The sequence below is a fragment of the Tiliqua scincoides genome, chromosome 11 (assembly GCF_035046505.1).
Source record: "Tiliqua scincoides isolate rTilSci1 chromosome 11, rTilSci1.hap2, whole genome shotgun sequence".
In the NCBI taxonomy this organism is placed as follows: Eukaryota; Metazoa; Chordata; class Lepidosauria; order Squamata; family Scincidae; genus Tiliqua; species Tiliqua scincoides.
Genome location: NC_089831.1, coordinates 27906500 through 28026511, shown reverse-complemented (window position 1 = coordinate 28026511; position 120012 = coordinate 27906500). Strand labels below are relative to the sequence as shown.

General features: G+C 56.6%; 11 protein-coding genes across 32 annotated transcripts in view; 8 read left to right on the top strand and 3 right to left on the bottom strand.

Annotated features, from left to right (window-relative positions):
- Nucleotides 1-2122: 2122 nt before the first annotated feature.
- Nucleotides 2123-6637, bottom strand: MPZL2 (myelin protein zero like 2). Of its 2 annotated transcripts, none has more exons than XM_066639579.1 (6): nucleotides 6523-6637; nucleotides 5292-5458; nucleotides 4555-4765; nucleotides 4295-4439; nucleotides 3389-3466; nucleotides 2123-3069 (listed from the first exon to the last, which is right to left on the bottom strand). In XM_066639579.1, the coding sequence occupies exons 1-5, from the start codon at nucleotides 6593-6595 to the stop codon at nucleotides 3397-3399; spliced, it is 666 nt and encodes a 221-aa protein (XP_066495676.1). In that variant the 5' UTR covers nucleotides 6596-6637; the 3' UTR covers nucleotides 2123-3069; nucleotides 3389-3396. The 2 variants fall into 2 exon arrangements, with proteins under 2 accessions (XP_066495676.1, XP_066495677.1); XM_066639580.1 differs by having other exon boundaries at nucleotides 2123-3047.
- A 3396-nt stretch (nucleotides 6638-10033) lies between these two features.
- Nucleotides 10034-14082, top strand: CD3E (CD3 epsilon subunit of T-cell receptor complex). Of its 2 annotated transcripts, XM_066639276.1 has the most exons (6): nucleotides 10034-10127; nucleotides 11176-11205; nucleotides 11726-11932; nucleotides 12191-12358; nucleotides 12925-12971; nucleotides 13214-14082. In XM_066639276.1, exons 1-6 carry the CDS (start codon nucleotides 10073-10075, stop codon nucleotides 13271-13273), a joined length of 567 nt encoding a protein of 188 aa, XP_066495373.1. In that variant the 5' UTR covers nucleotides 10034-10072; the 3' UTR covers nucleotides 13274-14082. The 2 variants fall into 2 exon arrangements, with proteins under 2 accessions (XP_066495373.1, XP_066495372.1); XM_066639275.1 differs by lacking the exons at nucleotides 10034-10127; nucleotides 11176-11205 and having other exon boundaries at nucleotides 11324-11932.
- Nucleotides 14083-19747: 5665 nt separating this feature from the next.
- CD3D (CD3 delta subunit of T-cell receptor complex) lies at nucleotides 19748-24729 on the bottom strand. Its single transcript, XM_066639277.1, has 6 exons — nucleotides 24091-24729; nucleotides 23036-23071; nucleotides 22352-22567; nucleotides 21991-22122; nucleotides 21731-21774; nucleotides 19748-20254 (listed from the first exon to the last, which is right to left on the bottom strand). The coding sequence occupies exons 1-6, from the start codon at nucleotides 24143-24145 to the stop codon at nucleotides 20186-20188; spliced, it is 552 nt and encodes a 183-aa protein (XP_066495374.1). The 5' UTR covers nucleotides 24146-24729; the 3' UTR covers nucleotides 19748-20185.
- A 17-nt stretch (nucleotides 24730-24746) lies between these two features.
- On the top strand, nucleotides 24747-37368 carry UBE4A (ubiquitination factor E4A). The gene is made up of 19 exons (XM_066639274.1): nucleotides 24747-24934; nucleotides 25107-25277; nucleotides 26626-26738; nucleotides 27053-27205; nucleotides 27286-27445; nucleotides 27567-27769; nucleotides 28060-28251; nucleotides 29502-29835; nucleotides 30017-30143; nucleotides 30531-30838; nucleotides 31675-31807; nucleotides 32371-32558; nucleotides 32805-32905; nucleotides 32993-33106; nucleotides 33780-33954; nucleotides 34038-34218; nucleotides 35370-35517; nucleotides 36001-36158; nucleotides 36563-37368. Exons 1-19 carry the CDS (start codon nucleotides 24805-24807, stop codon nucleotides 36681-36683), a joined length of 3210 nt encoding a protein of 1069 aa, XP_066495371.1. The 5' UTR covers nucleotides 24747-24804; the 3' UTR covers nucleotides 36684-37368.
- Nucleotides 37369-38235: 867 nt separating this feature from the next.
- ATP5MG (ATP synthase membrane subunit g) lies at nucleotides 38236-40414 on the top strand. The gene is made up of 3 exons (XM_066639571.1): nucleotides 38236-38404; nucleotides 38797-38957; nucleotides 40132-40414. The coding sequence occupies exons 1-3, from the start codon at nucleotides 38341-38343 to the stop codon at nucleotides 40228-40230; spliced, it is 324 nt and encodes a 107-aa protein (XP_066495668.1). The 5' UTR covers nucleotides 38236-38340; the 3' UTR covers nucleotides 40231-40414.
- Nucleotides 40415-41675: 1261 nt separating this feature from the next.
- Nucleotides 41676-90132, top strand: KMT2A (lysine methyltransferase 2A). The gene is made up of 36 exons (XM_066639801.1): nucleotides 41676-42059; nucleotides 56228-56297; nucleotides 59177-61878; nucleotides 62623-62800; nucleotides 63012-63246; nucleotides 64033-64097; nucleotides 64240-64608; nucleotides 65439-65512; nucleotides 66391-66519; nucleotides 67044-67157; nucleotides 67626-67772; nucleotides 68636-68731; nucleotides 69014-69134; nucleotides 69418-69531; nucleotides 70440-70624; nucleotides 72052-72225; nucleotides 72434-72544; nucleotides 72753-72826; nucleotides 73091-73284; nucleotides 75078-75184; nucleotides 75416-75553; nucleotides 76334-76492; nucleotides 76613-76730; nucleotides 76840-76918; nucleotides 77086-77246; nucleotides 77806-77967; nucleotides 79182-83313; nucleotides 83876-83944; nucleotides 84274-84338; nucleotides 84475-84645; nucleotides 84782-84856; nucleotides 85214-85392; nucleotides 86030-86133; nucleotides 86359-86442; nucleotides 86708-86837; nucleotides 87008-90132. Exons 1-36 carry the CDS (start codon nucleotides 41676-41678, stop codon nucleotides 87281-87283), a joined length of 11745 nt encoding a protein of 3914 aa, XP_066495898.1. The 3' UTR covers nucleotides 87284-90132.
- A 3001-nt stretch (nucleotides 90133-93133) lies between these two features.
- TTC36 (tetratricopeptide repeat domain 36) lies at nucleotides 93134-94863 on the top strand. The gene is made up of 3 exons (XM_066639774.1): nucleotides 93134-93287; nucleotides 93866-94054; nucleotides 94430-94863. The coding sequence occupies exons 1-3, from the start codon at nucleotides 93176-93178 to the stop codon at nucleotides 94696-94698; spliced, it is 570 nt and encodes a 189-aa protein (XP_066495871.1). The 5' UTR covers nucleotides 93134-93175; the 3' UTR covers nucleotides 94699-94863.
- Nucleotides 94864-95678: 815 nt separating this feature from the next.
- Nucleotides 95679-100725, top strand: TMEM25 (transmembrane protein 25). Its single transcript, XM_066639183.1, has 7 exons — nucleotides 95679-96162; nucleotides 96259-96522; nucleotides 98775-98906; nucleotides 98995-99025; nucleotides 99291-99391; nucleotides 99522-99608; nucleotides 100248-100725. The coding sequence occupies exons 1-7, from the start codon at nucleotides 95679-95681 to the stop codon at nucleotides 100319-100321; spliced, it is 1173 nt and encodes a 390-aa protein (XP_066495280.1). The 3' UTR covers nucleotides 100322-100725.
- Nucleotides 100726-103594: 2869 nt separating this feature from the next.
- On the bottom strand, nucleotides 103595-106381 carry IFT46 (intraflagellar transport 46). Of its 3 annotated transcripts, none has more exons than XM_066639452.1 (12): nucleotides 106294-106381; nucleotides 106121-106217; nucleotides 105978-106054; nucleotides 105737-105870; nucleotides 105559-105633; nucleotides 105388-105481; nucleotides 104978-105106; nucleotides 104766-104887; nucleotides 104550-104616; nucleotides 104290-104350; nucleotides 104022-104107; nucleotides 103595-103823 (listed from the first exon to the last, which is right to left on the bottom strand). In XM_066639452.1, exons 1-12 carry the CDS (start codon nucleotides 106330-106332, stop codon nucleotides 103728-103730), a joined length of 1077 nt encoding a protein of 358 aa, XP_066495549.1. In that variant the 5' UTR covers nucleotides 106333-106381; the 3' UTR covers nucleotides 103595-103727. The 3 variants fall into 3 exon arrangements, with proteins under 3 accessions (XP_066495549.1, XP_066495550.1, XP_066495551.1); XM_066639453.1 differs by having other exon boundaries at nucleotides 104766-104884; XM_066639454.1 differs by lacking the exon at nucleotides 104022-104107 and having other exon boundaries at nucleotides 103708-103823.
- On the top strand, nucleotides 106316-112669 carry ARCN1 (archain 1). Its single transcript, XM_066639450.1, has 10 exons — nucleotides 106316-106512; nucleotides 106636-106899; nucleotides 107007-107186; nucleotides 107303-107508; nucleotides 108348-108512; nucleotides 108981-109146; nucleotides 110436-110583; nucleotides 110785-110893; nucleotides 110998-111202; nucleotides 111675-112669. The coding sequence occupies exons 1-10, from the start codon at nucleotides 106510-106512 to the stop codon at nucleotides 111762-111764; spliced, it is 1536 nt and encodes a 511-aa protein (XP_066495547.1). The 5' UTR covers nucleotides 106316-106509; the 3' UTR covers nucleotides 111765-112669.
- A 2579-nt stretch (nucleotides 112670-115248) lies between these two features.
- The window catches only part of PHLDB1 (pleckstrin homology like domain family B member 1), a 36628-nt gene continuing 31864 nt past the window's right edge, over nucleotides 115249-120012 (top strand). For 17 of the 18 annotated variants that reach the window (XM_066639259.1, XM_066639258.1, XM_066639244.1 and 14 more), the window contains exons 1-2: nucleotides 115794-115948; nucleotides 119654-119726. In XM_066639259.1, the coding sequence (XP_066495356.1) occupies nucleotides 119667-119726 (60 nt within the window). In that variant the 5' untranslated portion in view covers nucleotides 115794-115948; nucleotides 119654-119666. Of the gene's footprint in view, nucleotides 115302-115793; nucleotides 115949-119653; nucleotides 119727-120012 lie in introns of those variants that run through there. The other variant, XM_066639240.1, reaches the window with a different exon arrangement.

Below are 120012 nucleotides of genomic sequence, written 5' to 3'. Positions count from 1 at the left end.
GTCTCCTTTTCGTGACCAGAACACAAATTAACCCAGTCTGTATCCCCATGGGGGATAATTGAAGTCCCCCATGATTACAACCCTGTCCCTCCTTGTCACCTCCCTGATCTGTTTCCTCATTTCAAGGTCCCCTTCCGATTTCTGGTCTGGAGGACGATAGTACGCCCCCAGTATTACATCACCCCACAGGCCTGGTAATTTAACCCACAGAGATTCTACGGTGGAGTCGGACCCACCTTCAATCTCAACTTTGCTGGATTCTATCCCTTCCTTAACATAAACGGCCACCCCACCTCCAACACGCCCCTGCCTGTCCCTCCTGTAGAGTTTATAGCCCGGGATTGCAGTATCCCACTGATTCTCCACATTCCACCAGGTTGCTATTATGCCCACTATGTCAATGTTTTCCCTTGTCACCAGACATTCCAGTTCTCCCATCTTTGCTTGGAGACTTCGGGCATTCGCATAAAAGCATTTGTACACGGAATCCCCCAGGATGGGCTGCTTATTCGCTCCTTTGTCCCCGCATCCTCTCACTGTGCCAAACCGTCTATCACATCCCATCACGCTACCATTTTCAGTTTCTTCTCCTACTCTGCCTTTGTCTTGTTGTTCTCTAACCTCCCCATCCTCAACCCATAGGGATGAGGAGTCCCGAACCGGATGCCCCTCGGCTCCTGTCGGCCTTCCCCCAGGGATCAGTTTAAAAGCTGCTCTGCCACCTTTTTAATGTTATGCGCCAGCAGTCTGGTTCCATTCTGGTTCAAATGGAGCCCGTCCCTCTTGTACAGGCCCCGCTTGTCCCAAAACATTCCCCAGTGCCTAACGAATCTAAACCCCTCCTCCCTACACCACCGTCTCATCCACGCATTGAGACCCCTGATCTCCGCCTGCCTAGCTGGCCCTGCGTGTGGAGCAGGTAGCACTTCGGAGGGCGCTACCTTTGAGACCCTCCAGCCGGGTCAGGCCAGCGGAGGCGGAGGCAGAGGGCGCCCCCTCCGTCTGCCGCTCCCCTCCCCCCATGGACTTGGGAAAGAAGAAAGGGGGCTCTCCCCCTCTCGAGCCCAGCAGGCTCTTCTCCACCCTCTTCATCTGTTCTGCCCCCCCTTCCAGTCCGGGGCGTGAGGGGGCAGTGGAGGCAGGCACAGCACAAGGTGGGCGGGGCAGCATTTGGCACAGGGCCAAAAAATGTGCACCAACACTGGGCTGCAGTCACTGGTGTGCAGCTGTTGCAAAGGAGCTGCTAACCTGCAGTGGGGGGGATGAGTCTGGACGCCCCCCACCAGCAGCAGCCCAGAGACAGCAGTCCCCAGGACCTGCCCATGCCCAACTGCTGCCCTCCAGCTGTGGCAGCAGAAGAAAATTGTGCCACGCACTGAGGGGGTGGGTGGCAGAGAACGTATCAGTGGTGTTGCAGGCAGGCAGGCAGGGAGGCCCTCATGGTCCCAGCTGAAAAATGGCCAGGAGTCCAGCAGATGCTCTGAGTGCAGCCTTCCAGCCCCCCCCCCTTCTCTGCCTCTAGGACAAGGACACCAATCCCCTGAATGGGGCTCCACCCACTGGCTGGGCAAAGCCAAGCAGACGGACTGCACCTCTGGGCTACAGGGCAGCAGTGGGGAAAAGGAGTCCCTGCTGTGCAAAAGGGTCAAGATCCAGATTTGGGTTTTCTGCCCTTAGTGTGACAGAAGGCACCTGTGTTGGGGGGTAACCAACCCAGAGACCTTGACTCAAGTTGACTGGAGTCATGGAGCTGTATGTGAAGCCACCCTTGGCTGTTTGGCCCAAAGCAGGGGTGCCCAAACCCCGGCCCTGGGGCCACTTGCGGCCCTCAGGCACTCCCAACCTGGCCCTCAGGGAGCCCCCAATCTCCAATAAGCCTCTGTCCCTCCGGAGACTTGCTGGAGCCCACACTAGCTCTATGCAACTACTCTCAGCGTGAGGGCAACTGTTTGACCTCTTGCGTGAGCTGTGGGATGAGGGCTCCCTCCACTGCTTGGTTTCACATCTGTGATGCTGCAGCAGCAGTGAAGGAAAGGCTGGCCTTGCTTTGTACAAGGCCTTTTATAGGCCTTGAGCTATTGCAAGACCTTCACTCATTCACATAAGTTCTATCTCTAATGTATTCATTTGTGTAAATGTATGTAAATTTATTCAAATTTAAAATATAAACTAATTCTTTTTTCCCCAGCCCCCGACACAGTGTCAGAGAGATGAAGTGGCCCTCCTGCCAAGAAGTTTGGACAGCCCTGGTCCAAAGGATTCTCTGCAGAGATTGTTGAAAGCAGGGCCGGGGGTGGTGGTTACAGGTCTGAAGAGTCTCCTGATCAAGTGAAGCAGGCACACAGAGCCAGGACCCAAAGAGGCAGTATCCCAGCATGCTGTGCCTGGGAGGAGGCTGTCCTCACACACCCCTAAGATCTCCACCCACCAGGAAGAGATTTCATGGCACAGGAAGAGCAGAAGCTGCCGCCCGCTGTGTCCAGACAGCTCAGCAGTGGCTCAGGCAGGGGTTTTCCTAGCCCTTCCCGGAGACGCTGCCAGGGCCAAGCCGGCTAGAACTGCTGCAGGTGGAGCAGGGGTGGCTCTCCTGCAATGGCACAGTTCCCAGGAAGAGCCAGTCCTGCTCAGCTTCTCGGCCTGGCAGCACCACCTCAACCATCTGTAGGCAAGAGCCCACTCAAGTCCACGTCTCCTTGGATTCTTCTGCAGGGTGGCCCCAGGCGGTTTCTCCTGCCTGAGACTGCTGGCTTCTTCCCACAGAGCAAGTGATCGAGCAAGAAGCCGTGGGGAGACAGCAGGTCACCGCCCAAGTGCTCCCATTGGGTGTGGGTGTGGAGCACCAGCAGGTCTTTGCCAATGCTCCTTTCTTTTGTGGGGGAGGGGACGGCTTCTCTTCTCCAAAGGGAACAAGACAGACCTCCCTGCCCAGGGCTGCAGCCAAGGCAGTCATGGTGGGCGAATGGTGTTGCCCTTCAAGGTGCACGGGAAGAGCAGCCTCTTGGTGGTGTCAGCGGTCCCAGAAGTGCCTGCCTCCAGCTCTCACAGCCCTGGGGGTACAGAGAGGCGGCCCTGTAAGGAGCAAAGAGGCGCAGAGATTGTCCCAGGGTCAAGAGCAATGCTGGGAATGGCCATGAATTGGGAAAGGGGCTATCAATTACACACGTTTCTGTGGATGAGCCCCACACTTGCAGCGGCAGCTCAGAAGGGCGCAGTGATCTCTCTGCACTCAGAAGGAGATGGTGGCCTGAACATTCCCCAGCCTAGAGTGACCTCCAAGAAAGGGAGCACAGCCCCCCCCCCATGCCATGCCATGCCATGCCTGCCTCTGGAGCACATTTCTGCCCTGGGCCCTTCCCCCCCCCCCACTGGGTCGCAGGAAGGCACATACCCATCACGTTAGACCTTCTCTCCTGGCTCGGACAGGTTGCCTTCCCGGGGGGTTTTCTTCAGCTTCTCCTTTTCTGCCCTGTGATTGAGCACAAGAAAGGCAGCGTCAGCCAGCCAAGCAGGCCAGGCAATGCTCATGTGCCAGATGGGAGGCTGCAAAAAGCACCCCAGCACTGGCTTATCCAGGCGGTCAGGGAGGTAAATGCTTTGGGATGCAGCCTGCAGGGGGACAGCACCACAGCCCTCCCCCCACTGCTATTTTTTCTTTTAGGGGGTCCATTTTCTAGGCCTCAGAAGCCCTGATAAGGGCCAAGGAGGCTGCCCGTGGCCTCCCTGCCCCCCAGAAGGCCTCCTAAGGCCTTCAGAATGCCAAAAAGTATTTTGCAGTCCTGGCCCCAGGCGACATCAGGGCCAGATTTGCAATTATCCTCAGTCCTAGTCCAGGGGAATCCAACTGCAAGGCAGGGAACACTCCCCACAGACAGAAAACCTGTACACAACGGTAATGGGATCAGCTGGAGCTCCTTCTCTGCTGGAGAGCAACATTCTAGTTTCAGGGAGTTGTGTATCTGAGAGAGCGTTCAAAAATCAAAGGACAGCCTCCGGTGGGTCAGGCCAGGTGGCACCACCTTCTGCTCCAGCCTCTCTCTCCAGTCCACCACAGTCCCCTCAGAACACTGCCTTCTGGCTCTTCCTCCCCCCCCCATGACCAGGCAGGGGTGTGCTGGGGTTCCTGCTTCCTTTCAGCCAGCCCCACAAAAAATCCTCCTTGGCTCTGTCCCTGAAGTGCTGTGTCACGGCACAGGTTTTGTGTCTCTTTGGGAGAGGGCAGCCCTGGGATCTCAAGGGGCCTGTGGGAGCCCCCATTCGCCTGCAGCCGACTGGCCTCCCCAAAGCCCCTGCTTACAGTTCTGCCTCCACCATCTCCATCTCTTTCTCTCGCTTTGTTCTCTGCCGATGACGGCAAACAACCACCACGATCACGACGATGATCATCAGGGCACAGGCACAGCCGATCGTGAGTGCCAGGACGTGGATCTCGGAGAAATGCACTGGGCAAAGAGGAGAGGCAGGATGTGGGGGGAGCCCGTGGGGGGACCTCTGGCAGAGCAGCCGCTGTCCATGCCAGCAGCACTCGCCTCCCCCCCTTGGGGCAGACTCACCCACCTCTGAGCACGACGCTCAGCTGGATCTCCCCGAGGCCCCCGTCCACATCAGGGGGGTTCTTCACTTGGCACAGGAACGTTCCGTTGTCAGTGGGGCTCACTCCCCAGATCCTGATGGAAGCGTCGTTCTTGACAGCATTGCCCTCCCAGGTGACTCTGCCAAAGAAGCGGCCACTGGTGGGGGGGAAAGCCTTCCCGTGGTAGTAGAGGACCTGGGGAAGCACAGCCAGAAGTGCTCTCCTGTCACGCCTGCCGTGAAGAAAGCCAAGAGCCAGCCCACCTCTGGCCAGCAGCTTCCTTCCCCCCACACCTTGGAAGGGCAGGCAGTTCTGTCTGAATGGCATCACTGGACATGGGTGGGGACCAGCCTCATTGGTGGGCGTCCTGGATTAAGCAGGTGCCCTCAGGAGGATTTGAACCCACTTCCCATCAAATCAGGTTCACCACCACTATTTAGACTGCAACACAACCCTGTGAAATACGCTGTAAGGCACGAGTCACCATCGTCCTCCTGATCCACCAGAGTGTCCGGATATTCAGAGAACTTTCTTGCGCAGGGCGCCAGGCTGTGCCCCTTACAACCTCCTCCCCCCAGCACGCTTGCCTCCTAGTGCGCCATGAGGCTACTAGGACAGATCAGAACAGATCAGGGTGGGGAAACCCCAGCTCTCCGTGGGGAGCTGCATCCGCTTTCCAGAATCACCCCCAGAGCCCAGGCCCACATGGGGGGGCACTCACAAACTCAACCGGACCCTTTTCCTGCGGCTGGAAGTGCCAGGTCACCGTCGTCTGCTCCCCGACGGGGGTGAAGGTGCTGAAGGTGCACTTCAGGCGCACGTCCGTCCCGTTCAGGGCTTCCAGGGATCCAGGTGTGTAAATGTCCACCGCTGCCGCAGGCCAGAGCACTGGAGGGAAACAGGTGGAGTGGAGCCCCCGCTGCAGCCGACAGAGCGAGCCCAGCCCCTGCCTGCCCCCAGGGTGCTAACGGCAAGGACCCCTCCATCCTCAGAAGGCAGCGAGGAGTGGGCCAGCGCGGGGGGGGGGGCTGATGGGCCTGGCTGCTGGCCCTCCAGGTGCATGAGGGCAGTTTCACCTAATGCAGCCACCCCACCCCAGGAGGGAGGCAGGCCCATCACTCGAAATTCACACTGCCAGTCCGGGGGGGGGGGCTGTTCTGGTCACTGCCTGCAGTCCGAGCGGGGCTTCGTTCCACCCCCAGCCCAGGCCTTAGCCCCTTCCAGGCGTCCTCAGGCGGCCCTTCGCCGTGCAGCCCCCCTCCCCCCAGCACAGCGCGCAGCCGGAGGCATCGAGCCCCACCGCAGGAGGAGGAGCGGCGCGGGGCTCTGGGCGCCCCGTCGCCCGACAGCCCAATCCTAGGCGTGTCTACTCAGCTCCATTATAGTCAATGGGACTTACTCCCAGGAAAGTGTGGCTAGGGTTGCAGCCTGAGCCGCCGGGCCGGCGCGGCTTCTGCCCCAGTGACTCACGGGGCTTGGGAAACGCGGAACTCCCACACAGGGTTGCCCAACGCGCTGGGCCGCCCGGCCCAGAGCAAGATCGAACCCGCTGCCCTTGCGCGATGGAGCAGCCCTGCCCTCGACGGGGCGCCGGTGGCCAGCGCCGGCTCGCCGGCCCGTCGAAGCAGCAGCCCTCCCCTCCAAGGGGCGGGGCAGACGGAGAACCCGCCGAGGGGGAGAGGCGCGGCCCGCGAGGCCCCCGCCGGGCTGCTGGAGTGGCCGCGATCCGGAGCGCAGGACGCCCCGTCCCCGCACAGCCGGGCGCGCAACAAGCCCCTTCCGGGGGGGAGGCGGGGAGGGTCCCAGGAGTAGGCGGGCGCCGGGTAGGATTTGCCCGCTGAGAGCCCGGCGCGCCCGACGGCGGACGCTCTGCCAGCCAGCCAGGCGGCCGGGCCAGGCCAGAGATCCCTCGCCGGAGCCTCCCGGCCCAGGTCAGGGGCCGGACGCCTTACCGAGCAGCAGCAGGGAGCCCGCAGCCAGCCAGCCGGGGCCAGGCGGCCTCCGCGGAGGGGGCACCCCGGGCATGCTCCACGCTCGCGCAGCTGTTGGGAATGCGGGCAGGGAGGGCCCTCGGCAGGCTGTCTGGGAGGCCCGGCCCTCCCCTGGGCTGGGACGAGCACGGCAGCGCTGGGTTCGCCTCCTCCCACCAGCCCAACCAGGAAGCTTGGGCGGCCCCTCCCAGGTGCGGCGCGGCCGCCTCCTCCCGCTGGGGCAGGTGTGGGGGGCAGGCAGTGGCGGCGGTGGCCCCGAAAGAAGTCCGGTCCTCTGGTAGTGCTCCTGGGAGCAGCCTTTTGCCCCTGTGCAGGAGCCCTCTTGCTGCACGCCCGCCCGCCCGCCGAGGTCGCGGAGGGGGGGGATACCAAGTGCTCCAGAGGATCGCTGAACTCAAGACAGTGTAGCTGAGCGTGTAGTTGGTCTGTGGAACTCCTTACCACAGGATGTGGTGACGGCATCTGGCCTGGACGCCTTTAAAAGGGGATTGGAGAAGTCTCTGGAGGAAAAATCCAATACGGGTTACAAGCCATGATGTGTATGCGCAACCTCCTGATTTTAGAAATGGGTTATGTCAGAATGCCAGACGCAAGGGAGGGCACCAGGATGCAGGTCTCTTGTTATCTGGTGTGCTCCCTGGGGCGTTTGGTGGGCCGCTGTGAGATGCGGGAAGCTGGACTAGATGGGCCTCTGGCCTGATCCAGCTTGGCTGTTCTGATGTTCTTAGGAAGGCAAGGGCGCCATTAAGCCTTTGGGAGCCAGCATCCTGCACGTGATAGGACAGGGTGTAACTCCTCCCCCCTCCCACTTGCTTCTTTGGTCCTGGGTGAAAGAAGGTTCTGGGCTCTAGGAGTTCAGGTATTCCTCTCCAATGCATGTGCAGCTGGTGAAAGCATCACAGAGCCAGGAGTTGGAAGCCTCCCTCTCTTGCAGGAGGGAGGGGGCACTCTGAAGCAGCAGGGCTGGGCGTCAGGGGAGGGACAGACAGACACAGCTGTGTTTGAAGGAGCAACTGGGCCACCTGGACCATGGTGGCCCAGTCACGCTGAGAGTCCCCCCCTTCTCAGGCTGAGTTGAGTCAGGCCCTGGAATTGGGGCTCAGCCTCAGGACTCCTGGCTGGCAGCCTGTGGCACACTGGCTGCTTGGGTCAGGCCTCAACATGCCACAGCAGCAGCTCAGCAGTTTCCTGGAGCTGCAGTGTAGGGTGGGGGGGAGAGCTGAGTGTGCCCCACAAAAGCACTTTGTGCTTCCTGGATCAGCAGAAAGCTGATCCGACAGAAGCAGACGGAGTGCCTCTGAGCCTCCGCTCGGCCCTTTTGTCTGCCCTGTGGGAAAGGAGCTGCCTGGGCCTGGGAAAGCCAGCAGAGAACTGCCAGCCACAACGCCTGGCAAGACCCTCCGGGGCCCCCTGTGCTCTGACATCTCCTCACATTGTGATGACTCTGTGGGATCCTGAATGAAGGGGGGGCCTGCACCCCAAATCTGTGTGGTGCAGTTTAGCACTGGCCCTTCTCCTCCATGGTCTCTGATGGCAGTTGGCTCCTTTGTGTCCCGTCCCCCCAGCGGCCTTCCTGACCCCTCCAAAGGCAACCTCATTTCCTTCCTGTCACCCAGCCCCAGTGGAGTCCTCTCTGCATATCTTCAGCATCAGCACAGGGGAGAATGAAGCCCCAGTTCCCTGATGAGCTGGACCCCAAAGCCACAAGGGAAGTCCTGAAGGCAGCAGGGACCAGCAGGGATCCCTGGTGGGGTACCAGCCCCCATAAGAGGCTCTGTCAGGGAAGGCACTGAGAGAAGGCAAGCTGACTAAGGAGAGTAGGGCCTAGTGGTTAGTGCTTGTGCTCCCCTTCCTGCTCCCTGCTTTCTCCCTTTACTGGGTGAGCAGCTGGATGGGTGAGGAAACTGGTCATTGTTATCTGCTGCCATTGCCCCAGGCTTCAGAGACCAGGCACAGGGTGACTGGGGAAAATGTTCTCCCTGGAGCACAATGAAGTGCAGGAGTTCTTCAAAATCAGAACCATAATTGTGTCCGAAAGAGCAGTCAGATGGGCCAGTCCACGGAATTACGTGGACCAGACAGGCAAGAGGAAAAGCTATTGCATGACTGAAGATCCAAAAGAAAAGGAATGGAACAAAGTGGGGGAGGGGGGGTAGGAAAAGTTCAGGCAAGTTGATAGGAAACTGACTGAGCACAAAGGGAAAAACTCGACCAGCTTAGATCCAGTCCCCCGCAATGCCCAGCAGAGGGCGCTGAGGTGCAACTGCAAGGCACGGCCACAACCCTGGAGGCCTTACAGGCCAGCTTTGGAGCTGAAGAGCAAAACTGGACATTGACTCCCTACGCGAGACGCTGTCCCTGCTCAGGAGGCCTGGCTGCTGTCCAGAAACAGTGTTGGCTGCTCAGGGCAGACCCTAAGGCCTAAGAACGTACACTCTGTGATGTCACCAAGTCACCTGATTGGAGGAATGGAGCCCACCTGGCCTCTCCACCCCACCCTTTACCTAGACCAGTGATTGTCAGTCTTTTCCATCTCAGGGCACACTGACAAGGCACTAAAATGGTCAAGGCCACCACCAGGCTTTTGACAACTGACACCATGCTGCCTGTGAGGGCTCACATCTCCCATTGGCTCTATTAATAAATGCCCCCAAATTCCTGTGGCACACCTGTAGACGACTCATGGCACATCAGTGCGCCACGGCACAGTGGCTGAAAATGGCTGACCTAGACGGACAGGTCTGGCTGCCCAATCGGCAGGTGCATGCCCATCTCAGTAGGAGACTTGACTGCTCCAGACATGGACTGCATCCAGCCACGGGGCCATTTGGGAGTGATATTTGCACACACGGGCTACTGTAGGAGTGTCCGAGCAGCTTTGCGGGAGGGGGCATCCTTGGGGAATTCATCACACCACTGAAGATTTCTCCTTGAGGGCCTTGCTTGTGTCCTGCTTTACTTTCTCCTGCCCAGCTAGATGCGTCCACTGCTTGCTGGGGGTTGTGCATCTGTTGTCTCTCTTTCGACTGAGTCTTCTACCTGCTTTGCTTGGCTCTTAAAAAGTGGTGTTAAGCCCCCTCAAATTCCTCCTGCTGGAGGGAAAAGGCTGGAGATAAATGTCTTAAAGAAATACAATCCATGTCTGACTTGGGGAAAATGAGGCAGGACTTGGGTCAGCCCCAGAGGCACAAGTGAGAAAGTGAGCCCTTGCCCAGAGATCACACATGGGACAGGGTGCTTGCCTGCCCGCCCGCCTGCCCACTCATACAGCTCTGCACTTCCTGGAAGGGGTTTGTGTCTTCGCAGAGTTTCAGGCTGCTTCAACCACAACAAGTGCATTGCACTGGAAATAGTGAGTGAGTAGTGCATGCTCAGTGCTGACGCACTTACCGGATTCAGCAATTCTGGGGCACCTGAAAAGACTTCCTTGTTGTATTCAGACACAAATAAGGTGGTGCAAATCTGACAGGGACACATAAAAGAAGGGCAAGAAAGAAGAGCCAACACCAAGATGCGGCCGAGCACCATCTCCTGGAGCATCTTCTTGGGCCTCCTGCTGTGTTGGTGTAAGTATAGCCAAGCAGTTGCAGCCATGTGGGAGGGGGCTTGGGACCAAGACTGTCAGAAGAGCATCCTTGATCCAAAGGGTCTATTAGGTCCACCCACTCTGGAATTGTCCAAGAAGGCCTCCCCCGCCCCTGCTTCCAGCCAGTCCACCAGCAGGACCTGAGGGAGGCAGCAGACACCTCCCATGGCTGCTCCCCGGCATTCATACTGCCTCTGAAAAAGGCACTGAGCTAGGCGGAAGGTGCTGGGATTCAGGAGCCAACTTGAGCCTCACTGTCGCCAAGGCTCCCTTCCTTCTCCAAGACTTTGGGTCTCCTACTCTCTGCCAGGCTTGGGGCATGATGAGGACCACACGTTTGCTGTGCATGGTGTGGAGAAGGCCTGTGTTTGGCCTGTCCTCCATATAAGGGCCCCTGGTGTCCCCCGTGCAAAGCCCTGTTGCAGCCAAAGTGGCCGAGAGTGTTTTCTCCACTGGTGGTCTGAATTCTCTGAGTTGGGGACGAAGGCAGAATGTGGGAGTGTGGCAGTTATGGAGGAAGTGGCAAGCAGTGGTCAGCGCAGAGGCAGGAGGGCTCCTCTGGTTGGAGCTGTGCCCTCTGCCCTGGCCCTTGTTGCTCAGGCAGGGACCCGACCTTTCAGCCCCACCCAGTCCAAAGTGCCCTTTTCAGTGGGGACACCTGCTTACTGGTGGCCTCCCTGCAGAGCCTCCATGTGTCGAGTCCAGCAGAGTGGAGGAGGTGGGAGAGCCGTGCAGTTCTGCCTGTGAGCCCAGGAGGGAAAGGCAGGGGCTGGCGACAGGACCAGGCCAGCAAGCAGTGCCAAGTGAGCGGGGGCCGTGGTGATAGGAAGGAAAGGGTGCCCCCAAGCTGCCTCTTGCCCTGTCTGGGAAAACCTGTTGTCCAGGACATGGTGACGCTGCCACACTTTCCCAGGATGGCCTGGCCGGGCCTCTTCTGCCAAGGCTCTCTTGATGCCATCTTGAGAGCTGCTGCCTTGCTTCCCAAGGAGCCCTTCGCAGCCCCTGACTGCTGTTGTTTCCACCCGCAGCCTGCCCTGTCGCTGGGAAGAAGCAGCCGAGTAAGTGAGATGCTTTTGCCCTTTGCACAGCTGCTGCCCAGTCCTGTTGTTTCCTGGGAGGGTGGGGCCGAGGGCCTTTGTGCCAGCTAGAGCAGTCCCATCACCTGGGAGGCAGGAGCTGCCTGAGCCCATGAGTGCATCCCTGCTGGCTTGCAGCCCTCAGGTTGGCTCCCTTTCCTGCCCCACTGCTAGAGCGGGGCCAGTCCTGATGGTGCCAGCCCTGGCAGCCAGACTGGCTTGTTTGATCAGGCAGAGGCAGCCATGCCGGCCTGGGACCAAGGACTGCTTCCTCTGTCGCTGGCCTCCTTTTGGGTGCCTGCCCAGCCTGTGCCACGTGGGGAGAGGAATCTCTTGGCACATCCGCAAAGCCCGCCTGCCCACCCGCCCTGCCTGCTCCTGCCTTCGCCTTCAGGGCAGCGCCTTCCAACCCCGGCACAAAGTTCACAGGAGGAAGAAGCCCTCCGAGGGGTGGCCAGTGGGCCAGGTGCTGCTGCTTCTTTTCTGGCTTTGTCCACTACAGAGATAGTCGTGTCCATCACTGGGAAGACTGTGAATCTCCGCTGCCCTGAGTCAAACCTTAAGTGGCACGTACTAAAAGGGAAGACTTATGTGCAAGACCAAGACCAAAGGAATCCCTTGCCCCTCACTGGGGCAAAGGAGGTTGAAGGGCAGTATGCCTGCATTGGCTCTGATGTCACCTTCGCAAGCGTGTACTTGAAGGTCAGAGGTCAGTGTGGGGGTCACAGTGCGGCCAGAGTCTGTGGGCAGGATTCCTGCCCCCCTGGTGGGGGAAGGCTGAGGGAACTGGCGGGGCGGACCTAGACTCAGGCCTCCATTTGTTGTGCAAGCAAAGGCCTGGCTGAGCACCAGGGCAGGCCTCGCAGAAGCAGGGAGGGGGGCCGCTCCCCTTACAAAGCCAGTGCCCACCAGGGCTGCCACGGCGTTCCCCCAACACACACCTGGACCCTCTTGTGTCCCTGCGCAGTGTGTGACAATTGCCTGGAGCTGAGCCTGGGGCTGGTGGCCGGGATCATCGTCTCTGACCTGCTCATCACCCTCGGCGTCCTGCTTGTGGTCTACTACTGCCGCAAGAACCGGGTGACCAGGCTTGGTGGTGGCGCTGCCCGGGGAGGCACCCAAGGACGGCCACGTAGTGAGTGCATCCCCCCCCCCTTGGGGAATATCAAAGTCTGCACAGGGATGATAAAGCAGCACCTCCCCTGCCCAGACAGCTGGTGCCTCTGCCCAAGGAACAAGAGGGCCTCAGGTCTGCCCTCCGCCTTTGGAAATGCAAAGCTGGCGGGGGGGGGGGTCAGGGGCTGACGGGTGACAACGTGCATCCCTCCCTGTGCTGGGAGCAGGGGGAGAACCAGGCCGTGGCAGGCACCAGAAGGGGGTAGACTACCAGAGCTCAAGTGTGCTGCCTCTGACTGGGGGTCTCTAGTGGGAAGCTCCCAGGGGTGCAGCCCCTTGAAGAGGAATCGGGGTCGTCTGGCCAGGCAGGGGTCCTGGCAGTGGCCGTGACGGTCTTGCCCTGGCGGGCGGGTGTGCTGCGTACATGTGCCTGTGTAGAGGGGAATTCGCCGTCCTGAGGAGAAACAGCATCCAGGGAGAGGCCTCAAGAGCACAGTCGCCAAGCCCCAGGACATCTTGGCTCTCAAGCATGGAGGCTGCTGCCAACAGGGATGGGCCCAAGCCCCACTTTGCTTTGTGTTCCAGGCCAAAAGACAGACTCTCCCCCACCTGTGCCAAATCCAGACTATGAGGTAAGCGCAGGCCCAGCAGGGCAGGTGAACCCAAGTAGCTTTGGAGGTCAGGCCTGGGCCCCGTTGCCCAGGAGGACGCAGAGCAGACGAAGGAGACCTGGCCTCCGGGCAGTGTGGGCAGGGCAGGGCAGGCAGGCCTCTTCAGGCTGCCATCCTGGGCTGCCAGCCTGTTCAGAGGAGGCAGGGGTGGCCCCTCGCCACCGGTTCCCTCCCTGAGTCACGCCTGTGCTTTGTCCCCACAGCCCATCCGGAAAGGCCAGCGCGAGGTGTATGCCGGACTGCAGCCCAGCAGGGCCTTCTGATAGCGGCCATGGATGCTACCTGGACACCCCCCTCCCCCGGCAAGGAAGGTGGTCGCTGGCTGTGCTTGTGCAGATCCCCCGGCACCTGCTGCTTCCTCTCCTGGGAGGGCCGCCTCAGGACACGTGCACCTCCCCTCCCCTCCACCTTGCAATCTGGAAAGCCAGTTGCTCCCTCCCTCCAAGCTCAGCTGAGATCAATATGGGGGGGCCTCAGCAGGCCGCTTTCCCCACTGAGGATGCCCAGAAGAAGCCCCTCCAACAGCTTCCAAGTGCCCTCTGAAGTGCCTGCAGTGCTAAAGAGACAGTGGGGGGAGAGTCACAGAGAGCTCCCCAGCACCTTCTGCTCCTCCAAGTCATGGAGAGCCCAAAAGGGCTGCCTGCCCACCCCTCCCCCCTCCACATTGAGGGCTCTCATCTTGAACCCTCTTGCTCTTCCCAGAATCCCTGACACACACACCCTCACTCACAGGCAGGTCCTGACTGCTGGAATGGAAACCCCCAGCTCTGGGCAGGGTTCTGGCCCCAGTCCAAGGGCTCCTAACCAGGCTGAGAGCCTGCCCACCAAGCCCCCCCCATGGAATTTCACTCTTAGCCATTGGCTAGTCCTATTCCTTCCCTTAGTGCTGCACCCTGTGGCCCTTGAGTCCCTTGTCATCCCAGGGCTGGAGCCCAGGAGGCTGCCTGCTGGCTCTCACTTAACCCCCCTCCCCCCCGCTTACTACAGGGAACTCCTGGGACCTTTCCAACAGCAGCAAATTGGCCCTTTGGGGGAAAAGAAAAGGGGGGGGAAGGCTGTGTGTCCATTTTGGTTGTGCTTTCAGGACCCAATAAAACCCCTCCTGGCCCAAGATGTGTGCTTAGACTGACGTGATTTGTGCAGTGTCCTTTTCTGGCTCAGTCAATCCCCCCTCCCCAAGTTAGTTATTATTCCAAAGAGCCCTGGGGTTGGCCTCGAGGGAGGTGTCTAGGATCAGGGCTGCTCCCAGGGGTGGACGGGCCAAGGCTGAGCACTGGTCAGGGACACAAGGTTGCTACCAGACCCTCCAGAGGGCCAGACCCCAGAGCAAGGGTGCTGGAAAGAGGCAAGTGGGGCGATGCACAGACCTCTTGGCTGAGAGTCCCGTGTTGTCACCTCCTGAGGTGCCCCATGTTGTCACCTCATTCTGGGGCAGAACGGGTACTAGGGGCTGGAATGACCAAGAACAGCACTTGGATTAGAGGGGCACCAGCAGACAGGGGGTGTGCAGGGCAGAACTGCGTCCACATTCAGTGGCATTGACCATGGCATCGTCCTGGCCAGGAAGGGGCCACTGGCTCGCCTTGGCTCCAGCCCTTCACAGTTTGCAGAGGGTTATCAGGGGATTCTTTCTTGATCTTGTGGGCTTTGTGGTCTGGCCAGGTTGGGGTGTGTGTGTGTGGAGATCCTCAGGGGACCTATCAGCTGCCCAAGGCTGTGGAAGTCCTAAGCAGCTGTGTGAAATCGGTGGCAGGACAAGGGCAAGCAAGTCACCCTTCAATCTGGAGACTGCAAGGCGCTTGTGCTCTATCCTGGCAAGCCAGGGGGTGGTCAGTCAGTGTCAGGGGGGGGGGGCAATCCCCTTGGAGGCACAGGTTTGCAGCCTGGTGCTGCTTCACAACTCGGCTCTGAGCACGGGTGCTTAGCCATCGGCAGTGGCATTGCTAGTGGGTACAGGCCGCACCGGGTGAGGTGCATACCCCTATGCGCATCACCTGGTGCAGCCTGTACCCACTAGCAATGGAGGTGGCACACACAGAGGGGTGATGCACAGTGGGATAGCTAGGTCATTTGACATCTGGAGCCTATAAATTTTTGTCACCCTGTACAACATAATTTTTCAAGTGATGTCATGGCTGGAAGTGGCTGAGAGTTACCAAACAAATTGAAATAAATAATTATAAATAATTAATTAAAAACAAACAAATAATTAAATAAGGAGAAACTAGCCCTGATCCACCAAGTGAATTTTCTCTGTAGCCGATCTTCAATAAACCCCCCCCCACATACACACACAAATCCGTGAGATTTTCAGCTCTACCCAGTGTCCAGTTCAATTTAAGTTCTTATGTTTAAACCATATTACTATCAGAACACACCTAGTTTTACACATCTAAAATAGAAAATATTCACCTTACCAGCTGAAGCCTCTGTTTTATTCTTTTTATTGGGGGGCTGCCTTCTGGAGCATTTTGTTGAGCTCCACCTTTATCAGATCGGGACCATTCTGGTGGCCTTGCATTCTGGTGTCATTGGATTCCTCTCAGCCTTCCCTTTCCGATGAACTACGCGTGAGTAAATGCATGATATGGCTTAGTTTCACTTTCTATAGGGCTCCATGCATTTTTTGTTTTCTGGTTTTTTGGCCATAACTTTTGATAAAATGGAGATATTTCACTCACACTTTTTTCATTGCATTCTGCTGTAAATTCCTCATCCAATGGTTTATAGCAAGGGTGTCCAAACCCTGGCCCAGGGGCCACTTGGGGACTCACAATCTTACCCGCAGGGAGCCCCCAGTCTCCAATGAGCTTCTGGCCCTCCGGAGGCTTGCTGGAACTCATGCTGGCCCTATGCAACTGCTCTCAGCGTGAAGGTGACTGTTTAGGAACATAAGAACAGCCCCACTAGATCAGGCCAGAGGCCCATCTAGTCCAGCTTCCTGTATCTCATAGCGGCCCCACCAAATGCCCCAGGAAGCACACCTGATAACAAGAGACCTGCATCCTAGTGCCCTCCCTTGCATCTGACATAGCCCACTTCTAAAATCAGGAGGTTGCACATAGACATCATGGCTTGTAACCTGTAATGGATTTTTCCTCCAGAAACTTGTCCTATCCCCTTTTAAAGGCATCCAGGCCAGATGCCGTCACCACATCCTGCGGCAAGGAGTTCCACAGACCAACCACACGCTGAGTAAAATATTTTCTTTGGTCTGTCCTAACCCTCCCAACACCCAATTTTAGTGGATGTCCCCTGGTTCTGGTGTTATGTGAGAGTGTAAAGAACATCTCTCTATCCACTTTATACTTCCCCTGCATAATTTTGTATGTCTCAATCATGTCCCCCCTCAGGCGCCTCTTTTCTAGGCTGAAGAGGCCCAAAAGCCGTAGCCTTTCCTCATAAGGAAGGTGTCCCGGCCCAGCAATCATCCTAGTCGCTCTCTTTTGCACCTTTTCCATTTCCACTATGTCTTTTTTGAGATGCAGCAACCAGAACTGGACACAGTACTCCAGGTGTGGCCTTACCATCGATTTGCTAAGAACTGGTTTGACCTCTCGCGTGAGCCGTGGGATGAGGACTCCCGCCACTGCTTGCTGTTTCATGTCTGTGATGCAGCAGCAGCAGCAGCAAAGGAAGGCCAGCCTTGCTTTGTGCAAGGACTTTTATAGGCCTTGAGCTATTGCAAGACCTTCATTCATTCACATAAGTTCCATATCTAATATATTCATTTATGTAAATTTATTTAATTTTGAAATATAAATTAATTCATCCCCCAACATAGTGTCAGAGAGATGATGTGGCCCTCCTGCCCAAAAGTTTGGATACCCCTGGTATATAGTATGATTCCTAACCGCTGCAATTTTAGTGATTTTGGTCACTTGTGGTGTCATCCCCCCAAGGTTGGCACCAGGGCAGACTGCCCTCCACCCCTCACTAGCTACGCCACTGGTGATGCACAATGGTGACTAAAATCACTAAAATCATGGTTTTAGGAATACCATCATGTTATATATCATTTTATATTATGTATGTATTATACATCTGGACTTTCAGAAGGCATTTGACACAGTCCCTCACCAAAGGCTGCTGAGGAAACTCCCAAGTCAGGGCATTAGAGGGTAGGTCCTCTCCTGGTTTAGGAACTGGCTGAGGACTAGGAAGGTGAGAATGGGTGTTAATGGGCAATTTTCACAATAGATGGAGGTCAAAAGCGATGCGCCCAAGGATCTGTTCTGGGACTGGTTCTTTTCAACCTTTTCATAAATGAACTGGAGATAGGGTTAAGCAGCAAGGTGGCCAAGTTTGTGGACGACACCAAACTTTTCCGAGTGGTGAAGACCAGATTGTGAAGAGTTCCAGAAGGATCGCTTTCAAACTGGGAGAATGGGCAGCAAAATGGCAGATGCCATTTTCAATGTAAAGTCATGCACATTGGGGCAAAGCATCAAAACTTCACATATAGGCTAATGGGTTCTGAGCTGTCTGTGGGAGATCAGCAGAGATCTTGGGGTACTGGTGGACAGTTTGATGAAAGTGTCGACCAATGTGCGGCAGCAGTGAAGAAGGCCAATTCCATACTTGGGATCATTAGAAAAGGTATTGAGAATAAGACGGCTAGTATCATGATGCCGTTGTACAAACCAATGGTAAGGCCACACCTGGAGTGTTGTGTCCAGTTCTGGTCACATCTCAAAAAGGATATTGTGGAAATGGAAAAGGTACAGAAAAGAGCAACCAGAATGATGACTGGGCTGGGGCACTTCGCTTACGAGGAAAGGCTACAGTGTTTGGGGCTATTCAGTCTAGAAAAGAGGCGCCTGAGGTGGGACATGATTGAGACATACAAAATCATGCAGGGGATAGACAGAGAGACGCACTTTTCCCTCTCACACAACACCAGAACCAGGGGACAGCCACTAAAATTGAGTGTTGGGAGGGTTAGAACAGACAGAAAAAAATATTTACTAGGCATGTAATTGGTCTGTGGAACCCGCCTCAGGAAGTGATGATGGCATCATGCCTAGACGCCTTTAAGAGGGGATAGGACAAATTCCTGGAGAAAAAGGTCCATCACGAGTTATAAGTCATGATGTGTGATGTGCAACTTCCTAGTTTTAGAAGTGGGTTACCTCAGAATGCCAGATGCAAAGGAGGGCACCAGGATGCAGGTTGTGTTTGTTGTCTTGTGTGCTCCCTGAAGCACTTGGAGGGCCACTATAAGATTCAGGAAGCTGGACTAGCTGGGCCTGTGGCCTGATCCAGTGGGGCTCTTCTTATGACACTCTTGGGGGGGGACACCACCAGTGACCAAAACAACTAAAATCACAGTTTGTAGGAATAATACTGTCATGTTATGTATCAATCAAGATGTAATTTCATGCAGAATGCAATAAAACAAACACATTGAAATATCTGTGTCCTATCAAAAGGTACAGCCCCAAAACCAGTGGGGGCAGGGCGATAGTACATTGCCACACTCCCGCACCTGGGGCGTTGCCCCACCCACTGCACAGGAGGAGGTCCATCATGGGGGTGATGTGAACCCTAGTGACGCCACTAGCCACGGCCCGGGTGTTCTTCCCCAGCTGTGAGTGGTGCACCAGCAGCATCCCTGGTGCACGCCCCAGTTCTATCTTGTTTGGATGACTGTAATGCATTGTGTGGGGCTGCTCTTGAAGAGCACCAGGAGACCTGAGCTGGACCGCTGATCGGCACCAGGCCAGGAGAGCCACCACCAGGGCTGCCAGTACCTTTCCAAGGGAATGTCAAGGTGGTGGGGCTGAGGCCTGTGAAGGCTGACTGAGAGCCCACCTCTTCTCCCCCCCCCCCGTCTGAGCCTCTTCTACACATGGTGGCATTGTGTGCCTGGCTGTGACGCCCCTTCCCGCAGGCCAGGCCGGGGCCCTCGCTAGTGAAGTCCCTCCTTGCGCACACAGCAGTCCACCTGCAACACACTTTGCCCTCCCTGCTGGTGTCTCTGCGACTGCCGTCGCTTCAGTTTTTCTATCAGTGGACTTTACTGTATTTCATTCTTGTTGGAGGCCGTGAACGGGAGGGGAAGGGCATGGGATCAAACTCTTTTTTCATCAAATAAAAGGCACTGCAGGCTGTCACAAGAGTGCAGCCCCAGCTTGAAGGAGAAGCCACCTTGAGAACGCGAGGGCCACATGGGAGACTCTCTTTCCCTGCCCATGTGCTGGGACTACACCAAGAGCTTGCCCCCCCCCGCCCCCACAGGCTGGCACAGGAAGTGGCAATTGTGCTGGGAGGGAAGATTGTGGTCCGGCGCAGGAACACTCCACTGTCGATGCTGTTGCTTGTTCCACAGGATGCGGTTGACGCCCGTGCAGCTGTGCACCAAGAACAACCAGCAGCATCTGCAGACTTCCAACGCCTGCCCCTCCCCCCCCCGCACAGCAGAGGTAGTTGCTTGTTTGTGCTAGCAAGTGGCAGAGGTGCTCAGGCTGAGCTCCTGGGGCCGGACGGCCCATATGAGGGTTGCTCTGGACCTGGCAGCCAGGGGGTCTGCCCTGGATCAGGACTGTGCCAGAGCTTCCCTTCCAGAGCAGAAGGGAGCGGCTGTGGAGCTCAGAATGGATCAGGACTATGGCGGAAGAGGCAAGGGGCTTCAGTCCCAAACCAAACCAGGTCCCCCTACCTGGAGCTCCACTCTGTGTGCAGCACCAAGTGTCACGCCCTAGCTCAAGTGGCTTAAAGAAGACACACCACTGGGCCAGGATAAGCAAGCTGTTTATTCAGGGAGATATGGGACACACGAGGAGGTGGCAGGAGCAAGGCAGAAGCAGGAGAGTGCCAAGGTTGGACCTCGACCTTCTGCTTCATCTCTGCTGCTGCTGGGTGCCACGTTCTGCAATGGTGCTGCTCAGCCCAGCCAGAAGCCTGGAACCTGCTTCAAGTAGCACCCAAGGACAAGAAACAAAGCCCTGCCCCTGGAAGTGGAGGCCCTTGCTTGGTGGGGCACAGGAGCACTGCCAGCCTGGGTGGATGTGTCTCCCTTCTGCGCCGCCCCCTCCAGAAGGAGCCTGTGGCAAGATCCAAGGACTCCTCTCTCTGCATCCGGGCATTGGCCCCAGCATCAGGGGCCAGCAGGGCCATCCAGTGGGCAGCAGCCATGAGCTGGGGGGCTCCCAGGCATAGCGGCTCCTTCCCCTTCACCGGGGGCGGCGGGGCTTGGCAAGGCTGATCTGGCTGTACTGCCCGTTGCTGCGCTCTCCGAGGGGCTAGGGAGAGAAGAGGGGAGAGAAGCCCACAGTGAGACCCAGCCAGGGCCCAGCACTGGTACCTACTGACCAGGACCTCCTAGGGTTTGGCAGGCAAGTGGTGGCTGAGAACAGAAGCAAAGCGGGTGTCACTAAAGCAGTGGGGTGTCAAGGCATGCCCTCTAGTGCTGCCTTTGGGGGATCTGTCGGGGGAGGGTGGCAATAATGGAGGGGGCAGGAACCACTTGTGTGGGTCGTGGAGGAGCCAACCCCCCACCTTGGAGTACCCTGGCAGGTTAAAGAAAGGGTGCATCTGCAGAACCACTCTGGCAGCACATGAACTGGTCAAAGGACACCAGACTTGCAGGGCTTCCAAGCTCAAGACCCCAAGGGGCCTGCAGGAATGAGGCAACAGGTAAAAGCAACAAAGGCAGATTTTGATTCACTGACAAGCCATCAGTCATTGGAGGCCTGGTGCTGGAGCCCACTCTGCAGCCCCGAGGCCCTTGTCACGCCCGGCCAGCTTTCAACCCAGATGTTGTTGTCCCCCCCTTGTCCCAAAAGGAAACCTAGTCTTGCAGGCACAGAAGGTCCTTTGGAGCTGGAGCTGCACTGGGGTGCATCTCAGTGGCCTGGCTCATACCCCGCCCCTCCTGCGTGGCACAACTGGCAGTTCATAAGGAGGGCTGTGCGCAACCTGCAGCCAAAACTCTAAATGCTGCAGGAAATGAGACGAAGCCCTTCAAGAAGCCCCTTGAGGTCAGGCAAGGGATCCCTCTAGGGCAGCACCTGCAGACCGGGAGGGTCTGGGAGGGATCCTGGTAACCACTCTGGCAACCAGTACTGAGAGGTGTGCTGCCTCGACACAGCCTTGGATCCTCACAACTGCTGACAAGCCTCTTCCAAAGTCCCACCCCTTGTGACAGAATTCCACAGGCTCATGATGTATGTGGCCTGCTGGGTAGAAGGGAACCCCAAGCGAGAGCAGAGATCCCCCCAGGCTGGAGGCAAAGCAGGAGTCACCAGAGAAGGGAGGTGTCCAGACACACCCTCTGGGTGCTGCCTTCGGGGATGGACTAACTCCAGCAACTCTGCCATGGACTCATGAGGGTGGCAAACAGCCTTGTGCTTCACGGCTGCTCCTTCGGCTAGCTGGGGCTCCCTCTGGATCTCACTCTCAGGTCTCAGGCACCCAGGGGTCCAGCTTTGGGTCACCCCCATTCGGTAGCACAACCTGGCCAGCAGAGCAGAACCAGGCTCCTCTGAGAAACTGCTTGCTCAAGGCTAACACAGAGTGTCCAGGGGCGTATGCGGAGCGGCCCAGCCTGGCTCACTCAGGGACTTGCTGGGTAGGGAAGGAGGAAACAAAGGGCTCCTGTGGTACAGATTAGGCCCTCATGTGAAGGGCCGCAAGGAATCGCCCAGCAAAGCCTTCTGAGGAGAAGGAGGCAGGAGCAGTTCCTGGAGAAGAGGGCGGGAGGATTCCCCAGTACTGACCTGATAAAGCTGATCATTGGCCAGCAGAGTCTGCTTGTCGGAAGCTGCAAAGGCAGAAGAAAAGAACACCTGGGTCAGTGGGGGATGTGGCTGGGAGCAATGGGGCGAGTCCAAGCCTGCTGGGGGCAGGCAGGCAAGATGCCTCTGTACCTCAGGAATCCAATACTCCCTGTGAACAGCCCCAGGAGAGGCCTGCTGTTGGGAAGGTGCCCAGGACCCCTCCCCAAGTGGGACTCCCCCTCCCACTGCCCAGCTCTCACCTCGAGACAGCCGGCCTGGCTCCTGGGCAGCAATCTTGGACACAGCCAAAGCCAGGAACACAGTGGCCCCCATGCTGGCCACCAGCAGCCCCGTGAGGGTCGCAGCATCCATTTGGATACAGTTCTGGCACACTACAGCAAAGAAAAGAGTGCTGAGCCAACACCCACCAGCCAGAGGCCTGTGACACCCCTCCCAGTTTGTTCCTTGCACAGCTTCACTGGAGCCAAGGGTGCCTCTGAGCTCATGCAGACAGCCAACCCCATACTGCTGCTGACAGCTGCTCAGTTCGGCAAGCACATGCCGATAGAAAGGGCCAAGGCTGAGGCCACAGAGACCAGGGAGTGGGAGGGGCTCACGCACTTCGGAAGAAGACCTGCAGAGATTCATTCTTCCCTGATTCGATGCTGCATGTGTAGAGGCCTCGCAGGTCATCCAGGGCAGTGCCCACTTGCAGGACACTCCCCTCTGTCTCCAGAGAATGCCAGTCTTTTTTCCAGGTTGTCTTTACACCCTGAGATGCAAAGTTACAGTGCAGGATGACCCTGTCTCCCTGCAGCTCCACTGTGATGCCGGCGGCTGCAAGAGAGGTGGGGTGGGCAGGTTAAGCGGAGTCAGGTGCCCACCCCCCCACCCAGCCTCCAGTTCCACTTGGGGAGGCTGACAGTGGGGGGAGGGGTATTGGAGGAAGGGAGGCTCATCAACAAGAGGGCAGCCTCTGCATGAGTCCCTGCCAGAGGCTGGTGCAGCAAGCAGTGGCCTCTTCTGCTGCCCTCCATGGCTCCTCCTTTCACACCTTCCCAAGATGGCCTCAGCTGGGCACTGGTCACTGCCCAAGAGGCTCTTGCACCACCTGCCCTGATCCACTCCCACCAATCCAGGCAGCCTTTGGTGGGAGCAGCTGCAAAATGCCTGACCAGCAAAAAGGGATGATCTGCCAAGAGCCATGGACTCCCCTGCCAGAGACACTGCAGACAGAAGCATCCCCAACACTCCACCAGAATCATGACCTTCCTCCCTGGGGGACAGCAGGATGATGCCACATACCTTTGGAAGGGTCTCCAGCAACAACAATGGCGAGACCTGAGAGGAAGAGAGTGAGTGACAGACAAAGTGAGACCCAGCGGCAGCCCAGCGCCAGAGGCAAAGCGTGGTGGGACAATGTTTGTGGTGTCCTGGGCTCAGCACCCAGGCACCCCAGACCCTCCCATGCGCAGGAGCAGGCCGCACCACACATTGTTGGGAGAGGTCTTCCTGGGTGATGGTGGCAGTGCAGAAGACAAACACCAGGCCTGGGATGGGTAGGACAGGGCCAGCATGTGACACCCCCCCCCCCGGGGCAGGGCTTTAGGAGAACCGTGTGCGGACCCGACCAAAAAGGAGATTGAGAGGGGTCTGAGAGAGCTACCTAAATGGGTGGGCTGGGCATGTAGGGTTCAGGATCAGGACAGGGCAAAGCTTTGATGCACAGGAAACACAAGCCAAGCCATGGAGAATTCTGAGGCTGAGCAGGTCTGCCTGGGACACCCATGTGCTGCTGAAACCCCCTGGCCCTGGCCACACAGCCCCACTATGCAGCTACCACTGCCTCAAAAGATGGCCAAGGGTCTGCATTTGGAAAGCTTCAAAGCATTGGGCAGGTGCCTGGAGGGGGAGGAGAACTCTTTCAGTGCCTAGATAGAACCTTCATGGTCAGGAGCAGAAGCCCTGAAGCAAAGCCACTGCAGGGGAGCCAGAGAAAGAGCGGCCTGCAGCCTCCCCTTCCCTTCCCCTGCTGGCAGGCTGTGAAGCAGGACACCCTCTTGCCAAGGCTCCTGACTTGCAGAGGAGGCTGCACTCCTGCCCAGGGTTATCCTGGGCTGGAAGTCGGAGGGGGGGGAGGGGGAGCGAGCGGGAAAGCCTCCTGCCTCCAGGAGGAGCAGAGAAAGTGCCTGCGGCCAGGAGCTGCTTCTGGACCCTGCAGAGTTTCCGCTCCTGACAGTCCGGCTGCCTGCGCCGTCTTCCCGCCAGGCATCCCCGGCCAGGCGTGGCACCTGCAGAGCCCGGCCTTGCGGAGCCGGGGCCTCTGCGCCTCCCCGACCCCCTGCCCCTTCCAGCCCTACCTGCGAAGAGCAGTCCCGAGAGGCTGGCGCGCAGGCTCTGCCGGGGGCCCGCCATGGCCTCCTTGGAGGAGCAGCGCCGTCCGCTCGAGTGCTGGGAACTGCCTGCGAGCGAGAGCGTCTCCGAGCGCACAACAGGAAGCCTGTGGGTGGGGGCGGCTGTGCGCGCGCGGGTGGGAAGGCGAACCGCGAGGCGCGGCGGAGGGCCCCGCGAGGCGGCCCGGCTCAGCCTCGCCCGGCCCTGCGCCGGGGAGCTCCGCCCGCAGAGCCGGGCAGGGGCCGCGTCCCGCTTCGGAGGTGGGTTCGAGGCCCCCGGCCAGGGAGCCTGCTGGGGGCCTTGCCCGCCCCCTCCGGCCGCGCCCGCCTCACTTTAAAGGGCTGCTGTGCGGGGGCGCCGGGAGCAGCGGAGGGGCGCCGCGCGGAGGCGGGTCTTCGCCGCCAGCCCCCGAAGGAGGCCCGGCTGGAAGCCGCATCTCGTGCTGGCAGAGCCCCGCGCCCGAGGCTCCCAGGACGCTTTCCCGAAGTGTGGGTCGGGGCCGGAGTTTTGGAGGGTCGCGACGTGCGAGCAGAGCTCCCAGTGGGGGCGGGGCGACCCGCCCTCGCCCCTCCTCCTGCCGAGGCCCGGGAAGCCCCGCCCCGGGAGGCGGTCTCGGAGGCCGCGCGCCGCGGCGCTCTCTGATGACGTCGCGGTTGCCAGGCGGACGGCGCTGAGGCGCGATGAGCGACCTGGAGAACAACAACAGCGGCGGCCTCTCCGCCAACCCCTTCGCCGCCCTCTTCGGCTCCGTCGCCGACGCCACGCAGTTCGCCGCCGTCCAGAAGCAGCCGCCGCCGCGGCAGCCCGCCGGTGAGCGCCCGCGCCGCCCCCGCGGGGAGCCCCTCGGAGGAGCCGCGGCCCCGCGCGGCCAGCGCCCCGCGCCCGCTCTCGAGGAGCAGCGGGCAGGCTCCTCCGCGGGCGGGAGAGCGACCGCCCGAGGCCTCCCCGCCCGCCCGCCTGACCGGCGCTGTTCCGCACGCAGAGGAGGCCTGCGCCAGCCAGGACGACTCCGACAGCGTCTCCGAGAGCCTGGACGACTGCGAGCACTCCCTGGCCGAGCCGGGACGCGCCTTCCGCTCCCAGCAGGAGCTCTGCGAGCAGCTCAACATCAACCACATGATCCAGAGGATCTTCCTCGTCACGCTGGACAACAGTGAGTGGGCAGGAGCCGCGCCGGAGGGGGCTGCGGCGGGGGGCGGGCTCCGGCTTGGGCTCCGCAGGTGCTGCGCACCCTCCGCCTGGGGCCTGCAGCTCCGGCCGGCCCTCCCCCGACTCCGCTTTGTTCCTGGTTGTGAGATGACTGGAGAGTCGGAGCGGCAGGAACAGGCTTCGTGCAGCACAGTCCTCGGGTCCGCAGCGCTGCCTGTTGCGATGGGATTGGGCCAAGGGCGTCTGCCCAGCTCTGTGTGTGCTTTGGGAGCAGAGAGCAGCCTCGTGCTGTGCATCGTAGTCAGTGGGGCTTGCTTCAGGTAAGCATGGGGAGGGCTGAGCTGCAAGATACTGTCGTGTTGCCACTCCCCTGCGTCTGGCACGGAGGCAGGAGACTGCGTGTGGTTGTCGTGACTTACCCACCTTGAAGACAGATGCAAAAACCTCTCTTGATGATCCTGCAGCCTTGCAGTCCCCAGTCATCCAGCAAGCCCGCTGCTTCTCCAGTAGGTTTCCCGCTTTTGTTTCTGTTGAAACAGCTTTGGTTTCCCCTGGTGCTGCTGGCTGTGTGCTTCTCAAATTCATCTTTTTGTTTCCTGTCTTGTCTGTCACAAAAGGCTGTTGGGATGTCAGCAAGCCTCCGTTTTGATGGTACCCAGTCCTGTGCTCTCTTCCATTGACTTGGTCGCAGGGAAGCTACTGAACCCCATGCTATTCAAAGAGGAGCGTTGATGCTCCTTTGGCTCTTGTGGCTGTGCAGCCAAATAGGATGAAAACACTGAGCTCCACCAGTTGATTCAAGGCTGTCTGAATTTTATCCTGCCAGCACTTGATCAAGGGCACTCGGCCTATTGCATGGATTAAAATGATTGCAGCTCTTTCAGTTGCACAGCATTCCAGGTTCCTGGTCCTGACATGGGTGGTGTCTCTCACCATGGTGCTGCTTTGTTCTCCTATCAGTCTGATGTTTATGTTGCAAACCAGACATGGGGAAGGGCTTAAAATTGTGTGAGCCACTGCGCCCCCCCATTCTATAGTGCTGTTTGAGTCTTAACTGTTATGCTACTTCAGGCACATACTGTACTTTTGGCACTAAGCAAGCAGCTTGGATTTCTTTTTCTTTCTGACCTCAGTTCCTCTGAGCCACCTCTATTTCCTGACATCAGATTATTTTTAAAGCCTGCCAGACCAGGAAGGGTTCTAGCATAGCCCTTGGGAAGGGACAGGATATCAAACGTGAATGATAGTTTTAGGTGTTGCTGGTGACATACAGGTTGCACCAGGGGCTTACGGGATGAAATTCTGCACTTGAGAGTTGGTGTAACTATGGTTCTGGTGGTCTTCACCCTCAGGTGACCCCAGTTTGAAAAGTGGCAATGGGATTCCGGCACGCTGTGTGTATTTGGAGGAAATGGCAGCAGATCTGGAGGACCAGGACTGGCTGGACATGGAAAATGTGGAACAGGTACGCCACACGTGTGTTCCCATCAGCACCTTGGGCTGGGAATTGGTAAGACTTGTTGGGCAAGACTGGCTTTATTCTTCAGGTAAAACGAATCGCTCTGCTTGCGCTTGTGAAGTAATGTTCATCCAGGTGTGACTGGAGGATTTTTGTCTATCGAGGTTTGCTTAAATGATCTGCGGGGTTCAGGTGCTGTGAATGTGTAAGCAAGGACTTGCTGCTGCTAAATAGTTAGCACTTCCTCCATATGGCCTTTGGTTGGCAGCCCTGTGTTGGTTTGCTGGGCATTTATATTGTGCTCTGACTTGTTTTTCCAGGCCTTGTTTACTCGACTGCTGCTCTCTGAACCAGGGAATCACTTGATTCCTATGACCTCCACCAGCATCCAGAATCTCTCAGCCGAAAGAGATGCAGGGGAGAAGCACATTCTGCGCTACCTCTTTGCCTGCTTCCAGAGAGCAAAGGAGGAGGTGGGTCAAGTCCCCGTGTCCCACCTGGTCAGCAGAGCAAACCCAGCAGGCCAAAAGCAAAGAACCCTCTTTCATTCTAGATCACCAAAGTGCCAGAGCACCTGTTGCCGTTTGCTGTGCGCTGCCGCAACCTGACTGTATCCAATACCCGTACAGTCCTCCTCACGCCAGAGATCTACATCAACCAGAATGTCTATGAGCAGCTGGTGGACCTGATGCTGGAGGGGCTGAGAGGGGCTCGTAAGTAACAAAAGGGCTTGGTTTCCCAGGACAAGTGAATGGACAATGGCTCCTGGGAGTCCATCAGAGAGGCCCTTTTAATTGGGCTTTCCTCCACCTCTCACCCCATCCTGCCCTGTAGACTTTGAAGATGTAACAGAGTTCCTGGAAGAAGTCATAGAAGTCATTGCTCTGGATGAGGAAGTGCGCACTTTTGAGGAGGTCATGGTGCCAGTCTTCGACATCCTTTTGGGGCGAATCCGAGAACTGCATCTTTGCCAAATTCTGCTGTACTCCTACCTGGACATGTTCCTGTACTTCACCAGGCAGAAAGATATTGCCAAGGTGAGCACTTGGCCTTCTGGTCTCCACAGGGCCGAAACACAGTTGTGCAAATAGTCCTGGCAGTCTCCAGCCTCCCTTTTGCAAAGAGGGCCAGTGCCTTGTTCTCTGCAGGCCTACAGGGGAAGCATGTTTCTTCCAGGTTTGGGACCCTTGCCGCCACGTGGTTCAGTTGATGGAGGCCTTCAGGGTTGGAACTATGAAGGGAGAGGCTGTGCTCAAGGGTCACTTGGAGGCTGTTTCTGATGCCTCTGAATAGCCATCAGTCTCTTCTGCTTCTCTCTGTTATTCAGGTGTTTGTAGAGTACATCCAGCCAAAGGATCCAGCCAATGGCCAGCTGTACCAGAAGACTTTGCTGGGTGCTGTCCTGAGCATCTCATGCTTGCTGCAGACCCCGGGGGTGGTGGAGAACCATGGCTACTTCCTGAATCCCTCTCGGTCCAGCCCTCAGGAGATCAAAGTGCAGGAGTCCAACATCCATCAGGTAGGCAGATGTGTCAGCAATGGCATATGTGGCTGGAGCAGGCAGAGGAGGATGAGTTAAGCCCACATGTGCTCTCACAGATTAAGAACATAAGAACAGCCCCACTGGATCAGGCCATAGGCCCATCTAGTCCAGCTTCCTGTATCTCTCAGCGGTCCACCAAATGCCCCAGGGAGCACACCAGATAACAAGAGACCTCATCCTGCTGCCCTCCCTTGCATCTTACATAGCCCATTTCTAATATCAGGAGGTTGCACATACGCATCATGGCTTGTAACCCGTAATGGATTTTTCCTCTAGAAACTTGTCCAATCCCCTTTTAAAGGCGTCCAGGCCAGACGCCATCACCATATCCTGTGGCAAGGAGTTCCGCAGACCAACCACACACTGAGTAAAGAAATATTTTCTTTTGTTTGTCCTAACCCGCCCAACACTCAACTTTAGTGGATGTCCCCTGGTTCTGGTGTTATGTGAGAGCGTAAAGAGCACCTCTCTATCCACTCTCTCCTTCCCCTGCATAATTTTGTATGTCTCAATCATGTCCCCCCTCAGGCGTCTCTTTTCTAGGCTGACGAGGCCCAAACGCCATAGTCTTTCCTCATAAGGAAGGTGCCCCAGCCCAGTAATCATCTTAGTCGCTCTCTTTTGCACCTTTTCCATTTCTTTTGAGATGCAGCGACCAGAACTGGACACAATACTCCAGGTGTGGCCTTACCATCAATTTGTACAACGGTATTATAATATTAGCCGTTTTATTCTCAATACCTTTCCTAATGATCCCAAGCATAGAATTGGCCTTCTTCACTGCCGCCGCACACTGGGTCGACACTTTCATCGACCCATCCTGTGGCAAGGGTGTCTCAGGCTCTTCTCTCAGTCCTCCAAGTCTTACATGTTAAACGTTGCCTATGGTGGGATGGCGCAAGACAGATGGTCAGCAGCCAGTGGCTAGAATATCAGGATCTTGCTCTGCCTGCGTGCTTGCAGAGGAAGGGAGGTGCATGTAGAAGGCTGCTGATTCAGTGCTTGATGGCAGCTTTTGGGCAGCAGAGCTCTGAAAGGCTCTTCTTCCTCTGCCTGTGCCTTGGGAGAGCTGCTGCCAGACAGGCTGGATGTTGCTGGGCTGGGGAGGGGGGGCATTGACTGTCTGGGCCAAACAGCTTCAGAGGCATCCATGCTCTACACTCTGAACAGTGCTGGGTGAGTGCGTATGTTTAGGCACCTGAAGGCTTTTGCTGTCTTGTTAACAGTTCATGGCGCAGTTCCATGAGAAGATTTACCAGATGCTGAAGAATCTGCTGCAGCTGTCACCACAGACCAAGCACCGGATCCTGTCCTGGCTGGGGAACTGCCTCCACGCCAACGCAGGCCGCTCCAAGATCTGGGCCAATCAGATGCCAGAGCTCTTCTTTCAGATGTACGCCTCGGATGCCTTCTTCCTGAACTTGGGGGCAGCCCTCCTCAGGCTGTGCCAGCCCTTCTGCAAGCCCAGATCTCCCCGGCTCCTCACATTTGACCCCACTTACTGCGCTCTGAAGGAGCTGAATGAGGAGGAGCAGCGAAGCAAGAATGTACACATGAAAGGTGAGCCATGCGGCTGTGGAACTCTGCACCTGGGTGGAACAGTGCTCTGTCCTTCTTGTGTCCTGGTGAAGCAGGAGGTGGGGGACCAGCCTGGAAACACCAGTGCCCCATGCCCCATCCTGGGAGTGTGTGCTTGTTGGAGGGGATGGGGAAACCCTGAGCTCTCACTCCCTTTCTCCAGGTCTCGAAAAGGAAACCTGCCTGATCCCTGTTGTGACTGAGCTGGAGCCCGAGTTTGCCCCCAGCTACAACCTGGTCACAGAAAACCTGGTGTTGACACAGTACACCCTCCATTTAGGCTTTCACAGGTACTACCTCCAAGGGATGTGTGGGGAAATGCCTTTTTCGCAGAGACAGAAAACTTGGATTTCTTGGCCATAGGCCTAAAACTGGTGAGGCTGGTCTGCAGCCTTAGTGAGCTGGGATGACTGAAGAATTCTGTTTGCATGTTCTGCCCAGTCCACAAGACAGTGGAGCTTTCCCTGTGGTCAGGAATCTGAACGTGCACATAAAGGTGCCAGGCTTGCTTAACCAAGCTTGAGTTTGGAGATGGTCTGTCCTACTATGCTGGAGACAGGGGAGGAAGGATTTGGAGCTAAAGTTGCTCCCCTGGAACGGATGGGCCTAGTCCCTCTCTCGGCTTCCTGTAAAGGCCACTCCCCAGGCTTATGTGTGTGTTCACATTGCTTAACCAGGTTGCATGACCAGATGATCAAACTCAACCAAAGCCTGCACCGACTGCAGGTGGCCTGGCGAGAGGCTCAGCAGAGCTCCAGCCCCACAGCTGACAGCCTTCGGGAGCAGTTTGAGCGCCTCATGACCATCTATCTCTCCACCAAAGCTGCCATGACAGAGCCGCAGATGCTGCAGAACTGCCTCCACCTGCAGGTGTCCATGGCAGTCCTCCTGGTCCAGCTGGCTATTGGAAACCATGGAACAGAGCCAGTGAACCTAACCTTCCCTCTGCCAGAGGTGGAGAACAGCAGACTGGCCTATGTCCCAGGTGACCAAAATCTCCTTTAGTCAGTGGGGCACTGGCCAGCAGCAGGGCTGCCCCAACAGGCGGGGACATGTTGAGTTCCTCTGGCTGGTGGCCGCATGCATGACCAACACATCCTCCCGGTGGCTTCCTGGGAATTGGGCAAACTTGCTGAGCTGCTCCCAGTGAAAGACCTCCAGTGACCCTGAACACATTCCAGATGGGGCTGGCTGTTTGCTAGCAGGCAAGGGGCAGTATGGTCTGCAGAGGGCCCCCTCCCTCAGGACTGCTGAGTCATGTGAGGGAGGCACTTCTCAAACCGTACTGTCCTTTGCCTGCTGGAAACGGTTGATGCCACACACACACCTGGAGGCCTGTATTGCACTCCAACCCACTGCAGCAGGTCCCACACCAGAGGTGCTGGAATGAGCCAGCCTGGTCTGAGACCTACTGCAGTGGGATGGAGTGCTGTGCAGGTCTCCAGGTGCGTGTGGCAAGGACTGTAGCCTGCAGCGCTACTCCAAAATGATAGTGTCTCCAAAATTGAGTGTGTATGACTGGGGCAAGCAAGGAATGCCTGTGTGTATCTTAAGTTGCAACTGGCCATGTGTGTTTGCAAACTAGTCTTGGTTGAGGTTTCTGCAACTCTGGAGGGCAAGAAGTGCTGAGGCACAGGAAGGCTTGAGAGTGAGGCTGGTTGCAGAAACAGGGCACTGGAAAAAGTTCCTGCTTGATCCAACAAGGCACAGCTCAAGCCCCACATGCTCCCAGGGGTCCCTTGTGGTCCCAGGGAAAGGACTGGGTCTGGGGGCTGAGTGCTGTCCTGGCAATCATCTCACTGGGGCCTTTTTTGCCTGCAGAATTTTTTGCAGACAACTTGAGTGATTTCTTCATTTTCCTGCGTCGCTTTGCTGATGACCTCCTGGAGACGTCGGCAGACTCCCTGGAGCACATCCTCCATTTTGTGACTGTCTTCGCTGGGGACGTAGACAGGTAAAGGCCTTGCCAACACCTTGCCCACAGAGAGTTAATGAGAACCGCCCCCCCCCCAAGTGTTTTGTCTGGAGTTGTCGTGAGAGTTGCTTCTCGAAGATGCTGATGGTGCCGGGGAGAGGTGTGCGTGGCGGCCCAGATGAAGTTGTTTGCCTGTTGCATGGGTTGGGATTCTGCAGCTCCAAATACCAGTAGAGCGGTGCAGACACTTTAGGCCATTCAGGAAGCAGTTGGCCACCACCAGCTGCTCTGTCTCCTGCCTATGTACTGGAAGGGAGTGACCACAACCAAGCCACCCACTACCATCTACATTCACAGGAGGTGGCCCAAGCGGGATCTTCAGTGGGCTGTGAATGGCCTTGAACAGCTGCTTGACTGCTGAGATAGGGAAGGGATGCCTCTCTGGGGTCTGCAGCAGCTCTTTGGACTTCCTGTGGCCTCCACATTCTGCCCAACTGTGGCCTCTGAGTGCCCCAGAGAGAGCACAGTGACCTGCCCTCCGAATAAAGCTTCCCAAAGGCAGTAATGACTGTGCTTATCCTAACCTCCTCCACCTCTGGCAGGATGAAGAACCCGCACTTGCGGGCTAAGCTGGCTGAAGTGCTAGAGGCTGTGATGCCCCACCTGGACCAGGTGCAAAGTCCTCTGGTCTCCAGTGTCTTCCACCGCAAGAGGGTCTTCTGCTCATACCCACACGCTGCCTACCTGGCTGAGGCACTGATCAAAGTCTTTGTGGACATTGAATTCACAGGTATGCTGACTGATGGATGGATGGCTGGAGCACCAATCCTGGGGCCTTCACTCTGCCTTTGCTGCTGCCTCCTGGGCAGCCAGGCAAAAGCCTGGCATATGCCTGTTCTCTGTTTCCCTGTGCAGCTGCAGTTGCAGACCAAGGTGGAGCTTCAGAGTTCCGCACCTTGGCCCCCTGTCACCTGGACAGAGGCTACAACTTCCAGGCTTGAGTTTGTCTGTGCTCGCTCTCTCTCTCTCTGTTTAGGAGATCCGCATCAGTTTGAGCAGAAGTTCAACTATCGCCGGCCCATGTACCCTATTCTCCGGTACATGTGGGGCACCGACTCCTATCGGGAAAGCATCAAAGTAAGGCTTCAAAGAGAGGCTTGGGGGTCACTTGGGCAGACTGGGAGCAGGGCCTGAACTTCTTGGCCACCTCTCTGCCCCTTGCAGGCCCTGGCCGACTGTGCCTCGGCAAATCTGGAGGCCATGACTGCCCCCCTCTTCCTGCGCTTCCTGAATCTGCTCATGAATGATGCCATTTTTCTGCTGGATGAAGCGATACAGGTAGGGGGAGGGGCAGCAGCCACAGAAAACTGCTGAGAACTGTGAGCCGCTTGCTCTTGGCAGTGACTGTCGGACAAATTGCGACCCCCCTGCATCTGGTTTTGGAGGGCAGAGCTGGGCTGCCTGGATGGTACCAGATGGGAGTAAGACATTTGTGGGAGTGGCACTCCCCCCCCCCCCAGGCTTCCAGGAGTACTTTGTTTCCTCTGGAGTGATCTTTACCGAGGGAAGCTTTCATGGCAGCTGCTGGGGGGAGGAGGGGAAGAGTTTAGGAAAGGCTTCTGCATAAAATGGTTTCAGATCTGTGAGGCTTTGCCTATCATGCTTGTGGGATTTCCCCTCCCCCCCCCACAGCTCCTAGGCATGAATTCCTTTCCCTCACTCTCTTTCTCCATTTACCAGGTATTCTTTGCTCAACCCCCCCCCCCCATTTCTTCTCAGCCCTCTGAAGCCTACTTCTTCCCTGCTCCTGGGCTGAACTGGTGATCTCTTCAGACCACCCTGGTGTGGGGAGGGCCCATTCTAGACCCTAGACTTGGCTGAGCTCCTTTGTGGAAATGCCACTGGACCCAGAGACCCCCTGACCTTTCCTGGCATGCACCCTGAGATGGAGATTGGAGCTAGCCAGATTGACTGTGGAGCAGTGCTCATGCTGGTCAACGTCTCTTGGCAGTATTTGAGCAAAATCAAGATCCAGCAGAGCGAGAAGGACCGGGGCGAGTGGGACGGCCTCTCCCCAGAGGTGCGGCGCGAGAGGGAGGCCAGCCTGCAGACCTTTGGGCAACTGGCACGCTTCCACAACATCATGTCCAATGAGACCATTGGAACCCTGGCCTTCTTGACCTCGGGTAAAGGCCTACTTCTCCAGCCAGGGCCAAGGCAGGGTGGGGTTCTCAGGAAGCCTCATGAAGACCTCCTGTTGCCATTGCAGAGATCAAGTCTCTCTTCGTGCACCCCTTCCTGGCCGAGCGCATCATCTCCATGCTTAACTACTTCCTGCAGCACTTGGTGGGCCCAAAAATGGGGGCCTTAAAGGTCAAGGACTTCAGCGAATTTGACTTCAAGCCCCAGCAACTAGTCTCTGACATCTGCACCATCTACTTGAATTTGGGGTATGTCTTGGGTATGTGTGGGGAGGGAAGAGGAATTCATGGCCGAGGGGTCTAGCTGGGGAACCGCCCTGGTCCTTGATGGAAGCATTTGCCCTCCCAGCAAGAGGCAGGTGCCTTGGAAAAGGCTGTTCTTCCTTTCACTTGCAGGGGTGGGGGGCTTAAAAGGACCTAAAGTCCCTCTCTGGCAGCTACCAGTTTCAGGGCCTGAGCTCTGCCCACTTCTGGTGTTTAGCTGTGAGAACAGCAGCCCCTGTGAGGGAGAGAAAATGTGTGTGTGCGGGGGGGGGGGGTGCCTGTAGCACCTCACACTGCACTCCCTCCTGGCCACACCTGCCGTGGTGCATCTTGCTGCAAAATGCTTCTTCTGTGGTCCACCTTTGGGGGTGAGGTGAGGTGAGGAACAGCCTCTGGGAGGAGTTGACCCTCACAGTTTTCTCTCTTTCACCACACCATAGTGTGATCCAGGATGGCTGGTGCTCCTCTCAGAGTGTCAACTGGGGCCAGAGCTTTTTCTGTATCTACTGCGCTTTGGCCCCCTGTTGTTGCCTGGAGCTGTGGGCAGACTAGTCTTAAGGGGCACGAATGCTGGTCTAGGTGCTGCTGACTGAGTCACTGCATCCGTGTGGGGCCCAGGAGTAGCCCTCCTAGGACATGGCTTGCCTCAGCTTCTGGGAGGATTACTTGCCTCAAAGTACTGGGATGGTGGGAGGAGGTTGAAAGGAAGGGTGTGGTGCCAAGCAATGGAGCCGCCCTGCTCCTGATCTCTTGGTGGGGGCAGCACCAACACTTCACTGGGAGCAGCCTGAATCCCACAAAGGGCTGCCTCTGGGAGCAGGAAGGGGCACAAGCAGTTGAAACTGGCCACCTCAGCTGAAGGATGGAGCCTCTGCTGACCTGGAGGCCGTGATCCGCTTCCCCTGAGTATTGGCCCTCTCCTGCCTGTCCCTGCCACATCACTGGGAACATGCTGGGAGTGTCTACTTGGACACTGCTGCAAACCTGGTGGGAGCTGAGCCCAGTGGGCCTCAGGTCAGAGCAGACAAAAGGAGTGACGAGAGCATGATTTGTGGGGGGGTGGTGGTGGTGGAGAGGTAAGAGAGAGCCTTCTGGGCTGTACCCTCCCTGCACGTCTGCCCTCTTCTGTGTTACAGGGACGAGGAGAACTTCTGTGCCACGGTGCCTAAAGATGGGCGGTCCTACTCTCCAATGCTCTTTGCCCAGACGGTCCGAGTTCTGAAGAAGATCAACAAGCCCGGCAACATGATCATGGCATTCAGTGTTCTGGCAGAGCAGATAAAGGTGTGTGAGGGGTTGGGGAAGAATTGGCACTCTTTCCTGCCTTACTCGCTTCCAATCCAGAGCCCTGTGCTGTGGAAGTCTGCCAGACTTCATCCCTACTTCATGCTGCAAAAGCATGAGCAAATCCTCTTTGGGGTTCCACCTTCATGCCTGACTCTTTAGCTAAGGAGGAAGGCTCTCCAAGTGCCATATTCATTGCCAGGTCCTGGGTGGCTGGGCACCGTCAGAGTGTTTTCTCTCTTCTAGGACTCAGCTAGGCCATCCTTGCTAGCACTTGAGCCTTAGAATACAATTGTATTGCCTTTTCCTGAAGTCCAGGAATCGGGGAACAGGCTTAGGCCCAGCGGGCAGCCTGAAGTCTCATCACTATGCAGGACCTGCGTGCTTCCCAATGGCACCTGTGCCTGCCCTGTGCCTCTCCAAGTGGGTTGGAAGAATACAGGCAGAGGGTCCACTGCTAACTGCTAGGCATGCTTTCCTTAGTCCCTTGCAGATCGTCAGCAACAGGAAGAGGAGACCTATGCAGATGCCTGTGATGAGTTCTTGGATCCAATCATGAGCACTTTGATGGTGGACCCTGTGCTGCTGCCCTCCTCCAGGGTCACTGTGGACAGGTCAACAATTGCCAGGCACCTCCTGAGGTACTCAGAATGATGGGGAGGGTGGGGCTGGGAGGTGGACTACTGGCTTGCTGCATCCTGAGGAGCCCTACAGGTCCTCCAGGCCCTCTTCCCCCCACCCCACACGCAAGGGGGCTTCAGAGGCCAGGTCCCTGGAGTCACCTGTGGCTGCTTGTACCCAGGCACATTGGCAAATGGGAGTGTTTCCCTGACAGTGGAGCTGGCTGCAGGGGAGACTGCTGAAACTGAACTGTAGAGCTCAGGTGAAAGATGGTGCTGGTCTCGGCCACGGGATGCTGGGCTCTCCCACCTTGGCAAAAGTCTGCTGTAATCTTCCAAAATCCTGTTGGGGCCATCTCCCAAGGTTGGAAGCCGTTTCACTAGCCTGGTTGCCCCTTGACCCCCTTCCCATTCCCTCTTTGCAGTGACCAGACAGACCCATTCAACCGGAGCCCCCTCACCATGGACCAGGTCAGACCAAATTCTGAACTGAAGGAGCGGATTCACCAGTGGCTTGCAGAGAGAAAGAAAGAAAAGGAGCAGTAGGGAGGGGGGTGCTGTGAGTTGGACTGGCCACTGTTGTGCCCACGGTGGAGCTTCTGGCTGGGTGCCCAAGACCTCCCCCCCACCCCGGCCTTGAAGCTGATGGCCAAGTCTCCCTGAAAGTGGGAGGCTTCTGCTTGGGCACCTCCACGCTGCACTTTGGTTTCTTGCCTTTAGGCCCAGGTAGAATTCTCCTGGCTGCCTACGTGCATTTTGGTTGGCCTGCTGTCCTGTTCTCAGGGACAGACACTGTTCTGAGTCCCTTCTCTGATGCATTCTTCCCCCTTCTTCCTTCCTTCCGCTTTTATGCTAGGAACTTCCTCTGTTTGATTTCTGATGTTAATGTAAAGGTAGAAGCTCTGTTCCCCTCCCTGGACATGCTGAACCTGCAGTTCCATCCTGGCACTTGGTAGAGACCCTGTGTTTGCTGGGGTCTTCACAGGCTACTGTGAGCCTCCGGCATGCAGCGTGAGCCCAGAGGAAGCTGAAGCCAGTCTACCCTTGGCTGGTGCTCACTGGTGGTACTCCTGGGCGGCTCAGGCCTGCTGGGCATGCACCTGTCTGGGTGGGGCCCTCAACAAACCCGCCTGCAGTGCTACTGTGCCTGTTGCATGTGGAGGTGTGTGCAGTGTGTACATAGTGGTACAGAATTCACTTTCAGTCAATAAAAGTGCCAGCTGTCCATGTTCCTTCTGAGTCATTGCCTCTTTGCTCTGCTGCGCCTACTGTGGGTGGGGCTGTGCTTCTTGCCCGAGTAATGGGGCGGGGTGCTTTTGACTTCTTCAATGTGCCTAAAGTGGTGTGAGCCATTCACTCTGAGAGAAATTTTAGCAGGGGGTAGTTTGCTTTGGGCCCCTTCTCAAAGGGTTGCAGAGACGGGGACGGTGGCAACAGCCGCTGTACCTTTGGCGCCAGCTCCACCAGTCTTCCCCAGGCAGAGCTTGGGCCTGCCCGCCCAGCACTGGCAGCTAGAGCCAGTAATAGGGACAGCCCTAAGAGCCTTCAAGTACAGACAATCGCTGCAGAGGCGAGCTGGAAGGGAGAGTGGATGAAGAAGTGCTCTTTACCCCCACACAGCCCCGGAACTGAGCGTTGGGAGAGGGAGGCCTGGCGCGGGTCGGTCTGCGGAACTCCCTGCGCGGGCGGTGGCGGCGTCTGGCCTGGACGCGCTTCTGGAGGAAGAGTCCGCTGCGGGCTGCCAGCCCATGCGCGCGCGCAGCCTCCCGGTCCCAGAAGCGGCTGTCCGGCGCCTCCCCGCACTTGGCGGCCGCTGTGAGCCGCAGGAGGCTGGACTGGCGGGCCTCGGCCTCGCCCACCCCGCGCTCCTCGGGGACCCAGAGCTGCTGCGGACGGGCTGGGCCGGCGCGCGCTGCGTGAGCCCTTCGCGTCCCGCGCGGGCGGCGTCGGGTGCCGGCACAGACCGCCGCGTGGGCAGAGCCCGGCCCAGCCCAGGAAGCCGCTTCGTCCGGGCTGCGACGCTACGCGGGGGCGGGGCGGGGCGGCCTCGTCGCAGAAGGACGGCCTCAGGTGCGGCGCCTGCGCAGCGGCCGCCCTCGCGCGTGCGCAGAAGTGCCGGACAGGTGTCCCCAAAGAACGCCTGCCGGAAGCGGGTCCTTCGTCCCGCGCCGCGACCTTCAGGGAGCTCCGCCGCTGTCCGGCCATGGCTCAGGCGGCGCAGAAGCTGGTCCGCGCCGTCGCCACCCGCGGCCCGCAGCTCGTCTCGGGTCAGTGCCGCTCTCCGCTCCCCCCGAGCTCCCCGCTGCGGCATCCCGGCCCGCCGGCCCCTTGCTCCGTCCGGCGCGCCTCGGGGAGCGAAGGCGGCTGGGCCTGGAGCAGGCGCAGGCGGACCCGGAGCGCGGCGGGGCGGGCCTGCTCAGCCAGCTCTGCGGGGCGGCCGTGTGGGGGCGCCGGCGTCCCAGCCAGCAGCGGAGGGAAGCGCTGGCCTGGCAGCCCTCGTCCTGACGCCTGCTGGGCTTTGGACGCCCTTCCCGGCCCTGGTGGTTCCCCAGCGCCCCTGGCCAGCGCATCCTGGCCAGCCACTCGAGGTCCTCCCGCCCTCAGCTGGCGACCAGGGGCCGGGCTGGCTCCCCTTTCACGCTGCTCTCCTCCCTTCCAGCTGCTGTCACTTACTCGCGGCCTCGCCTGGCCACCTTCTGGCACTACGCCAGGGTCGAGCTGGTCCCACCGACTCCTGCAGAGATCCCGAAGGCCATTGACAGCATGAAGGCACTGGTGAGGAGCTTCCAGTCCGGCCGCCTCGCGCAGCTCACAGTCAAGGTACGCGCAGCGTCCAGGCAGAGGACCGGTTCTGGAGGGGCAGAACGTTGTCTGTGTGGTCTGTAGAGCTGCCGCCCGCCTTAGCTTTTTGCCACGGTGTAGGGAGGCAGCTTGACTTGTGAAATGGGCTCTTCTGGGGAACTCTGGGGCGAGCTGCTGCCTGCTCTTTTTGGAAACCTCACCCAAGGGCCCAGTCCTAGCCGACATTCCAGCAGTGGTGCAGCCACAATGCAGCCCCAAGGTAAGGGAACAAAAGTTCCCGTACCTTGAGGAGGTTTCTGTGACTGCACCCTCAACACAGGAAGCAGCGCATACCCTATTGGCACAGCACCACCAGCACTGGAAAATTGGATAGGATTTGGCCCCAGGCTGGCAGCTTCCTTGACATAGACCAGCTGTGATTCCTCCAGCCTTCTCAGTCGGGGATAAGTGCTTCCCACTGATGTTATGTCTCACATAACACCAGAACCAGGGGACATCCACTAAAATTGAGTGTTGGGTTAGGTCAGACAAAAGAAAATATTTCTTTACTCAGCATGTGGTTGGTCTGTGGAACTTCTTGCCACAGGATGTGGTGATGGCGTCTGACCTGGATGTCTTTAAAAGGGGATTGGACAAGTTTCTGGAGGAAAAATCCATTACGGGTTGCAAGCCATGATGTTTATGTACAACCTCCTGATTTTAGAAATGGGCCATGTCAGATGCAAGGGAGGGCACCAGGATGAGGTCTCTTATTATCTGGTGTGCTCCCTGGGGCATTTGGTGGGCCGCTGTGAGATACAGGAAGCTGGACTAGATGGGCCTGTGGCCTGATCCAGTGGGGCTGTTCTTATGTTATCCCTCACTCCTCAACCCCCCAAAACATAAACAGATATGCTGACTGCATGTCCTTATAGAATCAATTTCACAGGTGGTATAACTTGTCAAGCCTTACTTGGCTGGTGAGAGCACTTTATTGAACCCTGCAGACTTTGTGGGTCTCTGTTCAAAACACACAGATGCCTGATCCTTCTTGCTCAGGCGTGTTGTAGGTACTGAAGTTTGCCAGTGTCCTTGTAGAGCTCTTCTGGGCTGCCTTGTGGTGAGGCTGTTGGGGGAGGGGTGCCTTGCAGGAGTGATTTTGAGGGTTCCCAGAGTGGGTCAATTTCCAAAATGTCTTTTTTTTCTCTTTCAGGAAGCTCTGAGGAATGGTTTGGTGGCTACTGAGGTGCTGATGTGGTTTTACATTGGAGAGATCATAGGCAAACGTGGCCTGATTGGATATAATGTTTGAAAGCCTCTTGCTGTTGAGTCAAGCAGTGTCTTCATATTAAATTGTGGCACTGAAATGGAACTGTGGTGGTCTCTACTCATGTTTGGATATGGGCAGGATCAACGTATGACCTGAAGGCCCATAATCCACTCCCCCTTTGCTCCATGTGTTTACTTGGCTGTTCCAATAAAACCCCCTAAAGAAAGCCTGGGAGTCTCTTGAATGCCGACTGGTATTTGGAAATGCCTGTGCTTGAATTGGCTGTAGAAACCTTGGGTAAGATTCAGATTTAGGCAATTCACTTTGCAGCTTGGCCTATCCAGATCCTGTTCAGTAGGAACTTGTGACTTAAGTGGGATGATGGCCTCTGCTGCTCAGGCACCCCATTTAGCTTAGTGGTGTGATACATTTGGTGTCCCCACATCCCACTTGTCCCATGCCAGTTAAAACATCTCTTTGAGAATAGCAGATCGCCTCCTTTTAGCGCTCGTGTGTTATGGGAGAACTGTTTGGGCCTCAGTTTTCCCACCCCCAAATCCTGTCTGAAGAGCAAGGTTGTAATAGCGTAGCTTGGAAGGAAGGAAGGGCTGGGCTGGATGCAATCAGGGGCTAAATGGCAACACTGCCAGTGTGGAGGGCTATGCTCAGGCCATTTGGTTCCTGCTGCTTCCTGGGGTGTGCTGAGGGACGGGTGCTGGGCATAGAGGGATCTTCCTGGTAAGTAGCCTTGCCTCAAGCAGAGCTTCCCTAGGGTCTGAGCAGGTTGGAATTGGACACTGTCAGTGCTGGTAGCAACTGACTTCAGGTGCCTCTTTCTAAACGTGGCTGTGGGTGGAGGAGACTTGGCTTTGGTGCTTTCTTCACTGTCTCCTCTGGCAGTGCTGGGACCTGTTGCCCGCTGCTGAAGGCGCGGCTCTCAGTGTGCCCAGCTGTGCCAGGAGGCCAAATGCAGCGCGCAGAAAGGGGCTTCCTCCGCTTAAAGTGGCTGTTGGAGTCAAGCCTCCTGCCATTTCCAGGACCTGCATTTCCGCAGGCGGGCAGCGCAGGGCCCGGAGGAGGCCGGACCCCTTCCCGCCAGGAGGCCGAGGCCCGAGGGAAGCGCCTGTCCCGCTGCGGGGAGCTGCCAGCCGGGCCGCCGCGTCCCCCGAGGCGAGCGGGAACAGCAGCTCCTCGGCCGCCCGCGCCCGTCCTGGGGCCGCCGCGCCCTGCGAGCGGGGACGTGCGCGCTGCCCGGGCCCCCCGGCCTCGCGGGGGACGCCGCCGGGCCCGCCTGCGCCTCCCGCGAAGGGCTGGCGCGCTCCCGCCGACCCGCCCGCCGCGGCCCGGTGCCAGCTGCGGCGGCGGCGCATGCGGGCGCCCCGGAACCTGGATGGCGCGCGCGCCGCAGCGCCCCCAGAGGCGCGGGGCGCGCCATGCAGGTTCCCGGGCGGCCGCGCCTCCTCGCCGCCCGCGAGGGAGGGAGGAAGATGGCGCACAGCGGTCGCTGGCGCTTCCCGGCCCGGCCCGGCAGCGGCGCCTGGGGCCGGCGCGGCCTGGGGGGCTGCCGCGCGCGCGTGCCGGCCCTGCGCTGCCTGCGCGGGGAGCCCGGCGCGCGCCCCCGGGAGCGGCCCGGCCCGGCGGGGGGCGCGGGGGCCGCGGCGGCGCTGGCGGGAAGCGGCGCGGGAGGGGGCGGGGCGGGCGCGGGAGCCCCCGCCGCGCCCCCCCCGCGCGCCGCTCCCCCCGCCGCGCCCCCGGCCTCCGGCGCGGGGGTGGCGCCCGGCTTCGACGCGGCGCTCCAGGTCTCGGCCGCCATCGGCGTCAACCTGCGGCTCTTCCAGGCGGCCTGCGGGGCCGAGGCGGGCAGCGGAGAGGTGAGCGGGGGGCGGGGGGCCGCGGGCCGAGGCGAGGCGCGGCACGCCCCCGCCGCGCCCTCGGGATGCTGCGCGCCGCTGCGGGGGCTCCAGGCACCTGCCGCGCGCCCGCCCGCCCCGCCCCGCAGCAAGGCGCGGCCTGCGCCAGCCCCGGAGCCTCCCCGGGGAGGCTGCGGCTCCGCTGCGCCGGCCCCGGGCAGGCCCGGCCCCCGGCGCGCGCGGCCCTGCCTGGGGCGCAGAGGCCTGTCGGGCCCCTCTGGCTAGCCGGAGGCTGGAGCGGGCCCCCCTGCTGACAAGCGAGGCGGAGCGGGCGCGTCAGCGGGGTTCGTGGAGGGGCACCTGCCGCCCCCGAGGGCCCCCGTGCCAGCTTCAGCGGGTGGGCGGCCTCCTGTGCACCAGCTGCTGCCCCCCAGTAGGAGCCCTGCTGGATCGGCCAGAGGCCCCCCAGCCACGCCAGAGTCTGCCTGGGGGGCTGGCAGCAGCAGGTCCTGCTGCTCGCATTCTTGGAGCCCGCAGGCTTCCAGCGAGAGTCTGGGAGGAAAAGCCCCGCGAGGCCCGGCGGCTCCACTCCTCCTTCCTCTGCTGTCCCTGCAGTCTGAGTTGAGCCTCCTGAATCCCTGAGCAGCAGCTCTTGTTCCGGGTTGAGATGAATGAACTGCAGTGAGAGTCTGGAGCTCTGCGCGGGCTCCTTGCACTCCCTGCAACTCCCCAAGCAATGGAAGTGCTGCCTGGGGCAACGTGGTCAGCTTCCTGTCTGAGCAGAGGCTAGAATCTGGGTTTCCAGCATCCAGCCCAGCAGTGTTTCCCCGACACGCCTCCCTCCGGCTTCTTGTAAGGATCCCCCCAATATGCAGCTGCAACTCCGCCATGACCTTTGGGAGTGGGTGTCGGTTGGACCAACAAAAACTTCACATCATTGAATAGTTGTAGAACTGTCATTTCTGCAAAGCCCTTTAAGTGCACACTTTGAAAAGAAAGTTCTTGCTTTTTTGTTCACCGCCTTTGGACTAATGCTTGTAGATGTACGCTATGCAGAACCCAGTTTGGGGTGGAGCGCAGGACCGAGTGATGTGCAGAATCCAGTATTTGCACAGTTTGAGCACAAGACTCATTGCAGGGTCACAAACCTGATTGTGATGTTTCCGTAGAGGTTTCTTCACTGTCTCCCCAACCTTTGCAGTTTCTCATGTTGGCTTTAGGCTTCATTGGGATGGTGGACGACCACTGTTGCCATTGAGTTCTGGGTCAGCAGAGGCAGGTCCTGCGTATATCAGCATGTTTGTATTTTGTCAGAGTATCAGACCTTTCATGGTGGTGGTGATGATTTTGCAAGTCTCGCATCTTCTGCTCTGGCAGGGCCTGTTTCCTTCCTGAAAACGGGAGTGCTTCTGATGGTGTCGCTGATTGGTCTGGTGGGATTGTACCAAGTGGCTGGAAAGGTTTTCTTGCTCTTTCAGCTTCAGGTCTTGGATTCCGTCTTTTTCTGTCTCTTTAATTTAATTTAATTTTTTTAGTTTTGTTTTAGGAACGTTATGCTGAATGGTTCGTACAACTGAAAACTGAACTGGTGAATAGGATTGAAGTTGCTCTTTCATCTTGGATTAAATTGAGTCCGTGGGTACTTGGGAAAGAAGCTGAAAGTATGAAAAACAGCTGTAAGAGCAGCCTGGATGCCTTGCATTAGGCAAAAGCTGCTTTAGCCGCCCAGGCCTTTCTGTTGGTTGTAGGTTGTTCTACTGTTCGTGATTTCATGGTTTAAAAATTGATCATAGAGTTAGCATCCTTCAGTCTCGGAAGACTATGGTGTCACGCTCTGAATGGTGGTTCTGGAACAGAGTGTCCTCTCCAGTGCGTGAAGCCTGGGTAAAGTAGGTATGGAGGATAGGCTGTTACCCATGCAGCAAATCCCCCCTCTCCACATCGCTGAAATGGTCCAATGGAAAGGCAGAGGCCAATACGGTTGGTTCCAGCGGAGTCGCAGGAGTTGCCAGAACGTGACTGTGTTCAGCCATGAACTGCCTCAGGGACTCTACAACCAAAAATTGATCACTGGTGTCTAATAAGGTGTCCCAAGTTAAACCCAAACCATAATCTGGTATTTTCCTTGGGAGTTGTGAGGGTAAATAGAATGGCAGATGAAGGGCAGCGGCAGCAAGATTCAAGTGTCATCTTTGAGCTTGCTAAGGCATGTTGTGGGCTGCTGTGCGTTACAGGAAGCTGGACTAGATGGACCCTGGACCTGATCCAGCAGGGTTCTTCTTATGTATTGGGTTTTGGTAATGGAGGAGGGGAAGGATAATACAATGTAAGCTGCTGTGGATGTGTTGAAAGCTCAGATTTCAATTTTTGAAAAAAACAAAACCCTTAATAAATTAGTACAGACATGTGCCTCAACAAGCTTCTGCTTAAGGATGGATCACATATAGGATGGTAGTCAAAGCACAACAAAGAGGGTCTTAATGAGGCAATCGGGTCTCCCATAGCCTGCAGCAGAGTGTCTGTTTACACTACAGCGTAGAAAAGAGGCGTCTGAGGGGGGACATGATTGAGACATACAAAATTATGCAGGGGAAGGATAAAGTGGATAGAGAGATGCTCTTTACGCTCTCACACAACACCAGAACCAGGGGACATCCACTAAAATTGAGTGTTGGGAGAGTTAGGACAGACCAAAAAAAATATTTCTTTACTCAGCGTGTGGTTGGTCTGTGGAACTCCTTGCCGCAGAATGTGGTGACGGCATCTGGCCTGGATCCCTTTAAAAGGGGATTGGACAAGTTTCTGGAGGAAAAATCCATTACGGGTTACAAGCTATGATGTGTATGCGCAACCTCCTGATTTCAGAAATGGGCTATGTCAGAATGCCAGACACAAGGGAGGGCACCAGGATGCAGATCTCTTGTTATCAGGTGTGCTCCCTGGGGCATTTGGTGGGCTGCTGTGAGATACAGGAAGCTGGACTAGATGGACCTATGGCCTGATCCAGTGGGGCTGTTCTTATGTTCTTAACTACAATTCCCAGGAAGCCTTGCAGGTCTCTTGTTATCTGGTGTGCTCCCTGGGGCATTTGGTGGGCTGCTGTGAGATACAGGAAGCTGGACTAGATGGACCTATGGCCTGATCCAGTGGGGCTGTTCTTATCTTACAAAGAGACTCTTGATGCAAAGAACAGGCAGTCTATCTCCAGTAGCCTGTGCAGCCAGCTAGTATCTGGCAAGGAGTGTTGGTTTACACAACAAAGGCACTAGAGTGAACTGAATGTTCACTTAACAACTCAGATGCATAACAGTGAGGATAGGAGAAAGTATTCTGATCTTTAAGTAGCATGTGCCTGTAGTGTGGTCCTCTGCTGTCATTGTGAATGAATCCAAAACTTAGAAGGCGAAAGAGATGGCTCTTTTCCTGAGGGCTGAGTTGCTTCCAGCCACCTGGTGTTTAGAAATCTTAAAAACCAAGACAAAGATTAAAAAATACGCTGCTGCAGGTAAGGGAATCTTTTTCCACAGTCATGCTAGGACTGCTTTGAATAGCTCCTTCCCAGTTGTGTGAAACTGTGGCTTGTGAAACAGCTTTTTGATGACCCTGACCCCCCCCCCCCGTTGAATTCAGGCGCTCTGCCTGGCAGGTTCATTCCTGTGGTTCATCTGCTCACCTGGCACTGCTGGGAGGTAGCTTGTCCTGTCTGAAAAGTCACTGAAGATACAGAAGTTGATGGTAAGAAACTGGCAGAGGGATTTTTTTGCCCCTTATCTGGACTCCTGGCTGTGGTGTGGTGTTTGTGCCTTGCGGTAGACAGCAGACTGTGATCTTACTTGAAAACTGAGAAGTCTTGTAATTTTCAGGCATCCAACTTGCGAAGTCGCAAACACTTTGTATTCTGTTTAGAAGGTTGTCCTGAGGAGGATTCTACAGAGAGGAGATTGTGTTGGAAAAGCAGGCGAAGGGGAAAAAGAGTTAGGGTAAGCCTTAGGGTAAGGATAAGCCTCTGTGGCATAGAGAGGTCCACTCAGACCTGTGACAGATTTTTTTCTTGCACAGGTCCGTGTTGACCTACGCAGCAGAATTGGGTCCAGAAGAGGGTTAGGATTTAATCACTGTCAATCCCGCTCCTCTCCTGGGACCTGATCTGCCTGTCCCCTGCTGCATTTCCCCCCCCCCCTCTGCCCTCCCACCAACTCCTCCGACCTCTTCCGATTATTTGCCCAAGTCATCCAGCGGTGGGAGACGTAGCATTGCTGGCAGGGAGGCTCAAGCCTTCCTTCTGACACTGCTGCCAGTGCGCGAAGTCATGTGCTGTCAAAGCACCTTTTGCCACAGGTGCTGACTGTTTTACGGTAGTGTGCACTATTGCAACATTGTGCAACGAGTATAAGAATGGGCTGTAAAGCTTCTCTGGGTAATTGGTGCCTCAGTACTCGTGAAGGAAGCAGATACACGATGCGTTGTGAGAAGACTTGCGAGGCTGCCAAGGCCAGGCAGAGATGGCACTTATTTCTCCTTTCGGCTGCCACTGTTGGCTGTGCTTCCTTGCTTAGTGCTCTGCTCCTGTTTGTTCCTTCAGGTGTCTTGATCTACACTGCTGCAAGGTACATATTTCTTTGAAGCCTTGTATTGGCTTCTTCCACTGGTGGCTGCTGCCCTTTGGCTCAGACACCTTCACTGCCTTTTTTCCTGTTTGTCCCAGGAGAACCTCCCCTTCCCTGTAATCAGTGGAGACCTTTTAGGTTGCACACATTGTGAGTTATTCAGAGGAGATGTGGGCACTTGTGGTGGAATGTTGGAGCGGGGTGCGCACAGCAGAGCCTTTTTACTCACTGTGCCTGTGCTGGCCTTGATGGAAGCAATGACTTTTGGCCAGTCTCTGCTGGAGATTTCTGATGGTGCTCAGCAGAGCAGCCAGATGCTGTGATGGACAGCTGCCCTTGTCACGGTAGTATGTGCTAGCAGAGTAGGGTGTTGAATCAGGTTAAGAATAGTCCAGTAGGCAGAATTAATGAGGCTGTTTAGAGAAAGGGGTTTAATTAGTTGTGAAGTGTGTGAGCTCAAAGTGATGCAGGTTGCTGAACCAAACAGGAAAGCAATGCAGCCACCCTAAGAAGCGTTTTTGGTTTGCAAAAGCAAAACCCTGAACTTTTTTTTGAAATAGCTTCTCCAGAGCACAATTAGCAGGCACCCCAATCCCCTGCCCTTGCTCTGGCAGATCCAGCATTGGTGTGTTGTAGCTGTGACTTACGGCCTGTCAGCAGCGCAAGAGCAGCTGTACAAACAAAGCGAAGGCAGCAGTAGCGCCACCCATAGCCTGCCTAGGAACTCTCACTACCTGTCATGTGCTGATGGCACTCCCATGTAGACATGCATGGGAAGCAGCAGGCGCCTGCCAGTGTATGCCTCGCTCCAGAACCCTTCTGGCGCACCAGCACTCTCCCCAGAACAGGCAGTGGTGCTGCATCCCTTGGCTGCCGGTGGGACTTTGCAGCAGAAGTGGTGTTGGCCTTTCCACACAGACAGTGCTAGTGTTGCTGCTGGCAAACAAGCTTTTTGCAAGGAAACTCCGTGGGAGGGTGGCAGAGTCATAGGCAGCCTTGCTGCGGGGCCAGCAGCTCAGGGGTGAAGGGGAAAGTGGTGGGAAAGGCAGGCTTGAGTCTCGCCCTGGAGTCATGCATGAGCTGTCTCTGCAAGGGAAAGGTCGCTCTCTGAAGCAGCAATTATAGATGGAAGAAGTGAGACAGCAGGACTAAGACCTGGGCCTCCTGCATTGAAGAGCAACACCCCAGCCACACAGCCTCAAGAACGAACCCATGCTGGACCGTCATAGTCTCCCAAAGAGTTGGCCTGCTCCATCCGGCCCTAAAGGGTCCTAATTTCAGCCCTTCCTTAGCGGTAAAGCACTGGCTTGCGTACATGAGGTCCCAGGTTCAGTGCCTTGGAAGGATTCTCTCTCTCAGACATGTGCGTACTCCCCCCACTCCGGAGAAGGCAGCGTGATGACCAGTCTGAGTGACTGACATCTGGGCCAGTTGCCTCAGTCAGGAACATGACCCTTGTGTGGTCCAGGATGCTTCTGCACTGCCTGGCCCCCTTCTCCGCATACTGCGACTGCACAACATTTTCATTAGGACAACTGCCACAGTTTTCTGACCATGTTTTCGGCACACTTTATCCTCCACTCTGTGCAGTCTGTTCCGTTGATTATCACACCAGCACTAATTGGGGTGGGGACAGTCAGGAAAACCTGGAGCCGCTTTGCCCTGTTCCTGTGGGACACGGAGTGGCGTGGCCAGGTTTCCCGTCATGCTTGTGAGGCAGAGCAACGGTATGATAGGATGAGGTGTGCTGAGGCAGTCGGGGAGCCGCTTGGCCGAAGCAGGAGAGGCCGGAGCAGGCGCTGCACCTGCCGCAGCCAGGCAGCAGAGGACGCCTGCTTCCCTGCCTCTTCCTAGAGCAGCAGCAGCAGCAGCAGGATTCCCTCGAGCCCAGGGAGTGGGCTTTCATCCATCGTCCTTCCTCCCAAGTAGGGCCTGGAGATGGGAGGTCTTGTGCTGCATGTGCTGGCCTAGACCTTGCCATGGGACCGCCCGTGGAAGGTGATGGGGATCTTTGAGGGTCTGAGGCTGGGGTGCGTGTTCACTTGGGGGGCAAGGGAATGCTGGGCTCTGCTGTGGACCGAGGCTCCCATCCGCCAAGGCAAAATGTGTGGGCAGTTGGACCAGTAGAGGCAGTGGTAGGGGGCCTGCTGTGCCTGTGCTTCCTGCGGACCTCTGGGACGTGTGTGGTGGGAGCGTCATGGTGGGCCCGTTTCTCTGGAAATGGCCTTGTGCGCTTGTCTGTCTAGGCCCATGTGCTGTGCACTGACGGGCAGCAGCGTTCTGGGTTCTGTCTTGCACAGGTTCGTAGAGTTTTGAAGCCTCTTTGGGATGGGGGGTGAAGTTTTGTTGATTTTGCAAATGTGTCAGGCCTGAACCTCCCTGGCTGAAAGGGGGAATGTGGTGTGCTTGTTGTCCTGGTGGTCGTTTTGATCTGCCTCAAGGTGAAGCCTGTCAGCTGGAGCTTGAACAGGTGGAACAGTTTGTGGAGCAGTCCCGCCTGTGGCCGAGGTGCCCGTTCGTCCTTGGAACTTGCACTGCCTTGGAAGTCGGGAGGCTGAGAGATGGGAAATTGCTTGGTGCTGCCCCCACCCCTGTGAACAGCGATGGCGCGAGGCCTGGGCTCCATTAGAGAAGTTGCAGTGGCCTTCCTGCCATGAATGCCATTTCATCTGTGACTGCCCTGCCTGGGTCTGCCACGTCACCTTTAAACAGCCCAGTGCCCGCCCTTTCCTGCTCTCCTTACCCGTATTTAGCTCAGCCTAGAAATTATCCTTTGGGCTGGCAGTTCACAACCTGCCGAGGCTCTAGGTGGGAAGGTTTGTGTGTGAGCGCCCTTGACTTGTGGCAGCCAGTGCTGCTTCTGCTTAATACTTTGCGTTTTCTGAGAGGCTTTTTCTTTGTGCGCTACACTCTTACCCACCCATTGCAGCTGAGAGTGTTACTAGTGCTGAAGGCAGGTTGGTTCTTTCAGGTGGTCAGGAAAGGCAGAAGCTGTGCTGCAGGAGGCTGGAGAGGCTCCGTGGGAGCTGTCCACAGCCCAGACGGAAGGACAGGTGAACCTGCTCCTCCTCCCCCACTTTGCCACAAGCCTCGCCACCTAGTCTGGCTCCTTGGCTGCTGCAGTGACCTGGTACCAGGCCCCAGCCCAGTGGTTTCCTGATAAGTGGAAAGCACCCCCGTTAACTGCCGTCACCCATGGCTCTGCTTTGTAGGGACTGCCTCCCAGGGTGGTTGCTTCCCTTTCAAACATCTGTCTTGTCTCCTGGGCTTCAGAAGGAGAAATCAGGCAAGGTGTATCAAGGGGATGCTTTTTTGCAGAAATCAAGAAGTCCTCTTTAAAAACTAGCCCAATACGATTCTTGGCACTCTTGTTTCTTTCTGGTGGGCCAGTTTACCTCGACCCATCTGCATCCTCCTGTGGAAACAGGGACTTGTGTGATTTCTGCAACGTCTGAGGTGCGTGGTCCCTACAAAGGCTTTTGGTGAATGGAAGGCAGTGGGCACAGACACTGTGACCCCCGCTCCTGCTCTTACACCGACACTGACTTTGTCATGGAAGGTCCTGACGGGACCTCTGTTTGGCTTTGTGCAGATAGATATCAGCCTAGAGTCTGATACATTCAGCCCATTTGTAATCCCCAAATACTTTTTGCGCTGTCCTGTGGGTGTTTACCCTTCTCTAGCTGTGCTGTTTTAAGGATTGCAGTGTGAGGGAATCCCCTGCTGCCTCTGATGTGTCATTCTTCACTGTATCTTCAGAGGACAAAGGAAGTGGGTTGGACCTGCAGAGCAAAGGGACTGCGCTTCCCTTTCCAAACAGGTTAGTTGGCATTGCTGCAGGAATCTGTTAGAGGTTGCTAGCTATGATAACCAGAAGAACCACTTCCATCCTCAGAGACTGTACCCCTTGACCCCCTCCACCAAGGAGAGGTGGCCAACTCTTGGGATCCTGGACCTTTTAACAGTTGTGTAGAGGAGGGAATAGCTTGTCATGTTGTAGATGATAATTCATCATCATCTTCTGTAGTTACCTCCTCTACACAATTGTTAAAGGTTCAGGAGCCCTGGAGTTGAAAGGTTAGCCACCTTGCCCTAAAGAACCGACCAGCTTCCCCAGGTATCTTGTTGGGTGCAGCAACTGGAATGTTCTGACCCAGGACCTGTGTTTGAGTTAAGTGCCTGAGCAGGGAAAGAATAGTCCTGGAGTATTGTGTCCAGTCCTGGTCGCCGCATCTCAAAAAGGATATAGTAGAAATGGAAAAGGTGCAAAAGAGGACAACTAAGATGATTGCTGGGCTGGGGCACCTTCCTTATGAGGAAAGACTAAGGCGTTTGGGCCTCTTCAGCCTAGAAAAGAGACGCCTGAGGGGGGACATGATTGAGACATACAAAATTATGCAGGGGAAGGAGAGAGTGGATAGAGAGGTGCTCTTTACACTCTCACATAACACCAGAACCAGGGGACATCCACTAAAGTTGAGTGTTGGGCGGGTTAGGACAAACAAAAGAAAATATTTCTTTACTCAGCATGTGGTCAGTCAGTGGAACTTCTTGCCACAGGATGTGGTGACAGCATCTGGCCTGGACACCTTTAAAAGGGGATTGGATAAGTTTCTGGAGGAAAAATCCATTACGGGTTACAAGCCATGATGTGTATGTTCAACCTCCTGATTTTAGAAATGGGCAATGTCAGAATGCCAATGCAAAGGAGGGCACCAGGATGAGGTCTCTTGTTATCAGGTGTGCTCCCTGGGGCATTTGGTGGGCCTCTGTGAGATACAGGAAGCTGGACTAGGTGGGCCTATGGCCTGATCCAGTGGGGCTCTTCTTATGTTCTTAGCCCATCCTGTCAGAATTTGGGGAAATGAGGTGGTGAAAGTGGAGGTCATGAGCTCTTGGGCAGGGAGAGGAGGAAAGAAGGTGCTGTGGAAGCGCTGGAGGGCTGCAGCCTGGAGGTTGGAATCCTGCAGGTGGAAGCGGGGCTCTTGGCTTGCAGTCCCAGGTGTGCCAGAATCTCCATCTCCCGGACCCTGGTGGTTCTTCACTGAGCCGGTTCTCTGGGCAGCGGGGCAGTTAGTTATGAGCGGTTGCTCTGGGAGCTGCTGTACTGTGTGCCTTTATGAACTGCCTTTGGCCTCCAGCAAGTCAGGGCTGCTGTTTCTTTGCAATTCCTATGATGGGCCTGATTTGGCTTTCTGGGAAGGCAAAAAATGGGCCTGGGGTCTTAGGGCCACGTGCAGGTTCTCTGGCTTCCTTGTCGGCAGACTGCTCTGCCTGCCGAGGCTGACCTCCCCATCCTCTTCCAGGGCATCCCTCTTGAGTGTGAACAGCAGCTGTGTTGCCTTCCTTGGCCATTGCAGCAGCAGCAGCAGTGAGAACATTGTTTACTTCTTGCAGGGTGCCCACGTGTCCAGGGGGAGTGGCCGGCTGAGGAGACATGATGAAGCAGCAGTTGCTTCTCGCTCATTCTCTGCAGTGCTGTGTGCAAAGCCTCTGTGTGATGCGCCTCCCCAGCCCTCCTTGGGCAGCGCTGGTTCACTCAGCCTGGACATACAGAGGCAAGGAAGTGATTCTCAAAGAGAGAGCCTGCAGTGTTGCATCCTGCCCAGGGATGGGCATCGCCATGTTGCACAGTGCTTGCTTGGCAAGATGGCTGGACTCTGTGGCAGGCGCTGGCTGCCCATCAGGGCATAACTCTGAAAGACATACAGTGCAAGAGCTTGTGAAATGGTGGGGACGTGCAGTGGGGAGCGCGTAGCTCGGCACCTGTGGCCCTCAGGGCTGGGGTTACTAGCTCACCAGCACGCACGGCACTTGCACCGCCACATCCCATAAAGCACTCGCCACACTCTGCATGTGGGAGTTGTGTTCAGGTGCGAGTCCTTTCCACATGTGTCTGTAGACCTGGAAAGCTGCTGCCCAACCGGTGTCACTCAGTGCTGAGCCAGACGGACCAAGGGCCTGACTCTCCGGAAAGCGGCATCCCACCTGCAGCCATTCATAGCACTAGCAGCTCTCTCTGCCCCCCCCAGGTTTTCCTTTTCTTCCTTCTCTCATGTCTCCCCCCACCTTTTTGCTCCCTACGCTTCCGCCCCTCAGGCATGTTCCTTCTTCCCCTTCCGTTTGATGTGTTCTCTTCCTCTCTCTCTCTCCCCCCCCCCCCCCAGCCTCCATGGTTTTTCCTCCTTCCTTCCCTCCAGGGCTGTCCTGTGTTCCTTTCCTCAGGCAGCTTTCTTTGGGAGACAGAAACCTTGATCTCTTCTTTCCCCCCCTCCAGGGCCGGCTGCTTGTCTGGGCAAAGGTGCATCCCGCACTCCCCGCCTTGTGCAAAGACAAGGCAGACATGGGAGAGAAGCACCCCCATTGGCTAGAGTGCCCACCAGCTCTGGGCCCTGGTTTCCTGTTTCAGGACCAGCCCCTGCCTTTTCAAAAGACAAGGAGGCAGGGGGGAGCCATGGGCTCAAGAGTTTTTACTGTGATGCGAGCAGTGGCGTCACTAGGACTCGCATCACCCGGTGCGGGAGGCCTGCGCATCACCCCATGCAGTGGGCGGGGCAGCGCCCCAGGTGGTGAGCATGGTGATTTACCATCACCACGCCCCCACTGGTTTTTTGGCTGTACTTTTTGATAGAACACAGATATTTCAATGTGGTTTGTTTCATTGCATTCTGCATGAAATTACGCATTGATTGCTATATAACATGATGGTATCATTCCTCCAAATTCTGATTTTAGTGATTTTCAAAACTTCTAGAGTCACACACACACGCACCCCTGTGTCAACTTACTAACAACTTATTGCAGCAGTTCTCACACTTTTAGTACTGGGTCCCACTTTTTAGAATGACAATCTGTCCAGGACCCATTGGAAGTGATATCATGGCCAGATGTGACATCATCAAGCAAATTAAAATAAATAATTATAAATAACTAAATTAAAATAAAAGAAATAATTAAATAAGGGAAAGCCAGTCATGTTCCACCAAGTGAATCTACTCTGAAGTAAGTCCTATTATGGTCAATGGGGCTTACTCTCAGGAAAGTGTGGGTGGGATTGCAGCCTGTGAGCCCAATCCTATGCATGTCTACTCTGAAGTAAGTCCCATAGTGGTCAGTGGGGCTTACTCTGTAGCAGGGGTGCCCAAAGTTTTTGGCAGGAGGGCCATATCAGCTCTCTGACACTGTGTCAGGGGCCAGGGAAAAAAAGAATTAATTTACATTTAAAATTTGAATAAATTTACGTAAGTTTACACAAATGAATATATTAAAGATGAACTTATATGAATGAATGAGGGCTTTGCAATATCTCAATGCCTATAAAAGGCCTTGCACAAAGCAAGGCTGGCCTTTCCTTTGCTGCCACTGCTGCGTCACAGATGTGAAAGAGCAAGCAGTGGAGGGAACTCTCATCCCACAGCTCACACGAGAGGTCAAACAGTCGCCCTCACGCTGAAAGAAGTTGCGTTGGGCCAGTGTGGGCTTCAACAAATCTCCGGAGGGCCAGAGGCTCATTGAAGACTGGGGGCTCCCTGAGGGCCGCATTGAGAGGCCTCAAGGGCCGCAAGTGGCCCCCGGGCCGGGGTTTGGACACCCCTGCTCTGTAGTCTGCCTGCAATAACAACCCCCCCCCAAAGAATCAGTGAGATTTCCAGCCCTCCCCAGTGCCCAGTTTAAAGTTCTATTTCAGGCATATCAATACAAAGACCCACCTGGCTTTACAAGTGCAAAATAGAAAACACTCCCCTTACCAGTTCAAGCCTCTTTTTTGTCCTTTTTAGGGGGGGGGGGCTGCCTTCTGGAACATATGTTGAGCTTCAGTTCCATCGGATCGGGACCATTCTGGTGTCCTCACATTCCTCTTTGCCTGACCTGACCACCAGCCAAGGCTCGTCTGCCTACTCACGAGTAAACGCGACCATGAGGCTGCTTCACTTTCCATAGGGCTGGGAGGGAGGGACCTCCTTCTCCCTTTTGTGTTTTTGGGGGCTGCATTCATTGGATCAGGACCATTCTGATGTCCTTTGAGTCCTCTCAGCCTGCGCTGAGTCCTCTCAGTCCTTGCCTGGACTAAGGCAAGTTATCCTACTCGCAAGTAAATGCGGCCACATGGCTTTGTTTCAAGCTCAATAGACGCAGCTGGGAAAGAGGGAGGGACCTCCTTCTCATGTTTTGGGGGACTGTATTCATTGGATTAGGACCATTGTGGTATCATTGGATTCCTCTCAGCCTGCCCTTTCTGACGGACTATGGCAAGTATGCCTACCCGCAAGTAAACACACAATATGGCTCACTTTCACTTTCCATAGGGCTCCACGCATTTTTTCTTTCCAGTTTTTTGGCCATAACTTTTGAACGGAAGGAGCTATTTCAATTCTGTTTTTTGCATTGCACTCCACTGGACATTCCGTATCCAACGGTGTATGGCACAGTGGGATCGCTGCAAAAGCCGCGAAGTTAGTGCGTCCTCCATCAGGGCGCATCACCCCCCGGTGCGATCCGCACCCCCCCGTACCCCTCTGGCGACGCCAGTGGACATGAGGCTGAGCCCAGGACATGTGCCCCCTGCCTCCCCATTCCTCTCTCCCCCCCAACACATGTTGGTAGATGCATTCAGTCCTCAACATAATGTTGAAAAGCAAGCCCCCTCCTAACTCCCTCCCTCACTGGTCCAGTAGTGTGGATGCCAGCATGGCAGGCAGGATGCAGCGCTTCTCCTCTTCCTCGCTGTTTTTCCAGCTCTGACATCTTGAACAGAGCTGGTTTCTGGCTAAGGATCTTTCCTTGTGACAAGTTGCAGCCTGCACCACCTTTGCCAGAGTGAGTTCTCGTGCCTGCCACATACATCTCTGTCCCTGTGCACAGACTGGGAAATCCTGGAGGGTCTGACACAGAGTGGGATTCAGGCTGTCCTGGATACCTGCAGAGGAGGGGGAGATGGCAGCAGCAAAGGCAGCTGGCTGCCTGTTTGTTGCAGGCTCAGCTTCAGGTGCTGGTCTTGTCCTTTAAAGCCTTGAGTGGCTTGAGCAGTGGGCGTGCTGCTTCTGCGTTCACAGTCAGAGGCTTGCCCCAGGCACTGCTGCTGCAGGAGCTCGGCCACTGTGTGGGGATGCTGACACTAGAGAACCTCTTTCCCAGAGAGACCTGGTGGGCCTTGGTGCAGCTTCCTTGGTGGTGTTGGGTGGAGCCCTGTCTTGCAGGAAAAGCCTTTGCCCTCTGAGTGCTGTCCTGGACTCATTCCTGTTCAAGAGGTGCAGGACTGCTGTGTGGCCTAGTGGGCGGAGGTGATTTCTTGCAGTGCATTTGCTGCAGACCAAGAGTTGTTAGGCAACTGCGTCTGAGTGCTGCTCCTTGGCAGTGCTCCCCGATGGCCCATGGCCTGGCCCAGCATTGGTCTTGTTGCCAAAAGGGTGGCCTTCCATTCTGCCCTGCAGCTCGCTACGTGCCCACAGGAACGCACTTTGTTTGAAGAAACTAATTTCCTTTCAGCTCCACCTGATCAGGAAGCAACATTTGCACCTGCAGTATGGTATTCACTCCCTTTAACTTATAAACAACGTGCTCTTTCCTTTTCTGTTTTGGTAGGATGAGCAGTTCCTAGGCTTTGGCTCGGATGATGAGGCCCAGGTTCAGAGTCCTGTCAAGTCTCCCACAGGTATGTTCCCCTGGAAGAACTGGCTGTGGGTGTGTGTTTGTGGGACTGAGATGCAGCTGAACAGAACTGAGTGTGGAGTGCGGCAGGTGTGCAGGCTGCAGCATGAGCTGTGCCGATGGTCTCAGTGGGAGCTGTGCTAGTGAGGCCTTCGGGAGGCACGTGAGTAAAGCAGTCCAACACTTAAATTCTGGTTTGGGGGAAGGAGAGGAATGGAGTCTAAAGCCTGAAATGAAAATGATTTCAGGGTCCTTCAGTAGAATGTTGGGTCTGCTGTTGGGAGTGTCTCTATTGATTGACTTGGGGACTCTTGAGTTCCAACTTTCCCTGCTGTTGAGTTCTTGGGCCAGTCAACAACCCAGCAAGGGGTGCTGAATTTTGCAGGAGGTTTTGTGTGCACATGTGTCTTTGCAGTAAAAGTGCTTTGAAATGGTGTTCGAGGTAAGCAAGGAATTCCAACATGGAATTCTTTCCAAAACAGCTTATGAAACCTGCAAATAGGAGCCTTGGATGTCACTTGTGGCAGACTTTCGGCTGAAATCTGAAGTGCAAAATATATTGGAATTGTTCAGTCATTAAGTCGTGTCCGACTCTTCATGACCCCACGGACCATTACACGCCAGGCCCCCGTCTTCTGAAGTTTGTCCAAATTCATGTTCTTTGCCTCTGTGACACTGTCTAACCATCTCATCCTCTGCTGTCCCCTTCTGCTTTTGCCTTCAATTTTTCCCAGCATCAGGGTCTTTTCTAAATAGTCCTCCCTTCTCATGAGGTGACCAAAGTAGTTAAGCTTCAGCTTCAGCATCTGTCCTTCCAATGAACAGTCAGGGTTGATTTTCTGTAGGATTGACTGATTTGATTTCCTTGTAGTCCAGGGACTCTCAAAAGTCTTCTCCAACACCATAATTTGAAAGCATCTGTTCTTTGGCACTCAGCCCTCTTTATGGTCCAGCTCTCACAGCCATACATTACTACTGAGAATACCATAGCTTTGACTATATGGACCTTTGTGAACAAGGTGCTGTCTCGGCTTTTCATTAAGTTGTCTAGGCTTTCCATAGCTTTCCTCCCAAAAATGAAGCGCCTTTTAATTTCATGATTGCAGTCTATATCTGCAGTGATCTTAGAGCCCAAGAAGATAAACTCTGTCACGGTTTCCATTTCTTCCCCTTGTATTTGCCATGAGGTGATGGGACCAGACGCCATGATCATAGTTTTTTTTTGTTACCCTGCACATCCCTGATCTTGTCTGATCTTGGAAGCTAAGCAGAGTCAGGCCTGGTTAGTACTTGGATGGGAGACCACTTGGGAATACTGGGTGCTGTAGGCTTATACCATAGTCTTTCGAGACTGAAGGTTGCCAACCATAAGTTTCAAGTCACATTTTGCACTTTCCTCTTTCACCCTCATCAAGAGCTTCTTTAGATCCTCTTCAGTTTCTACCATTACAGTGGTATCTGCATATCTGAGATTATTGATATTTCTCCCAGCGATCTTAACTCCAGCTTGTGATTCATCCAGCCCAGCCTTTCGCATGATGTACTCTGCATATAAGTTAAATAAGCAGGGTGACAATATACAGCCTTGTTGTACTCCATTCCCTATTTTAAACCAATTGGTTGTTCCATATCCAGTTATAACTGTTGCCCCTTCACCCACATACAGATTTCTCAAGAGACAGATAAAGTGGTTTGGTACTCCTGTCTCTTTAAGAACTTGCCACAGTTGGTTGTGATCGACACAATCAAAGGCTTCAGTGTAGTCAATGAAGCATATATTTTTTCTGGAACTCCCTTTCTCCAGAACCCAGCAAATGTTGGCAATTTGATCTCTAGTTCCTCTGACTCTTCGGAAACCAGCTTGTACTTCTGTTGTTCTTTGTTCACATACTGCTGAAGCCTGGCTTGGAGGATTTTGAGCTAACCTTGCTAGCGTGTGAACTGAGCACAGTTGTGCAGCGGTTTGAACATTCTGGGGCATTGCCTTTCTTTGGGACTGGAACCCAAATCTATCTTTTCGAATCCTGAGGCCACTGTTGAGTTTCCAGATTTGCTGGCAGATTAAGTGCAGTGCTTTAAGTAGCATCGTTTAAGGAGCTCAGCTGGAATGCTGTCTCCTCCACTAGCTTTGTTGTTAGCGATTCTTCCGAGGGCCCACTTGACTTCACACTCAGTTCAGCTTAAGTTCAGCACCATTGTGGTTATCAGGTACATTAAGATCTTCCTTGCAGAGTTCTTCTGTGTATTCTTGGTTCAAGTAAAGTGAAGGCTGCACAGAGCCTTGTCAGGCAACAGGTTAGAACAAAATAGAATGAATGAGGCAATTCCCCTTCAGCCTGGTTCAGTGGTTCCCAAACATCATTCTAACATTGAGACCCACCTAAAAAAATGTTTCACTTTCCTAACCGCTCAAGCCTCTGTGGCTATAGTGGTGATTGGGTAGCAGTTCTCCCCCAAGTAGCAGGTTGTTTAACCATTGCTGCACATGTCCTAATCTGCCCTGTCAGTTTCGCGAACCACCAACAATTGGGTTACCACCCATTGGTGGGCCATGGACCCACCATTTGGGATTCGCTGGTCTAGTTCATCCTGAATGTTGTGCTTGATCTGTGGGTCTGGAAAGAAGTGGGAGGAGGTCAGCAACTAATCTCCGGAGTTGTTAGGAAAATGTTGGTCCTTTATGGTCAATGGGAGAAATGTTCCTACAGCAGATGCTGTTGGTTTTGATTGAATTGCTTGAGAAGTTCCATGTAGGGTGGGTTCAGTAGCTTGTTTTTCTATCATGTGACGTGTAAAAGCATGCATGTGTCCATGCCCTGAAGGGGACTGTGTCACTACAGAGGCAAGCTCACTGCCCACTTCTCCCCTTTTCTCTTTCTGCAGCCTCAGCCAAGCCCAGCACGCGCAAGCCTCGTGGAAGACCCCGAAACAGCTTGGATCGAGGTTCACTTGAGCTCCCAGAATCCTCATCTGCATGTTCCCCTTCAAACAAAGTAGAATCCATGTCCGTGGAAAAAGTAAAAAAGAATGAACTGAAAAGTGGGGAGAAGAGGCGAGGGAGGCCTCCAGCACTTACCAGTATGAAGTTCAAGATCACCCACAAAGAGGCCATGCAAGACACGCAGAAGGGAGGCAAGGAGGGAAAAGATGCCCTCAAGAAAATGAAGCGAGTACCATCCACTACTTTTCAGCATGCTGCAAAAATCAAGAAGCTGAGAGCAGGCAAACTTTCCCCACTGAAATCCAAATTCAAATCTGGGAAACTCCAGCTTGGGAGAAAAGGGGGGGTTCCCATTGTGCGTCGGAGAGGAAGGCCACCCTCTTCAGAGCGCCTAAAGCCTGTGCCAGACCTAGTTGTGAGTTCTCCGCTGGAGAAAGCCCAGAGGTTGCGAAAGGAAAAGGAGGGCACTCCTTCCCTTCCCAAAGAAGAGAAGCTTGCCCCCGTCAGGCAGAGCCCCCGCAGGATCAAGCCTGTGAGGATCATTCCTTCTTCCAAGAGAACGGATACCACCATTGCCAAGCAGCTTTTGCAGCGGGCTAAGAAGGGAGCCCAAAAGAAGATTGAAAAGGAAGCAGCCAAGCTCCAGGGCCGGAAGGGCAGAACCCCACTTAAGAACATCCGGCAGTTCATCATGCCTGTGGTGAGTGCAATTTCTTCACGGATCATCAAGACTCCCAAGCGCTTCATCGAAGATGAGGACTACGACCCCCCAATCAAGATTGCTCGCTTGGAGTCCACGCCCAACAGCCGCTTCAGTGCCACCTCGTGTGGCTCCAGTGAGAAGTCCAGCGGAGCCTCCCAGCATTCCTCCCAGATGTCTTCAGACTCTTCGCGGTCCAGCAGCCCCAGTGTGGACACCTCTACTGACTCTCAGGCCTCTGAAGAGATGCAGGCCCTGTCTGAAGAAGGCGGCAATGCCCCAGAGGCACGCTCTCCCTCGCCCGTCTCCCCGTCTCCGGAGAACGAGGCAAGCGAGAGGCGGAGGAGGAGGTTTTCGATGGCCGAGAGGAACTTTGGACCCAAAGCATCCAAGAAGCTGCCCGGCCTCCAGAGTGTGTCGCAGCAGCAGCAGCAGCAGCAGCCCTCGTCTTCCTCTCCTCCCCCACCCCTCCTCACACCTCCACCGCCACTGCAGCCTGCTGCTGGCATCTCGGACCACGCGCCTTGGCTCATGCCTCCCACCATTCCTTTGGCATCGCCCTTCTTGCCCTCCTCTGCTGCCCCCATGCAAGAGAAGCGGAAGTCAATTCTGCGGGAACCGACATTCCGGTGGACCTCCCTGAAGCACTCCCGCTCTGAGCCGCAGTACTTTTCCTCTGCCAAGTATGCCAAAGAAGGTCTCATTCGCAAGCCCATATTTGACAATTTCCGGCCTCCACCGCTGACCCCTGAGGATGTGGGCTTTGCCTCTGGCTTCTCGACCCCGGGAGCCGCTGCTCCCGCCCGTTTGTTTTCTCCCCTTCCCTCTGGGACGAGATTCGACGTGCACAAAAGGAGCCCCCTGCTGCGAGCCCCAAGGTTCACCCCGAGCGAGGCCCACTCACGCATCTTTGAGTCCGTCACGTTGCCGTCTTCTAGTCGAGCCGCAGCAGGAGCCGCCGCCGCAGCCGCCGCCTCTTCCCGGAAGCGCAAGCGGAGAGTGTTCAGCCCCATTCGGTCTGAGCCCAGGTCTCCTTCGCACTCCATGAGAACCAGGAGCGGGAGGCTGAGCACCTCCGAGCTGTCCTCCCTCGCCCAGCCCTCCTCCGTCTCTTCCTCCCTCGCAAGCATTTCTGTGGGTTCCCTGACCACTGGTGCCTTAAACGCCGCTTTTGCTTTTCCTTCCCCTTCCCTGTCCCAGCCTGCGGAGCTGGCAGAGAAGAGCCAGAGGTCAAGGAAGCAGGTGAGCATTCCAGCAGAGCCATTTGCCTCCAGCGGCCCTGCTCCCCTCTTCCCCTGGTACACGCCAAGCCCCCAGACAGAAAGGGGCCGGAGCAAAGACAGAGCCCCCGAGGAGCCATCCAAAGACAAAGAGAGCGACAAGAACGTTGAGAGAGAGAAGACCAGAGATCGAGACCGGGAGAGGGAGAAAGAGAACAAGCGGGAGTCCAGGAAGGAGAGGCGGAAGAAGGCGTCGGACATCCAGAGCGGTTCCAACTTATTCCCCTTGACGCGCATCTCCAAAGGCAAAGGGATGGTCCACGAAGACACAGCTGTTTCCTCTTCTGCCAGAAAATCCTCAGGGCGGAAGAAGTCAGCAGCTGCTGATGCAGCAGTCAACATGCCTGCTGTGGTCCTTGTGGACTCCGCAGCAGCCATCAAGACCAAACTGTCCAAGAAAGGCCGAGGGGGACTGGAGAAAGCCAGCCTGGAGCTTGGTCTGCCTGCCCACTCGGTGGAGAAGGAAGAGTCTCTGTGCCTCCCGGCCTCTTCAGTGAGCCTTGTGAAACATTCCACTTCCTCCATCAGCTCTGTGCTGGCCCATGCCGACAAGCTTCCAATGACCGACAAGAGGGTGGCCAGCCTCCTGAAGAAGGCGAAGGCCCAGCTGTACAAGATTGAGAAGAGCAAATCCCTCAAGCAGGTGGAGCAGCCAAAGGGACAGGTACTGTCTCCAGAATGGAGCCAGGCGCATCTGTGGAACTAGCCCTGGCAGTGGTAGGCAGGTCCTGGCTGGGGAAGGAAGCAGTGGGGGAGGGGGAGAGCAGTGACTTGCAATCAGTGCTGATCCGGGGGGGGGGGTTATATAGCAGGCCCCTCGATGCTTGTGGGCCAGGAGCCAGAGCAGGGTGCAGCTCTAGGTAGTTCTGAGTACCAAGGCAGGCCGCTGCCTCTTCTGGAGGAGCAGTGCCTCCTGAGCCTTTTTCCCTAGAGCTACTTTGAGCTCACGGCGAGACTGGAGGCCTCTTGCCCATCTTGGGGGAAGATACATGGCCTCTCCCGTTTGGCGAGAAGGACTTCTCATTGCAGTGCTTGTCTTCGTTCTTCCCCTTCTCCGCTGCATTGGGCTACCTGTTCTTTCCACCCCACGAAGACAACAGCAGCCACCATCAAATGTGATCGTTTTCCTGATGGGTCTGGGATGAAGTGGGCTCTTGGTTGCCTGCTAAGGGGTTGTGCTGCAGAGGTTGAACTTGATCACTGTATTTTTTTTACGTGTTGAGAAAGAGTAAAACCAATGTTTTCACACTGCCAGCCTGACCTTGGCAACTAACCGTTGGAAAAGGTTCAGAAAAGAACTTTTGCTGTCCAGTGCAGTCTGCCCCTGCTGTTGGATTTGAATCTCTCTGGCGGGGATGTTTGTGCCCAAAAGGCTCATCTCAATATTGGTTGTGCTCTCCCCGTGTAGGGTCAAGAGAGTGATTCATCGGAGACCTCCGTGCGAGGACCGCGCATTAAACATGTCTGCAGAAGGGCTGCTGTCGCACTGGGGCGCAAACGAGCAGTCTTTCCAGATGACATGCCCACTCTGAGTGCCTTACCGTGGGAAGAGCGGGAGAAGATACTGTCTTCCATGGGGAATGATGGTAAGAAGCCAGATACGGGCATGCTGGCACTGCTCGCTCCAGGACACGTCAGTGACAGCAGCTGGTGTGACAGGTGGCTCCCCCCAGATGGAAAGACTTGTGCCTCTGGAACCCCTGAGCTGGGAAGCGGCACGTGGTGCCTCTGGCAGGAGCCTTGAGTGTGCTCTGTGGCCGCCTTGGCCCTCTTCATGGCTGGCACTTCCTTTGACAGATAAGTCTTCAGTGGCTGGTTCAGAAGATGCCGAGCCCCTGGCGCCTCCCATCAAGCCCATCAAACCCGTCACCAGGAACAAGGCCCCCCAGGAGCCTCCTGTGAAGAAAGGCCGCCGGTCAAGGCGCTGCGGGCAGTGCCCAGGCTGCCAGGTTCCTGAGGATTGCGGAGTCTGTACCAATTGCCTGGACAAGCCAAAGTTTGGGGGACGGAACATAAAGAAGCAGTGCTGCAAGTAAGTGGGTGGCTCCCCTTCTCTTGCTCAGACAGCATAGCCAGCATTTGCTGGACTGTGGGTGAGGTTAGGGGGCTTAGCCAGCTCCTTAAACTGTCTCCCAAGAAGAACTGGGGTATGTCAGTCAGCCGACTTTGCTGCCATGGTCCCCTGTGCTTCACTTTGCCCTGTCCCCTCTCCTGGAGGTCTGTGTGGCAACAAGCATCTCAGTTAGTGGCTGGGATGGGGGGCTTGGGCGGACAGTTGGCGGGGGTTGTGCTTTCAGTCTCTTCATTTCTGTTGCCTTCTCTGGTTTTTTCCATGATGGAAAATCTGCTGTTAATGACAACTCTAGTTTCTCAGACGTAGCTGTGGGATGCACTCCCTGGTGTTGATACAGTGGACACGGGAGATTGTCTCGGAGCAGTTGCAGCAGCACTTGGGGGCAAACCCAAGAGAAAGGAGGAGAGCAGGTGTAGGGCACTGTGCTGGAGAGCAGGTGCTGGACTCCAGGTGGCGCTTCAAAGGTAGCCTCTTTGTAGTGCAGGAGGAAGGTTGTCACTGCAGTACTGGGGCTGCTCCTGTGGCCTCTCTCACTCTGTGACTGAAGTGTGCTTGCGGCCCAGGCGGTTCTGGACTTGGTTGCAAAGCATGGAAAGGTCTTGGCGGAGCCAGAGGCTTCCTCCTGCTTTGAATTGTAAGGCACTTTGGCATTTTTGCAGAGCGGTTCTGTGAGGGGACTGGAGCCAGAAGCAGAGCACCCAGCCCCCCCCCAATGATTCTCCCCATGTCCTCGTTTCGTTCCAGGATGAGGAAGTGTCAGAATTTGCAGTGGATGCCATCAAAAGCCTATCTCCAAAAGCAAGCCAAAGGTGGGCCTTTTTCCCCTGAAGCAGGACGAGGGAGGCCTGGTGGCAGCCTCTTTTTTGTCCTTTAATCCGTTTGGGTAGACCATTTTGGGGTGGTGGCTGCACCACCTGTAATGGTACCTGAGGTTCTGCTTTTGAATTACAGCGGTGAAAAAGAAAGAGAAGAAGTGTAAGTCCAGTGAGAAGAAGGAAAGCCATGCTGGGAAGAGCCAGTTGGATCCAGGACAGAAGGCAGCTCCACAGCCTGTCTTGGCAAAAGAGGACCTTGCCTCAAAGAGAGGCAGTGAGCCCGTACGGAAGGCCAGTGAGGAGAAGAGTGAGGAGGGGCCACCACCCCCTCCCCCTGACGCCAAGCAGGCCCCTCCACCTGCTACCAGAAAAACTGGCAAGCAGGCCCCACCCCCCACGCTGGTTCCCCCTGCCCCACCGCCAAACATAGGCCCACCAAAAAAGGAAGCCCCCAGAGCCGTCCCTGTGGAACCCAAGAACAAGCCATCTCCACCAGCAGAAACAGGTGGGTGGTCAGGAGCCCCAGCTGCACAGCCTGACTGCATGACTGTCACCTTGAACGTATTTGAGCAAGGCAGGGCCCGCCTGCCATAGGAGCTGCAGGGCCCAGCCGGAAGCATTTTTTGGCATGTCCCCAGGTTCACAGCCAAGGTCTGTAGAGAGATAAATACAGTGTATTGCAGGCGTTATATCTCCACGGTAGAATGGAAAGCCATCAAAATGTGCACTTAAAAAGTGCTTGAGAGATAATGCACGAAATGGATCTAGGCACGTTTTAGTATAAAATTGCATATAGTTAAGCCTACAAGTACACAAACAAAATGTTTGTGGATAATGGCTGTGAAATTATTTATTTAAAGTGTGTGTTTTATTTTTGTTCAGAGAAAAATTCCAAATGTGTGTTGCTGTGTTTGACAAGTATATAAACCTCGTGCGAGTGACCCGAAGGCTCAGGGCCTAGTTGGCTTAAAACTGTCCCTGCTGGCAGCCCCTTGGTGGGCGAGAACGAGTCATGTTGGGCAGAGAAGGGAGCTTCTTTCCTCTATCTGGCAAATTGGCGTTTTTGGTTCAGGTGCCTGCTTGCTGCATGCCTGTTGGGGCAGGTGCTCTGTCTGTGCTGCAGAGCTGGGAACCCTGTTGCAAGCCCAGGGCAGGTCCCTCTCTTGACCCGTCTCTTCCTGCCTAGTGACTGTGTCCCAAAACTGGTGCTGGGTGATTGAGCCCAGAGAGGGCAGCGCCTTGTTTTCTGGGTTGTCAGCAGTTGCTGTTTCCTCATGTCTGAATTTGCCTTGGTTTCTTCAAGTGTGCACTTGTGACCGAGTGCTCTTTCCCTAGGTCTGGAGCAAAGCAAGCAGAAGAAAATTGCTCCCCGTCCCAGCTTGCCAGTGAAGCAGAAGCCAAAAGAAAAGGTAACCTGCTGCTCTGCCCGCTGTCTTCCCTGCTCTGGATGACCTTTTCATGGCTGGATTCCTGGCTGTGGGATTCTCCTGGCCCGAAAGGTGGCACAAGTTTGGGTCGCTGATAGTGCCAACTCTCGTCCTGCAGTCTCTCCACCATGGTGGCTTTTGCTTGGCTTCCAGGGAGGTGCTGGTTGGCGCTACCCGTAACTGTGCTGAAATGTTCCAGTGACTCTCAGGGGTCCTGCTGGGGTGGTGGGGATGACCTGGGACTGCTTTTCCATATTGGAAAGGAGGGGTTCACCTAGTGCCGAGTTATCTTTTCAGAGCCAGTTGGATTCTTCGTTTGTTTGCCCAAACCATACAGAGTTTCCTGTTGTGTTCATCTCTCACAGGCATTGTTTTATTTATTTTAGTGTGATTTTATGGGCATATCTTGATTATTGTTAACCCCTCTAACCAGCTGTTGAGGGGGGAAAAAGCAGAATGTAAACTCTCTCAGTGCATATTTGACATTCAGAGTCGTCTCACTGTGTGTCCGCAGACAGCTTGTCCTTGGAGCAACTGTTTGTGCGGACTTCGGGGCAAGTGGGGCACACCTCTTGTAGCGCACAGGCATTCAGAAAGGAGTGCAGATTCCAGGTGGCCTCTCACCTAAGCAAGCGGCTGCTGCTACTGGTCAGGTCCTGCCTGTGAAACTCAGCAGAGACTGGTCCCTCGCTCAGGGGTGGCTCTCAGTTTTTGAGACTCACTGAGTGCCCTCCACTTGCCTTGTTCTCCTGTTGAAAAGCGGCCCCAGTGTGCCTGGAGTTCAGCACTCGGACAGTCGGGTGCAGTGATTCCCTGTCATCGTCTTCCTCTTGGAAACTTGATGTCTCTTCGTTCAGCAGGAGAAGCCCACTCCAGTCAGCAAGCCCGAGAGCAGCTCACTGAACTTGCTGAACCCTCTGTCCAATGGCAGCAGCTCCAAGCAGAAGCCCCTCACGGATGGTGTCCATAGGATCCGAGTTGACTTCAAGGTAAAGGACCAGTGGCTTTGGGTGCTGCTTGTTCCTCCTGCTGTTCAGGAAGGCAGCTCTTGAGGGAGGTGGCTTGCAGGCTGCAGTGGCATTTGCTTTCTTAAGCCCTACCCCACCTCCGCACATAGTGTTTCTTTTGAGGACTCCTCCACTGAAAGCTGCTTAACTTTCATAGATGCGTCTTGACTCACCATGGGAGAGTGAGAGCCAGTCATTGTGAATGGGAGAAACGTTGGCTCATTCGACCGGGGTTGCCTCCCAAGGTGTTGCGTATTTAAGGGCAGACCAGAGTCTGATCTGCAGTCATATACAAACAGATCCTGTGCTGTGCTGTGCAGCTAAGGGGACTGCTCAGGTCTCGTGGCTGGTGTGGGTTCATGGCATCTCGCCTCACACACTTTATATGTGACAGTGGCACTGACAAAATGCACTGTCTCGTGATGATGCTCCTGACCTCTGTGCCTTCTCTGGGTTCAAATGTAAGGTTGCCTTGCTTTTGATGTGCCTGCTTTTGTGTGTTTCAGGAGGACTGTGAGGCTGAGAGCGTCTGGGAAATGGGTGGCCTAGGCATCTTGACCTCCCTCCCCATAACACCCCGAGTGGTTTGCTTCCTATGTGCCAGCAGTGGGCATGTGGAGGTGAGGAACCTCACAGTTGGGACTTGGCAATTCAGCATGTATGATGATTCCTGTTACCTTAAGCAGAGGGATGTCAGTCAGTGCTGGAAGGTGGTGATGGACCCTTAATCAGCGCTCTCTGTTATTTTGCAGAGTGGGCTGCAGTTTGAAATGCTGCTTGGCCTGTCTCTGAAAGCAAGCCAAGCGCTTCTGCCTCCAGGCAACTGCTCCAGTTGGCCTTTCACCAGTCCAGCCAATATTGGTTGTCCTTTTGGCTGCGCTGGTGGATGCACTGGAGATCAGAAGGCCCGTGGCCTTGAAGCAAGTCAGCAGGAATATAACCTGTGTGGTAGTGGAGCCAAGCCCATTAGTGTGCAATGTCTGCAGGCCTGCTGCTGCTTCTTATGGGCCTTTAGTTTCCCCAGACACCCTTGTGGGATGTGCAGCTGACCCACTGACTTGTGTTCCTCTCTCCCCTCTCCCATGCAGTTTGTGTATTGCCAGGTGTGTTGTGAACCTTTCCACAAGTTCTGCTTAGAGGAGAATGAGCGCCCCCTGGAGGACCAGCTGGAGAACTGGTGCTGTCGGCATTGCAAATTCTGTCATGTGTGTGGAAGGCAGCATCAAGCCGCCAAGGTAGTTGGGCTCAGGGGTGGACAATCTCTCCCAGAGAAGCTCCCTGAACGTGGGGCTGGGGGGCATGTTCTGTTTCCCGCTCACATCTCGGGATCCAGTTATGGGTTATACTAGCCTGATATTGCGTCTAAGGTCTAAAGGACACAAGAAGAGCCCTGCTGGATCAGGCCAAGCGCCAGTGTAGTCCAGCATGGCTCACCAGATGTTTTGGGGAACACTCCAGGCAATACCTGTATCTTGTTGCCACTCCCTTGCAGCTGGCATGCAGAGAGAGGCTACCTCTAAAACTCAGAGGCTGCCTGCAGTTCTCACGACTTGCAAACTGTGATGGACTTTTCCTGCATCAATCTGTCCAATCCCCTTTTAAGGGCATGTAGGCCAAGTGCCATCCTCGCATCCTGGGCCACAGTGTTCCACAATTAGTTATGTGGATGAGTTACAAAAACAGTTCTTTTTGTCTGTTCTGACTGTCGTCGTCGTCCCCCCACTCAATTTTAGTGGCTGTCCTCTGGCTGAGACTCCAGAACTTCCCCCTATCTATCCCCTGTGTAATTTTTTACATCTCAGTCATGCCTCCCGACAGGGACCTGTCTCGAGCCCCAAACACTATAGCCTTTCTTCATAAGGAAGGTGCTCCAGCCCACTAGTCTTTCTGATTGCCTTCTGCACCTTCTCCAGTCCCACTATATCCTTTTTGAGATGTGTTGACCAGAACTGGATGTAGTGGCCTCGCCCTCAGTTTGTATAATGGCACAATAATATTGGCCCTTTATTCTCCGTTCCTTTTTTAACCTGACCTTGAACACGTCACAGGGCAGGCCTGGGCTGAGCTCACATGGTTGCTCTTTGCTTTGGTCCTATAGCAGCTGCTGGAGTGTAACAAGTGCCGAAACAGCTACCACCCCGAGTGCCTGGGGCCGAACTATCCAACGAAACCCACCAAGAAGAAGAAGGTTTGGGTGAGTTGGAGAGTTGATTGGGTAGACACCCTTCCACTTGTAGCCAGCCTGCGAAATGCCTTGGCAGAGTGTCCAGAGTGCTGCACGCCTCTGCCCTATTCTCTGCTACTCATACACACTTGGCATCCCCCTAGTAGGTCCTTGCAGAGAGGGGAGTTGCGGCATGTGCGTCCTATTTGGGGTTAGCCGGTGGAGGGCAGCCGACCTATCTGTGCCTGCTGTGCATGGAGCCCAAGGATTGCGTGAGCCTTGCGCAATGGTATGAATGCTTTGTCTTTCCAGATCTGCACAAAGTGTGTCCGCTGCAAGAGCTGTGGGGCGACAACACCAGGCAAAGGGTGGGATGCCCAGTGGTCTCACGACTTCTCTCTGTGTCACGACTGTGCCAAACTCTTTGCTAAAGGTGCGGGGAGGCTGGGGGAGTGCTTGGGGATGGCTAGCTGGGTGCAGTCGTAGGTGAGCAAGAGCCTGCACAGGAGTCCCAAGTGTGGGTGCCATCCTGGCAGAGTGGTGGGGGAGGGGGTCACCTTCTGGGTGTTGTGGAGAAAATTGGTTCCTGGATGACTTGCCATGGCCCCTTAGTGGCAGAGCCAACTGCTGGCTGTTCTTGCCACCTTAGCTACCTGGTCCCCAGCAAGTCCCAAGGGCTGGTGGCTGGAGGACTGGAGTGCCCCTTTTGCTTGCAGGGAACTTCTGCCCACTCTGTGACAAGTGCTATGATGACGATGACTACGAGAGCAAGATGATGCAGTGTGGGAAATGTGACCGCTGGGTGCACTCCAAGTGCGAGGACCTCTCTGGTGAGGCTGCCCTTCTGCCCCTGCGCACCAGAGGCACAGCAGTGACTGCCTCTCAAAAGGCAGAGCTGCTGCCTGGTGCTCAGAATCCTTTCACGAACAAATCCTGGTTGGAGACGGAGTTGCAAAAATCCTTTTTATCCTCAGGCCTCAGCCTGTGGTGTCACAGGAATGCCTGGATATCCCCAGAAGCCCACTGTTCTGTTCTGGTGCAGTTTGGTGCTCCCTGGGGCATTTGGTGGGCTGCTGTGAGATACAGGAAGCTGGACTAGATGGGCCTATGGCCTGCTCCAGTGAAGCTGTTCTTATGTTCTTAACTACAATTCCCAGGAGGCCTTGCAGGTCTCTTGTTATCTGGTGTGCTCCCCGGGGCATTTGGTGGGCCGCTGTGAGATACAGGAAGTGGGACTAGATGGGCCTATGGCCTGATCCAGCGGGGCTGTTCTTATGTTCTTAACTACAATTCCCAGGAATCCCTGCAGGTCTCTTGTTATCTGGTGTGCTCCCCGGGGCATTTGGTGGGCCGCTGTGAGATACAGGAAGCGGGACTAGATGGGCCTATGGCCTGATCCAGTGGGGCTGCTCTTATGTTCTTAGTGTGCTGAACTGAGTGCCTGGCTCACAAAGAGCCCAACTTGGCAGGTTGCTACAGGGGGAGGGAGCAGAAATGGCCCTTTCCCAGTAGGACACTGAAGACAGCAGTTGTGGCATTGGGTCCCAAGACAAAGCTGCATTCAGGTCCCACTATAAATGTCCAGTGGGCTACATTCCCCCCCCCCACACACACACACACACAACAGTGACTACACTGGGTTTGTGATGGGTGTGTCCCAGAGCCAAGCCCTCTGCGTGTAACCTCCCACCCCTGAGAGCTGCCAGCCCCCCATGTGACATCCATAATCTGCCTGCAGACGAGATGTACGAGATCCTCTCCAACCTGCCAGAGAGCGTGGCGTATACCTGCATTAACTGTACTGAGCAGCAGCCTGCTGAGTGGCGCCTGGCGCTGGGGAAGGAGCTGCAGCTTTCTTTGAGGCAGGTGCTGACAGCCCTGCTCAACTCCAGGACAACCAGCCACTTGCTGCGATACAGACAGGTGGGTCTGCCTCCCTCCCTCCCTCCCTCCCTCTCTCTTTGGGAACTGTGCAGCAGCACTGTCGAGAGTGGCCAGCACAGCGTCATTTAAGTAATTCCAGAGCAAGGCGGAGGCATTTTAGAATAGTCGTGGCGAGAGTGAGTGTGTGTGTGTGACAGGGAAGAACTGTCTTGAGGGCTTGCAGCAAACGTTCCATATGAGTGCCCCCCCCTCCAGCTGCTTTGGGAAGTATAAACACAGACAGGAGCAGTTGGTGGAGTGGCTGCCCCACCTTGCTGGTCCCCAGCCTTGGGGGAGGGGCTCAGGACAGGAGGGAGTTGGCTCTTGCCCTGTTTGGACACCTGTGTTCAGCTCCACTCCTCCTTTAGACTGTGATGGGTCCATCTTGCCCCCAGTTGTCTCCTTCAGCTGGTAGCAGCTCTGCAAGACCTCAGGCAGGCAGGGTTCCTTCTCAGCCCTTCTGCCTGAGATCCTCTTTAACAGAAGCTGACACCTGATTGAATCTGGGGCCTCGGACATGGAGCACAGAGATTGTTTTCTCAGCCAGGAGCCCTTCCCTAGCAGTGCCTTCCACAGTTTGCAGAGGTGGCAATGGGCTGCTCTACTCCATGCTTGTTTTCTTAATCGTATTTTAAAAGACTTGCATACCACCCTTCTCCAAACGAGCACAGGGCATTTTACAGTAAAAATAGGTCCTGCAAAATAACAGTAGCATTAACAAAAGGATCAAGACATAATCAGATAAATGAAGAAAAAGATATCAGCATAAGAAAGATCAAAGAGAGCAGGGAGCAGAGGCTCAGTGTTAATTGGTATCAGGCCGTGGCTAAAAGGCACCCTCGTAGAGCTGCTTCATGGCCAAGTGCCTGCAAGTGTATGTAGTAGTGATGTCTGCCAGACCTGTGCAGGGAGAGTGTTTCAGAAAGCCAGTACCTCTGCTGGAAAGGCCCTGCTTCTCTTGGACGTCCTGGCACCCCAGCAGGGCCCCAGTGCCAGCCTGATTGTGAGGGAGAAGGTTGCCCCTTCAAGAACCCTGGTCCCAGGCCATTTGGGGCTTTAAAGATGAAAAACAGCACTTTGAATTCGTCCCGGAAGCAGACCAGAGGCCAGCGCCACCTTTGCAGCACAGGTCTTGCCAGGCGTCTTCCTCCAGCTTGGAAATTTTTTCCCTGTTTGACATTGACCTGAGTTGTGTGTGTGTTTTGGTTGCTGCCTCTGTTGGGGGCGGTTTTGTATTTTGAGCCGGATTTCATTAATGCTTGTAAACCAGCTTGATGCCTTGTTGGTGGGGGCAGAACGGAGGCCTGTTCGTGTGGTCAGAAGTAGGTAGATGCTGCATTCACACCTTCATGGCCTGCTTGTTGTTTTGTGCTGTGCGTTGTTTGATGCAGGGCGCAGAAAGCATCTGCCTTGTTGTTTGTCTCCAGGCAGCCAAGCCACCTGACCTGAACCCAGAGACAGAGGAAAGCGTCCCATCCCGAAGTTCCCCAGAAGGCCCAGACCCCCCAGTGCTAACCGAAGTCAGCAAGCAGGAGGAGCAGCAGCCCCTAGATCTGGAGAGTGTGAAACGGAAGATGGACCAGGGAGGCTACACCTCTGTGGTACGTCACACTTCAGGCAGCTCCTGTCCAGCAGAGGGGGCCGAAGGGGTGCTGACTTCCAGTTGCCTTTCCAGGCCATTCAGAAGGGGGGGGTGAGAGGGTGGCCTTCTGCCCACTGAGAGGAGGGTGGCAGGCATGCAGGGGAGTGGGCAGGAGAAGGTGGCATACTGACTGACAGGAGGGGTGCGCACCTTTTGTCCCCTTCCAGCTGGAGTTTAGCGATGACATTGTGAAGATCATTCAAGCGGCCATGAACGCTGATGGGGGGCAGCCGGAACTCAAGAAGGCCAACAGCATGGTGAAGTCCTTCTTTGTCCGGGTGAGCCCGCCTGCCCGTTGCCCACGGGAGCTTCTGTTGCTGCACAAGTGTCTGTTTGGCTGTCCACAAGGCAGCTCATGTTTGACTCGGCTGACTTCCGAGCTCCTAACAAGTCACCCTGGTTGTCAGCATGTGGGGCTCCTGGATGGTCTCTCCAAGTGTTTGTAAAGCCTTTCTAATAAAATGCTGGGCCTCTTGTTTTCTTCAGCAAATGGAGCGGGTCTTTCCCTGGTTCAGTGTAAAGAAATCAAGATTTTGGGAACCTAATAAAGTTGCAACCAAGTAAGTGATTCTTGGGGAAAGGGGCACCTGAGCGCTGACCACTGGGAACAGGACCTTCCCACAGGTCCTTCTGCTCCGTGGGCATGTGGAGGTGTGTGGGGGGTGCTCTGCCAGGCCATGTCTCGGGCATCCTGAAAGGAAATGCTGTGCCAGGCTTGAAGTCTCTGTGCCGACTCAGTGGACTGAACCTGCCCAGTGGCTGCAGGGGAGACTGTGCAGGTGCGGGTCTTCCTACCCCTTGGCTGTCTCTCTGTTGCCTTTCAGCAGCGGGATGCTCCCGAATGCCGTCTTGCCTCCTTCGCTGGACCACAACTATGCTCAGTGGCAGGAGCGTGAAGAGAACAGCTGTGCTCAGCAGCCTCCTCTGAGGAAGAAAATCATTCCTGCTCCTCGACCCAAAGGCCCTGGAGAACCCGACTCTCCGACTCTGCTGCTTCCTCCCACACCACCCGTATCCAGTGAGAATCACAGCCCTCCTGCTGTTGTCTCCCGGCTGCAAAGGGAGGCTTCCCCAGTGGGAGTCTCACCAGTGCTGGGAATTCTGGCTAGGAGGCCCCGCCCTCGGTCTCAGTCTTCCCTGGCTGCAATATGGGGGGGGGGGTCTGAGGCTTGGTGTCCTTCCGGGCTCCCACTAAGATGATGCGTGTGAAGCACTCTCCTTACTCAGGAGGCCTTGCTGACTCGCCTTGCGTTTGTCTGCAGAATGAAACTCTGCTGTGGGAGGCAGGTTGTGAACCCTGGGGTGAACTGGGCACAGGGAGAGGCCTGGCTGGTGGCCTTTGTCTTAGTCCAGCAGTTCTCCTGAACCAGTTTGTGCCTCTGGCTGCCTGATTGGCTTGTGGCTTTTCATTCTCAAAAGAAGGAAGCAGCTGAAGCGTAACATGTGACACGCACTGTACAAGTCGATGGTGAGGCCACACCTGCAGCATTGCGTCCAGTTCTGGTCACCACACCTCAAAAAGGATATAGTGGAGATGGAAAAGGTGCAAAAGAGAGCGACTGAGATGATTCCTGGGCTGGGGCACCTTCCTTATGAGGAAAGGCCACGCCGTTTGGGCCTCTTCAGTCTAGAAAAGGGGGGGACGTGATTGAGATGCGCAAAATCATACAGGAGATGGGCAGAGTGGATAGAGAGGCGCTCTTTTCCCTCTCACATAACACCAGAACCAGGGGACATCCATGAAAGCTGAGTGTTGGGAGAGTTAGGACTGACAGAAGAAAATATTTCTTTGCCCAGCGTGTAATTAGTTTGTGGAACTCTTTGCCGCAGAAAGTAGTTATGGCACCTTGCCTGGATGCCTTTAAGAGGGGATTGGACAGATTTCTGGAGGAGAAGTTCATTACGGGTTACAAGCCATGGTAGGTATGTGCAAGCTCTTGGTTTTAGAGGCAGGCTGCCTCTGATTGCCAGATGCAGGGGAGGGCACCGGGATGCAGATTGTGGCTGTTGTCTTGGGTGCTCCCTCAGGCATTTGGTGGGCCACTGTGAGATACAGGAAGCTGGACTAGATGGACCTTTGGCCTGATCCAGCAGGGCTCTTATGTTTTTATGAATATAGCACTGTAGGAAAAACATAAGGAGAGCCCCCCTGGCTGAGGGCGAAGGTCCATCTAGTCAGCTTTCTGTATCTCGCAGTGGCCACACAAGACACCTGCCACTTCCTTGCATCTGGCATTCAGAGAGGGGCCTGTTTCTCAAATCAGGAGGCTGCACATTCCCATCATGGTCTGTAACCTGTGATGGAACTTTCCTCCATAAAATTGTCCAATCCCCTTTTAAAGGCATCTAGACCAGACACCATCACCACATCCTGTGACAAGGAGTTCCACAGTTTAATAATAATGCTGGGCAAAGAAATATTTCCTTCTGTCTGTTCTTTCTCTCCTGCTACTCAATTTTAGTGGCTGTCCCCGGTTCTGGTGTTGTGTGAGAGGGAAAAGAGCGTCTCTCTTTCTGTCCTATACATCATTTTATACTTCTGAATCCTGTCATCCCTCCCCTCTCCTAGGTGCCTTTTTCCAGACTCAAGAGCCCAAACACTGTAACCTTCCTGCAGTGTCTCTGCCGGCTGCCAGTAGCTCTCCAGGCACTCGGCCGAGGAGTGAGTCTTTCCCAGTTCTGCCAGGCGATGCTGCTGGAGATGTCTGCAGAGCAGGGCTGCTTCTGCCACTGTGGTGTGTAAGAGGCTATTCCTTCCTGCCTTCATTGCTTATCAGGAGTGAACAGCTCTCTCTCTCTCTCTGCTTTGAGGTTCCGACCGGAGCAGGGAGGACAGCCCAGAACTGGCCCCTCCTCCAGACGTGGAAGACAACCGGCAGTGTGCGCTGTGCTTGAAGTACGGTGATGATGGGGGCAATGTAAGTCACTCTGCCAGCCATGGTGTGTGATGGCTGGTGAGAAGCAAGGGATTTGGTTCCCTCCTGGTTCTGGCCAACCATGGAAGGCAGGCTCTGTCCAGCTGAGCCAGCTGGGACCTTTGCAGTCACAGGCTCATGGCCCCTACAGCCCTTCAAGGGCATCACCGCTAGGGTGGGTGCAGGTGCTGCACAGGGAGTTGTGCTCTGGCTACAGCTGATGGCTTTCTGCAGGACTCTGGCCGCCTCCTCTACATTGGGCAGAACGAGTGGACGCACGTGAACTGCGCCCTCTGGTCAGCCGAAGTGTTTGAGGATGACGATGGCTCCCTGAAGAATGTGCATGTGGCTGTGATCCGAGGGAAGCAGCTGGTGAGTAGGGGCCAGGCGAGGCTCGGGAGTTCTGAGGAAGCCCCTGGAAAGCAGGCCTTTTCTCCTAGTGATGAGAGCACAGAAGGGCTTTGGAAGGCCTGCTGCCCTAAGCCAGGAACTTGGCTTTCTTTGCACAGCTTGCAGTCGGACAAGGGTCCGGTGAAGCTTGGGGTCTCCACAGTCTGAACCGGGAGGTTCACCGACCTCATTGCATTGGAAAAAGGAGTTCACGAGTCCTTCCTTGAGCCTTACCTGAACGGCAAGGCATCGAAAGTACCCGACAGTTTGCAAGCTGCTCCCTTAACTGTAACGTGCCTGTAGCAGCCCTGGCAGGTCGCCCAGGTCGCAAATAGGAGGGTGGGTGGTGGGGATCTGAGGACTCCCACAGCCTGAGGCCAGCGGGTGCGTCGGTGACTGTGGCAGACTCTGTCTGGCTTTCAGCCCATCCAGCTTCTGAATCGCTGCCCCTTTGGCTTACGTAGAGATGGTTGTAAATGGAAAAGCCTTTGAAGGACACTCCAGACAGAGTTAAAGTGGAGGTTAGAGGTTTTCTGCGTTTGTAAAATGAGGAGATTATGTGAGAGAGCCTGATTGATTCCCCCCTGAGTTTGGACAAGGTTTGCTCACTGTTGGGCCTAATGGCAGAACAGCCACAGCCGCCTGGGGTCAGAGTGGGACCTCAGAGGGAGCCCTTCTTCGCAGTGAGCAAGGGATGTTGCTGCCCTGCATCAGTTCAGCTCCTCTGTTCTGACCACTGGCCAACGCATCTCCCTCTTGCAGAGGTGCGAGTTCTGCCAGAGACCAGGGGCCACCGTGGGCTGCTGCCTGACCTCCTGCACCAGCAACTACCACTTCATGTGCTCCCGGGCCAAGAACTGTGTCTTCCTGGAGGACAAGAAAGTGTACTGCCAGCGCCACCGGGACCTGATCAAGGGAGAGGTGAGGCCCCTGGACGCAGCTGCTTCCCGCCTCCTGCCGCATGGACCCAAGCACCCTGCTCCCCTCACTCGGGGTCTGGATGAGTGCTGCAGGGCCCTCCTCTCCTTGTGCCTGCTGCAGGTGGTGCCTGAAAATGGGTTTGAGGTGCTGAGAAGAATCTTTGTGGACTTTGAAGGGATCAGTTTGCGGCGAAGGTTTCTCAATGGTCTGGAGCCGGAGAACATCCACATGATGATTGGTAAGGGGGGGGGAGCTTTGCCTCTGGCGTCTCCGGAGTGTCTCTAGTGGGGGAGATGGTGACTCTGTCTCTCTTCCGCCTCCTGATGCCTCACCGGTTTTCCATGCAGGGTCCATGACCATTGACTGCCTGGGCATTCTGAATGATCTTTCCGACTGTGAGGACCGGCTGTTTCCCATCGGCTACCAGTGAGTAGGAGCTGATTCCAATAGGTGCTCTGACGCCATGCCTGCCACCACCACCCCCCCATGATAGAAGAGGAAGCCTTTGGGGGTGGAAACGGGGGCTAGAGTGCGACAGGCACGCACTTGTGCTGGGCCACTATTATTTATCCTGTGCACAAATCATTTTCCAGGTGCTCCCGGGTGTACTGGAGCACCACAGATGCTCGGAAGCGCTGTGTTTACACCTGCAAGATCATGGAGTGCCGCCCCCCCCTCCTGGAGCCTGATATTAACAGCACTGTCAAGCATGACGACAACAGGACCATCGCCCACAGTCCAGGGCTGTCCTCAGGTGAGTTGTCTTCATGCAAGGACTGGCCTGGCCTTGGGGCCTCTCTGCCAAGGCCTTGCCCCCCTGGGACTTGGGTTTCTGAGGTTTCCCTGAGGGAAGCCCTTTTATCTGACTTACTAGCTGGTCCCCTGCGGGTTTTCTCTTCCTCTTCAGTGGGCAAGAGACCCGTGCTTTGTTTCAGAGTGAATTTCCATGTGCATCATGCATTGCTGGAGGGGGCTGGAGCAGGTGGCTAGATGAGGCAGGAACACTGTATCTTTGCCCCTTTGTGAGAATCGTGCTGACTGGGAGAGAAGGGCTCTTCACACTGGCCCTGTGTGTGGCCCCGCCTAGGCCTTCTGTCTTGCTTTGTGTGGCCTGGGCACCAGCATGTGTCACACCTCCACCTTTCCACCTGCCTGTGTTGCATAGCTATGGGGAGAGAACGTTCCCTCCAAGCTCCGTGAGAGAGGATGTCAGGGAGAAGTGTCTTCTCCTCCCTCCTTCCCTGAAGCTCTTTCGTTCAGACTTTCTTTGTGGGAGACTTTCTTGCCTCAGCCCAGATGTTTTGCTTCTGCAGCAGAAATTCCCGGCAGAGAAGGCCTTGCTGTGCCAGCCGTTGTGAGCCCTTCCTCTGCAGACCTTCCTTCACACTCTCAGAACTGCAGGGCTCTGCGCATCAGGACACCAAGCTTTTCTCCTGCCCAACGATCTCCTGGCTCAAGGCCGTTGCCCTCTGCAGGTCTGCCCCCCCCCCGCTGTTATGTATGTCTTTGTCTGTGTTGCGTTGGAGCCTCAGTACGAGGCGTACTGGGCTTCTGATACAAAGGAAGCCCTTCAGAGTTTGGACCCAGCAGGTCTCCTGCCTGTTGTAATCCAGGGCCAAGCAAGGGCACCAGCCGTCAGCCTTTCCCGGTGAGCTGCCCTTGAACTGCAGGCTGCCCCCTCCTATCGACTTTGCAAAACAGGAGCCTCTTTTGGCCACCTCCTTCATGCCAGCTTTTCCTGGCATGAACCTGAACAGGTAGCTGAAGTGTGAGTTGCTGACAGACAGCACTAATGGTGCCTTGGGCTTGAGGATCTGGTGGTACTGGTTTGAGCTGGCAGTGGGAGGTCTGCCTCTGGTGAATTCTGGCCTGAGGGGTAGTGTGGCAGTCAGAGACCTTGACGTCATGAAACAGCGACAGCCCAGAGCACTGGAGCCCACCATTCCTGCAGCTGCTCAGCAGGTCCCCAGCCTCTGTGTGACGGCATTTGCTGTGCAACCTGGGACTTAAGAATACACAGAGCAGCACACGTTTTGGTGCCTTAAGGTTAGACCTATTCTTGGATATATTTGGGACGCCAAAAATGGCATTGGTTTTGTCCTGTCAGTTCTATTTCTGGAGATACGGCAGAATCATATTTGATGTTGAGTGAGCTGGTAATCTGCACATCATCGTCTAACTTGGGTATGCTGTATCTCTAAAGCTAGAGCTGATAGGGCAAAACCTATGCCATTTTTTGAATCGGCGCCCCAAATGTATCCAAGAACAGCTATGACTTCCAGAGTACCAGAACAAAAACATTTTTTGTTGGGCATTGATGTGTAAATTAAGAATATTCATAAATGGCTTTTCAACAAAGCACGCAGTGTCGTCAAGGTCCCCAGGAGAGTCAGTTCTGCTGTTTCCTGTAGTTAAGGGATGTTTCTGGATGGCCAAGCCACGCCCTGGAGCTGGGGGCACAATGACGGGGAAATGTAGCTTTCCAAGCGCTTTGCCTGTGGCCACTTGGGTGGCTTTGCCTGAGGAGGAAGGAGGGCAAGCAGGACAAACCAGCTGCAGGCAAGTGGTGACTCCACTCGCTTCCTTGCCGGTGGGGGTCTTTAGTAAGCTCTGGTCTCGCACACAGGATGGCCTGGATTGTTTCCAGTCCCACCAGACTCACCTCTGTAACTCCTTTCTCTCCTCCCAGGGAGTCCCACCCCTGTGACGCATGAGATTGTGACTGTGGGAGACCCCCTGCTTTCGTCTGGACTTCGGAGCATCGGTTCCAGGAGGCACAGCGCATCTCCTCTGTCCCCTCAGCACCTGAGGTCCTGGGCGCCAACTCACAGAGCTGGACTTAACAGCATCAGGCACAGCATCTCTTCAGTAGCCAGCCTGGGCCCCTCTCCAGAGCACGACCTCGGCACAAAGCCCGCAGAACTGCCAGTGAGCCCGGCAGCTGCACACGTTTCTTCCCAGGCCGGCCCTGCTCCTCCCGGTTCTCAGAAGCCAGCAGTGGCGGCAAGCGGAGGCAAGAGCGAGTTCCTCTGCTTGGAAATGGGGCCTTCTGGGGGCCCTGCTCCTGCCAAGGCAGAGAAGACCAAGTTGCTGAACCCCAAAGACCTGACCGCTTCCTCTGGGAACGTGAAGGGGAGCCCTCCGCTCCAGAGCCTCCCTGGCCTAGAGCCAAGCCCCGGCAAGGCAGGAAAGCTTCCAGAGCCCCCTTCTGGGCTCTTTTCTCCCAAAGAGTTGCATCAGAGAGCCCCACAGAAAGACCTGGAGCAGCAGCTGGACCTCCTGCAGCCAGAAGAGGCCTGCTGCCAGGAGGAGCCTGAGGCGAAGACCTCCCAGCTTTCTGTGGGGAGTCACAGGCCTCCTCCCTGTGAGCCAGTCCCTCTGGTGGGCAAAGACAGGCGAGCAAAGGGGAAGAAGGGGGCAAAGGAGCGACACCCTGGCCAGCTTTTCCCCAGCCCCGGCTTCCGCCCCAGCAGCAGTGAAGGCGGTGCAGAGCCTGAGCCCCGGCCCGAGACCCCGGCCCCCGAGCACAGGACTCTGAAACACTGCAGCAGCGCGGCTGGGGAGAAGACGGCCGACAGCAGCCCGCCGACCCAGAGGACTCCCAGGGCTCCTCTCCAGAGCGAAGTGGTCCCCTGCAAGGACCTGCAGGGGCCCCAGAAGCGCACTGTGAAAGTCACGCTGACTCCCCTCAAGATGGAAGGCGAGAACCAGTCCAGAAGCGTTCTGCGAGAGAGTGAGGCTGAATCGCAAGCCAAAGAGAGCCAGCCGGGCCCCCTGGTTCAGTCCTCTTCCGCTCTGGATCCGTCTGGGAGTGGCTCTGTGACCCAGGACAGTCCCAGCAGCGCTTCCGCCCCAGAGAACCAGAGCGACAGCTACCAGAGTCTTCCCGTCCCAGAGAGCAACTTAATGCTTCAGGATGGAGCCAAAGCACAGGAGGATGGTGCCTACAAGCGGCGCTACCCCCGGCGCAGCGCCCGGGCTCGATCCAACATGTTCTTTGGGCTGACTCCCTTGTATGGTGTGAGGTCCTATGGGGAGGAAGATCTTCCTTTCTACAGCAGCTCCACTGGGAAGAAACGGGGGAAGAGGTCTGCTGAGGGGCAGGTGGACGGTGCCGACGACCTCAGCACGTCTGACGAGGACGAGCTCCACTACTACAGCTTCACCAGGACGGTGGTGTCCAGCACCGAGGAGCCCAACTTGTTCCGGGAGGAGGAGCAGTGCAGCCTCCCCAAGATCTCCCAGCTGGACGGTGTTGATGATGGCACAGAAAGCGACACCAGCATCACAGTGCCCACCAGGAAGGCAAATCCCGCGGCCAAGAGGAGCAGCAAGGAGAACGGGACAGAGAGCCTGAAGCTGGATCGGAGCGAGGAGAGTGCGGGGGAGAAAGCTCCGGGGACCAAGGCGAGTGCAGCTGGCCACAAAGCCACAGATGCCAAGATGGAGAACAACCGGGTCAAGGCTCAGGGCCCAGACTCTCTGGAGGCCCAACTCAGCTCCCTGGAGGCTGCTGGCCGTCGTGCCCGTGCCAGCACTCCTTCCGAGAAGACGCTGCTGGACACCTTCAACACGGAGCTGCTGAAGTCGGACTCGGACAACAACAACAGCGACGACTGTGGCAACATCCTGCCATCAGACATCATGGACTTTGTGCTGAAGAACACCCCCTCAATGCAGGCCCTGGGGGAGAGCCCCGAGTCCTCCTCCTCAGAGCTCCTCACGCTGGGGGAGGGGCTGGGCCTGGACAGCAATCGGGGCAAGGACATGGGCCTCTTTGAGGTCTTCTCCCAGCAGCTGCCCACAGCCGAGCCTGTGGACAGCAGTGTGTCTTCATCCATATCGGCAGAGGAGCAGTTTGAGCTGCCCTTGGAGCTCCCGTCAGACCTCTCGGTCTTAACCACTCGGAGTCCGACGGTGCCCAGTCAGAACCACAGCAGGCTGGCTGTCATTTCGGAGTCCTCCCTCTCCTCCTCAGGGGAGAGGGCTCTGTTGGCTTTGCCATCCAGAGAGTCTGTCGAGAAGAGGGTGACGGTGACAGAGAAACCTGCCTCTGGAGAAGGTGAGCCCACCATGCTGAGCCCCAGGGTGGACCCCAGCCCCGAAGGGCACCTAACTGCTGACCCTTACATTCAAGGCCACATGGAAGCAGAGCACATCGCCAGTCCCCCCTGCGGACCCGCAGAGCCTGGCCACGGCTCCAGCCAGGACTTGACTAGGAACAGTGGGACACCCGGGCTGCAAGTGCCTGTCTCTCCCACCCTCCCTCTTCAGAATCCCAAGTACGGCCCCAGCTCCACCGAGAATCCAGGTCCTTCTCAGATCTCCAATGCTGCTGTACAGACAGCCCCTCTGCACCTCAAGGCGGCTGCGGAGAAGCTCCTGGTGGTGAACCAGAACATGCAGCCTTTGTACGTCCTCCAGACGCTTCCCAATGGCGTCACTCAGAAGATCCAGCTGACCTCCTCAGTCGGCTCTGCGCAGGGTGTGATGGAGTCCGGTGCGTCTGTCCTGGGGCCCATGGGAAGCAGCCTGGCTCTGGCTGCGGGCCTGAGCCCGAGTTTGTCGTCCTCCCAGCCTCTCTTTCCTTCAGCCGGCAAGGGGCTGCTGCCCATGGCCCATCACCAGCACTTGCACTCCTTCCCAGCAGCCCCCCAAGGGGGCTTCCCTCCTGCGGCCTCAGGCCTCCTGATCGGCGTCCAGCAGTCTCCCGACCCAGAGGCAAACCAGAGAGCCGACCTTGGGTCCGCAGCGCCCCCGCCAGTCTCCAGCCTTGGCAAGAAGAGGCCAATTGCTCGCCTGCAGTCGCGGAAGAACAAGAAGCTGGCCCCCTCGTCCGGCTCCCCTTCGGATGTGGTCCCAAACATGACCCTGATCAACTTCTCACCACCCCCTCTGCCCAGCCACCCGAGCCTGCTGGACTTGGGGACGGTCAGCAACTCGGGGTCCCACAGAACAGTCCCCAACATCATCAAGCGCTCCAAGTCTGGGGTGATGTACTTTGAACAAGCTTCGCTGTTGCCCCAGGGGGTGGGGGCGGCAGCAGGTGGCACCCCTCCTGGGGTGGCTGGGCCAGAGACCGGCCATCTCCCCACAGGGCCTGCATCAAGCTTGGCCTCCGTGGCCCCTGTGCTGAACGTGGTGTCCATGCAGACATCCACAGCGCCGTCCGCAGGCACCCCAGTATCTGGACATGTGCTGGCCCGGGGCGACTCCGTGACGCTGGCCAGCCCTGGACTGCAGGGCATCCCGGACATGGGCTCCATCAGCAGCCTCCTGATCAAGGCCACTCAGCAGAGCCTGGGCCTGCCAGAGCAGCCCCCGCCGCCCCCCTCGAGCTCCGGGATGTTCTCCCAGCACGGCAGCACCTCAGCAGCAACATCCGGCCTCTGCCTCGTGCCTCCTGCGCAGACCTCGGAGCCCGAGGGCCCTTTCCAGCCTCAGCCTCTGGCACAGGTCCTGGCTGCCAAAGCAGGGCCTGCTGCTCCCCCTCCAGTGGATCTCACTCCCCCTCCTCTCTCAGGCTTTCCCCCACTGCTGGACGTTGCCGCCACAGCAGCGCTGGAGCCAAACAAGACTACCTGCTCCTGCTCCGCCACGCGGGCCGCCAGCTTGGCTTCTCCCGGGAGCTCCCCCTCCACCGACCAGCCCCCTGGCAGCAGTGCTGGACCTGCCTCTGCGAAAGCGAAGCTCAAATTCAAGCGACCGCAGCCCTCAGACAGCAGAGGCTTCGGGAAGAAACACAAGATGTCTCACCCGTGGACTGAGAAGCACATGCCTCCGAGAGGCACCAGTGTGGCCATGCAGGACTCGGGGGCCGGGTAAGAGCAGAGTCCCTGCCCCCCCATGAGGCTTCCTCCTCTCACTCTTCTTCTGTCCCAGCAGCTTCTGCAGTGCAGTGTGTGAGCCAGGGCCCAGCCTTGGGCTTGCAGAAACTCCTGAATGTGGCCTGTGGCTTCAGCTAAGAACTGAGGCTGACCTGCCTGTCACTTGTGCCTGGCTGGCGAGAGTGAGAGTGGGTGGGCCTGGGCTGCACTGGGTGGACCGGGGTAGTGGCGGGGGAGGAAAGGATAGATTTGCTTGCCTCGATGGGTGTTGTGTGTCCTTCTGTGCCTGGCTGCCGGTTCCAGAGCACCTCCCCTGGTTGAGCAGAATGTTGTTGAGGCGACAACTCTGAAAGGGAGTCTCTTAAGCCCCTCCCTGCTGAGGCTCACTTGGTGCCTGTCCTTGTGACCTACCCCTGGCCAGCACTGGATACTTAATGGGAGGACAGGGGGGTCGACCTCTTCCTGGTTGGCGGCTTTGCCTGAAAGAGTGTGCTCCTCCTCTCCCACTTTGGGACCACTCTGCTGATTGTGCCCTGCTTCTTCCTCTCTGTCTTAGGACCCCTGCCCCAAAGACGCACTTGGAGGAGACCATCAGGATAGAGCAGCCACCTTCCAGACCACCAGGGTAAGGAAGTCTCCTGGGCTCTGTCTCAGCTGCCTGACGGTTAGCACTTGAAGTGCCTGCGTCCTTCTGGGAAGGTGGTTCAAGGGCACGCGTGATGCCTGGGCCACTGTCATGGCTCAGACCAATGGCTGCCAGCCACGGCATTGGACAGGCTATAGACAGGAGTCCGCTCAGTGCTGATGCCCTGGCAGGATTGGGTGGCAGTGGCAGGCCTCATGGTGTCTGCTGAAGGGAGGGGAGGGCTGCCAGGGATCTGCGCAGGTTCTCTGGAGCAGCTGCACAACATCTTCCGCAGCTGTTTCTGACCCTTGTTCTCTTCCCCTCCACAGGCAAGCAGCATCTCTTCCAGAATTGCCGTCGGCACAGAATGCCTCAACAGAGCAAGATAGCCCAGGTACGTTGCTCCTCTTAGGAGCAGTCCTTGAAATGGGCTCAGAGGTGAGGCTGTGGCTGACCCGTCCTGCAGCCCTGCTTCGGAGAGTTCTCGTCAGTTTCCCTGAGTTGCAGCCCTGAGCCTGCCTTTCTTCCAGAACCAAAGGCCCTTGAGGAGGACGAGGGCACATTCAGCTCCCCACTCATGGTCTGGCTGCAGCAAGAGCGGAGGCGGAAGGAGAGCCTGGCTAAGAGGAAGCCCAAGAAAGGGCTGGTGTTTGAGATCTCCAGCGACGATGGCTTTCAGATCTGTGCGGAGAGCATCGAAGGTGGGGACCTGCCACTGGGTGACCGGACAGCCTCATCCGTGAGGCAGGCCGGGGTTTGGAGCCGTGAGCTGCTCTTGCAGGGTTCTGGGGTGCTCCTCCCTGTCCCTGAGCTGACCCAGGTCCCCCTCCCTTCCAGATGCCTGGAAATCTCTGACGGACAAGGTGCAGGAGGCTCGTTCCAACGCCCGCCTGAAGCAACTCTCCTTCGCAAGTGAGCGGGTGGGGCGTTCTGGCCTTGGTGCCTTAAGGCCTGTTGGCCACAGCCCAGGGGGCAAAACCATGTGTGTGCTGCCCCTGCTGCTGCTGCTGCCCAGGAGGCCTCAGGGTACCCTGGCATGGGGCCTTTTCCCCAAGGAGTAGCCCTTAGGGTGCTCTCGTGACTGCCTGAGCTGGGGCTGAGGTTGTGGCCTCTGCTGCCAGGGCTGGGGGGGGGGTCTCATGTTCACGCTCCTGCTGGAGCTGCTGGTGATCCCGAGGCAGATACTGGGCCAGGGCTGCAGTGAGTGCCTGCTCTGCAGCCAGGCTGAACCTGGACCCTGGTCTCCTTCTGGTGCCCTCCTTGTTGCAGGTGTGAGCGGGGTGCGGATGCTGGGCCTCCTCCACGATGCCGTTGTGTTCCTGGTTGAGCAGCTGTCTGGGGCCAAGCACTGCCACCACTACAGGTTCAAGTTCCACAAGCCGGAGGAGGCCAAGGAGCCCCCACTAAACCCCCATGGCTCTGCCAGGGCCGAAGTGCACCTCAGGCAAGTGAACCCTCCTCTGGCGCTGCGCTGCCTGGCCCCTGGGACCACCCATGCCTGGGCAGAGCGCATAAAATGCCTGCTGGCTGCGTGGGGCTTGTGGTGGCTGCGCTAGCGGGGCCAGGGCGTGCGTCAGAAGCACCCCATCTGCTGGTGCTGCTGTTGGGACCCAGGCACCTTCCTCAGGGTTAGCTGTGTAACTTGCTGCCAGGAGGCATGTGGGAAACGATCACTGGACTGGGGGTTTTCAAAGCACACCCTGCCAGTGACGGAGGACCAGTTGGTTGGTGGCGCTGCTTCTGCTGGCTGCCTGCCACCTCTGGGGAGCTGCAGGGGTGGGAGAGGAGGGTGCCTCCAGACCCCTTTCTGGGCTTTCCATTGGGCAGCTAGTGGGCCCCTGGGAAAGGGGGTGCTGAGCCAGAGGGACCCCCTTCGCCCCCTCCGCTTTCTGCTCTCCTGCTTGTGGTGGGGACCAGGCAGCTCAAGTACGTTGAGGGTCAAGTACGTTGAGGGTTTCTCTGCGCACGAGGCGACAGAAAGCCCAGGTGCTGTGTGTTGCTGGGAGCCCCGGGTGAGGAGGAGTGCGGCCGCCCTGAGCGGAAGCCAGCGGTTCATCAGCCCTCCGTCTTCCGCACTGCAGGAAGTCTGCCTTCGACATGTTCAATTTTCTGGCTTCTAAGCATCGCCAGCCACCGGATTACAATCCCAACGACGAGGAGGAGGAGGAGGTGCAGCTGAAGTCTGCTCGGTACGTGGTGGGTGCAGAGGCAGGTTGGCACCGCAGCTGCTCCTTCTGCTCTTGCCCGCAGTGGCTGCCGGAGAAGGAGGCTGGGGGCAGTGCGGGCAGGACTACGGCCTGCTCTCATGGTAGTCCATGCTGCAGAGCAGTTTGCTGAACCTTTGGGGGGGTGATGCAGCCTGGGGGCTCAGGGCAGTGGTGGAACCTGCAATGGTGCTTTCCTTCCTTTTCCAGGAGGGCCACCAGCATGGACCTTCCAATGCCCATGCGGTTCCGACACCTGAAGAAGACCTCCAAGGAGGCGGTTGGTGTCTACAGGTGGGTAGGACCTGGGGGTGAAGGACTGGAGGGGGCCACAACAGACATGTCCTGAAGAATCTGCTCCCTCTCCCAAGTCTGGGGTGGTCCCCAGAGATCCCTCGAGAAGCCTGCCAGCAGTAGGGAGGTGCCCCTGGCGCCCCAGCCTGGGAGACCTTCCGGGGAGGGGCAGCCGCCTTGCTTGGCTGTCTCCAGGCTCGGCCAGATTTGCGGGCGCTGCAGGCTGTGGCCCCCACCAGGCTGGCTGTGACTCTTCCCCCACCAGATCCCCCATCCATGGCCGGGGCCTCTTCTGTAAAAGGAACATTGATGCCGGAGAGATGGTGATCGAGTATGCCGGGAACGTGATCCGGTCCATCCTGACTGACAAACGTGAGAAGTACTATGACAGCAAGGTGCGTGTCAGCTCTGGGCCTGGCTTGAGGTTGTTGGAACTGGCCCCCCCCCACCTGTGTTAATGAACCTCGCTGGCGCTTGCCGGGCCTGCCTGGCTTCGGGCCACGTTGCGGCTGCCGTGGGTCTGGTGCCTTGAGGCGTGACTCCCCCTTTCCCTGGTCCTGCCCAGGGTATCGGCTGCTATATGTTCCGCATCGACGACTCGGAGGTGGTGGACGCCACCATGCATGGGAATGCGGCCCGCTTCATCAACCACTCCTGCGAGCCCAACTGCTACTCCCGGGTCATCAACATCGACGGGCAGAAGCACATAGTCATCTTTGCCACCCGCAAGATCTCCCGTGGCGAGGAGCTGACCTATGACTACAAGTTCCCCCTCGAGGACGCCAGCAACAAACTGCCCTGCAGCTGCGGTGCCAAGAAGTGCCGCCGGTTCCTCAACTGAGGGGCTGGACCAGGCCTGGCGCCGCTTGCCTCGTCTGCGTGGCAGCCTGTAAGGGCGCACTGCGGTCCCCTCCCCCCCAAGGGCGCACTGCGGTCCCCTGCGCGCAGAGGGCGGCTGGGTGGGGGCAGAGAGCCAGCCAGGACTGCCTGCCGGCCAGGAGCTCGGGAGGTGGCCTGATGGAGGCCTCTGGGTGGCTCTTTCTGAAGCGTCTGCTGCTGCTGCTGCCGCTGCCGCCACCAAAGAGGAGGAGGAATCCCGCCTACGAGGGAACTGGCAGTCAGGCTGGGCGCCAAGCGCTTGGAGAGAGCTCGGGGTCCTGCCACTGAGGGGGGAGCCTGGCCAGGCCCTGAGCTCTTGACCAGCCTCCCACTCCCTCCCCCCCCCCGTCTGGAGGGAGCCACTTAGCCACGCCCACCGGCCCTGCACAGACCTGGGCCTCGGGAGCACCCTGTGGAAGTGGCTCTGCTGTGGCCCGCCTGCTGAGCCTCTGGAGCCAGGTGTGGCAGCCTGCCTGCCTGCCTGCCTCCAGGGAGAGGAGCAGTGTGGAGGGCCCCGGAGGAGCTGCAGGTCAGGGGCTCCAGGCCAAGAAGGTTCAGGAAACTGGATTTGCAGTGACCCTCCCCACCCGCCAGCTTGTGTGCCCTTTTTCCAGCTGCTGTGAGCAGCCCCAGCCCATCTGCCCGCCTCCTCCTGTCACAGCCTCCTGAATTATGTCCTTGGATTTTTCTTGGTTCTGTTTACAGTTTAGTATTTAAGGCTTTGTAAATGTAAATATATTTTGTATATTTTTCTATGAGAAGCACTTCACAGGGGAGAGCACTTCTGAGACTATTTTTTCAACGGTGGTGTCAGCCTAATTTAAGAGAACCTGATTTAAAGGACTGTGGGTTTTGGTAGGGCAGGCGTGGGGGGCTTGCTGGCCAGGCAGGTCCTCTGGGAGGGGGGAGCCTCTTGCCTGGCGGTGTGGCTGAGCTGCCACTGTGCACGGTGAGGACGTGGAGTCCCCCACCTGCCCTTTGGAGAAGAGGTCCTGGGCCTGCCAGGCTGCTCTCGCCAGGCCTCTGGCCTCCTTGGCTGTCCCCAGGGTGAACAGAGCAGGGAGGGACCCCTTTGATGCTGCCGTCCTCCATAGCCTTTGTGGCTCTCCCAGTGGGGCATTGGGTGGGGGAGGCGTCCGATTTCCCTCCAGGCCAAGCCCTGGTGGCTCCCAGCTGCTGACCTGTCCTGCCTTGGGCCCCTGAACAGAGTTCCAGAGTGGGGCTCTGAATCCTCAGCTCTGTGTCCAGGCCTGACTGACAGAGGGCCAGTTGCTCCAGGCGTCTTCCAAGCCCGGCCACCAGCCAAGCAGAATGACCCTGGCCTCTCAGTCAGCCTGCCTGAGAAGGTTGGGTCAACGTCACTGAGGCTTTTCAACCAAAGGATCCCACGTCCTTTCTTGAGGCGGCACTGTCCAAACTGGGGCCACCCTGGGTGCATCTGGCAGAGCTGGGGGGGAGAAAAGGGTCCCCCCACCCCCTGCTTGCATGGCAGCCTCTTGGTGGTACTTTCAGGTACACGTGACCTGCAGGCAGGCCAAGGTAGGTGCCGAACCATGTCCACTGCAGGTGCCCAAGTCTTGCCTGCCCCAGAAGAGAACCCCCACAGGCACTGCCCCTCCCATCTCTGGAGCATGCTCTGAACCGGCTGGGCTCCAGGTGTCCAGACCAGACGCTGAACTGACTGACATTTGCTGCTGCTACCCTCCTGGCAGTCCTGCGTGGCAGCTGCTGTGCCCACTTGCACTGTCTCCCTGGGGGGAAGGCCCCCGGGTGGTGGTGGCTCCTCTTCCTCCTGGCAGAGAGGGTGGGAGCAGGCTCCATGCCACTCCCCAGCAATATGAATGTATATTTCTAAGGACTGACAGATCATGATTCCCGAGAATACTGAGAGTTGAGCCTCTAAGGTGTTTATTTTTTTAAAGGAAAAGCGGGTCATTGCCAAGGGCTGGGTCTGTCGAATCTCCTCCTCTGTTGCGAAGCAATACCGGTTTCTTCAGCCAGATGTCCTTGGTGTGGAATCATGTCATTCGCACCCAGACTTCTGGCCCCTCCCGCTGCAAGTTTTTTATCGCTATCAATATTGGGTGTGTATAGAGGAACTGCTCTCGTCCTGCGCCGTGTCTTTGAAGCCTGGCTTGGATCTTCCCCTCACACTATGGAGAGAAGGAGGGTCGTGTCCCAGTGGCTCAAGAGCAGGCAAACCTGCGAGCCCAGGTTGCTTCATGAGGCCAGTGGATGACAAGGATGCTCTGGCCGAGCCTGTGTGCGCCCCAGCCAGCAAGCTGGGAACACTTGCCTATGGATTCTCCTGATCTTCAGTGTTAACAGTCACTCCTTGTACAACTTGTTTCCTGCCATGCCTCTTGGCGGGTCCCCCAGCCGCATCATGTGCTTTCTGGGCATCTGGACGAGGCCCCTGCAGCTTTGCCTCGCAGCCAAGGTCTGTGCTTGTGGTGTTTCTTTGACTCAATGTAGCCGTCTTTTACTAGTGACCGGTAGTGAGTAATTGTCTCCAGCCGTGCAAAAGCTCTGCAGATACAGGGTTCTGTTCCAGACACAATGCAACTGCTTATCACGTGACTCCAATCTCATTTTGGTTTCCTTTCTCTTGTGTTCTTCCAGACTGTTTGGGTGTTTTGTTTTGTTTCTTTCAAAAGAGGAAATGTGTCTCTAGTGCATCAGTGTTAACTCCCTGTCATCACAGGGGTGAAGGAAGTACTTTAAACTGTTCAAGAAATGATTGAAAGCTCCATGAAAGACTGAATGTAAAAATAAGTGTAAATAGTTGTATAAAAAAGGAGTTTTTAAACATGTTTATTTTCTATGCACTTTTTTTATTTAAGTGATAGTTTAATTAATAAACATGTCAAGTTTATTGCTTCAGAGCACGGGCATGTAATTGCTTTGGTCAGGGGCTCTGGAGGTCTTCCTGGGCAGTACGTTGCAGTCAGGCCCACCAGACGGGACTCCCCCCCCACTTTGTGGCCGCACTGTGTGCCCACACACCCTCCCGTCTACTCTGTGCTGCAATGCTGTTGATGTTCTGGCAGGTACCACAGACCTTGCTTGTAGCAGCTGCCACACAACTCTGGGTGCAGAAGTAACTGAACCCCTTGGGGGTGAGGGGGAGAGATGACTCATCCTTTCTACAGTGTCTCAAGAAAACGTACTCACACTTTATAGTGTCAAGTGTACTGGGCTATATAATTCACAGATAATACTGCATGTGGTGTACACAGAAGCAGTTGCTAGACTAGGTAAGCATTGGACCAAGTGCTCCAAATGTGACACCTCAGCACCTCTGCCGTTGTTGACAAAAGTAATTGCAGCCACTCACCAATGTCTCTTCAGTGGCTTCCCTTCTCATGCTTAAGTGTTGGAGGAGACTGTGAGTGTGCGTGCGTGTGTGTCTGAACTCTGGTGCTTGTGGCAGACCCTCCGGCAGTGGGGGCTCTGCAGGAGGACCAAGGGAGCCAAGCCTATGCACTATGAACTGTGTACCCTGCCTTTGCACCAAGGAGCCTGGAGAAACACAAATGGTTCTCTCCTTCCCAGTGAACTTTCACTGTGGATTTGAGCAGTCTTTTGGACCTGCAGACCAGCCGTCCCCTGCCAGTGTATCCTGGCCATGGTCTGTCAAGACTGAAGCTTAAGGCTTCCTTCAGTGTATTCTTGCTGCCTGGTCCCAAATGAGTTTCCATAGGGCTATCTTGCCAGAAAACATTTTGCAGCCTATGGCCTTGGGAGGGAGCCCCACAGGCAGCATGCTTTGTGTCTGCAGTGGGAGCAAGTCCTTGAGCAGGCTTGGCCAAGCCCCCTCACCACACCAGGGCAAAGCAGTCTGACCCTTATGCAGAATACTGGTTTTCAGACTCTGTGAAGTAGCAGGGTTTCTGACAGGCCTGGGGGCTGGACAGGTCTCAAGTCCCCCAGTCGGCTCTCACAGGGTGCACCTTTGGGTGGCTGTAGTAGAACAACTGCTCTTTCCAGGGCTGGTGGCACATTCTGAGAAACACATTGTGGCTGAGGACTGTGATGTGCTGGTGCCACAAGCCAGAATGGTTCCTTGCTGCCTGGAAGCATTCAGGCAAAAGCCAGAGGACCAAAGGACTGTCTGCAAGCAGCAGTGGCAGTCCTTGTACCGTGCAAGATTTGGGGGGGGGGGCTCATAGAAGTTGAGTGAATTGCTAGGAATAGCAGGAGGTGGGCATGTGCTTGCAGAGAGCAAATGAAAGTGTGGGCTGGGGCAGGGTGGAGTTCTTGTGTTTAGCACGTAACCTTTAGCACGGAGGCTGGTGGAGGGTCCAGCAGAGGAGCAGGGTGTGCAGCCAGATCCACACTGCAGGTCCGTATCTTTAGGGAGAAGAGATGGTGTTCAACATAGGAAAGCATCTGCAAACATGAACTTGCCTGGACAGAGAGAGACCATGCACCTTGCCCACTATTGCCTGCCCAACTGCCAGAGAAGGCCTTTCTGTCCCCTCCCCTGGGGGGGGAGCACGTCCATTGGTGTTCATACCTGGCCTTTGGATGAAAATCCTCTTAGGGCAACAGACTGAACAAATGAAACAGCCACAACTGTAACAGACGTCAAAACACAGCAGGTCCCAAGATCAGATACGAAATCTCCACAGGCCTGGAAAAGTAAAGGGGTGTTGGCCTACTGCTGGAAAATGATCTAGATAGTAGCAGCAACCTGAGTGGTTCATTGTCCCCGGCTTCTTACAAACCTGGATAGAGGGGGAGGGAGGTGCAGCCATTGCAAGGGCAGCATGCCTAAGCATGATCTTGGCAACTGCCCAGGTGCTGTCTGTGTCCCCCCAGGAGGCCAAGGATGGCTTCCACACTCTAACAGCACGCTAACAGGACACTTCCCAGGGGCCTGCAGGAACTCAGTTGGCAGTCAAAGGTTGAACTATTTTAATTAGCCCCCCTACCCCCAGAGAGGGGGACCTGCAGCAAGTTGAAACCTCACCAGAAAATGATCTGCACATGACAAAGAAGCAAAAGAAGCTCACCAACTCCTCACCCCGTATCTAGATCACCGTTGTCCTTGCTAGTGGGTGAGACCAAAGTTGAAGTGTGGCCTGCAAAGTGGGTCTGCCAGTCCAGCCCCTTGGATATTCTGGTGGCCAGAACAATCTCTGACAGAGCAGCTTCCGTGTGAGTTGTCAAGTGTGCCCCCCTGACATTCTGAGGGTCCTCCGCTCACAGGCCAAGGCATCAGATTGGGTGGGACGCTGACCAGGCCTTAGATCTGTCTGGGTTGCTGCTCTTAAGGCCATTGTGAAGTGAGCATAACTCTCGTTTGTCCCAACGCAATCTGCTGCCAGACCTGCTGTGGGCTGGCCTTGCGGTCTGCCCAGCAGGACAGGTCACCCAGGATGCCGGGTCCTCTTCCCGACTGGACAGCTGACTGTGGAGAGAGAGTGCGCTGCAAGATATGCGCAGCTGCAGCAGCCACAGGTGCTCTCTGGATCACAATACATCCTTGGTGCTTGGGAGGGAGAGGGATGCTGCCTGGGCACACTCTGTGTCGCTAGCCAGTGCTGTTCCTGCTGCAGGAAGAGGCTTCCTTCAAACTGCGCTTGTGCTTTTCCCTTTTTGATCAGTTTTTACATTTTGTAAATGGAAATGTACAGTTTTTCCGCTTCCATTCTTGCCTGGGGCCAAACTGACTGCTGCCCCTTTGTGTGCACTCCAGCCTGCTGATGAGGTCCTCCGCAGTGCATTACCCCATCTCCTCCCCCCCTGCTATTGGCTGCTTGTGGCCCAGCCCTTTGCCCTCCCTCCCATCAGCTTGGATCTGACCTACAGGAGCCTTTCCTGCAGAGGCCGCTCTGTGGGGCTCAAGATGGCAACGGCTAAGGACAGGGCAGTCCTGCAAAGCCTCTTCCACCCGAATGCCCCCTTTGGCGGAATCTCGACTGAGGAAGAGGGGGAGCCTCAGATGGTCCCAGAGGAAGGTGAGCTTGGGAGGGCGGGGGGGGGGGCTCACTTGCAGTTCTGCTCTCCCTCTCCACTCTTAACTTCAGGGGCTTCTTTGCAGCTTCTGACTGCGAAGGGAGCTCCGAGGGGGGGACCACAGCTGGAAAGCACTGCTCTGGGGAAGGCCCTGCTCCTTGCTTGGTCTGTTTGTAGCTGGCGTTGAGCCAGTTCCTTGGCTACCGCCTCTTTAGCCAGACAGCCATGTGGAAGAGAGAGGAAGCCCTGTGCTCCAGGCTCTCTCTTGATTTGGATGGGGGGGGGGAATGCCACAGTACTGCAGACAGGCCTCCCAAAGGAATCCCACATGCCCAGCAGTGGATCTCAATCACCCTGAAAAAGGACTGGTCGCTGGAGCACCTGGAGGCACAGCAGCGAGACACCCCCGTCCCACTGCCACATCTCAGCCGGTTCCCTCAGGGCCCAGGTGAACAGGCAGCCCCAGGGCAGCAGATGGGGTTGGTGGTCGGAGCCTGGTCGACCCAGTGACACTGAGCACCCCCCTCTGCATGAACTGAGACCTGTAATGAGAGTTGGCTTCTTCTCCTGATGGTACCAGAAGGAGCATTTGACCCAGAGCTGCTTCGACAAGCCACAGCCCTGGAGACTGAGGGGGTGGCAGCAGCTGAAACAGGAGACTTGGATGGGGCCTTGAAGAAATTTGACCAAGCCGTTCAGCTGCTCCCCGAGCGAGCCTCCGCTTACAACAACCGGGCCCAGGCCCTGCGTCTCAAGGGCGACGTGGCAAGTAAGTGGCAGAAGGGGCCTGGCAACCTCCCCCCACTGGACGGACTGGCTGGTTGGGGGGCCCCATGGGTAGGGAAGGAGGCGAAGCAACCCAGAACTCTGCCTGGAGCTCCGTGTCCCTCCTCAGGCCTATTTTGCAGTATGTGGTGTCTGAGCTCATCCCTTGAGGGCTTTGCAACCTTCCCAGGAACTGCTTGGGGAAGATGACCTTCCCCAGGAGAACCCATGGGAGGCTGCTTGTGATTTGTGGCAGAGGCCCTTGGCCACTCTCTCATCCCATCCAGCTGCAACTTCCCCTGGCAGCACTCCTGCCATAAGCAAGCCAGGCCCAGGCAACCCCCCCCCCCGCATATCCCCCTTTTCTCTGTCCCATCAGGTGCCCTGAAGGATCTTGAGGCGGCACTGATGCTCAGCCAGGGGGCTGGCCGCGTGGCGTGCCAGAGCTTCGTGCAGCGGGGGCTGATCCGGCACCTGCAGGGGCACCCTGAGGAGGGCCGGAGGGATTTTGAGCAGGCGGCCAGGCTGGGCAGCCTCTTTGCCCGACAGCAGCTGGTCCTGATGAACCCTTACGCCGCCCTCTGCAACCAGATGCTGGCCCAAGTCATGAAGGAGCTGAGCAGCCCCAGAGGGCAGGAGGAAGAGTGAGGCGGTGGAGTCCAAGGCCGCCTGCGCAGCACTGCCTGAGGCAGGGCAGCGCGGTGTTCCTCACCGAAGGACTGCGGCGGACGGGTGGTCTCCCCTCTTCTGTACCCCCCCACAAAACAGCCGACGTCGCACGGGAAGGGGAAGCAATAAAGGCACCTGCAACTCTGTCTGCTCTCCCAGCCTCCTCCGGTCCTGCCCCCGAGGGTGATGCACTGAACCCCTCCCATCAGTCCCATCCCTCGCCTTCCCGAAGCGACCCCCCCCACTGACCTGCGGGGTTCACGCGACAGCTGCGAGGGGCGCTGGTGGCCCAGCCCACCCGAGCCTTCCGCTGCAGTGCCGGGCCCTCTGCCTGCGTGCCCGCATAAGGCCACACCTGGAGTACTCTGTCCAGTTCTGGTGGCTGCATCTCAAAAAAGACATAGTGGAAATGGAAAAGGTGCAAAAGAGAGCGACTAAGATGATTGCGGGGCTGGGGCACCTTCCTTATGAGGAAAGGCTACGGCGTTTGGGCCTCTTCAGCCTAGAAAAGAGACGCCTGAGGGGGGACATGATTGAGACATGCAAAATGATGCAGGGGATGGACAGAGTGGATAGAGAGATGCTCTTTACACTCTCACATAACACCAGAACCAGGGGACATCCACTAAAATTGAGTGTTGGGCGAGTTAGGACAGACAAAAGAAAATATTTCTTTACTCAGCGTGTGGTTGGTCTGTGGAACTCTTTGCCACAGGATGTGGTGACAGCGACTGGCCTGGATGCCTTTAAAAGGGGATTGGAGAAGTTTCTGGAGGAAAAATCCGTTATGGGGTACAAGCCATGATGTGTATGCGCAACCTCCTGATTTTAGAAATGGGTTAAGTCAGAATGCCAGATGCAGGGGAGGGCACCAGGATGAGGTCTCTTGTTATCAGGTGTGCTCCCTGGGGCATTTGGTGGGCCGCTGTGAGATACAGGAAGCTGGACGAGATGGGTCTATGACGGAGCGCTGCCTCGCCAGCCAGGCCGGGTTCGGGCGGCTCTCGGAAGCCGCTGGCCAGCGCAGAAGCCCCGCGGCTCTCGGAGGACCACAGCGCGGCATGCCCGGCCGGGACCAGCCCGGGCCGCCCCTGCGCGCCCTGCCGCTGCTGCTGCTGCTGCTCCCGCGGCCGCCGGGTGAGTGGCGCGGGGCGCGGGCTGCGGGGGCCTCACCTGCCTCTCCTGCGGGACGCTCCCGCGCAGGCCTGGCGGAGCCGGAGCGCCGCGCCTTCTCGTGCCTGGCCTCGGCGCCCAGCCTGGCCTGGTACCTCCGCGGCGAGCGGCAGGACAGCGACGGCGCCCGCAGGCTCGTGGCCGCAGCCGAGGACGGCGGCGGCAGCTTCGAGGTGACGGCGCGGCGCCTGGACCGCCAGCTGAACTGCTCCGCCACCGACCCGGCCACCGGGCAGGTCTCCAGCGCCTCCGTGGCCCTCAACGTGCAGTGTGAGCGGGGCGGGGGCGGCGCGGCGGGGCGCGGCGGGGCGGGCGGGAGCGTGCCCGGGCGCGGGTGCGACCTGCCTCGGTGTCCCTTCCTTCCAGTTGAGCCGGAGCTGGTGAGGCTGGACGCCCAGGTCGCGGAGCCGGGCCTGCTGCTGGTGCTGCTGGTGCTGGTGCGGGCCTCCCCGCCCGCCAGCATCACCTGGGTGGACCAGGACGGGCGGCTGCTGGTGAACACCTCCCGCTTCCTCATCGTGGACGCCCAGACCTTCCCCTGGCTCGCCGACCACACGCTGCAGCTGCAGCTCCGCAGCCTGGCCGGCAACGTCTCCTTCCGCGCCGCCAACTCCTCCGTCCCGCTGCCCGGTACGGCCAGACCCTGCTTGCGTGGCGGCCCGGGCCTCGGGAGGCCTGCGCGGAGGGGCCCGCGCGCTGAGTCAGCCCGCTGCCGCTCCGCCCCGGGGCTCCCTTGCAAGGGCAGCCCGGAGTGGGGAAGCGCTTGGCACGTGCAGGGGGGTGTGCAGGGCCAGCGGTGGCTTCCGCGCGGGCCACTAGAGCTCAAGGCCCTGCTGGGCCACAGGGCTCGCCGGCTGTTCTTGGCCCCACTGGCGGCGGGGCACTGAGTTTTGCAGGGAGCCTCCCCGGCCCGGCCCCTCCCCTTGGGAGCCATTGGCGGAGCAAAACGAAGGGTAGTGGCTCCCAAGCAGGCCCCTAGCCAGGATTCTAGAGGTGGGGGGGGCAACTATTTTTTCAAGGGGGGCAATGATGTCAGGGATCTCTACTGGTGGGCAAAATGAAAGGATAAGTCTGGCGAAACATCAAATACCCCAAACTCCCCCAAATTTCATGAAAAGAAAAAGATTTGGGTTTTTTTTTTTGAAAGATGCATTCGTTAGCTGCAAAGCCATGTAACAATAATTTACAATAATAATATACAATAATAGAATAAATGCATCCCTGCATGCCGTGTAAAATGTATTGCCTACATAGAAATAACATGCAACATATCCTTTCATTTACACAGCAGTGCAATACACAGGCCTGCAACCCTGCAAAAGTAAAACCTATCACTGTGATGCAGGTAGTATTTGCTTATATTGAAAGTACTTATTTAACACCTATCTAGCGCCTATTTAACACCTATATAACACCTATTTAATACCTATATAGTGCCTGTCCAGCACCTAATGCCTATCTAGCACCTATTTAACACCTATATAGCGCCTATATAATGCCTGTCTAACAACTATATAGTGTCTATTTAACATTTTTATAGTGCCTGTCTATCACCTATCTATCACCTATACAGCATTTGTCAATGACACATTGCTGATGCATTGATACATATTAAAATAAAATTTATTTCCTTTACATAAAAGAGGAAAGATATGCAAGTCAAATAGCTACACCATTGGAACACTAGTTTTTTTTTACAATATTCATTACTTTTAAAAAGCAAAGTACAGAAGATTTGAATGTATGGAATCTACCTGACTGAGCTGAATTCTCCCAGCTTTCTGAGAGCTGAATCTCCTTAGAAAAAGGGGTGGATCCAGTGTCTGTTTGGGAGGGGCCATGAGCACCACCTTCAGAGCCCAGGTCAACCAGGCAAGCTCCACTTGAGCTTCTCTGTCTCTGTGGCCATTTGCTAGGTGGGTAGACTTCGGCTCCCATCTGGACTTGGAGCCCAGGTTTACCTGCTGGGTAGACCTGGGCTGCTGCTTGAGCTTATCGCTTCTGTGGACATTTGTTAGACAGGCAGAACTGGGTCTGGGCTCCCACCTGGACTTGGAGCCCAGGTCTACCTACTTGGGTAAACCTACTTGGGTAAACCAAATGCTTCAGGGAGCACAAAAGACAGCAAGACACAACCTGCATCCTGGTGTCCTCTCCTGCATCTGGCATTTCGGTAGCCTAAAATCAGGAGCTTGCACATACCTATCATGACTTGTAACCTGTGATGAACTTTCCTCCAGAAATTAGTCCAATCCCCTCTTAAAGGCATCTAAGCAAGTTGCCATCACCACTTCCTGTGGCAAGGAGTTCCACTAATTACATGCTGGGTAAAGAAATATTTTCTTTTGTTCATCCTAACTCTCTCAACACTCAATTTTAATGGCTGTCCCCTGGTTCTTGGAGCCCAGGTCTACTTATTTGGATAGACCTGGGCTCCTGATTGACCTTAGAGCCTCTGTGGCTGTTTGATGGGTGGGTAGACCTGGGCTCCCATTCCAGCCCCCCTAGCTACGGCCCTGCTCCCAAGGGGAGCAGGAGGGGCGGCTTGCACGCTGCGGGGAGGCTCCCTGCAAAACTTAGTGCTCCACCCCCCTCTAGCTACGCCAGTGATTTGACAGCCCATTTTCTGTGGGGCAGAGCATTGTTCTCAGCTCCTTGGAGGAAGGGAAGGAGCCCCGGGGGAGGGGGGATCTGTCGAGGCTCCCAGCCCTGGCTCTGGGCTCCCTCCCATCAGTCAGGAGTGAGGCACTTGCCACTCCCCCAGCCACAGGTTCCAGCTGCCTTACCCAGCCCTATGGCCTTCTGTGCCAGGTCCTGGAGGGGTTAGGTGGACCATGGCTGCAGTATCCAAGGGCCCTGACAGATGCTTCTGGCTTCCCCAGGTTTCCTGGACACCCGCATTGAGCTTCCCCTCCTGGCACTTGTGGTTGGTGGGACAGCAGCCCTGGGCACTCTGCTGGCCCTCAGTGCTCTCATCAGCTGCTTGGTCTACCGGAAGGGCAAGGCTGCAGCAGGTAGGAGGAAGGGAAATGGGCCGAGCCTGGAGCATGTGGGCTGGTCGTTGTCCTACCTGTGACCCAGGCCTCTTCTTCCTCCCTGCAGGGTTCCCATTGCCAGTACAGCTGCCACGCAGGTAACCTGCCCAACCTGAGCTGCTGCTCTGGGGTGGGGTGAAAGCACCGGCTTTGCTCACCAGGGTGATCTGGAGGGACACTGCCCTAGGCCTCACCCTGCTGGCATGTAGGGACCAAAGTGGCTCTACATGCCCCCCCCCACAGGCCACCATCCTGCCCCCCAGCACCTGAACAGAGCAGACCTTTTGCAGGGAGGGAGGCTCCTGAGAAACTCTGGTTCAGATACCTGAGCCAGCCAATTGTTTTTCCTTCTCCTCCCCACAGCATCTCCAACAACCTGAAGCCAATGGGGGCTAGGCTGCCCCGGGCCAATCGGTCTCTCCCAGCCAACCTGCAGCTCAATGACCTCACACCCAAGGCCAAAGGTAGGTGAAGTTAAGCTCCTTCTTCAATCTCAAGCAGCACTGGGGTGCTTGGCAGCATGTCAGAGGACCGGGGTACATTTGCTAGAGAGGCTAGCAAATGCCCCAGCCCCACACCCTTATTTCTCCACAGCCAAAGTCCAGGAGGATGGAGCTGCAGCACAGCAGGAGGGAGAGGCCCTCTCCGAGCCAGAGGACAGCCTGGCCCTCGCACACAAAGGTAGGCACAAGTCAGGCACCTTCAAGCAAAGGATGGCAGCTTGTGCAGTGCACCATCCTCCCACCATTGCCCCTCCAGAGGGGAAAAAGGAAGGGAGGCTCTGGACTAAGGCTAATCTGAATTCTGCAACAAGGAGGGCCCCATTTTGCCCTGAGGTACAAGAGGATGTGGCCAGATGGCCAACTGCCCTCCTAGAGAAGGTCCTGTCCAGGCAGGGGTATCTGACACGGTGAGCAGCAGCAAAGGGGGGTGAGGTAACCAATGAGTGTAAAAAGCACCAGTGCTGCGGTGCAACCAGCTGGATCAGGACAGTCCCATCCGCTCAACACGCTGCGATTCAGGGCACAGCCTCTGGAAGGGGTTGGCAGGCTCCATTCCTGGCACCCTCTCAAGGGCTGGGCAAGACTGGAGCCTTCCTGCTGCCACTCAGTGACAGCAACATGTAGCTAGGTGGCCCCAGGGCAGTACCTGGTCATGTTCTGCAGGAGCTTGTGTGAAGGCAGTACTGGCTGATCCGTGCCCAAGCTGAATGCTGGGAAGCTGCCTCAGAGGCCTGGGCCACTGAGCCCAGCAGCGCCTCCTGCAGGGTCTGCAGGCATTCCAAGCAGGAGTAGTGAGCGGGTTTCTTTGGGTCTGCAGGTTTGGGCCGGTTCCCCATGGTGGGTTACATCTATAGAGCATCCAGCATGAGCAGCGATGAGATCTGGCTGTGAGGAGGAGGGCTGTTGCCACTGGCCCAGCAGCAGTAGAGTCCACCAGTGTAAGGCAGGCTTCCAAGGCAGCCTGGTCTGCAGAAGATGAGGTGCAGGCATATACTGGAGGCCCGGACTACGAGGAGGAGGACTGAGTGTGCAAATGCAGAGCCTGGATGCCGGGGCCACTCCCAGAAGAGCCAAACAAGATGCCGTTGGGCCTGCAACACACCCCATGTGGCCATGCAGGAGCTGGCCAGCGGCTTCTCCTCCCAAGCATGGTGGCTGGCCTCTCTCTCTCTCTCAGGCTGCATGCATGCACGTGCTCCTTTGGCAGCCAGGGCCTGGCACCCTAGCCAGTCCTGACTTGGCTGAGGCACTTTGGCTTCGTAGCTTAGTCCTGGGCAAATAAAGAGCTGTACTGAAAGGGTGACCCTGTTTCTGACTATGACTCTTTGACATGCATGTCAGGGGAAGAATACCGGGCAAATCTCTCACAAAAACCCTTGACTTCCAACTGGCGGACTTCCCTCAAATGAGGAAGCTGGTTAGAAGGAGGTTGAAAGGGAAGGTAAAAAGAGTCCAATCTGTCCAGAGTGCATGGAGGCTGCTTAACAGTAATAGAGGCCCAGCAGAGGTGTATACCACAAAGAAAGAAGGGCTCCACTAAGTCCAGGAGGTGCCCGCATGGCTAACCAGCCAAGTTAGAGAGGCTGTAAAGCAGGGGTGCTCACACTTTTTTGGCTCGAGAGCTACTTTGAAACCCAGCAAGGCCCGGAGATCTACCAGTTTTTTTTACAATGTTCGCGCCATCATAACATAACATTTATGTGTACAATGTATATTGGTGTACCTTGAGCCCCACTGAGTACAACAGGACTTACTCCTGAGTAGACATGCCTAGGATTAGGCTGTGAGGCTGCAATCCTAGCCACACTTACCTGGGAGTAAGCCCTATTGAGTACAATGGGCCTTACTCCCAGCATTTCCTCCCAGAGGCACCTGAAGGGGGGGGTCGGCACTCCGCGATCTACTCATTTTGCCTCGTGATCTACCGGTAGATCACAATCCACCTATTGAGCACCCCTGCTGTAAAGGGCAAGGAAGCTTCCTTCCATAAATGGAAGTCTTGCCCTAATGAGGAGGATAAAAAGGAACATAAACTGTGGCAAAAGAAATGTAAGAAGGTGATACAGGAGGCCAAGAGAGACTATGAGGAACGCATGGCCAGCAACGTTAAGGGGAATAATAAAACCGTCTTCAAATATGTTAGAAGCAGGAAACCCGCCAGAGAAGCGGTTGGCCCTCTGGATGGTGAGGGAGGGAAAGGGGAGATAAAAGGAGACTTAGAGATGGCAGAGAAATTAAATGAGTTTCTTCACGGCAGATCTTGGGCAGATAACGCTGCCCGAATGGCCCCTCCTGACTGAGGAATTAAGTCAGATAGAGGCCAGTCAGCCTAACATCTATACCGGGTAAGATGGTGGAATGCCTCATCAAAGATAGAATCTCAAAACACATAGATGAATAGGCCTTGCTGAGGGAGAATCAGCATGGCTTCTGTAAGGGTAAGTCTTGCCTCATGAACTTTGTAGAATTCTTTGAAAAGGTCAACAGGCATGTGGATGCGGGAGAACCCATAGACATTATATATCTGGACTTTCAGAAAGTGTTCGACATGGTCCTTCACCGACAGCTACTAAAAAAACTCCAGTCAGGGAATTAGAGGACAGGTCCTCTCATGGATTGAGAACTGGTTGAAGACCAGGAAACAGAGAGTGGGTGTCAATGGGCAATTTTCACAATGGAGAGAGGTGAAAAACAGTGTGCCCCAAGGATCTGTACTGGGACCGGTGCTTTTCAACCTCTTCATAAATGACCTGGAAACAGGGGTGAGCAGCGAGGTGGCTAACTTTGCAGGCGACACCAAACTTTTCCTAGTGATTGTGAGGAGTTCCAGAAGGATCTCTCCAGACTGGCAGAGTGGGCAGCAAAATGGCAGATGCACTTCAATGTCAGTAAGTGTAAAGTCATGCACAGTGGGGCAAAAAATCAAAACTTCACAAATAGGCTGATGGGTTCTGAGCTGTCTGTGACAGATCAGGAGAGAGATCTTGGGGTGGTGGTGGACAGGTCGATGAAAGTGTCAACCCAGTGTGCGGCGGCTGTAAAGAAGGCCAATTCTATGCTTGGGATCATTTGAAAAGGTATTGAGAACAAAACGGCTAATATAATGCCGTTGTACAAATCGATGGTAAGGCGACACCTGGAGTATTGTGTCCAGTTCTGGTTGCCGCATCTCAAAAAGGACATAGTGGAAACGGAAAAGGTGCAAAAAAGAGTGACTAAGATGATTACTGGGCTGGGGCACCTTCCTTATGAGGAAAGGCTACGGCATTTGGGCCTCTTCAGCCTAGAAAAGAAGCGCCTGAGGGGGGACATGATTGAGACATACAAAATGATGCAGGGGATGGACAGAGTAGATAGAGAGATGCTCTTTACACTCTCACATAACACCAGAACCAGGGGACATCCACTAAAATTGAGTGTTGGGAGAGTTAGAACAGACCAAAGAAAATATTTCTTTACTCAGCGTGTGGTTGGTCTGTGGAACTCCTTGCCACAGTATGTAGTGATGACGTCTGGCCTGGGTGCCTCTAAAAGGGGATTGGACAAGTTTCTGGAGGAGAAACCCATTACGGGTTACAAGCCATGATGCGTATTTGCAACCTCCTGATTTTAGAAATGGGCTATGTCAGAATGCCAGATGCAAGGGAGGGTACCAGGATGAGGTCTCTTGTTATCTGGTGTGCTCCCTGGGGCATTTGGTGGGCCGCTGTGAGATACAGGAAGCTGGACTAGATGGGCCTATGGCCTGATCCAGTGGGGTTGTTCTTATGTTCTTATGACTGAACCAGGCTGTGAGAGAAGCCTCAGCCAAGTTACCTCTTGGCCTCTTCTGCTGAAAAGGGGTGTGGGTGGGAATTTCAAGCAAGACCGGGTGTGGGTATTCTACAGCTGGGTTGGGTAGACTGCAGTCAAAGTGCAGGAGGTTTAAGGGCTTTGAGACGAGAGCTGGAAGGGGGAAAGGTTTTCACCAGCTGGCATCACATCCTAAACATCAGAAACCCGTTTCCAGGTAAAGCAAAACTTTCCCTAAGCCCAGACCCCATACTCTGCACCAGGGTCCCTGCTGTGGCCTGACCCTGATAGCCAACAAGGACAGAAGAGCTCAGGATTCCGCAGGCTCCAGCTCTCCCCCCTTGCCAGGCCCCTCCAAGGAAAACACTATGGTCCCTGACACAGAGCTTTAATGAAACAAAATATCTCACAGAGACAGGCGGGGGCTTTCCCGCTCCTGGCCGCAGAAGACTTGTTGCCTCCAGAGCCCTGCCCTGAACATCCACCTCCAGGGGTAGAAAGAGTCTTAAGGGAAGCTCAGCACCTCTGGCTCGCCAGTCTGCGAGGGGGGATTGGAGGGAGGGCTGGTGAGCTTCTTGCCCTCAGCCAAGACCTTGAAATGCTGTAGGAGAGAGGATTGGAGAAGAGAGCATCAGCTGGGCTGCAGCTAGAGCTGAGCCCCACCTAGAAAATAAAGTTTTCCTTGGGCCAAGTGGCCACAGAGACCTCTTCCCACACCTCTGGCACAAGAGCCTGGTGTTACACCAGAAGCAGTGGCAAACCTTCCTCTGCCCTTCCTGGGGAGAGAAGGCACACGCACCTGTGAATTTTTGAATTCGGAGTAGAGTGAGAAGAGAGTGTGCAAGGACTGGATGTGGTCCTTGTAGACAGGAATGTCCAGGATGGCTAAAAGGGGGCAAAAAGACACACTCTGCCCTGAAACTCTTAGTCTGGCTCTACTAGAGCAGAAAAGTGGAACCCTATGGCAACAGATGGCCAGAAGGGAGCCTTGCTGGGCCAGCCCCACCCCTCATTGCAGAGGCTCTCCCGGCTGGCCCAGGGGCAGGGAACCAGCATGCTCCACTTACCACAAATCAGGTCTGCATATTCAGCCAGGCTGCTGTTGATCTCAGCTGTGGGGAGGCTCACCTGAATGGTGGGGGGGGAGGTATGCTTAGTGCTGGCCGCCTCCCTTAAGAGGAAGCCCACAAGTTCTCCCCAGGCTCCTATTGCCAGGTGCACCTTCCCTCTTGTACAAGGCCCACCACGGAGAATAATGAGGGCGGAGGTATGTCAGGCTACAGCAAGAAGCCCAGGGGAACTGATCAGACCTCCTGGATGTCCGCACCTTGCCCAGCAGCTCTTCAAACTCTGGGGACCACTCCTGCATCAAAGTGTCAATGTCTGGCATGGGCCTGCAAACAGACACAGGGGTCAGCCTGAAAAGAGGGGAGAGGCGGCCAGAGAGGGTCGCTTCTGCCACCTCTTCAATGAAGAGGAGGAGGAGGATCCAGCACTGTGCTTCCCAAACTTAGATGGGCATGCTGCAGAGGCTGCAGGCTACCTGGAATAGTGGACGGTGGCCGGAGGCTTGCAGCGATGGAGCTCACTAATGCTTTCGATCCAGCTGTCAATGGCCTTGGGGTTCTTCTCCGCATTCTCCAGGCTCTTCACTTTGATCTGCTGCTGGAAACAGAGGCCAGATGCGCTCGCTGTCATGCCACCCATGTGCTGCCGTACCAGAGCAGCCCCTCAGCCCTCACCCTCCCCACTCACGGCGACGTTGTGCTGCTTGGAATTCTCTGTCAGCCAAAGAGAGAGCACGGTGGGGTCTGACTGCTTGGTGGACGGCTCATCCAGCACCAGCAAGCCCAGGTTGTCTGCCTTTCCGTCGGGGCGTGGAACCTGCAGGGCACAACCCAAGGTGTCCATAGAAGAAACGTCTCCATTTCCCCCACCTCTGGAGAACGACCCTGGCCAAGAGCGTTTTCTCTAGGAAGCGCAACCACCTCCAGTGAGGCAGAAATGGGGCCCGAGGAATAAGCCAGCAACTTGACCAAACTCCTACGTTTTACTGAGGCCCCTCCGTGTCACAGGCAAGAACGGGGGTGCTGTCCCAGGGAAGAGCTGTCCTGGATGCCCTTCTCAGGCAGCACCGTGCAGGAGCATCAGCGCAAGCAGCGCACCTTTAAGAAGGCGTCAATGTCTCCGACCGCAGGAATGAAGTCCGGAATGAAGGGCTTCAGCTTGTGCTCCAGGTCGATCATTTGCGAGGAGTACCTGAGGGGCAAGACCCTGAGCGGGGCCAGGAAGGACGGCCAAGGCCCCCAGCCCCTCCCGCCCGGCTCTGCCCTCACCTGCGAATGTACTGGAAGAGCTCCTTGATCTCCATGGAGACCGGAAGGTAGTCGTAGTCCGCCGAGTTGTAGGCCCTGCAGAGAAGGGCCGGTGAGGCAGGGAGACCGGGTCTCGGAGCCTGCCTGCCTGCCTGCCGAGGCCTGGACCACCCGCGCAGCAGCAGCGCCACCCGCTCACCCTTCCAGGGGGGCCCCGTGCTCCTCGTCGTCGTCGTCATCCTCCGAGTCTGTCTCCGAGGAGTCCTCGTCCTCGTCCTCCACCTCGTTGCCGCTGAACCTGCGCTGGGAGGCCAGCTGGGCAGCCGCCTTCTCCTGGGGAAGGGAGAGGCTGAGGCGGGGCGGGGTGGGGAGGCTGGCCTCTGCGGGGGCGTGGCGCGCGGGCCTCCCTCCTCCGCACTTCCGGGGCGGGCGGGGCCTACCTTGAGCACCTCCTCGTCGTCGTCCTCGCTGCTGTTCTCGGCCAGACTCTTGTGGGGGCCGCGCGAAGGCCTGGGCCCTGCGGAGAGACGGGGTCAGGGGGGCCCTGTGGGGGGGCCCTGTGGGGGGGGCGCGCCGCGGCTACCTGGCTGGGGCGGGCTGGGCGCGTAGATGCTGGTGACGTCCTCGGTCTCGTTCACCTCCAGGCTCTCGTCGTAGGGCTGGTTCTCCACCAGGCGCGTCTGCGGGGAGAGGGCGGTGAGCGCGGGGTCCGTCCTCCCGCCCCCGCCCGGCGCGCCCCCGCCCCCCGCAGCAGACCTGCAGGCCGGCCTCGGAGGACGGCGGCGCCCCGGCCATGCTCGCGCGCTCGGACGGCCGGGTCGCGGTCTCCGTGGAGACGGCAGCGCTCTCGCGAGACTGCGGGCGGGCCCGTCGCGCGCTGACGCGCTTCCGCCCGGGGGACGTGGCTCGCGCCGCCATCTTGTGTGGCACTCCGAGGAGCAGCAGCGGCGGCCGGACGGCCTCGGACGCGCCATGGTGAGTGCGCCTCCGCCCGGGCTCGGGGCGGCCCTTCCCGGCGGGCGGGCGGGCAGGCGGGCGGGCGTCCCCGGAGAGGCGTCCCCGAGTGCCGCCTGCCGCGCTGACCGCCCCCCCCCGCAGGTGCTCCTGGCCGCAGCCGTGTGCACGAAGGCGGGGAAGGCGCTGGTGTCGCGCCAGTTCGTGGAGATGACGCGCACGCGCGTGGAGGGGCTGCTGGCCGCCTTCCCCAAGCTGATGAACACGGGCCGGCAGCACACCTTCGTGGAGACCGAGAGCGTGCGCTACGTGTACCAGCCGCTGGAGAAGCTCTACGCGCTGCTCATCACCACGCGCAACAGCAACATCCTGGAGGACCTGGAGACGCTGCGGCTCTTCTCGCGCGTGGTGAGGCGGGGGGCGGCCGAGGCGCGGGGGGGCGGGTCCTGGCAGCGGGGGGGGGCGAGCCCCTGCAGGCCCGGCCGCCCCCAGCACTTCCTCTCCCGTCCCTCCAGATCCCCGAGTACTGCCGGGCGCTGGAGGAGAGCGAGATCTCCGAGCACTGCTTCGACCTGATCTTCGCCTTCGACGAGATCGTGGCCCTCGGGTACCGGGAGAACGTCAACCTGGCCCAGATCCGCACCTTCACGGAGATGGACTCGCACGAGGAGAAGGTCTTCAGAGCGGTCCGCGAGGTAGGCCCAGGCGCGCGTTCTCCGCCAGTTCCTGTCTCTTCCCATCCGCCGTGCTGGGCCGAGGCCCTCCGCGCATCTTGGAGACAGAGGCTCAAACACTTGTCTGTTCTTTGCAGACGCAGGAGCGCGAGGCCAAGGCTGAGATGCGCCGGAAGGCCAAGGAGCTGCAGCAGGCGCGCAGGGATGCAGAGCGCCGGGGCGCAAAAGCACCAGGCTTTGGTGGTTTTGGTAGCTCAGCCGTGTCGGGAGGCACCACGGCTGCCATGATCACAGAAACCATCATTGAGACTGAGAAGCCGAAAGCAGCTCCTGCACCTAGCAGGTATAGAAGGACCTGGGTTGTGTTTGGGGCCAAGGAAAGGGCTTAGTAGTGGCCCCCCAGGAGAGCCAATGTGAGGTGTCAACAAGGAGGAGGCTGGCTGCACTCTAGAAGTGGTGCCAGCAGCAGCTTCTCTCCCAGTGTCTTGTTCTGGGCACTTATGGGTTGCTTGAATGTTAGGCTTCTTGGAGGGGGAGATCTGAATGAAGCATTTCTTAACTGGAGTGTGTCATTTTGGCACGCAGGGACTTGATGTGTGGACAGTACAGGTTGGGCTTAGTTATTCCCTTTGGTTCTGTCCAGGCACTCAGGTGGATGGCAAAAAACAGCAAATCAAAGTTTCTTTGCTGCTGTGATTTAAAAACAGCCTTGCTAACCTTTGTGATGCAAGATAAGAGTAATTAAGAAGACAATCCCTCAGTCCTCTTCCAAGTGCTTGCAAAGGAACTTCATTCAGCCCTCCCTTCACCAATGCAAAGTGATCACCTTGCTCAGGGGGAAGGGAGGGGTCCACTGGAGAGAGAAAGATTGATGGATTGTCAGCCAGCTGTTTTTTCTCTCACTAAGGAGGCTATTGACAAAGGACTGTTCAGTTTTTTAAACTGATTATAAAGGACTGCAGTTTTCTCTTCTCCAGAGATCAGCACATTTCTTCTTATTTGCAATGGCCGTTCATGTTGAGTCAAATCCATGTATCAAAAATCTGTGTATAAATAGGCTGGTCTTGTATTTGATCTTGCATTGAGCTTTGTGGAATGGGGGGAAGGGAAGAGACTGCCGTGGTAGCAGCACAAGCACTCACAGGGTTGACTGAGGAAAATTGCATTTGTTTTGTTCACTAGGCCGTCTGGTTCCAACAAGGCACTCAAATTGGGTGCGAAGGGGAAGGAAGTGGATAATTTTGTGGACAAGTTAAAGTCGGAAGGAGAGAACATTGTCACCTCTTCCGTTGGCAAGCGCTCTTCAGAAACAGCCACTGTTCTTGCGCCACCTGTGAACATGGAGAGGTGGGTGTCAGGTTCTGGGATAGCGAGGAGAGGGCAATGTTTGAGGTAGTTGCTGCTGTACTTCAATCCCTACTTTTGGGTCTTTGGCCTGACACAGCCTGGTTTTCTGTGAGGGAACGTCCTGGGCGCTCTGCTGTTTTGGGGGGAGCCGGCCTCTTTTGTGTGTGCTTCCCAGCAGGCAGTCCTTGGGCACCTGGTAGAACCTGAACAAGAAGTTCTCACTGCTGTACACTAGCGCAGCTGCTTCACTTGGGGCAAGAACTGCATCACCCTGTACTTAGTAGCAAGGAGGAAGGGGTACACACAGTTCAAGCAGCTGGTCCAGACCACGAGGCAGAGGCAGCAAGAGGAGTGGTCGGCAGGGGCTGCTACTTGTGGGGCTCATGCTGTGGAGATGGAGCTTTCCCTATCTTTGGGCCTCTGTGTGCAGCCTCCCTGTGTGTTTTGATCCCTGCTCTCTTCTCTCAGCGTGCACATGAAGATAGAGGAGAAGATCTCGCTGACCTGTGGCCGGGACGGGGGGCTGCAGAACATGGAGCTGCACGGCATGATCATGCTCCGGATCCTAGATGAGAAGTTTGCCCGCATTCGCATCCACGTTGAGAACGAGGACAAGAAGGGGGTGCAGCTCCAGGTACAGCTGGCCTGGTTGCTGCCTATGTGGGTGAAGCTGCAGAATTGGGAGGGGGGATGTGGGGGAGGGGTGTGCAGCATAACCAGGTGGGGAAGTAGCATTGGCAGCCTCTGATTGTTGGGGTGGCACGTGACCTGCTGCAGATGAAGTTTCCCTCCAGGGAGATGGCGTAGCCTGGGGGTAGTGATGGATGCGGCTCTTTACTGGAAGCCTGAGTAACACCTGCCGTGAGGCGCCTGCCTGGCTCTGCCAGGGTGCTGCCTGTAACTTCTTCCAGAAAGGCTGCTTGGCTTCAGTTACTCAGGCACTGCTAATGCGCAGATAACGTGACTGTTGTGCTTTCTGTAAAAGCAGCCTGCAAATTCTAGTTGCAAATACAGCTGCTAGCTGGGACTAGCCCTAGAGGACATGCCGCACCTTGCTGGCTGCTGGTCCGTTTCCAAGCATGTCTCAGGCCATTGGTGTTGAGTGGTCAGGCCCTGGGGTGGCTGGACTCTCCTACAACAATCCCTTGTCTGCTGAGGCCTGCTGCTGTGGTGGCGAAGGCATCCTGCCTGTGGAATGCTCCCTTTGGGAGGCCCATCTGGTAGTCGCTCTGATCTCCTTTCAGTGTCAGGTAAAAGCCGTTCAGAAAACAACGGTTTCAGAAAACCTCTTGAAAAATCCTTGTGGGTGTTGCTGCAGGCTAGAATGGTGCTACTCCTAGCTCTGCTGTTTCCAGTCTTCTGGAATCTGTTTTGGGCTCAATGGTTTCTTGTGGGTTTTGTTGCAGGTTACCTTTGTGTGGTGACTGCTCTGGGGTCAGGAGGTCTCCCACCCCTGCAGCAGACTGTGGCCCCGCTTTCTGGATTTGGGCCAGTGGTAATGGGAGATGGGGTGTTTCACTTTGTCCTCCCTTGCATTCTACAAGAGCAGTTGTTTCTCAAGCAGTTTTTCCAGTCGAGTGCACAAACTGGTGACCATCATCTCTGGTCAAGGGATTATCACTAGCCTTCTCTGACTGGCTATCTGCCCTGTCCCAGTTAGGAAGATGGGAAGCTACCTTGGGTTGAGTCCTTGAACCTTGTGGGTCAATGTTGTTGACCCAGGCTGACAACAGCTCTCTAGGGTTTCAGCAGAGAAGCATTTTTTTTAGACCAAGCAGTCCCCTCTCTATCATTCTGAGCACAAGGGAGCTGATCAGACATCGCAGCTAGTCAGCCCAGAATTTGAGGGGTGGGGCTTCTGCCTCCCTGCCCTGGAGACTCTGGGAGCACCAGCCAATTCTCTTGTCATGTTTTTCCCTTCAGACTCACCCCAACGTTGACAAGAAGCTTTTTACAGCAGATTCCCTGATTGGTCTGAAGAATCCCGAGAAGTCTTTCCCTATCAACAGTGATGTGGGGGTGCTGAAATGGCGGCTGCAGACCACGGAAGAGTCGCTCATTCCTCTGACGAGTGAGTGTAGTGGCGCTTGCAAGGGTTTTGCCCCAGGAGTCCCATGGTGCAGAGGCCAAGGCAGGTGTGGCCAGCCTGCCTTGACAGGCAAGGCCTGTTCTGAGAGGCCCCTGCTGGCATTGTTGGGCCATTCCTGGTCCTCAAGGAGAGCCTGTCAGCTGGGAAAGTTCACACCGTCAATAGGGTGCCTCTTTACTCTAGTCAACTGCTGGCCGTCAGAGAGCGGGAGTGGCTGCGATGTCAACATTGAGTATGAGCTGCAGGAGGAGAGCCTGGAGTTGAATGATGTGACTATCACCATCCCCTTGCCGTGAGTACCTGGCTTGGTTTTTCTGGCAGCAACCTGAAGACTCTCTCATGCAGGGTGTGCGCCGCGGGGGGAGTTCCTCCACTGACCTTGGTTTGCTTATACAGATCTGGTGTGGGAGCTCCCGTGATTGGGGAAATCGATGGTGAATATCGCCATGACAGTCGGAAGAACATCCTGGAGTGGTGCCTGCCTGTAATCGATGCCAAAAACAAGAGTGGCAGCCTCGAGTTCAGCATTGCAGGGCAGCCCAACGACTTCTTCCCTGTGCACCTCTCCTTCATTTCCAAGAAGAACTACTGCAACATACAGGCAAGTCCAGGGAAGGAAGACCGCTGGCTGCGCCATGCACAGCGGGGACTGCTGGCTGTCCTGGCCCCCTATGCAGCTCACTCTGCAGTTGGAAAACCCTCTTCTGGGTGCCTGCCATGAACTCCAGCTCAGGGTGTTTTCTTCCAGCCAGCAGTGGCTTTTCAAAGACCCCAGGAAAGATAAGAGATTCAGCCCTGTCCATGCTAGGCACTTGATTTGCTCCTTCCAAAGACGTAGGCTGCCTTGGGTGTGTCATCCCAGTGCTGTCCAGCTCTCGTGGGCTGTTGAACTGAGATCCCCTGTGTGCGCACCCAACAGATGGCCTCATCTGACACAGGCCCAGTCCACTTGAGGTCCTAGTAGGCCAAGCCAGAAGGGAGTGCCTGCCTTTTCTTCAGGTGTGTCCGTCTGTGCTGTGGAAAGAGCTGTTCTTGCTGATCTTGGAATGTGTGCTCTTTTTCTCTGCTTTTAGGTCACCAAAGTGACGCAGGTGGATGGGAACAGCCCAGTGAGGTTCTCCACAGAGACCACTTTCCTTGTGGACAAGTATGAGATCCTGTAGCTCCCGCCACGAGGAAGCAGTGAGGAAGATGCGGAGGCTGTGATTCCTTGTGTAAGGGCTGCAGCCCTCTCTGTGTCAGTGGAGTCTGACACACCCGTTTGCCCACCTCCATTTCCAAGGTTCCGGGCCGGCAGGGAGAGGCTGCTTGCTTCTCTGGCCAGGCTGGGCCAGGCCTGCCCCTCTTCGTGACCCTGAAGCACACTCCACTCGTGCTCCAGTCTGCAGTGGCCACTTCCCATTTTGTTTTGTTCTCAGTGGTGGTAGCAGCCAGAGGTGACCAACTCGAACCCTTTGCCAACCATAACAGGACAGGCAGACAAAGACTGGCACCCCTTCCCTGGTGCAGTTGCACCCTTGCCAATAAATTGTGTTGGGGGAGGGGCTTTGCTACGGGCACAGCTCTGTGCCTGGCTCGGACCATTTCTGGACTCTTCTACCACCTGCCCGGAGCTGCTGCCCAACCAAAGGGCTGCCAAGGACATGTTTCAGGCCCTTCAAAATCCTTGTCACTTGAGGGGGCACTGGTGACTCCTAGCTGTCAGGGATGGCTCTAGCAGCTTCGGGCATGTGCTCTCCTGCTGTAGAAGTCACTGGCCTCTCTCACATTGCCTTGTTGGTGTGGCCCTTTCCAGAGAGTGCCCTGGGTGAATGGGGGAGGGGTTGCCTGTACTGTAGGTGACAGCCATGAACCGCATTGACTTGGCTGTGTTAAAAAGTTGTCTGATTTTAGCTCCACTATTGAATGAAGCACCCTCCCTTACAGTACATTCTGTGTGTGTGTGGAGGGAAGGGGGGTATTTAAGAAGATTTTGTAACCCTATGCAGCGAAGCGCTAGGCCCTGTAACACATTCCAATGTACACACAGACCCTCTCGGCCCCGCAAATAAAGAGCATTCTCAAAGGAGCTGCTGGACATGATTGGCTGCCTGGAAAAGGAGGGGGGACTGCTGCTGGCTGGCAGGCGGGGGGGCATGTGGGGCACAGAGCAAACCCTGAGCTGCTCCAACTCGTCCTTGGCAACAGCACAGCAGAGAAGCAATGTCCCGCCTCTGGGCCTGAGACAGGTCTCCCCTTGACCAGGGCTCTCTCTGCTGCTCCTAGTCACCCACAGCTGGAGGAGTCTGTCAAGGCTGCCTTGGAGGAGGCTTGCACAAACCGATGAAGCTCTCAGTCTGGGTTGTGATGAAAATGAGGGGAGGGAGCATGCTGAAGGAGCTTCCTTCTCCCCTAGCCCAACCTTTGGGGCCTGAGCTATCTGGCTGAGATTTAGCTGCAGGGCAAGGGAGGGGGCTTGTTACAGCAGTGGGCAGGTGTTTGCATGTCAGAAGCTGGAGCAGGCCTGCCCACATTGGTCCTCCTTCCCCCCCCCCACCTACAAAGAAGAATGTGGGGGAGTACTGCTGCTTATGGCTGAAGGTAGTCCATTACAGTGGATTTCGAGGGGGCAAAGAGCTTCATGAAGAGTGTTGCTGCACTGCTCCCAGCTTGTCTGTTACAAACTACTGCTGCTCCCTTGTTAGGGGTGTGACAAGGAAAGGTGACCCAAGGGAGTGACAGGCTTCCAAGGCTTACTGTCCTATTTTCAAGCTGGCCTTGAGTTCCAACTCCTAGCCTTCAAGCACTGTAGTGCTCTGAGAGCTGCCAGCCAGCATGGAATTGGGGGGGCAGCTTGGTGCCCAAGGCTGACCACATGCCCAGCATGTGTGGGGCCCTGTCTGACCCCCATCCCTGAAAGCCTGACTCCCTTGTGGTATGAATCTGCCCTTCTGTTTGTTGAGCCAGCCTGCATATGGGAGGCAGGGCTGAGTGGGAGCGTTGCCTGGATTCACCAACACAGAAGTGATGCTTGGAAAGGGGCATGGCTGGGGCTGGAGGAAATGCCTGGATCCTGCTTTCTGCTCTGGTCACATGCGCACGGCCCCTAAGGGTGCTCACTCTTCTCTAGGGCCCCTGTAGAACACTCAGCTGCAGACCTTCAGGTGCTCTTTAGCTCTGAGCTGGAAGAGAAGGGGGTTGGGCCTGGTCACATCTCCCAAAATGCAGAGGGATTGTAATGTCTACAGGTGCCTGAGGTGGTCAAACCAGAGAGAGACTGGGGGTGTACCCTGCACAGTTGTGATGTAATACAGTATTTGGTTCACTGTAGGTCATGTAGGTAATGGTTCACTGTAGGTCATGTCCTGAGAATGGATGATGGGCGGATCCCAAAGGATCTCCAATATGGAGAACTCGTGCAAGGAAAGCGCCCTACAGGTAGACCACAGCTGCGATACAAGGACATCTGCAAGAGGGATCTGAAGGCCTTAGGGATGGACCTCAACAAGTGGGAAACCCTGGCCTCTGAGCGGCCCGCTTGGAGGCAGGCTGTGCAGCATGGCCTTTCCCAGTTTGAAGAGACACTTGGCCAACAGTCTGAGGCAAAGAAGGAAAGCCCACAGCCAGGGAGACAGGCCAGGGACAGACTGCACTTGGTCCCAGTGTGGAAGGGATTGTCACTCCCGAATTGGCCTTTTCAACCACACTAGACGCTGTGCCAGAACCACCTTTCAGAGCGCGATACCAGATACCAGAGTCTTTTGACTGAAGGTTGCCAATAGTAGTAGTAGTAGTAGTAGGTAATGAGTAACTGTTGCTTTGGCAGACTTGTTGGCCTGTGCTTGGTGAGGGGATGGATGCACTGCCTGACCAAGAGAGGCCTTTGCCTGCTTCCGCAGAGCCCACAAATAGCTTGGCATGTAGGCGCATCTCCACCATCACCCTGTCATCAGCCATTTGGAGTGCTCTTGGTGCACCTTATGGGGCCAGCAACTATGGCAGTTGCTGAAGCAGAGTACATGAAGCGCTTTGGACACTGAATTGCCTGCTTTGTCTCGTGAAAAACAAGTGGCAGCTTGTGAGAGCAGAGCTGCCTGTGGGGCGCTGCTCTGGCCTGCAGTGGTCTCGTCCCTTCCCTGCCACTGACTGAAAAGCACTTGTGTGCGCAGCAGCTGTGGGACTCAGTTGCGTAATGCAGCACAGGGGCTTGATGGATTCCAGATGTGTGCACCCAGCAGCGTCCAGGGCTCAGACTGTGGGAAACGAGGGGCTGCTCTGTTATGCTGAACCTTCATCCCGCCCAGCCAGCCAAAGACCAGCTGGATGCCGCCTGGGCAGGGCAGCTGAGGCTGGAGGCCGGGCACTGCTGGGCAGTGGGCAGTCGCTTTACGGTGACCCCAACTGTGGCCACTTGGCACCCAGAGCCTCCCCTCAGCTGCCCGGCCAGTGACTCAGAGCAGGAAGGCTGCCAGGAAAGTGGAAGGGGCCGCTCTCCTTCGGGCCGACAGGGAGCCTCTTGGCCCGCTCCGGTTCCCACCCTGCCCTGCTTTTCCAGAAGGTTCCTTCTGAATCAGGCCAGGCGTGGCTGTGGGGCTGCCCCCCCCTCCCGAAAGGCGGCTGCCTGTTGCTCCTCATCGTCGGAGCTGAGCGGGCCCCCATGTGGCATCTTCCTGCCTGCCTGTCGGGGAACGCAAGCGCTGCGGGAGGCAGGCACTGAGAAGGTGAGCAGGTGGAGAACCGGGAGCGAGGTGGGGGGCAAGGCCTGGCCCCCAAGACAAGAACCCTGCTTGCCACAGCAGCCGCCCGAGCAGCCTGCCCTCCTGCCGCAGCCGGCACGCAGATAGACTGCCTCCGACCCTGGAGGCTCCGCGCGGGCTAACGGCCCCTGCAAGACCTGCTCTCTTTTTCATGCGGACTCTCCGCAGCCCTGCCCCGGCCCCCATCGCCCGGCAGCCGCGGGGAAGAGGGTGCACGTGCCCAGGAGCCGCAGGCCTCGCCGGCCGGGCTTTGTTCGCCAGGCTCGGGTTGCGGGGCGCCTGCTCTCCGGTTTCCAGCTCCTCCCTCCCGCGGACACAGCGCGGGGCACTGCCAGGGCCGGAGGGGAGGGGAGGGGCGGGGCGAGCCAGCCCCGGCCTTGCCCGCGCCGGGCGGCAGCAGCAGCTCAGGCTGGCACCGAACGGGGGCGGCGAACAAAGGCCGGGCGCGGCCGGGGGGGCTCCTCCGCTCGGCGCTCCTCCTTCCTTCCTTCCTCTGGGCTGGAGCGGAGGGGCGGCCCCTCGCTGCTGAAATCGGAGCCGAGACGGGACGGGGGAGACGCGGCACTCCGCGCTCCTCTCCATCGGACGGAGCGGGACCCCGAGAGAGGCAGGTAGGCAGGCAGAGGCGGTCCACAGACGGGGCCGCCCCGTCGGCGAGGCGACCGGCGGGACGGGGGCGCAGGACTGCCCTCCTCCCTAGACGGGGCGCACCTGCGGGCAGCGGAACGGGGAGGGCTCGGACTCCCCCCGCGCCCGGGAAGGACGCGTCCCCGCGTGGGAGTCTCTCCCACTCTTCTTTGTGTGCGGGGAGGGGCGTCCGCGCGTGCCCCCCCCCGCAACATCGGATCGTCCGTTTCCAAAAGGAGGGGCGGCCCGATGGCACCTCGGAGGGGCCGCCGGCCTCCCTCCCTGCCCGGACGTGGCGCATTCCACGCATTTTTGGCATTTTTCTTCCCTAATCTGAGCCGCGCGTCGGGTCTCCGGCGGGGCGGGGGCACCCGCAGCCCGGCCTGGTCGGCCAAGGGCAGTCGCTGCTGCCCAGCTGTACAGGTAGAGAAAACGGGGTCGGTGCCCCGCCCGAGGGGACCTTATTCTGAGCCAGCTCCAGCAGTGGTACTGAATGGGAGGGGCTCCGCAGGCATCCGGAGAGCATCTGACCATGCACAGAGCGTGCGCCTCTCCTCCCTCTGGAACTGGGGGAGGACGTTGTGTTTGCTCTTACAGCACCGATGGGGGGGGGATGTTTGTGGCAACAGAGGGGTTTGGGTGCAGCCACCACTTTTGGGACAGGTCAGAGGTGCAGGAGGGAGCCCAAGGGCGACACCGTTTGCACCTCTGCCCAAGAGGCAGAGCACCTCTGGATCCAGTGCCAGCCACTGGTGGCAGGATCAGTTTGGCAAAGGGATGCTTTCAGTGACGGGGGGGGGGGGATTCCTGGGAGCCTCCACCATCCTGTGCTTCAAGCAGCATCAGCTCTTGATCGGGCAGGAGGTTTAACTAGAGTGCGCATGATGACCCTGTGGAACTCATTGCACCAGTGAACAATGAGGGAGGCACTGGTGGAAGACAGGCTCATCAACAGCTGTTAGCCATGGCTGGATAGTGGTGTGGAGGAGCTGGAGGCTGAGGGTGCAGCCACTTGCTTGCAGGGCTTTGAAGCAATTGCCTTGAGTGCTGTTAGGAGACTTTGGACTGGGGCTGGGAGCTCTCAAGCTCCTGAGCTTATCCTAAGGCAGTGTTTCTCAAACTGTGGGTCGGGACCCACTAGGTGGGCCACAAGCCAATTTCAGGTGGGTCCCCATTCATTTCACTATTTTATTTTTAATAGATTAGACTGGTATGTGACTGCAGATGGGCAAACGCGACAGGTCTATACTTTTAACAGGCTGCTATGTACAGTATATTCTTTTAACAATGACAGTCACTCTTGGGTAAGTTTAGGTAGGATTCCATCCTAAGATTGTTAAAAAATTTCCCGCTTGATGACATCACTTCGTCATGACATCACTTCCAGTGGGTCCTGACAGATTCTCATTCTAAAAAGTGGGTCCCAACGCTGAAAGTTTGAGAACCACTGTGCTAAGGGTTTGCTTGACTCTCTGATGCTCCTTTCGAGGGACAGATTCTGGGGGGGGGGGAGTCAAGTGACAGCTGTAGAACTGACCCTGGAGGTTGATTTTGGATTGAGGTTAGAAAGGGGGCCACCCTACTCCCCTGCTGCTAGTCCCAGCACCAGGCCTGAAAGAAGGGAGAAGTGCATGTGTTGCCATCGGGGTGAGCCCCCCTGGGGGCATTTCTGCTCAACAGTCCTTGTCTCCCTTCTGGGTCTCAGAAGGTGTGAGATGCATAATCAGGGTGTGAATAAAATGGAGGAAAAACTAGTGGATAGAAGTCGGATTAGCCACTGGACAATGGTCAGGAGACCTGGTGGAGAGTGTCTCCCTTAGCAACTCCAGCCAGGGTGCTGGCCTGTGCCTGGGGCTGCCCTCTATTTTGGAGTGGGGCAGGGCAAGGAGCCCCCTGTCATTAGGGAGGGGACAGGCTGGAGCGTCACAGCTGGGACTCCTTGTCCGGGGGCTGAAATGCCCGTGGCCCTTGTTGTTGTTGTCATCCCAGTGTGTTGCCCTGGCAACCATTGACCCAGGCCATGCCTCATCCCTGGGCTGCGCCTGGAGGGGGGTCATGACAGGAAGGGCTGCTTCCTCCTGCTGATGAAGACACACTGGCTGCCAGAGGAACCCACAGCTGGAGCAGTGCTGTCGTCATGGGCCACTTTCTCCAGCTGCCTTGGAGGGGCTCCTGGGACCCATTTCTCTGGCTAGGGAGCTCTTCAGGGCTGGGGGGAAGCTGCTGGGCACGCCCACCTTGGCCTTGTGAGAAAGGATGGTCTGTGGCCGCCTGGGAGCTGCAGGCACCCCCCCCCCCCACACACACACACAGTGATGTTCTGCCAAGCCCAGCCCTGGAGGGGACGTGAGAGCCTCAGCCCACTCCTTGCAGCTGGATGTCTCAGTTGTGGGCCCTGGTTGGAGGTGACCAGGCAGAGCTGCTTCCTCCTCTCTGGCCAGGGAGCGCCCTGGCCTCTGCTGGCTGGCTTCCCAGCAAGTGGCCCCTGGCCAGCCAGCAGTGGTGGGTGGCTGGGCTGGGCCCTGCTCAGGACTGTGCTCCCGCCTCCACCTTTCCCAGGCTGCATCCTGGGGCGGGGGGGGGCTGCCTGAGGTGACGCCGCCTGGGGAGGGTCAGATCCAGAAGGGCTGAGGGTACAGGAGACCCTTCATCTCCCCCAGGGCAACTGCATGACTGGGAGGCAGTTCACAAACACCCTTTCCGGGTGGGATCTGCAGGGGTGCAGGAGTTCCCCTGCTCCCCAGACTGGACGGGAACACCCCCCCAGGCCAGGGCCCTGCCTCATTGCAGCCGACCCTTTGGCATTTGCTGCCTCACTGCTCCAGCCACACAAGCACCTCATTCTCTGGCAGCCTGAGAAGAAAGACGCCTTGTCGCTGGCAAGGTGGGGCGGCCCTCCGTCTCCCTCCCGCTCCCATCTCCCAGAACAGAGGCTGCTTGTCAGGGACTGCAGCCTCCTGAGCTCTGGAGGGAGGGGAGAGCCAGGAGCCCAACCAGGCCTGCTGAGCTGGGGCTCCCCTGGTTCCCCATCTCTCCAGAGAGGGTGGGCGCCAAAGACAAGGCTGGTTTGCTTCTCTTGCTGCTGCCACAGTGAGTGACCCTCCTAGCTCTGGGCAGCCTGAGGAGAGGGCAGTGAGCACTGGCTTGCATCACGTCATTTGGGGGTTCTGTGGCCTTGGTTCCTGTGCCAGGGGCCAAGGAGGTTCCAGCAGAGCAGTGCTGTGCAGTATCCGGGCTTCTTCTGTAGGGGGTGCCCTGGGGCCAGCCATGCCGCCTCTGGGGAAGCTGTCTCGGGCCGCCTCTGCACCAGCAGACTGAGTTGTGCTAGAGGACTTGTCAGCTAATAACTGATCAGGCCACAGGGCTTGGGGAATGTGGGCGGAGTGAGCGCAGTGTGATTTCTGAAGGTGACAACCATGCTCCTGCCACAGGCGCAGCATCTGAACAGCAGAGGAAGGAGTGGGGAGGGAGGCCAGAGGGGAGCCAGGAAGGGTTCTGTTCCGTTGGGACTCGGGGTCCTCCCTTGTGACTGGAGGCCTTGCATTCCTGCTGAAGCCACGAGAAGCAGATTTGGAGCTGCTGACGAATTTGGCTTCTGCACCTGCCTGTAGTGGTCCAGAGGGATGCCTGGACAATGTGTCTTGGGTGTCTCGCTGGGCCAGAATGTTTGACTCTCCTTTTTCCCACAGGAGCACTGCAGCCATGGAGACCTTTCACCGCAAGGGGGTTAGCCCAGCCTGTCCACTGCAGGCACAAATTCAGGTTTGTGGCAAAGATTCAGGCGGCAGACAAGCTGCCCTCAAGCGCTACAGGTGGTAGCAGGTAGGGGGCATTCTGACTCCCACAGTGAGGTGGGGGGGAGAGTGGTGGAGCAGCGCAGAGCCTCAGACTGGAAAAGGCACACAGCGTCCTCCTGTGGAGGCAACGTGACTACTTTGACCTGACAGACCCAGACAAGGGGGTCCCCCATGGCTGCCTTCCCGGCCTGAGGCCTGTCTTGCAGGACCTCCATGCGTCAGGCTGGCTCCTGGCACTCTGCAGCTCCTGT

Excerpts from the sequence above, each read along its gene's own strand:
- MPZL2 (XM_066639579.1), bottom strand. The coding sequence starts at position 6,595 with ATGCCCGGGGTGCCCCCTCCGCGGAGGCCGCCTGGCCCCGGCTGGCTG. Across the intron at positions 4,766-5,291 it reads AAAAGGGTCCGGTTGAGTTT|GTCCTCTACTACCACGGGAA; the intron begins GTGAGTGCCCCC and ends GTGCTTCCCCAG. Across the intron at positions 3,467-4,294 it reads GAGATGGTGGAGGCAGAACT|GGCAGAAAAGGAGAAGCTGA; the intron begins GTAAGCAGGGGC and ends GCTCAATCACAG.
- CD3E (XM_066639275.1), top strand. The coding sequence starts at position 11,467 with ATGCCGGCCTGGGACCAAGGACTGCTTCCTCTGTCGCTGGCCTCCTTT. Across the intron at positions 11,933-12,190 it reads CGTGTACTTGAAGGTCAGAG|TGTGTGACAATTGCCTGGAG; the intron begins GTCAGTGTGGGG and ends GTCCCTGCGCAG. Across the intron at positions 12,359-12,924 it reads CACCCAAGGACGGCCACGTA|GCCAAAAGACAGACTCTCCC; the intron begins GTGAGTGCATCC and ends TTTGTGTTCCAG.
- CD3D (XM_066639277.1), bottom strand. The coding sequence starts at position 24,145 with ATGGCGGGCCCCCGGCAGAGCCTGCGCGCCAGCCTCTCGGGACTGCTC. Across the intron at positions 22,568-23,035 it reads TGCTGGAGACCCTTCCAAAG|CCGCCGGCATCACAGTGGAG; the intron begins GTATGTGGCATC and ends CCTCTCTTGCAG. Across the intron at positions 21,775-21,990 it reads GCCAGGCCGGCTGTCTCGAG|CTTCCGACAAGCAGACTCTG; the intron begins GTGAGAGCTGGG and ends CTGCCTTTGCAG.
- UBE4A (XM_066639274.1), top strand. The coding sequence starts at position 24,805 with ATGAGCGACCTGGAGAACAACAACAGCGGCGGCCTCTCCGCCAACCCC. Across the intron at positions 27,770-28,059 it reads GGCAGAAAGATATTGCCAAG|GTGTTTGTAGAGTACATCCA; the intron begins GTGAGCACTTGG and ends TCTGTTATTCAG. Across the intron at positions 29,836-30,016 it reads CAAGAATGTACACATGAAAG|GTCTCGAAAAGGAAACCTGC; the intron begins GTGAGCCATGCG and ends CCCTTTCTCCAG.
- ATP5MG (XM_066639571.1), top strand. The coding sequence starts at position 38,341 with ATGGCTCAGGCGGCGCAGAAGCTGGTCCGCGCCGTCGCCACCCGCGGC. Across the intron at positions 38,405-38,796 it reads CGGCCCGCAGCTCGTCTCGG|CTGCTGTCACTTACTCGCGG; the intron begins GTCAGTGCCGCT and ends CCTCCCTTCCAG. Across the intron at positions 38,958-40,131 it reads TCGCGCAGCTCACAGTCAAG|GAAGCTCTGAGGAATGGTTT; the intron begins GTACGCGCAGCG and ends TTTCTCTTTCAG.
- KMT2A (XM_066639801.1), top strand. The coding sequence starts at position 41,676 with ATGGCGCACAGCGGTCGCTGGCGCTTCCCGGCCCGGCCCGGCAGCGGC. Across the intron at positions 72,827-73,090 it reads CCTAATAAAGTTGCAACCAA|CAGCGGGATGCTCCCGAATG; the intron begins GTAAGTGATTCT and ends GTTGCCTTTCAG. Across the intron at positions 76,731-76,839 it reads GAACATCCACATGATGATTG|GGTCCATGACCATTGACTGC; the intron begins GTAAGGGGGGGG and ends TTTTCCATGCAG.
- TTC36 (XM_066639774.1), top strand. The coding sequence starts at position 93,176 with ATGGCAACGGCTAAGGACAGGGCAGTCCTGCAAAGCCTCTTCCACCCG. Across the intron at positions 93,288-93,865 it reads TCAGATGGTCCCAGAGGAAG|AAGGAGCATTTGACCCAGAG; the intron begins GTGAGCTTGGGA and ends TGATGGTACCAG. Across the intron at positions 94,055-94,429 it reads TCTCAAGGGCGACGTGGCAA|GTGCCCTGAAGGATCTTGAG; the intron begins GTAAGTGGCAGA and ends CTGTCCCATCAG.
- TMEM25 (XM_066639183.1), top strand. The coding sequence starts at position 95,679 with ATGACGGAGCGCTGCCTCGCCAGCCAGGCCGGGTTCGGGCGGCTCTCG. Across the intron at positions 98,907-98,994 it reads GAAGGGCAAGGCTGCAGCAG|GGTTCCCATTGCCAGTACAG; the intron begins GTAGGAGGAAGG and ends TCCTCCCTGCAG. Across the intron at positions 99,609-100,247 it reads CCTGGCCCTCGCACACAAAG|GTTTGGGCCGGTTCCCCATG; the intron begins GTAGGCACAAGT and ends TTGGGTCTGCAG.
- IFT46 (XM_066639452.1), bottom strand. The coding sequence starts at position 106,332 with ATGGCCGGGGCGCCGCCGTCCTCCGAGGCCGGCCTGCAG. Across the intron at positions 104,888-104,977 it reads CCAAGCAGCACAACGTCGCC|CAGCAGATCAAAGTGAAGAG; the intron begins GTGAGTGGGGAG and ends CTCTGTTTCCAG. Across the intron at positions 104,108-104,289 it reads ATATGCAGACCTGATTTGTG|CCATCCTGGACATTCCTGTC; the intron begins GTAAGTGGAGCA and ends GCCCCCTTTTAG.
- ARCN1 (XM_066639450.1), top strand. Across the intron at positions 107,509-108,347 it reads GCAGCTCCTGCACCTAGCAG|GCCGTCTGGTTCCAACAAGG; the intron begins GTATAGAAGGAC and ends TTTGTTCACTAG. Across the intron at positions 109,147-110,435 it reads AGAAGGGGGTGCAGCTCCAG|ACTCACCCCAACGTTGACAA; the intron begins GTACAGCTGGCC and ends TTTTCCCTTCAG.